Source organism: Muntiacus reevesi, chromosome 4 (assembly GCF_963930625.1).
Source record: "Muntiacus reevesi chromosome 4, mMunRee1.1, whole genome shotgun sequence".
NCBI lineage: Eukaryota > Metazoa > Chordata > Mammalia > Artiodactyla > Cervidae > Muntiacus > Muntiacus reevesi.
The window spans coordinates 122,842,274-122,960,801 of NC_089252.1; the positions used below are offsets into that span (position 1 = coordinate 122,842,274).

The 118,528-nt window shown below is 40.6% G+C and overlaps 2 protein-coding genes across 5 annotated transcripts; one reads left to right on the top strand and one right to left on the bottom strand.

Annotated features, from left to right (window-relative positions):
- Positions 1-14,628: 14,628 nt before the first annotated feature.
- Positions 14,629-68,192, top strand: GLIPR1 (GLI pathogenesis related 1). 4 transcript variants are annotated; one of them, XM_065934105.1, is made up of 7 exons: positions 14,629-14,740; positions 40,008-40,282; positions 41,080-41,325; positions 56,365-56,477; positions 65,131-65,216; positions 67,911-67,937; positions 68,038-68,192. In XM_065934105.1, the coding sequence occupies exons 2-7, from the start codon at positions 40,091-40,093 to the stop codon at positions 68,190-68,192; spliced, it is 819 nt and encodes a 272-aa protein (XP_065790177.1). In that variant the 5' UTR covers positions 14,629-14,740; positions 40,008-40,090. The 4 variants fall into 4 exon arrangements, with proteins under 4 accessions (XP_065790177.1, XP_065790178.1, XP_065790180.1 ...); XM_065934106.1 differs by lacking the exon at positions 14,629-14,740 and adding an exon at positions 18,280-18,402; XM_065934108.1 differs by lacking the exon at positions 14,629-14,740 and adding an exon at positions 39,023-39,041.
- KRR1 (KRR1 small subunit processome component homolog) lies at positions 67,630-82,290 on the bottom strand. The gene is made up of 10 exons (XM_065934104.1): positions 82,145-82,290; positions 79,266-79,438; positions 77,593-77,727; positions 77,282-77,407; positions 77,111-77,194; positions 75,959-76,015; positions 74,653-74,823; positions 71,843-71,920; positions 71,654-71,753; positions 67,630-70,138 (listed from the first exon to the last, which is right to left on the bottom strand). Exons 1-10 carry the CDS (start codon positions 82,227-82,229, stop codon positions 69,999-70,001), a joined length of 1,149 nt encoding a protein of 382 aa, XP_065790176.1. The 5' UTR covers positions 82,230-82,290; the 3' UTR covers positions 67,630-69,998.
- Positions 82,291-118,528: the final 36,238 nt, after the last annotated feature.

Sequence of the window (118,528 nt, forward strand, 5' to 3'; positions counted from 1 at the left end):
AATGAATTTGCTTATTGTATTTGATAGTTTGTATTTGGTAGTTTCTGCTTTTTCACTTATTTCTTTTCACTTGCTTTGTTTTGTTATATAAGAATTCAGCATTATATACATAATTTATATATATTATAGTATATAATAATTGATATACAATTATGTATGTTTCTATGTTTATATATAATTATATATATATATACACACATATATATATATATATATATATATATATATATATATATATATAATTTCCATGGAGTCAGCATATTTTCTACCCAGCCTCCTGAGAAAAAGCCTGAGGTAGAAAAAAGAAATGGTTCTCCACAGCGATTTTCAGTTCATTTCAGTTCAGTTGCTCAGTCGGGTCCAACTATTTGCAACCCCATGGGCTGCAGCACACCAGCTGCCCTGTTCTACACCAACTCCCAGCTGCTGCTAAGTCACTTCAGTCATGCCTGACTCTGTGCAGCCCCATCCCTGGGATTCTCCAGGCAAGAACACTGGAGTGGGTTGCCATTTCCTTCTCCAATGCATAAAAGTGAAAAGTGAAAGTGAAGTCCCCCAGTCATGTCTGACTCTTGGCGACCCATGGACTGCAGCCCACCAGGCTCCTCCTTCGGCTAGCTCAAAGGATTATTAGTACAAATCCCAGAGATGTGTGGGGAAATTATAGTTGTTCTTTTTCCATGGCACTGAGTTCAGGAATGTACTTTAACCAGATATTCTAGCATGGATAGGCTGGGGTGATGGATGAGCATTTGATTCCTTATTAAAGCACTGTGTATTCCGTTCAGTACTATAAAACTAAAAATACAGAAATGCTCCTGACCCTGGTAAGGTCATCCCCAGCAACTGTCTATACCGCATTACGTGCAGGTACACCCCAGTGTGTGACTAGGCCACAGATAGACTTCTAGTCCTTCCGTCATTTATATGTTAACCTCTGCAATCACACATCTGCTGGTGAGGCTTAGCACTAGGAAGTTTTCACTCTTTGGTCCTGGAGAGTGTTGCTGCTCTCTGCCATATATCCTAAAATTCTGTTGTGTCCTTTATGTGAGTAAAAACTGTTTGATGTTCTCAAGTGTTTGTGCCTTGTTTATCTGTCAGTCCATTTACATTGTTATTACAGAAGTTGTGCAGAGAGGCAGCCAGTGGAAATGACACAAAGACTTCATATCCATACGGATATATTTCTGTAGGGAAAACTTTCAGATAGTAAAGGGGACAGAGATGATATTGTGATACCGAGTTGGTTTTCTATTTGCCCTTGATTTGACTAAGGGCTTGAAAAAGAGTGTGAAAGACTCAGTACACTAGTCAATAAATACTGACAAAATGTTAGTGATCCAATGCTATCTTGAGTCTTCCACTTAAATGGCAGTAGGAGGACACATGAACTTGATGATAAGTGATATCAGTGATTTTACTGTTGGCTGTTGAAAACATAATTCCATGCTGTAAACTTGCTCTCATAAAATTGAATTCAGTAGTTCATCTTTATTAGTACTTACATTATCTAGACCTATTAAATATTTGGGTTTCCCTGGTGGCTCAGGGGTTAAGAATCTGCCTGAAATACAGGAGATATGGGTTCAATCCCTGGGTCGGGAAGATCCCCTGGAGAAGGGGAGAAGAACTCCAATATTCTCGCCTGAGAAATTCCATGGACAGAGGAGCCTGGAAATCCCTGAACCAGAGGCTACAGTCCACGAGGTCACAAAAGAGTCAGACACGACTTAGCAACTAACGACAACAATTGAAATGTATGCCAAGTTCCTAAATACAATGGTAAAGATCTGAAAGTGTCTTACATTATGTAAATAACTACATTTTTCACATAAAATAGCATTACTTTTGTAGATGGTTTTTAAGTCCTATATAAAAATATAGTCTTGGCATAACAGGGTGCTATGATGATTGGTTTAGAAGCCATGAATCAGATTAAAAACAAAGCTGATTTTTTATGAAAGCAGAGATGTAATGAAGAAAAAACAGTAAAATGGGAGCCCATGAGGAGGATCTGTTTCTGAATCTTGGTCAAGAGTGAGAGTTGCTGAAGCTTTGTGAACATGGATAATCTAAACTTACATTTTCAGAAAATGGCTGGGAATTCTGTTATCGCAATTCAAGGGAGGAAAAATCCTGACTCACTTTGGATCAACAGTGACATGGCAGAGCGTTAGTGGAGCCTGTGAAACACAGCATACTCCAGGTTCTCAGGCCCGTCCTGTTCCCACCGGAGAGACCAGTCTTACTGCCTGACAATGCCCTTCTTGGGAAAGAAGCCTCCATGTGCTACGCGTTCTTGTCTTGTATTAATAACATGCATCTAAACACTTTTTAATGGCTGCAAAAATGTCCACTATGTGAATGCTCTTTATATTACCTGTCTCCTTTTATTGGATGCTTGTGTTCTTTCTGACACATTACATGGATAACAGTAGCCATTGGTGTTCCTGCTCAAAAGAGTTTCCCTACTACTTCAGTTCAGTTCTAACTTCATGGGGACATGGGAGAAAGTTCTTCCTTTTTACCCCGTGTCCACATAAGTCCCATTAAGAAGGGCTAACAAAGTCTAGTACTGTTCAAGTGTAAGATTTCTACAAGTGACCAGTTGATAGGAGAAGAGAGCAGGTCCTAAGTCCCTTCTGCTTTGCTCATTGGTCTCCTCTGGATCTTTCTCCGACTCCATTTCATTTTGATTTGAAATTTATACACTTGAAAATGCTGAATTTAAAAAGTTAAACAGACTTCTTCACTGTATACTATAGGAATTCTCTGAGACTTTAATAGGCTAAATGTGAATTAGGGATCTTTGAAGTGTGGGTAGAACATGAAGAGTTTCTCCACCCTTCTTGCCATCAAGTACTTTCTCACATATTTTCTTCTCTGTTTTCAAGAAAATATAGTTTGGTAAAAATCCTGCCATGTATTAAATTCTTACAAACACTTGCAATTTTTTGGATTCTTTATGTTATTTCTGATCTGTCTAGTTAGGTTATTGGTAAGAAATGGATTATACTGAGATGATGGTTAACTTCATGTGTCAACTTGCCTGGGCTAAGGGATGCCCACATAGCAGGTGAAACATTATTTCTGGGTGTTTCTGTTGGAGGGTTGGAGGAAGAAATGGCAACTCACTCCAGTATTGTTGCCTGGAAAATTCCATGGACAGGGGAGCCTGACTGACTATAGTCCATGGGGTCGCAAAGAGCCAGACATGACTGAGCATGCATGCTGAGAAGGTACGTCCAGAAGATTTGAATAGGTAGGCTGAGTGAAAAGATTCCTTCCCCAGTGGGGGTGAGTGTTATCCAATTTGCTGAGGGCTCCAACAGAACAAAAAAAAAAGTGGAGGAAAGGTAAATTTTCTCTTTCTTCTTGAGCCGGGTCTTCCCTCCTCTCCGCCCTCAGACAGCACTCCTGGTGCGCAGACCCTCACGCTCAGACGGGGACTTACCCCATTGGTTTCTCCAGTTCTCAGGCCTTCAGGCCTGGTCTAAGCCTGCACTGCCCGCTTTCCTGAACCTCCAGCTTGCTGATGGCATGCCAGGAGACTTCTCAACCTCTGTATTCACGTAAGTCTACCCTAATGGGTTCCTTTCTATGTTCTTGTATGTGTCCTACTGGTTGTGTCTGTCTGGAGAAGCCTAATACTGACACCACTAAGATGATGTTAACCCAGAGACCTAGGGCTGCCACAGCCATCTCACGCTCCTGCCTTCCTCAGCGTGCACTCCCTCGCTGTGTGAGAGTCATGGGGGGCAAAGGAACTCTTTAGGAAAGACTTTGTCCCCAAGTTCCCATTACGGAAGCAGAGTGTGCTTGATCAAGCTATCCAGCTATGAGCTGTGCACTTTCTCACCTCGATACCTATCCCTAGATCTCAGGACTTGCCACTAGATAAACCGAAATCCACATCTGCTAGTTGCCAGAGGAAACAGAAGCAAACAAACAGCACGTGTACATCCCAGGCCCATCCTGTATGATTAAAGATGCAAGTGCTACAAACTCCCAAAGGAGGGGTCCCCAAGCATGGAAGAAAAATAGAAAAAGAAATCACACCCATGTGTATTATGACTTTCTTTTTTCCTTTGAATGCTCTGTTCCAAATAACAGTGCAATGACATATGATTAATGAAGTTTAATATTCCTGCTCAGAGTAGAATAAGAGGACTAGAATGAATATGAGGAGTTTGAGGTCAATTTATTCATTTTTAAACGGGTAAGATTCTTCTTATTCTTACATATAGTAATCTAGTACATTTCCTCAGCTCTGTCAGAGGACTCTTTCCTTATCCTTTCTTTTATCAAAAAGGTTTTTTTGCTATTTCCAATCTTCTGAATTGGGATTATATTGTCAAGTTACAAACAAACCTCACTGGTATCTTTGATTGGGATTATCATTGTTATGATTGTTGTTAAGTCGATCAGTCGTGTCCATGATTGTGCTCAATGTATATTAAAATTAGGGAAAATTGAAACTTCTCAATGCAGTTTTCCAACTCTAAGATTTATTCCCATGTTTATTCAGTGCATTTATGTACTCATTTCTTAGTTGTTTTCCTCTAGGTGACACTATTTTTATTCTACCTCTCAGCTTCTTTTCCACTATGTTTTCTATTTCTTCCTTGAGGCCTTCTTCCCCACATTCCTTGCATTTTCCTCGATATGCCTGCTGTCTTGATATTATACATTCCTGTATTATAACCAGGTAATATAAACATATGTATACATTTGACTCCAGCTTAATAGTCTTATAATTTATGCATAATTAGGACTTCAATATAAGTTAATGGTCTCAATTAATAGTTTATTTAATGTCAAAGGGACTTTTGAGTAAAAGTTATTCTGTACCTATTTTAATGCTAAATTTATTATTTATACTCTAATAAAATTATGAACATCAGTTTTATTAAACATGTATTAAATATGTACCTTTCCTTAAAAAATAGATTATAATTGCAGCCTTAGGTGTTCTATTGAACTATTTATATAACTTAAAAGCAAGTAACAACAGTATTTTTGTAAATATAATAACTTAGAAACTATGTCCTATTGTAAAAATCTCAGTACTTTAATTATTTCTTTACTATTTGTACCTCTGATGGCATTACAGGATGTTTATGTTACCACCCTACCAGCATGATACCTAGAAGACTTTCCTCTAGGCAGGTTCTATTTTATTTTTGTCCTCTCAATTTCTGGGACTCAAGAATTAGCATCCCTCAGATCCACGCTGGAGGCTGTATTAGTTTCCCAGGACTACTGTAACAAAATACCACAAACTGGGTGGCTTAGAACAGGAGAACTTTATTCTCTCACATTTGTGGAGACTAGCAGTTCAAAGTCGACCTATAGGTTGGGCCGTCCTCGCACTGACGCCTCAAGGAGATTAAGCTCCCTTCCCTCTTCCAGCGTCTCGTAGCCCGGGTCATTCCCTGCCTCGTGGCAGCATGATTCCAGTCTCTGCCTCCGTCTTCATGCGGCCTTCTCTCTCTTTGCCTCTGTGTCTTCACGTGGCATTCCCCTCGCTGTATCTCTTCCCCATTTCTAGTAAGGAAACTGAAAGTGAAAGTGAAGTCGCTCAGTCGTGTCCGACTCTTTGCGACCCTACGGACTGGCTATAGCCTACCGGGCTCCTCCGTCTGTGGGATTTCCCAGGCAAGAATACTGGAGTGGGTTGCCATTTCCTTCTCCAGGAGATCTTCCCGACCTAGGGATTGAACCCGGGTCTCCCGCATTGTAGGCAGACGCTTTACCGTCTGAGCCACCAGGGAAGTCGCCAATAAGGACACTAGTCATATTGAATTAGGGTCCATCCGAACAGGCTCATCCTAACTTGATGCTCTGCAAGTGCCCCATTTCCGAATGTCATTCTGAGGCTCCCGGGGTTAGGGCTCCACATAGCTTCTGAAGGGGCTCAATGCAATCCCTAATAAGTCCCTTGACTGGGGCTGCTGAAATCTCTCTGAATAACTTCTGTTAAAGTCGCCTTTATCTTTCAGCCTCCTACACAAAGCAGAAACTAACTAGCTTCATCGTATCCCCAGTGTGATATAGGCACCATCCCTTCCTGCCGTCTTTTTCTTCATAGTTGGAATGTGGATGTGAACCTATAGCTGGAGCATCCGTCTTGTGACCGTGAGATAAGAAGCATGAGTAGAAAGGTCACATGCTAAAGATGATTGAGCAGAAAAACAGGAAGAGCTGGAATTGTGTTGCTACTGCACCAGCTCTGGACTCCCCACCTTTGGACTTCTGTTAGAAAAAGTATAGCCCACTGTAGTTAAGTCACTGGAGATGAGGTTTTGTACAGCCCTCCCTCTTTTCAAAAACAACCTCAAAACAAAACAGCTGTGTTAGAGGGCTGCTTCCCCCCGGGGCTAACTGCTCATGCAAGCTTAACGAAGTAAATCATGTTTATCAGTGATTTAGTATTGGCACACTTTTGCAACTCAACACAGGTAGCTGGTGTCTTAATTTAAATAACAAATAGTATATGTTTTAGTTCTGTTTTTGGTTTTCTTTCTATTTTAAATCAAAGTGTGACCTCCTCTATTTCCACATTTATTCTTAAAGTTGACAGTGATAATCTTGTAGTGACAGTATCCTCCTCACAGAAGAACTCTTCAGTAGAAACTCACTTATTCACATGTCTGACTTCATATTTGCTGGCTTTGATTCTAGATGTCAGATGACCTCAGACACTGCCCACTGACAAACTCCCCGTTTTGGTTTCTGATTTGACAGGTTAAATTTCTCCATCCTATTTTATGCCTGGTTCAGCTTTCCAAGCCTGACATTGGCCGAGACTTTTAACCCCGTGGCATCCTGGCTGCGCTTACCTGCAATGAGCAAGGCTGATCAAAAAAACAGAGAGAGAAAACTAAAATTGCCAGTATCAGGAATAAACAAGGTACACTGCGAGAGATTTAGGGAAATTAAAAGAATGATAAATGGACATGAGTAACTTTTTGTCACTTGATTCAACAATTTAGATGAAATGATCAAATTCTTAAATGAATCCACTTCCAAAACCAACAAAGAATAAAGAAAAAAATTTGAAATGGACTCCTGTCAAAAATTATGAAAGGTCTGAGACTGTATCCTGCTAGCAAGTTAACAACTTAGTCAAGGATACTTAGGGAAAATGTAATACTTGTGGGTCGAAGACAAAGGACAGAACTTTACTCACAACAATGATAATAAAGCATTTAAAAACAATTTTGTTTCTTAAATTTTATTTATATGAAAGATATACATATGCATACTTTAAGAAATCAAATAATCTTATAATGCCTGTAATAAAAACCATAACATAGTTACCCAGAACCACACCTAACAAAAAATATTTTAGAAGATGCTTTAGCAATGAAACTGCCAAAAAAAAAAAAAAAAAAAAAAAAGCCAGGAAAAAAAAATTTAGAGGAAATAGCTAAATTGCTGTTGAAACCACCATTTCCTTAGCGTACAGCAAGTTCAAGATAATTTCCTTCTCAGAAGTGAGAAATTAACTAGGCTGAAATGTGTAGCTATGTGAATAGTGCAAACGTTGGATAAGTCTCAATACTATAAGATTTTATTGGCTCCATTATCTCTTTGACCATTTATACCTTGTATTCCTACATGAAAACACTCAGGTCATATTTAGATGCCTAACAAATTTAACTCATGAATGACTAAATCTAGCAGCATTACTCAGTATAATGTAAGCACTACGTAAGTACTAATCTATTAATATTTATTCATTTCTGGATGTTTACTGATTTAGAAAGTACATTTATATCCTGTTAGAATTTATAGTGATTTTGAAAATGTAGCCATGTCAATTATTTTAGGATAACTGGTACTGTATCAGAAAAGGACTGTTTAAGGAAAACATGCTAAATGAGGACCAAGAATTCAAAATAAAATGTGGGAGATTATTTAAATGGAATTTTCTTTTGCAGAATGAAAGTGTAAGGATTAGGTGTTAGCGATAAGGAAATAGGAATGCTCGAATTGGAAGTAATGTATATAAGTTTATTAACAAATTTGTGTCTGTTATGCCTGCTGTAGACCTATGTCACCCGGTAACTGTAGTGACTTGAATATGAACGCTTGAATAATAAGGATGCTATATTTTAACTGTTATGTAAGAATGTGTTAGGACAGAATCTATAGACCCTTCTGACTTGAAGTAAACTAGCATTGTCCCCAAGTTCTAATTTTAATCTCATGTTGATAAAAAATATAATTTATTATTTATTTGGAGAATTACAAAAAATAAAATATTCTTGTAATTACAGTTTTATACACAGAGTTCCTCAGTAATAATATTCCTTAACTCTATCAGTGCATAATTCTGTGTTAGTATATTCATACTGACCATCATTACTTTCTTAATGATGTTACTTATTGTTAAATTACTTACTTAATGAGGTTATTTACTTAAAACATCACTGTCTAAAGAAATAAAAAGCAAGCCACACATGTTATTTTGAATTTTCTTGTAGCTACATTTTTAAAAAAAGTAAAAAGAAACAGGTGAGATTAATTTTAATAATAAACTTTATTTAATTCATCACAGCACTGTTAATGATAGCCAGGACATGGAAGCAACCTAGATGCCCATCAACAGACGAATGGATAAGAAAGCTATGGAACATATACACAATGGAATATTACTCAGCATTAAAAAGAATAATACATTTGAATAAGTTCTAATAAGATGGATGAAACTGGAGCCCATTATACAGAGTGAAGTAAGCCAGAAAGATAAACACCAATACAGTATACTAACGCATATATATGGAATTTAGAAAGATGGTAACGATAATCCTATATGCAAGACAGAAAAAGAGACACAGATGTACAGAACAGACTTTTGGACTCTATGGGAGAAGGCAAGGGTGGGATGATCTGAGAGAATAGCATTGAAACAGATAATATTATCAAGTGTGAAACAGATCGCCAGCCCAGGTTGGATGCATGAGACAAGTGCTCAGGGCTGGTGCACTGGGAAGACCCAGAGGGATGGGGTGGGGAGGGAGGTGGGAGGGGGGATCAGGATGGGGAACACATGTAAATCCATGGCTGATTCATGTCAATGTATGGCAAAAACCACTACAATATTGTAAAGTAATTAGCCTCCAACTGATAAAAATAAGTGAAAAAAAAATTAAAATGAAAATGGGAAAAAAAATTGTCATTTCAATACATAATTAGTATTAAAAGTATAAAGAAGATGTTTTTCATCCTTTGCTTCATACCAAGTCTTTAAAACTGGATGTGTGTTTTACACTTCAGATACATCTCAGTTTAGATTAGCCACATTTCAAGTGCTCATTGACCCCCTGTGGCTAGTGGTTCTAACTCGATACAGCACAGATTTAAAGACCAAGCTCTTACAAGTATGGTAGCTCCAGAGCTCATCTTTTCCAATAGCCAAGTAGACTTCTGTTTACTTAGTATGATTTGAGGTGGAGATTCTGAATTAGAGGGTGTATTGACTGAATGTGAACCCTCCAAATTCACATGCTGAAGCCCTAACCCCCAATTTGATGGTATTAGGAGGTAATTACTTTGGGGAAGTAATTCAGTTTAGATGAGGTCATGAAGATGGGGTCCCCAGGATGGCATCAGTGTCTACTCTCTCTCCTTTTCTCCCTCTCCAGTATGTGAGGACACTTTGAGAAGGTGACCCTCTACAAGCCAGGAAGAGGGCCTCACCAGGAGCTGAATCAGCTGGCACCCAGCTGGTGGGAGATCTCAGTCTCCAAAACTGTGAGAAATAAAATTCTGCTGATTAAAACACTGCAAAAAGTTGATTAAAAGCAGTGATGAGTTGTTACAGTGTGGACATTCTAATGCACACCAAGGTGTGTGAGTCATCCGTGTAAAGAAGAGAGAGAAATCTGAGTTTAATTCACTTCTTTCATTTACTAACTGTGTGAACTTGAGCAACTTACTTAATGCTGGCCCCCAAGTGTAGCTAATAATACATAGTTTCCAGAACCGTAATGAACTAAACATTAACTGAGAGCATGCCAGGTCACACTGTGCCCTACTGCAAAAAGTATAAGGTGAAGGGTCGTAGATCTCTGTCTTGTCAGTGGACCATAGCGAACTGACAGAAGATAGATGCCTCTTGGATTAAGAGGAATAGTCCAGCATGCAGTTATTCGGCTTCCCCAGACTTGGGTGGTGCAGAAGCTAAAGGCAGAAAATAAAGACACAGTGCCATAATAACTGCACGCCAGCTCTCTCAGCCTCTCCACGTAGCATCTGATTTTCCTGCACACAGCTTGCTGTGTGTGCAGAGATCTTTGCTCAACTGGGAAGAAACTAGTAGCATAACCACTGAAGTGTATGACTCATTCTCTGAGGTCACCCCAGCAGAGAGACCCTGAAGGAACTAATTGGAGTGCACAGTAAGAACTTCTCTCTTGCCTTACGAAATCAGAACAGGATTACTCCAAAAAGAAGCAGAAAGGGAAGTACCAGACCACTTTTTATGCTGAAGTTGAGTAAACTCATATTTGGACCATTTGTCAAATTAAGAAGCACAAGAGGACATGAACCTTCAGTAAATGTTTCTTCTCTGAAACAAGTGTGCTAAAGAAATATTTGGAATAATTTATAGATAGACAATTGCCGCTTTGTTTGTGCTGTAAGTCACTTCAGTCAAGTACGACTCTTTGTCACCTTATGGATTGTAGACTGCCAGGCTCCTCTGTCCATGGAATTCTCCAGGCTAAAATACTGGAGTAGGTTGTCATGCCCTATTCTGGGAGATCATCCCAACCCAGGAATCAAACCCATGTCACTTACATCTCCTGCATTAGCAGGCGAGTTCTTTACCACTAGCACCACCTGAAAAACCCCTCAGTTATGAGAGTTTAAAAATGTACGTTACTCAGTTCTTGTCTTAACATCATCTTTGAATTCATACTTTTAAAAGTGGCCGCTCTGTTTAAGTATGAGCAGAACTGATCCCCGTGCTAATAACTGTTTATGTTCTGTCTCTCTTGTCACATAATACAATCAAAGGCAAAATTTAGAAATTCCACTGTGGCCTTCTTTTTGAGCAAAATATGCATCAAAGTCAGCTAAAGTTGAGATGATAAGTTAAAATCTAGTGTAGAAAGGAAGACAAAACAGGAAGTAATCAAATACGCATATTAATAAGACACCCTTCCTAACCAAACTCTTAGGCAGACTTCTCTAAAGCCTGTTCCTGATGGAGGGCCTTGACTTTGCACACTTCTCTCCATCCTTGTCAATTGTGCTTAGACCAATTTTGGGAAAAATCCTGCCAAATCAGTTTAGAGAAAATTTCTGCCACTCTTTAGATCTGATTGCTCTTAATAGCTCATCAAATGTCTCCTCTCCCACCCTTGATACTTGATCACTCTGGCCTGCTACTAGTAATTTTCCATCCTCCAAATCTCTCCCCCGCCCCACACCAACTCTGTTCCTTGGCTATAAATTTTGGCTGCCTTGTTCTGAACTGAACCCAGTGCTAAACCGAAGTCTCTTCATGAATGCAAACTAAATGTCCATCAACAGAGGAATAGATAAAGAGATGTGGTACATATATACAATGGAAAATTACTGAGCCATTAAAAAGAATGAAATAACGCCATTTGCAGCAACATGGGTGGAACTAGAGATTGTCATCCTGAGTGAAGTCAGAGAGAGAAAGACAAATACCATATCATATTGCTTATATTGGGAACCTTTAAAAAGTGATACAGATGAACTTATTTACAAAACAGAAACAGATTCACAGACTTAGAGAATGGATTTATGGTTACCAGGGTAGGAGGGTGGGAAGAAGGGATAGTTAGGGTGTTTGGGATTGACATGTACACACTGCTGTATTTAAAATGAACAACCAACAAGGACCTACTGTCGAGCACAGGGAACTCTGCTCGATGTTAAATAGCAACCTAAATGAGAAAAGAATTTTCAAAAAATGATAGATACATTAATATGTAAAAAATAATTCAATCTCCAATAAGAAAGGGTAAATTAAAACAACAGAAAAAAACTAGTTTCTTTTCCCCTATTGCAATAGTTTCTGAATTAAATCTATTTTTACTGCCTTAACTAATGTCTGGCTCTGGTTCTCTTTGACAATATGCACAACAGGTACATATAACATATAGCTCTGATACTATATGGCCCTTACACAAATCAATCAATGTGATATACCATATTAACAAACTGAAAGATAAAACTGTATGATAATCTCAGAAAAAGCCTTTGACAAAATTCAGCACCGATTTATGATTAAAACTCTTCAAAAAATGGGCATAGAAGTAACCTACCTAAACAAGTAAAGGGCATATATGATAAGCCTACAGCAAACATTATTCTCAATGGTGAAAAACTGAAAGCATTCCCCCTAAGATTAGGAACAAGACAAGGGTATCCACTTTCGCCAGTATTATTCAACATAGTTCTGGAAGTCCTAGCTACAGCAATCAGAGAAGAAAAAGAAATAAAAGGAATCCAAATTGGAAAAGAAGAAGTAAAGCTCTCAATGTTTGCAGAAGACATGATACTGTATGTAGAAAACCCTAAAGATAGTAACAGAAAATTACTAGACCTAATGAGTGAATTTAGCAAAGTTGCAGGATACAAATCAGTACACAGAAATCACTTGCATGTCTATATACTAACAATGAAAAATCAGCCACTATGGAAAACGGTATGGAGATTCCTTAAAAAACTAGGAATAAAACCACCATATGACCCAGCAATCCCACTCACAAGCATATACCCTGAGGAAACCAAAATTGAAAAAGACACATGTATCCCATTGTTCATTGCAGCACTATTTACAATAGCTAGAACATGGAAGCAACCTAGATGTCCATCAACAGATGAATGGATAAAGAATTGTGGTACATATACAAAATGGAATATTAGTCAGCCAAAAAAAAAGGAACACCTTTGAGTCAGTTCTAATGAGATGGATGAACCTAGAACTATTATACAGAGTGAAGTAAATCAGAAAGAGAAAGATAAACATCATATTCTAATGCATATATACAAAATCTAGAAAAATGGTACTGAAGAAATTATTTACAGGGACGCAATGGAGAAACAGACAGAGAATAGACTTATGGACATGGGGAGAGGGGAGGAGAGGGTGAGATGTATGGGAAGAGTAACATGGAAACTTACATTACCATGTGTAAAATAGAGAGCCTACGGGAATTTGCTGTGTGGCTCAGGAAACTCAAACAGGGGCTCTGTCTCAACCTAGAGGGGTGGGATGGGGAGGGAGACAGGAGGGGATATGTATATACCTATGGCTGATTCATGTTGAGATTTGACAGAAAACAAGTTCTGTAAAGCAATTATCCTTCAATAAAAAAATAAAGTATAAAGATGCTATACAGTCTTAATGTCCATATGATAATGATGGAAGTGCAAGTTAGTACAAATTCTGAGGGTAATTGGACATTCTCTATGTGGAATCTTTAAAACACTCATATCTTGTTACTCAGTAATTCTATTTCTGTGAATCAATCCTACTATATATGGCTTATATATAAAGATATCCACAGCAACATTATTTATAATAAAGAAAAGTAAAAAAGAATCTGAATGGCCAAAAATAATTTGTGATGTACTGTTACGAGGCACTCATAATGATTTGAGGAATTATTGTACAGCTCTCAAAATCTCTATGAAAAGTCATAATGACCAAAAATGTACTTAAGAAATAGTGGTAGGTAGAGAAAAAAGCAACATACTAAATTGCATGAAATTATGCCCACATTTAACACGTTTCTGCATATGCTGTTGTCCAGTCACTAAGTCCTGTCCGACTCTTTACGACCCCATGGACTGCAGCCTGCCAGGCCTCCCTGTCCTTCTCTATCTCCTGGAGCTTGCTCAGACTCATGTCCATTGAGTCAGTGATGCCATCCAACCATCTCATCTTCTGTTGTGCCCTTTCCTTCTGACCCTCAGTTTTTCCCAGAATCAAAATTCTGCCCACATTTAACAACTTTCTGAATGTGTATTTTATATATATATATTAAAAAACATCTATATGTATGTGACTGTATATATATGAACACAAAACACTGAAAGAAGTACACCAACAGGGTAGCAGCTGGAGGGACTCTTCTGAGGAGGACTGATAGGTGTTGGTTTTCCTTTTCAAAGAGCCAAGATTCCTGGGAATTCTCTGTGGTCTGGTAGTTAGAACTCAGGGCTTCCACTGCCCAGGGCCTGGGTTCACCTCCTATTTGGGAAGCTAAGATCCCACAGGCCACTAGACAGGGCCAAAATCAGGGTCCGAATTCTTTGGTGGATACAGAATAAGCCACTCTGACGAGGTTAAGCAGAGAAAGTATTTATTACAGCAAATAATCTGGCTGACAGAATGGACTAGGGTGCTGTCAAAACAGTCCTAGAGCAATACCCAGATCTGGCTGATTCTGTGTAAGAAATGCTAGCAACGGGATTTTTCTACAACTGCTGGCTGTCAGGAAGTCTAGAAAGCTACTCTTAAACTGCAACCCCCAGAAGCTGTACCCGTCTGTGCCACATGGCCAGCAAAAATGGAAACAATGCGGAAGCAGTTCCCACGTCTTACTCATCTCCAAGTGATCAGAGGGGTGATGTAACTGAGTTCAACCATAAAAGGATAATTCTGACTGCTGGGAGGAGAATGTAATGCAAGGGCAGGGGAGGAAACAAGGAGACTGCTGAGGAATTCATCACCATATTCCAGGTAAGAGGTAAAGGTTGATTGCTTAGAAGTGGTTGAACTCTGGGTGTATTTCAAGGGTGACTCCTAGATCTTGACCTGAGAATTTGGGAGACTCGGCTGTAACATAACTGAGATAGGAAAGATCATAAGTAGAAATCATAATCGAGCAATGTGCTGGGGTGCCCGCAGTGCAGAAAGTCAAACTCTGATGACAGGTGTTTGCGGCAAACTAAAAACTCCAGGGGTTGGTGATGGACAGGGAGGCCTGGCGTGCTGCGATTCATGGGGTCGCAAAGAGTCGGACACGACTGAGCAACTGAACTGAACTGAACTGAAGGGCTTACTGCAAGTTGACTTTGCAGAGCTTTGTGGTCTTATGTAAGGCAGTTGTGGGCAAGTGACAGTGAAGTGTGAGTTACTAATCTAATTTGATATGGTTTGCTCTGCTTGAGGAAGAAAACACTAGTGCCTTAGAAGGAAGCAGTCTACATTGTTGTCAGCTGCTTCTCGTCCTAATCAATTTGATCTGAAGGTCTCCAACATTTGTACCAGAGCAGATGTCAAATGAAGTCTTTCTCTGTGAAATGTGTACCCAAGGCTCAAGCCCCTGAAGTCTGGCCGCCATCTAGATAGTGGGGAGGACCTGGTATGGTCCCTTCAAGGAGATCAAGGGCAGTCTTTGTTCTTACAGATTCCAAATCAGAAGTGTGGGAAAAAATCAGAACCATTTGTTTGGAGAATCCAGATATCTGAGGAAATTAAAATTCAGGATTCAGTCCACTTTATAAATACATACAAAATCTCAAAGACAAAATTAACAGGATTAGAATCTAATAGAGAGAAAAGTACAAACATTATTTTTCTCTCTACTATCATCCCCATTTTTTATCAAACATAATCTTAGTAAAACTAATTTGTTTTCACTAAAGTTGCCCTGATAATTTATAATGACTATATAAGATCTTTTTAAGACTGCTTTGCTGAAGCAAAGTGCTGGGTTGACTTTTCCAAGAAGCTTTATTGTCTCCATAAAGCCAACCTCGGTTTCTTAAAGCTGTCTGGTCATATCTGAGTTTATGCTTCTCTCTCTCAAATATGACAATCCAGTCAAATCCTTGGTAATGAAACCACTTGGGTCATTTCAGGGGCTCTGAAAAGTTCTGGTACTGTGGTCCTTTATGTCTCAGTGCAGAAAAGAAATCAGAGAGAGGCAAAGTGATAGATAAGAAGTGATTTATTAGATAGAATGCTTGTGAGGTTTACAAGTGGGCAGGTGAAAAATGCCACGCCCCGAGAACTTACTGGGCTATAGTTTTATAATCAAAGGAAAAGTGGGGAGGGGAGAAGGCCTTCTTTGTCTTTCTTGAGCAGAAGTCATGCTTTGATCAACAGTCCCTCCTGATTAAGCAGGGGCATTTTCTTTTCCGTACATGTTCAAGTTAGGTCCACAGATTATCGCTTATCATGTGGGCAGAGAGCATGTCCCAGGGATGGTTAACTTGCTGAGCTCGCTGGGCAGGATGTGGGTCTCATGCCACCGTTGCGTTATTGTTTGGGGTCATGTCTTGCGCTTCCTTTTCGTGGTTTCGTTGCTAAGCAAGCCTGCTTGGTTGTGTGGTAAAGCAAACCTGCTCTCTAGAGTCATTGTTTAACTTACAGGATCTCTCCCATACAATTTCTATTTACAGGCCCCCGATGGGATTAACTAATCACCCACTTTGTCCCTTTACTCTGTCCTTGTCGGTGATACAGCAAATATTTTCAACTGTGTCCTGTTATAAGAGACCAAATTCTTAATGAACTTATGCAAATAACTAACTCTATAGCACTGAAAAGAATATTTAAGGGTTTCCAAATTCAAGAGGGATCAGGTAGAGAGAAAAAGTAAATATTTCATCTTTGTTTACTAGGGTATACTTTACCAAAATGCTGCAAGACATAGATGGCTTGAGAGAAGCTTCCTTGAATTTAGAAAAGCATAATATAAAAGAACTGGCAAAGTTTAAAACAAAATGTCATAAAAATTATAATCATCGTCACCAGTTTGCTCAGTCTGATGTAATTAATATTTGTTCTTCTTGAGTCTAGTTTTTTCATTACTTCTGCAAGTTTTACCCAATTCAATTTTACGATCTTAACCTTAACAGAAACCAGTACTTGTCAAAATCCTTTCCATGAATTTCTGAAGATGAAATATTTTTGCAGAAACACTTTTACAAAAACTTCTGAGTGAAACAGTAACTTTCTGTAAATGATAAAAGACTTTGAGGGCATTATAATGGAATTGTGAGGCTCTGTTGTTTTTTCTGTGGCACATCATGTTTTATGATAATATCTGACAACTCACCCTAGATGGTTGTTCACTTTCTCTCTGTGCATCCCCTGCTGGATCAGTCTCCGCTTTACCTTCACCCTACTCACAGGACTGACCTTTCCTCTTGCTGGTAGATCCTTATCAGTGCTTGCCTACATACTTACTTGCCCCAGGCCCAGATTGTGATAGCTCTAGAGACTAGGCATACCTTATCAAAAGGACAAAAAGAGGTGCTCCTCTGCTAGTTTCCCTGGTAACCAAAGAGCCAACCTCAGGCCCATTCCCTTTATAACTGGTAACTTCCCCCGCCCCCCGCCAATCCCTCCCCATCCCATAGCAAAGACCACCGCCAAGTCTTGCCTCCTGTCTGTCACACAGGGTGGAGTATTGCTCCAGGATTTTGCTTCAGACATGCAAGATCCCCCTTTAAAATGCCTCTGTCACTGACTCTGAAATAAGGGAGAAATCTTGTTTTCTATTTCAGGTTAATCATTAAAGTAATGTTGCTTATCAGCTTGAATTATGCAAAATAGCCCACCTCTGAGAACTTTGCCTCCCAGAAAACATCATAGCCAGGCCCGGCTGTGAATGACTGCAGGTGCAAAGAAATGAACACATTCCCTCCAGAGGCTAATAGTCAAAGTGAAGCTGCTCATTCGTGTCTGACTCTTTGCGACCCCATGGACTGTAGCCTGTAAGGCTTGTCCATCCATGGGATTTTCCAGGCAAGGGTACTGGAGTAGGTGGCCATTTCCTTCTCCAGAGGCTAATGGGATCTAGGAAATGCTTGACTTTACTCCCCTGCCTTTTAGCAGAAAGAGGCCTGAATTCTAACTCAGGCAACACAGTCCTGTGAGACAGGAGCTCACCATTTTCTCAGTCTGCTGGCTTTCCAAATAAAGTCACCATTCCTTGCGCTAACAGTTCCTCTTTTGATTTTTTGCCCTGTTGTGTGACAAGCAGCACGAGCTTGGACTAGGTGACAAATGTTGTTACAGCCAGCCAGAATCCTTGCTACTCCTTGGCTAGCCGGCCTGGCTTGGGAATTTTCTGGGAAGGTCCTAGCAGATGCTGGGACCTCCTATCTTGAGGATCTTGTCTTCAAAATTCCCCAAAGCAGTACTGGCTGCCCCCACACTTGGCAGTTGGAACAGGGCAAGTGATATCTCTTTAAATTTTAGTTTCCTCATTTATTAGTTTTTTGGTCATGCCATGAGGCATGCGGGATCTTAGTTCCCCAACCAGGGAACGAGCCCATGCCCTCAGCACTGGAAGCACTGAGTCTTAACCACTGGATTGCAGGGAAGTCCCTGGCAGGTGGAGCAAAGAATCAATACATGGGAGTGGCCGACAGGCTTCACACAGAAGGGTAGGTCACTCCGGTGTCTACAGACAGAAATTTTATTTCCTCTCCATTTGGGCCCTTTTCTTCAGACTGCCTTGTGCTTGAGTTGGGTGTCCTGTTGGAGAGTGGAAAGAGTTGTTGGACTTTTACAACTTGGTTTGTGAACTGGTTTGTCTGTTTCTTTGGATGCTAGGATTTGTGTGTGCAGTTTGTATTTTGTCTGTCTTGAATTTCTGTCTTTGAAAACAGAGAATGTTTCTATGATCTCTAAAGAAAGTCTTCTAAGGCACATTTTGGATAATTACAAATTATCCAGCTGATTACAGCTATGAACATGGGTGAGATGAAGATGCTGTATTCTATAATAACAACGTGTGACCACAGTACTTGTTAGGATCTCTACAAGGGGGTTGGGTGGGATTATGTGAGGACCCTGTGGGACACGTACTGATATTCTTCCTCAGTTATTTATGTTGCTTATGGTTTCCTGTGTCATTGGTTTCTGTAAAACCCAAGACCAAAGTTGAGGGTTTATTTAGGATTTTCTGCTTGACTGTGGGCCTTTAGGTCCTTTTGAGGTTTTCATTTTATTTTGTTTAGTGTGGTTTCTCCAAGCATTCATGTCAGTCACTCAGTTGTGTCTGACTCTTTTGTGACCCTATGTACTGTGGCCTGCCAGGCTCCTCTGTCCATGGAGTTTTCCCGGCAAGAATACTAGAGCGGATTGCCATTTCCTCCTCCAGGGCATCTTCCAACCCAGGGATTGAACCCGCATCTCCTGCATTGTAGGGGGATTCTTTTCCACTGAGCCACCCAGTAAGCATGTTTCTTAATATAGACCCAAATTAGTTCTGTGATATTTAAAACTTTTACTGATGTCATATGGAGGAAAAGAACAGGAAAAAAAAAACAAAACAAAATCTGTCCTTGTCCCAGACTGGACATTTCCAGGAAGAAAGTCTCCAGTTGGTTCCTAAATATCAGGTAAAGCTACAAATAGAAATGGACATGCCTTTCCCATAAACATTAGTTTAAAAGGTTTTAGCCATCTAGACAGCTGGCCTTGATTTGTCCCATCTACCGGAAACCCAATCTTTTTTGTAACTGAGTTTTACATTGTTTTTTACATGGTTGTGTCTGATTCATGGCTGAAATTTTGGAATACGAGCTATGGAGTCTGTGTTTGTACATGTATTATAGATGTGTAGCATAATCAAAATTAATTTGTAAAAGAGCTCTAATTACATGACTTAAAGGAAATTAAGTGCTTATATAAATATGCAAAATATAAAACTGGCTAGAATAAATTGGGGTTCATGTGATATAGAAGATAGTCATTATAAAACTAATATCTAGCATTAAACTTAGTTTGGGCATCCCAGTTGTCTCACTGGTAAAGAATTTGCCTGTCAAGCAGGAGACATGGGTTCAGCCCCTGGGTTGGGAAGATCCTCTGGAGAAGGAAATGGCAACCCACTATAGTATTCTTGCTTGGAAAATTCCATGGACAGAGGAGACTGGTGGGCTACAGCCCATGGGGTCACAAAGAGTCAGACACTACTGAGCGACTAACACTTTCACTTTTGAAGGTTTTAAAGCTAAGAATTATAAAGAAAACATTTCAATATTAAAAAAATGTAGGATGTTTGTTTTTAGCAAAGAAGGTATTAGGAATAAAAGTGCATTTTGTTAAAGGGGAAGAAGGTGGTTCTGCCTTAGAGTTGATTGTTTCTAAATGAAAAGAGGATAGATTAATAAGGACACAGAAAGTTGTGGAAGGTTTGTGGAGGAGGAACACTGAGTTTTGTGCATTGTCAGGATGGCTAAGATAGGGTTGAACTTAAGAAAGAGAATCTTAAATGTACAGTGGTACTACACCTGAATTTGGTTCTCAAAGGGGACAAACTTTTTTTTGAAATATTGAACTGCTTTTTGTAATTGAGTTTCTTTAAATGATCTGTATTTGCCATTGAGATCTTCTACTGTTGTTGTTGTCTAGTCACCCAATCGTTTCAGACTCTTTGTGACCTCATGTTCTGCAGCACATCGGGTTTCCCTGTCCTTCACCATCTCCCAGAGCTTGCTCAAATTCATCTCTATTAAGTCAGTGATGCCATCCAGCCATCTCATCCTCTGTCGTCCCCTTCTCCTCCTGCCTTCAATCTCTCCCAGCATCAGGGTCTTTTCTAATGAGTCAATTCTTCACATCAGGTGACCAAAGTATTGGAGCTTCAGCATCACTTCTTCCAGTGAATATTCAGGATTTATTTCCTTTTATTATCTTTTATTAGCACTGGCTAAAATTTTTTAACAAACTTTCCACAAGATCAAATTTTAAATGAAGTTCACTTGACCTCTAATTAACTTTGAGATTTTCCAGAGGGTCCTTGAAACACCTCAAATTATCTGTATTCTCTCCCTCTCAGGAATATTTAACAAGGACTTATTTGGTATGTTAAATTATGTGGGAAGCACTGTTAAATAAGTGGTGATAAAACTTCTTAGAGTGTATCCATGATTGTATTAATAGTGTTAATTATTATTAACTATTAATACACACATTCTGGAAATTATATGGAACTTCTGAAATCCTGGCATATCCTGGTAAATGATACCAGTCATAATTAATTTAGTAATACCTAGTAAATAATAATTTACTAATAATTTTTACTAATAATTTAGTAATTAAATTTCTATATGTCACAGCAGGAACCAAGCTTCTTTTCAATTGCATGTAGTCCTGACTAATTCATGGCGAAAGCAAAAAGATATCCTTTTAATGGTTAGAGATGAAAGTGAAAGTGTTAGTCGCTCAGCAGTCTCCAAATCTTTGCAACCATATGGATGGTACCCTGCCAGGTCCTCTGTCCATGGAATTCTCTAGGCAAGAATGCTAGAGTATGTAACCTTTCCTTTCAACAGAGAATCTTCCTGACCCAGGGATTGAACCTGAGTCTCCTGTGTCTGCTGCATTGCAGGCAGATTCTTTACCCGCTGATCCATAAGGGACTGCCATTTATGGTTTTACAGTGGCTTTCGAATGACTATAGCAATTTCATGAAGAAGCAAGGAAGAATGATGAGATCCTTTATGTCCAAGAAAGTGTGCTATTTATTCAGTTCAGTTCAGTTCAGTCGCTCAGTCATGTCCGACTCTTTCCGACCCCATGAATTGCAGCACGCCAGGCCTCCCTGTCCATCACCAACTCTCAGAGTTCACCCAAACCCATGTCCATCGAGTCGGTGCTGCCATTCAGCCATCTCATCCTCTGTTGTCCCCTTCTCCTTCTGCCCCCAACCCCTCCCAGCATCAAGGTCTTTTCCAATCAGTTAACTCTTTGCATGAGGAGGCCAAAGAATTGGAGTTTCAGCTTCAGCATCAGTCCTTCCAATGAACACCCAGGACTGATCTCCTTTAGGATGGAATGGTTGAATCTCCTTGCAGTCCAAGGGACTCTCAAGAGTCTTCTCCAACACCACAGTTCAAAAGCATCAATTCTTCGGCATTCAGCTTTCTTTATAGTCCAACTCTCACATCTGTACATGACCACTGGAAAAACCATAGCCTTGACTAGAGGGACCTTTGTTGGCAAAGTAATGTCTTTGCTTTTTAATATGCTGTCTAGGTTGGTCATAACTTTCCTTCCAAGAAGTAAGCTTCTTTTAATTTCATGGCTGCAATCACCATCTGCAGTGATTTTGGAGCCCCAAAAAATAAAGTCTGACACTGTTTCCACTGTTTCCCCATCTGTTTCCATGAGGTGATTGGACCAGATGCCATGATCTTAATTTTCTGAATGTTGAGCTTTAAGCCACCTTTTTCACTCTCAACTTTCACTTTCATCAAGAGGCTTTTTAGTTCCTCTTTACTTTCTGCAGTAAGGGTGGTGTCATCTGCATATCTGAGGTTATTGATATTTCTCCCGGCAATCTTGATTCCAGCTTGTGCTTCCTCTAGCCCAGCATTTCTCATGATGCACTCTGCATATAAGTTAAATAAGCAGGTGACAATATACAGCCATGAAGTGCTCCTTTTCCTCTTTGGAACCAGTCTGTTGTCCATGTCCAGTTCTAACTGTTGCCTCCTGACCTGCATACAGGTTTCTCAAGAGGCAGATCAGGTGGTCTGGTATTCCCATCTCTTTCAGAATTTTCCACAGTTTATTGTGATCCACACAGTCAAAGGCTTTGGCATAGTCAATAAAGCAGAAATAGATGTTTTTCTGGAAACTCTCTTGCTTTTTTGATGATCCAGTGGATGTTGGCAATTAGATCTCTGGTTTCTCTGCCTTTTCTAAAACCAGCTTGAACATCTGGAAGTTCACAGTTCACATACTGTTGAAGCCTGGCTTGGAGAATTTTAAGCATTACTTTACTAGCATGTGAGATGAGTGCAATTGTGTGGTAGTTTGAGCATTGTTTGGCATTGCCTTTCTTTGGGATTGGAATGAAAACTGACCTTTTCCAGTCCTGTGGCCACTGCTGAGTTTTCCAAATTTGCTGGCAAATTGAGTGCAGCACTTTCACAGCATCATCTTCAGGATTTGAAATAGCTCAACTGGAACTCCATCACCTCCACTAGCTTTGTTCATAGTGATGCTTTCTAAGGCCCACTTGACTTCACATTCCAGGATGTCTGGCTCTAGGTCGATGATCACACCATCGTGATTATCTGGGTTGTGAAGATCTTTTTTGTACTATTCTTCTGTATATTCTTGCCACCTCTTCTTAATATCTTCTGCTTCTGTTAGGTCCATACCATTTCTGTCCTTTATTGAGCCCATCTTTGCATGAAATGATCCCTTGGTATCTCTAATTTTCTTGAAGAGATCTCTAGTCTTTCCCATTCTATTGTTTTCCTCTGTTTCTTTGCATTGATCACTGAGGAAGGTTTTCTTATCTCTCCTTACTATTCTTTGGAACTCTGAATTCAAATGGGAATATCTTTCCTTTTCTCCTTTGCTTTTCACTTCTCTTCTTTTCCCAGCTATTTGTAAGGCCTCCTCAGACAACCATTTTGCCTTTTTGCATTTCTTTTCCATGGGGATGGTCTTGATCCCTGCCTCCTGTACAATGTCACGAACCTCCATCCATAGTTCTTCAGGTACTCTGTTTATCAGATCTAGTTCCCTAAATCTATTTCTCACTTTCACTGTATAGTCATAAGGGATTTGATTTAGGTCATACCTGAATTGTCTAGGGCTTTTCCCTACTATCTTCAATTTAAGCCTGAATTTGGCAATAAGGAGTTCATGATCTGAGCCACAGTCAGCTCCTAGTCTTGTTTTTGCTGCCTGTATAGAGCTTCTCCATCTTTGATTGCAAAGAATGTAATCAGTCTGATTTCGGTGTTGACCATCTGGTGATGTCCATGTGTAGAGTCTTCTCCTGTGTTGTTGGAAGAGGGTGTTTGCTATGACCAGTGCGTTCTCTTGGCAGAACTCTATTAGCCTTTGCCCTGCTTCATTCTGTACTCCAAGGCCAAATTTGCCTTTTACTCCAGGTGTTTCTTAACTTCCTACTTTTGCATTCCAGTCCCCCATAATGAAAAGGACATCTTTTTTGGGTGTTAGTTCTAAAAGGTCTTGTGCTATTTATTACATCAGGGTAAATAAAGGGAATGAGAGAATGTTGTTTCAAACATAAGTCCTCCAGCTGAGCTCAGGACTAAGGGTCAGTTAGAAAATCCTGTGACATAAGAACAATCGTGGTTGCCAAGAGAAAGGAGGATGGGGAAGGGAGTGAGAGGTGGGGGAAGAATGGATTGGGAATTTGAGATTAGCAGATGCAAGCTATCATAACGGAACAGATGGACAAATCCTACTGTATACCACAGGGAACAAGAGTCAATACCCTTCAATAAACCATAATGGAAAAGAATATGGAAAAAAAGGTATGTGCTTAACTGAATCACTTTGCTGTGCAGCAGAAATTAACACAGAATTGTAAAATCAACTATACATCAATTAAAAAATTTTAAAGAAAGATTTCTGTATTAGTTCCTGGGGCTCAGGGTCTTGGTCCCATCCACCATCTAAGAACCAGCAGTGCACCCAGTTTGGGCCAGGAGCACTCCCAGAGCAGGGCACTTTCCGTTGCTATTAATTCACACAGGAGACTATATGCAAATAAGCAGGCAGCAGGGCTTCTCAGACTTGTTTACTTGAGGATTTTTACAGAGAGAAGCACCAACACCTGAAGACCACTTGGCAGCACCCACAGCAGAAGCAAACTGGGACCTCAGTGTGAGAAGAAGGTCCTGATTAGAGCATTACTTATTAGGGCATCTTGGCAGGGTTTTGAAATCAGGAACCAAAAAAAAGTGTTTGAACAAAATTTAAGAAACTCAGCAAAAATGAAAAAACAGGAAGACCTGCCTCTGAATTTTTGAACAAGATTTATCAAGCCTACAGACATTATCTTAATGCAGATCAGGAGGTCCTTAGAATGGTAAATTTGACTTTGCAGGGAGGTGCAAAGAAATTTGTGAAAATTAGATGGTGCATTTGGAATATATCCTTCTCATTTGGTAGATATTGCCTTCAAAGTGTTCAACAAGGTAAACAGGAGACACAAAGCAAGATGCCTTTTTTGGGCAGTGGCATTGGGTTCCCAGAAGGCTAGTTACCCTAAGAGAGGGAAGCCACTGTTGGAGAAGGAACCTGTGTTCACTGCAAGGAGAAAGAACACTGGAAAACAGCTTGCCCCAGGCTAACACAAAAACAATAAAAGCCTCTCGTGCACAGAAACAAGAACCTGAAGGGAAGAAGCCCAGGGGCTTCCTTAGACGTGTCACAATTGCCCATAGGAGCTCCACTTAAAACTGACAGAGAACAAGCTCTCTGTTGTTTTCTATTAGGACAACTTGACCCCAGAGTCTAAAAATAACCCCAAAATTTCTTTAGAACCTCCCCAGGACTCAACACAGAGGAAACTGCCCCACCAAGGAATGGAAAAGAGACTTTACTCAAATGCTTTGAGCTGCAGGAAATTTCGGATAACCTTCTAGGGTTTGTGGATTCTTGTTCAGAATGTGTGTGTGTGCTTTGTCGTTGAGTTGTGTCCAACTCTTTGTGACCCCATGGACTGTAGCCTGCCAGGCTCATGTGTCCCTGGGAATTCTCCAGACAAGAATACTGGAGTGGGTTGCCATGCACTCCTCCAGGGGATCTTCCCAACCCAGGGATCGAACCCAGGTCTCCTGTACTCTGGATTCTTTACCATCTGAACCACCCTCCTCCAGGGAAGACCAAGAATACTAGAGTGGATAGTCTATGCCTTCCCCAGGGGATCTTCCCAACCCAGGAATCCAACCGGGGTCTCCTGCATTGCTGGTGGATTCTTTACCAGCTGAGCTACCAGGGAAGCCCTTTTCCCAGATAGTGAGAAGCATATCCCACTGGACAGAAAGTCTGAAGTGGTTAAAGTCCTCCTAAGAGAAATTATTCCCTGATTGGGGTTAAGGCATTGAAACTAGTTTCATCCCAGAGACCACATTCAACAGGAAGAGCTATGAAAGTGAATTATACATTTAAAAAGGAACATCTCTAAAACATGTCCAGACTGATGTAACTTGGGAGAAGGCCTTCCCAGTTGCCTGACTATAGATCGGTGAGTCCAGGAAGCAGGTTTAAATTAAGCCACTTTGAAATACTATATGGTAGGCCATTTCTAGCTGTCTGCCCAAGCAAGAGAATCCACAGACACTCTAAGACAGTGGCCCCCAACGTTTTTGGTACTAGGGACCAGTTTTGTGAAAGATGATTTTTCCGCAGATTGGGGTGGATGGGTATGGTTTAGGAGGTGATGCAATTAATGGGGAGCTGCAGACACTCGCTGGCCCAACCCTCACCTCCTGCTATGCCACCTGGTTCCTAAAAGGTGGGGAACCAGTCTACAGCCTGGGGGTTGGGGACTCCTGTGTAGGCTATCCAGCAGTTGCCTATTATATTAAAACTTTGGGCACTATACTAACCTCACCATGAGTTTGCCTCCTTCAGGTCTGCCTATCTAAATGAAGTAGATGGTAATTTCACTTTAGCTGGAGTAAGAGTCAATCAATTTTTTTATGTCTAACTAAATAGCACAGGAATTTACTACATGTGTTGGGAACTGGAACTCAAGCTCCAAGTTCAACTACAAATTAGACAACTAAGTGCCAAGAGGTTTCATCTGCTTCAAATAGTTGTAGCTAAAAGGGAACTGACTAAAGAGGCTAAGGAATATTCATTACTTCCATTCAGCAGCAAGTAGCCAGAAAGTTTATCGCCCCTTTCCCCACAAGATGATGGAATGGGCATTGATAGTAGGAAATTGTAATAGGGGCGAATGTTTTGTATTTCAAGTTAATCACCAAAGGAGTTTTTGCCTATCAGCTTAAGTTATACATAAAGGTCCATCTCTGAGAACTTTGCCTCCATGTAATGAGCATTAGGGGCTTCCCAGGTGGCGCTAGTGGTAAAAAAAAAAAAAAAAAAAAACCCCACCTGCCAATGCAGTAGACATAAGAGACTTGAATTCAATCCCAGGGTCAGGAAGATCCCTGGAACAGGACATGGCGACCCAGTCCAGAATTCTTGCCTGGGGAATCCCATGGAGAGAGTCCTTTATGGAGGACTACAGCCCATAAGATCACAAAGAGTCAGACACAACTGAAATGACTAGCACAAATGCACACAATGAGCACTAAGCTAAAATACCTTTGTTCACCTCACAAAACTTCCTGACCAGGCCCATCTGTCAGACAGGAAGAAATGAACATATCACCTCTGGAGGCTGATAGGAACCAAGAAATGCTTGACTTCACTCCCTCCCCTTTTAGTATAAAAGAAACCTGAATTCTAACTCAGGCAAGATGGTTCTTTGAGATACAAACACACCATCTTGGTTTTCTGGCTTTCCAGATTAAGTCACTATTCCTTGCCCTAACAGCTTGTCTCTTAATTCATTGGCCTGCCATATGGCATACGACAAAACAGAAACAGTGAGCACCAAAACTTAGACTGGGTACAACTCTGGGCTCTTTCTTTGGTCTTGAGGCTGCGCAAGTACAGGGCATGCAGGCCTGTGGATCCAGCCCAATAGATAATGACTGAAATTACACCTAATAATATTCAGTTCAGCCACTCAGTCCTGTCTGACTCTTTGTGACCCCATGGACACACCAGGCTTTCTTGTCCATCACCAACTCCCGGAGCTTGCTCAAGCTCATATCCATCCAGTCGGTTGGTTGATGCTATCCAACTATCTCATCCTCTGTCATCTCCTTCTCCTCCTGCCTTTGGTATTTCCCAGCATCAGAGTCTTTTCCAATGAGTCAACTCTTTGCATCAGGTGGCCAAAGTATTGGAGCTTCAGCAACAGTCCTTCCTATGAATATTCAGGGTTGATTGCCTTAGGATTGACTGATTTGATCTCTTTGTAGTCCAAGGGACTTTCAAGAGTCTTCTCCAACACCACAGTTCAAAAGCATCAATTCTTTGGTGCTCAGCTCTCTTTATGGTCCAACTGTCACATCCATACATGACTACTGGAAAAACAATAGCCTTGACGAGATGGACCTTTGTTGGTAAAGTAATGTCTCTGCTTTTTAATATGTTGTCTAGGTTGGTCATAACTTTCCTTCCAAGGAGTAAGCGTCTTTTAATTTCATGACTGCAGTCACCATCTGCAGTGATTTTGGAGCCCCCAAAATAAAGTCTGCCACTGTTTCCACTGTTTCCCCATCTATTTGCCATGAAGTGATGGGACCAGATGCCATGATCTTACTTTTCTGAATATTGAGCTTTAAGTCAACTTTTTCACTCTCCTTTTTCACTTTCATCAAGAGGCTCTTTAGTTCTTCTTCACTTTCTGCCATAAGGGTGGTGTCATCTGCATATCTGAGGTTATTGATATTTCTCCCGGCAATCTTGATTCCAGCTTGTGCTTCTTCCAGCCCAGCTTTTCTCATGATGTCCTCTGCATATGAGTTAAATAAGCAGGGTGTATACATATATATAACCCTTCAGAGATAAACAATGAAAACAAATCTCTTAGCACACACACACTTTCCAAGGAAACATGGTGGTAAAGACCCAACAGTAATTCCACCTTAGGTTCTGTAATGTTTCTTTTTAAGAGTTTCTGCTAGATGTTAATACCTCCCTACACCATTTCATTCTCTGTACTCTCAATTTTCTGAAACAGTGACATTTTCCAAAAGCAGATTACACCCCACCTATATAGCCCTATGGAGAAGGAAATGGCAACCCACTCCAGTGTTCTTGCCTGGAGAATCCCAGGGATGGGGATTCAGTCGGACACGACTGAAGTGACTTAGCAGCAGTAGCATATAGCCCCATGGATAAAAATCTCTCCTCTAACTTCCCATCAGCTTTGTGATTCACTGGCAGAATCCAGAAGACCTCCTTAATCTGACTCTGAACAACTCTTCTTGACTGACATTAAAAACACCATTTGGATTCTAAACTCCACCACACCAGCTAACATGTTTCCTACAGACAAGTAATACTTGAAGTCATCTCTATATTGAGAGACAATATGAAATGGTTCTTTCTCTATTTTTGCCATGACATCATGTTTCCAACATGAAACATGATTTGCAACTAGATATCTAGTTCCTAATTTCCCCGTCCCTCCCCACACACAGTTTCCTTTATCTCTCCATCCCTTTTGCATTTGATCAACACTGATCCAGCTTGGTGAAGACCTCACTGCTACAGTGTAGTAAGCCATCTCCACTATTCCCAGAATGGGTTAAGTATCCTCATCTGTGACTCTCTTGATGCTTTTGAACTATGGTGTTGGAGAAGACTCTTGAGAGTTCCTTGGACTGGGAGGAGATCCAACCAGTCCATCTTAAAGACAATCAATCATGAATATTCACTGGAAGGGCTGATGCTGAAGCTGAAACTCCAATACCTTGGCCACCTGATGGCAAAGAGCTGACTCATTTGAAAAGATCCTGATGCTGGGGAAAATTGAGGGCAGGAGGAGAAGGTGATGACAGAGGATGAGATGGTTGGATGGCATCACTGACTCGATGGACTTGAGTTTGAGTAAACTCTGGGAGTTGGCTGTGGACAGAGAAGCCTGGCGTGCTGCAGTCCATGGGGTTGCAAAGAGTTGGACATGACTGAGCGACTGAACTGAACTAAGGGTTAAAGAGTTTGGTAATTTGTCCAGGGTTTTACAGCTGGTTAGGAACAGAGGCTAAACTAAAATCTGAAATTGAGACCAGTATTCTCTCTACTGTTCTTTGTCCCCTTTTCCTCATGGTTGTGCTCCTCCCACTCCATGCACACACACACACACACACAAATGCATCAGTGGGGAGGAGAAAGTTCCTCCCTTCCCTTTTGATTCTTTGTGGCTGATCAAATAATTTAAATGACATAAAGCAGATTAAGTTTAATATGTACATATGTACATAGCATAAGAAACTCCAAAGATAGAAAGGCAGGATGAGATATATAAGTCATCCTGGACTAGGAGAAGGAGGTAGAGGTCTAAGACTTCTAAGAGAAGTAAGGTAATCCACATGAAGATAAAAGAGTTAATGCACGATCAGCAAATGTTTGCTGGGCCATCTGAGACAGTGGGACTCAAGAGAGGACTTTGATCAAACAGACCTTGCTATGTTCTTTCCTGTCTACCATATCTAGTTTACAACATACTGTAGTTATTTATCAAGCTCCAGGAGGTGGTGATGGACAGGGAAGCCCGCATGCTGCAGCCCATGGGGTTGCAAAGAGTCCAAAATGGCTGAGTGACTGAACAACACCAAGAGTTAGCTATGGTGATGACTCCTTCCGAGAATGGACCTTCTATCTGAAAGTCTCTAGGCAATTAGAAGGGCAGTCAGATGTTCTTCCTGAGTCTTTTGGGCCTTGCTTATTTTCAGTTTGAATTAATCCACATGCCAGATAATCATATGCACCTCGGGGCAGCCTTCCCTGAGCCCCATCAGTTCCCTCTAGTGAAACTTCCTTAATAATTTCATATATAAAAAGCTGACCTGGTGACTATAGAGAAAAAAGTAAGTCATAAATTGGGAAGATTGCAAAGAAAGAAAAGAACATAGATTAGAATGATATTGTTGTTCAGTCACTGAGTCATATCTGACTCTTTGTGACCCCATGGACTGCAGCACGACAGGCTTCCCTGTCCATCACCAACTCACAGAGCTTGCTCAAACATATGTCCATCGAGTCAGTGATGCCATCCAACCATCTCATTCTCTGTCATCCCCTTCTCCTTCTGCCTTCAATCTTTCCCAGCATCAGGCTCTTTTTCAAGGGGTCAGTTCTTCACATCAGGTGGCCAACGTATTGGAGTTTCAGCTTCAGCATAAGTCCTTCCAAAGAATATTCAGGACTGATTTCCTCTAGAATTCACTGGTTTGAGTCTCCTTGCTGTCCAAGGGATTCTAAAGAGTGTTTTCCAACATCACATTCAAAAGCATCAATTCCTTGGCACTCAGCTTTCTTTGTAGTTCAACTCTCACATTCGTACATGACTACTGGAAAAACCATAGCTTTGACTAGACGGACCTTTGTTGGCTAAGTAGTGTCTCTGCTTTTAAATACGCTGTCTCGGTTGGTCATAACTTTTCTTCCAAGGAGCAAACATCTTTTAATTTCATGGCTACAGTCACCATCTGCAGTGATTTTGGAGCCCAAGAAAATAAAATCTGTCACTGTTTCCATTGTTTCCCCATCTATGTGCCATGAAGTGATGGAACCGGATGCCATGATCTTAGTTTTTTGAATGTTGAGTTTTAAGCCAACCTTTTGACTCTCCTTTTTCACTTTCATCAAGAGGCTCTTTAGTTCTTCCCTTCCGGCCATATGGGTGGTGTCATCCACCCTAGGGTGGTGCATATCTGAGGTTATTGATACTTCTCCCAGCAATCTTGATTCCAGCTTGTGCTTCATCTACACCAGCATTTCTCATGATGTACTCTGCATATAAGTCAAATAAGCAAGATGACAGTACATAGCTTTGACATATTCCTTTCACAGTTTGGAATCAGTCCTTTGTTCCATGTCTGGTTCCATTGCTTCTTGACCTGCATAAAGGTTTCTCAGCAGGCAAGAGAGGCGTTCTTGCATTCCATCTCTTTAAGAATTGTTCACAGTTTCCTGTGATCCACATAGTCAAAGGGGCTTCCAGGTGGAGCTAGTGGTGAAGAGACAATGCAGTGCCACTTGCCAATGCAGGAGACATAGAGACGAGGGTTCCATTCCTGGGTTGGGAAGGTCCCCTGGAGGAAAGCATGGCAACCCACTCCAATATTCTTGCCTGGAGAATTCCCATGGGCAGAGGAGCCTGGCAGGCTGCAATCCATAGGGCTGCAAAGAGTTTGACATGACAGGAGTGACTTAGCATGCATGCATGCACACAGTCAAAGGCTTTAGCATAGTCAGTGAAGCAGAAGCAGACGTTTTTCTGAAATTCTCTTGCTTTTTCTATGATTCAGTGGATGTTGGCAATTTGATCTCTAGTTCTTGTGCCTTTTCTAAATCCAGCTTATACATCTGGAAGTTCTCAGTTCACATATTGTTGAAGCCTAATTTGAAGGATTTTGAGCATGACTCTGCCAGCATGTGAAATGAGTGCAATTGTATGGTAGTTTGAACATTCTTTGCCTTTGTCCTTCTTTGGGATTGGAATGAAAACTGACATTTTCCAGTCCCGTGGCCACTGCTGAGTTTTCCAAATTTGCTGGCATATTGACTGCAGCACTTTCACAGCATCATCTTTTAGGATTTGAAATAGCTCAGCTGGAATTCCATCATGTCCATTAGCATTGTTCATAGTAATGCCTCCTAAGGCCCACTTGACTTCATACTCTAGGATGTCTGGCTCTAGGTGAGTGATCACACCATCATGGTTATCTGGGTCATTTAGATCTTTTTTGTATACTTCATCTGTGTATTCTTGCCACCTCTTCTTAATATCTTCTGCTTCTGTTAGGTCCATACCATTTCTGTCCTTTATTGAGCCCATCTTTGCATGAAATGTTCCCTTGGTATCTCTAATTTTCTTGAAGAGATCGCTAGTCTTTCCCATTCTGTTGTTTTCCTCTATTTCTTTGCGTTGTTCACTTAAGAAGACTTTTTTATCTCTCCTTGCTATTCTTTGGAACTCTGCATCAGATGGGTATATCTTTCTTTTTCTCCTTTGCCATTTCCTTCTCTTTTCTCTGCTATTTGTAAGGCCTCCTCAGACAACCATTTTGCCTTTTTGCATTTCTTTTTCTTGGGGATGGTTTTGCTCCCTGCCTCCTGTACAGTGTTATGAACCTCTGTCCATAGTTCTTCAGGCACTCTGTCTATCAGATCTAATCCCTTGAATCTATTTTGTCCATCCCACTGTAAGGGGTTTGATTTAGGTCATACCTGAATGACCTAGTGGTTTTCCCTACTTTCTTCAATTTAAGTCTGAATTTTGCAGTAAGGAGTTCATGATCTGAGCCACAGCTCCTAGTCTTGTTTTTGTGACTGTGGCTCAGATCATAAATTCCTTATTGCGAAATTGAAAATAAGCAAACAGAAAAGGAAGATGAACAAGCAGAAAAGAACCAACTGGTCAACATTTCTCCACATCCTGTTACATAAGTTCCCCAACACTGGGTTTGAAAGGTTTTTGCTGTGAGCCATGTTGAAAAGACCTTGAAATTGTGATGGCAATACTAGGATTCATGGCCTCCGGAGGAGAGGAATTCCATATAGAGCCAGAGACAAGGCTTGATCTCAGAACTTATTGTGTAATAAAGTCTTTTTAAAGTATATAAGAGATAGAGAACACTTCTGACAGAGACATCAGAAGGGGACAGAAAGAGTGCCCCCTTGCTAGTTTTTAGCAAGGAGTTACATACCTATTGGCAAGCTGCTAGTTAGAGAAAGGAAACACCTCAAGAGCGAGTGGCACCAGGCCCCTTCCCCACAACAGGCATTCTGAGATAGCAGTGGCAGCGGGTGAGTTATCCCGGGCCACAAAACAACTGACATCAGTCTTGAAGAAAGGCAGCTTCCCAAGCAAATACATAGTTCATTAATACAGCTTAAGAAAACGTTTGCATAAGAAAAACACAGTGCTTAACTCAAGGTTTGAGGCAAAGTTAAGTTCAGGTGAAACCAGGTGTTGCCATGACAACGCAGGATTAGAAGAAAAAAGAAAAAAACTATCTTCCACTTGTAGCTCATTTCCTCCTGCCTCCTGGAGACCTCTGACTTCCCTACTGAAGCTATTAACACTCTCAGGACTTTGTCCAGAAAATCTGTTAAACTTCTTTTAGCAGATGTAAATTAGATATTATTTGCCCTGTTGGATTTACAGAAAGCGCTATTTTTCACCAGTGATTGCACAGGGTCCTCCTTGCTGAATATCAGTGCACTTAGGGCATGATGATTTTAGAGCACCACAGGGGCTAAGCTAGTAACTTCTGACTGTAGTATTTTCAAGGTTTGCATATCAGTATTGAAGTCTTTTTCCACTACTGTGAAAAGATTTTTAAGATTGCTTTTTCCAATTTACAGTCTTTAAAGCTTGGGAATAAGATCCTCAGTGTTGAAAAGACCTTGAAATTGTGATACATGGCAGATTCTCTGTGATTTCTCAGCTAGTGTGTTTATCTGGCACAACTTTATGAACACAGTAACTTATGTTTATAAATTGGCTGGCATTTGCAGTGCAGTATTTGGGCACAGAAGGACCCTGGCATCCAAACCCACATCGTCCTGACCATTTAAGTGGGAACCTTCACATATCTGGTTGTCGCATAAAAAAGACAAGAGTGGTTCACAAACACGGTTAGCATGCTGTGGTCGTTATTGCCGTTCAGTCAATAAGTCGTGTCTGACTTCTTGCAGCCTCATGGACTGCAGTGCGCTAGGCTTCCCTGTCCTTCACTATCTCTGAGCGTTTGCTCAAGTGAGTCGCTCACTCATGTCCGACTCTTTGCGACCCCATGGACTATACAGTCCATGGAATTCTCCAGGCCAGAATACTGGAGTGTATAGCTGTTGGCTTCTCCAGGGGATCTTCCTAACCCAGGAATCAGACCCAGGTCTCCTGCATTGCAGGCAGATTCTTAACCAGCTGAGCCACCAGGAAACTCTAAGTTCATTTAAACTTGTATTCATTGAGTTGATGATGCCATCCGGCCATCTAATCCTCTGTTGCCCCATTCTCCTGCTGCCCTCCATCTTTCCCTGCATCAGGGTCTTTTCCAATGAGTCAGCTCTTTACATTGGAGCTTCAGCATCAGCATTCTAACGAATATTCAGGGATGATTTCCTTTAGGATTGACTGGTTTGATCTTGCAGTCCAAAGACTCTCAAGAGTTTTCTCCAGCACCACAGATCAAAAGCATCATTTCTTTGGTGCTCAGCCTTTCTTATGGTCCAACTCTCACATCCATACATGATGACTGGAAAAACCAAAGTTTTGACTATATGGACCTTTGTCAGCGAAGTGACATCTGGTTTTTAACGCACCATCTAGGTTTATTATAGCTTTTCTTCCAAGGAGCAAACGTCTTAATTTCATGGCTGCAATCACCATCCACAGTGATTTTGGAGTTCAAGAAAATAAAGTCTGTCACTCTTTCCATTGTTTCCCCATCTGTTTGCCCTGAAATGATGGGGCCAGATGCCACGATCTTAGTTTTTTGAATGTCTCTATGAGATCTAATTCCTTGAATCTATTCATCACCTCCACCGTATATATAAGGGATTTGATTTAGGTCATACCTGAGTGGTCTAGCTGTTTTCCCTACTTTCTTCAGGTTAAGCCTGAATTTTGCATTAAGGAGCTTATGATCTGAGCCACAGTAAGTTCCAAGTATTATTTCACTGACTTATATAGAGGTTCTCCATCTTTGGCTGCAAAGAACATAGTCAATCTGATTTTGCTACTGACCATCTGGTGATGTCTATGTGTAGAATCCTCTCTTGCATTGTTGGAAGTGGGTGACCATTTTAAGTGGTGCTATAGTGTCTAAACACCTCCATTCTCCACGTGCCCCTGTCAATCTGTGAGAGAGAAACAGAGAACAAAATAACTGATGTAAGAGGTCCACAGTTTGGTTTTGGCAGCTATAAAGCGTATTTGTCACCTAACCAAGTAACTTTAGATTTTCAATCCACCCAAATATAGTTTATGGTTTGGGGCAGCCTTATCATGGGGACAGCTGCAGTAGCCCAGAGTATACAAGGGGTGGGGTTTTTTTTTGGGGGGGGGTGCTGTGCTAGGTCTTATTTGTGACACACGAGATCGTATATCTTCCTTGCAGAATGCAGGATCTTTTGCGGCATGTGGGATCTAGTTCCTCACCCCAGGCCACCTGCACTGAGCGTGCAGTCTCAGCCCTGGACTGCCAGTGAAGTCCAGCAGGTGACTTTTGAAACATCTAGGACATGTAGTGATTTGACAGACATTTGTGCCCAAAAGGGAGTTGCTAGAGTCACTTACAATTTCCTTAAGAGATTCAAAGATTACACCTGTGGAATCAAACCACAGAATTTGTTTTGCGATTTTGCCCTGGTAGGTTACCCAGGAAAGCAAACAGAAAGCTTTCCACCTGTTATCTTTATCTGGGTAAGGGACAGTCTTTGGGCTTCTACAGAGTTTTTCTGGGGCCCACATGACTCACTAAAGAGGAAGACTGATGGTTTTCTTTTGGATATCATACCCGGCCACTCATCCACCTTCTGTACTTAGCTCACTTTGTGTTCACATTAGTAAGAACAAAGATTAATGGGGGCTGTTTTGCACTCCCTGGGTGTTGACATAATCAATAGACTGATTAGTTCACGTGGCCAGGGTTTGGTAAATTGGCATAAGGCTTACCCCCTTACGAGAGGGTTAGTAAGAGCAAGACACAAGTTGAAAATAAGCCCATACTGGAGTCTTAGCGGACAAATAGGATGGAAAGAGAAAAGCGTTCTCCAACTACGTTTCTAGTAAATGCTTAGTACATGTGGAGAAAGGATTCACTAACAAGAAAAGGTGGTTTTCTGTCATTTTTTCTTTTTAGTGTGTGTATACAGGGAGTCTTAAAAGAAGGGATGGGGAAATAAATGAAAGTGAGGTTTCTTGATGTGTGATCTTGGGAAAAGCTGTCCACTTCATGATGTTGTCTACTTCTGGGATCTGGGAATTGGCCCTGGAGATCCTTAAAGTAACCTGGAGTATCTGTCTCCCCCAGGTGTCTTGAGAGGGATGTTCTGGACCTGTTTTGGCATGGCTTGCATGGATCCAGAAGGGTTTTCCTTTGGGGAGCAGTGTAGGTGGTTCTTAGTACCTTATAAGGTCCTTCCCATGGAGGTAACACCACAAGCTTTCTTCTAAAGATCTTGATGTGCACTTGAACTCCTGGTTGAAAGAATGGCAAGGCTTGTCAGTTAGCAGAGGTCAAGCCCCATGATATTTGTTTCAAGTACACTCATTCTTGAACATAGCTAATCATAACATCAGATTGTTCACTTAAGTTCCCATCATCTTCACTTAACCCAGAAGTGGAAGGTTGAGAGATGCCAATTGACACTGGGTATCCAGAGACCATTTCAAAAGGGTTCAGTCCATGTGCCCTATTCGGAGTTTTCTGGCTCTTTAAAAGGGCCATCAGCACAGATTCTGGCCATTAAAGTCCAGTTTCTGAACCTTTCCTAAAGTTTTTCCTTGTCTAGATTTTTACATTTCACTCTCCTTGATGACTGAGGATGATATGGAGCATGAAATCCTAAAGAGTACCCCAGAGTTTTTGCAAGCAAGTGGTTTATGTCTGTAAAATTAGCTCCTCGATCTGATTTAATCCATAAAGGAATGCCACATTGAGGAATAACCTCAGTTATGAATGTCTTTACCACATGTAAGTCAAATAAGATTCAGTCCATCCCTGAAACATGCAGACAGCAGCAAAATAGTGAGATTAGCCTAAAGCTAGGGGGAAACCCATAAAATTCGTTTGGAGAGTCCCAAAGGGAAAGTGGCCTTGGAGGATTTCCTGGGGTATCCCAGGAATTTCTCAGAAGTGTGGGGAGGTTTACAAGGAGTGCACAGGGAAATAATTTGGTCAGAAATTTTGTGGATGCTGAGGCAAAACCAACTTTCTTGTTCCTTATCCCCCATCTGCAAATTTATCTCACTTGATGGGATATCAGTCAAAAGAGTCAAGGAAAGGAGGCTACAGAAAGTCCATTTGGCCTGATGTATCCATCTGGTAATTTTGGGGCACCCTTTTGTGTTCATTTGCTTCTTCAGATTGTGGGACATTTGCTTAATGGTTAATAATATCTGTCAAGAGTAAAAGCAAATGGGGACACTTTATGCCCTCTCAGTGTCATGCTGAGAGTTTTGTCCTTTTTTCTCTAAAATAAATCCTATTCGCTTGCTACTGTGGAAAAAATAGAAGAATAAAAGCAATGAACCTATGGTTGCTGTCGGGGAAGGGTCAGGAGAAGGGATAATTAGGGAGTTTGGGATGGACATGTACACACTACTGTATTTAAAATGGATAACCAGCAAGGTCCTACTCTATAGCACAGGGAACTCTGCTCAAAATATTATGCGGCAGCCTGGCTGGGAGGGGGGTTTGGGGGAGGAAAGATATACGGCCAGGACTTCCCCCATTGCTCAGTGGTAAAGCATCTGCCGGCCAATGTAGGAGGCTTGCAGGAGACAAGGGTTCTATCCCTGGGTCAGGAAGATAACCTGGAGGAGGAAATGGCAACCCACTCCAGTATTCTTGCCTGGAAAATTCCATGGACAGAGGAACTTGGTGGTGACAGTCCATGGGGTCGCAAAGAGTTGGACGCGACTGAGCCCCTGAACACACATACCCTCTATCTGAAGTAAGGACTTCAATTGTTCTGTGTGATTTAAGTGGTCAAGTCCCCTTGCTGTCTACCTGAAATTATCACAACATTAATAGTTAATCAGCTATTACTCCAATATAAAATTAAAAGTTTTAAAAATATTTTTTAAATTGGATAGAGAGAGAATAAGGGTGTCCATTTGGAGCTTGATGTTTAGCAATCGTTTTAGCCTGATCATTCTCTAAAGATATAGCACTTCCTTGGTATGAGCTGAACCGTGAACAGCAGCAGTTTAAAAAGGGAGATGATATCTTGTGATAAGGAAACCATCATAGGACAATTACCAGGAGGAGCATAGCTACAGAGGTTAAGAACTCATGGCATTTCCAAACGTGCCAAGAGGATGACTTGTCCAAAAGCAAGTCTGAAGTCTGTGAGTAGCAGCCGTTTTCCCTTCTGCTGGGGTACAAGCTCCAGGAAGAGCTAAGAGTTCAGCAACCTGAGCTGACTGTTACTGTGGCTAAAGAAGACGCCTCAGGAGTCTCAGAGGGGAAGCTGTGGCATCACAGTTAGTGTGTTTCCCCAGAAATCTCATTGACAGGCACCATCACAAAATAGAAGTCAGTCTAGGTTATCTCAAGGGGTGTCTGGGAGAGCAACTTGTGGCTTTGAGACCATTTCTGCAAGTGTGAAGCAATCACATAGGGTAGAGCAGGACTGCCCATCATCAGAGAGGAGTGGGGAAGTCGCTGAATTCAAAAGCATTAGCAAGCATGTGAGAGGATGAAAGATCCAGCTCGTGAGTGATCTGTCATCATGTGGAGAGGTGCTGCATCCGGTGAGCTTAGAGGCTAGCTGACCCCCTGGGGAGCATGGAAATAAAGGGGGGAGCCTGGCATGTCAATCAAGGCAGCGGCTGCACCACCGCATGCACGCAAGAGGGCGCCCTTGATGCCACAGGATCTGACTGCATGAGAAACAAGCCTTAGGATGTGTCTGAGACACAGACACCGTCCTAGCATGCCTGCAGCAGTCCCACTGTTTTCATGACAGTGTGTTGGATTGGCCAAGAAGTTTGTTTAGGTTTTTCCATAATATCTTGCAGCAAAACTTGAATGAACTTTTGGGCCAACAGTAGATGAACAGGATTGTCAAAATAAGGTAAGCCAGGGATTTAGAGCGTGGGCTAAGCTAATGTTGAAGTTTCAAAGGAGATTATTGCCTTCAAAGGGCCAGGAAATAGGCTCTGGACTGTTATCAGGGGGGAAGAGCATACAGAGGTTTAGCAAGGGCTGCAAAAGTAGGAATCCATTGGCAGCTGTACCAGCTGCCTCTAAAAATTTACATAACTTTTATTTTTTAATTTGATGGGGGGAGTGAGGATCGACAAAATCAACTCAATCCCATCACATGCACCACTGTGAATGAATTCTAGGTCAAGTAATGATGTTTACCAGACATTCTAACCACAGAGTGCTGATTTGACTCCAAAAAAAATGTTTTTAAGTATTTTGCAAGACATTTAATGAAATAAGAGATATGTTTTTATATCACCACCAGAACCTCTTTTAAAATTGAGACTATTATTTCTGGAAATTCCAGAATTTCCTTTGGAAACATCCCCCAACTCAAATGAAAGTCTGGGATAGCCTCGTAAAAATCCATGTTGCAATAGGTGCTCTGTCATTGAGAATCACCGAAAAGACGGGGTTAAAGGCACAAAATGAGCCACAAACCATATATGGAGAAACCCTTTTCTTCAAACTTGTGATGAACTCATGTTTTGCTTTCCGTTTTCTCAAAGCTGAAGTCGGCGGTGCTTTGTAAAGCTGACTCACATACCCTCAGAACCTACAGCACTTCTGGATTCCAGCCCCCGGGGGCATCATGCCAGACCGTCTGAGCATGCGAGTCACATTTGCTCTGACAGCCTGGATGCTCTCCGTGGTCTCCAGTTCTTCCCCTGCAGCAAATACTTTGCCAGATATCAAAAACGAAGATTTTATCAAAGACTGTGTTCGAACGCATAACAAGTTCCGATCAGCAGTGACTCCAGCAGCCAGTGATATGCTGTACATGGTAAGAAAACTTCAGTGCTTGTAGCGGAAGTCAGTCAAAAACAAGGGATGTGGATTGATTTGGGTGGTGAATCCTTGGAACCCTGTGATCATTTTCTTCTGTGATGAAAGAGTGCAGTAATTTCACCACTTGTGATCAAAGCAAACCCAGTTTGCTCTGCCTACTCAATTCTCGTTATAAGCAAGCTCAGTCTGTGTGTTTTACTTCTCTTTTAAGGCATGTCTTTCCTCAGGTCTCAGGTGGCATTTAGTTCTCTATTTTTCTTTTTTTGGTCTGTTAATTTTTGTGAGGTTTTGTTGTTTCACTGTTCAACTTTTTTTGTTATTGCTGGCAGAGTACTGACTTTCTCAGGAGGGCAGCGGGGGATCCAGGGGAAAGGCTAGGATTTTAATCAGGCTTGAGTTTAAATCCTGGGTCTGTAGTTTTGGCCTGATTTTTAACCTCTTGGAGCCTGTTAGTAGAGGAGCTATTTGGGGCATGAAAATTGCAGAAAATGTGTGAAACCAGCATATATTATTTTGCAACATAATTGGCCTTCATGAAATGTTTGTCTGTGTCACTCTCTTTGATTCTAAATTCCTTGATACCAGATTATCATGTCTCCCACAAACCCTAGTGAGAATATAAAGGCTATAATACGATCCTCCACAAGTGAAGGAACCCCATCTCTACAGGCCTCTTTTCCAGACGTGGCACATCACCTCCCACGCAAATTCCCACTTTGCCCCCTCCGGTTACACTGTTGTATAAGGAGCTGAAGCCTTGACTTTCCTACTGTTTCCTATTTATTTCTGCAGACATGGGACCCACTACTAGCTCAGATTGCAAAAGCATGGGCAAGCCATTGTGAGTTTGCACACAACCAACAGTTGAAACCATCCCACAAGCTGCACCCAAATTTCACTTCACTGGGAGAAAACCTCTGGACTGGGTCTCTATCCATTTTTTCTGTGTCTTCAGCCATCACAGACTGGTATGATGAAGTTAAATACTATGACTTCAAGACTCGGAAATGCAACAAAGTCTGTGGCCATTACACTCAAGTAAGTATCTGACCTATATTCTCTAGAAACGGTCATCTCATGGGTGAGGGGAGAACTGGAATCTGGTGTGAAGAAAATAGAGTATACTAGTGTCCCTATAAATATGAGATAGTAGGGATGACAGGCTTACTTCAAAAAGAAATAAATGGAACAGAGTTCAATACCAGAGGAAATGGTGCTTGAAGAATGTATGACATGGACAGACATTAAATGTGAGGCCCGCCAATCTGGACAGCCTCTGATTAATTCTGATAACACCCTTCTGCCCGTGGTACTTTGTTCCATTGTGAACAATCAAAGGGCCTTATGAGTAAGTAGATTTATTTCCAGGCCCAGGTGGCACAGTGGTCGAAGAATCTGCTTGCCAATGCCGGAAACACAAGAGACGTGGATTCCATCCTTGGATCGGGAAGATCCCCTGGAGGAGGAAATGGCAACCGGCTCCAGTTTTCTTACCCCGAAAATTTCCATGGATACGGGAGCCTTGATGGACTGCATACAGTCCATGGGGTCTCAAAGAGTCAGACACGGCTAAATAAGTCCTCTGGGAAACTCGAGGCAGCTGCTCTGGGACTATAAAATTAGGAGAAGTGAGCCTCTCAGACAGAAACATCAGCAAGAACTGACACTTGTGTGTCCCCTTAGTCTTTCGAACATGACCTAAACATCTACGATGTAAAGAGGAAGAAAAAACCCCAGAGTCCCAGCCTCAATGGAGAGACCGACATAAAAACTTGCACAGACAATCCTGCCCACAAATCTACAGTATAAGTTTCAATGGCTACATTCGGAGTCTCTCAATGAGATTTTTTTTTTTTTAATTCAAGCTGCTTGTGGCTTCCTAACCCTAACTCACATTTGCACCACGATGGAGACAAATCCCTAGGAAGCGTCTTCCACAGTCTGTTTAATATACTGCCTCCACATACTGGCCACATCTTGTTTATTTACCTTTATTTCATGTCAGTCCTTGTCAAATAACTAAAGGCCGTGAACCTATGTGTGATGGATTTTAATGTAGAAAAAAATTGTTGAAATGATGAAAGTGAAAGTGGTTCAGTCGTATCCAACTCTTTGTGACCTCATGGAATACACAGTCCATGGAATTCTCCAGGCCAGAATACTGGAGTGGGTAGCCCTTCCCTTCTCCAGGGGATCTTCCCAACCCAGGGATCGAACCCAGGTCTCCTACATTGAAGGCAGATTCTTTACCAATTGAGCCACAAACGGAAGCCCAAGAATACTGGAGTGGGTAGCCTATCCCTTCTCTAGAGGGTCTTCCTCAGACAAGAATCAAACCAGGGTCTCTTGCATTGCAGGCAGATACTTTACCAACTGAGCTATCAGGGAAATAATGTCTGAGAGCAAAAACATTTCTAAGAAGCCAGTTAACATGGAACAGTAGATGTTTTTATTTTTTTATTTTGATATTTATTTGGCTGTGCTGGGTCTTAGTTGCAGCATGCAGGATCTTCTATCTTCATTGCAGCATTTGAGCTCTTAGTCGTGGCATGTAGGATCTAGTTCCCTGACGAGGGATCAGGACTCCAACCTCCTGCGTTGGGAGCATGGAAACTTAGCCACTAGACCACCAGGAAAGTCTGAAGGTGTTTTTAAAGAGCAAAATGTTCATAGAAAAAGTCTCAATATATTTCAGTCATAAAAAGATTCTGATTGCACTGATCTTGTTATAGGGGGAACACATTTGACACAGCTACAGGCAATTGTTATGATGAAAGGGAAAGGACTGATTTCAGTGAAATCTTCATCTGAAATTTATTGTAATCAAGGAGGAGCTACCAAATCTTCAGTAGCCTTGGTCTCTTTCTTGGAAATATAACTAAGATCTCCTCTAGACTACGCCATCAATTTTGGCTTATGTTAACCAATAAATTTAGCCAAAAAATAAATTTCACTGGATTCCCACAAATCCCTAAAGGACAAGAAAGCTAGACCCAGATTGCCTACAGTGTTATGTGGTTCTATTATGCATCGGAGTGTTAATCTCCAGAAATCATTGTCAGTTTGAAGGTGCTGACTCTCAGTATTTAAGCTTCTCCCCTATACTAGGCACTTTGTAAAGTATGGGTCACATGTTTTAGTTCAGACTCCTAAAAAACAGAGCCTGATATAACAGTTTATTTGCAAGATTTTATTAGAGTACAACCGCAGAGAAGTGGGAAGGAGGGAAAATGGGGAATGTGGCAGGAAATGAGGGCCACAGCTGGGAATGGCCCCCAGCCCTTGTTGGTCTCATTCAGTCGCTCATTCGTGTCCAACTCTTTGCAACCCCATGAACTGCAGCACGCCAGGTTTCCCTGTCCTTAGCTATCTCCCAGAGTTTGCTCAAACTCATGTCCATTGAGTCAGTGATGCCATCCAACCATCTTATTCTCTGTCACCTCCTTCTCCTCCTGCCCTCAATCTTTCCTAGCATCAGAGTCTTTTCCAATGAGTCATCTCCTACCCTTAGGAGTTGACTTTTTTGGGGACAAGACCTGTGTAAGTGGATGTGTTACAACATGTGGCTAGTGCAGTTTGAAGAAGCTGACAGAATGCCACGTGAGCAATGGGGACAGAGCAGCTTGCTTGGCCAAAGGGAAGTATGGAGACATAGGACTTGTTTATACAGCTGGAGATACATGAGTTGGTTCTGAAACTGAATGAGATTGTCAAATGAAAAAGAATGCAAAGAGAATGACAGGCAAAGTTACCAAGATATAGAAGATGTACAATGTGCACAAATGAGCTTGGTATTTCAGAAGAATGGCAAGCAACCTAGCCCATCAAATACATAATGATCCAAAGACTGTTAAATTGACAAGACTCCTAAAGTCTGCGGGTTAAGAGACATCTTCATGTCCATCATTCTAGGAAGACAATACAGGAGGAAACTTCGTTATACGTCACAGAGAAGTGAGATTTCAGAGATGGCCTTCCCCAAATTAACTGGACTTAACTGTAAATTTTCCTCTTGTATCGAGTGGGGGAAAAGGAGGGCTAATATTTGGGACATAAAACAGTTCCTAAATCCACTTCTGTGTAGAAAGGTAACAGAGCCCAAACTGAGTGATCCTAACCTGCTCTTTTAAAGAGACAACTATAGTCTATGCCCACCTCAGATAATGGAGAGGCAGTCCAGGGACCCCCTGGGTCTGGAAAGATGCAGCACCAGCAACTACTTTTTTAAGTGAATACATAAAATATATAACCTTTTAAGATATGTAGCTCTCTGCATTTAAGAGCTCATTCAACTCTCACTTCTAAGAGATGCTGTTATCCATAGATGAATAAACAAGCTCAGACAGGTCAAGAAGTTATCCCAGTGCCATTTAGCTAGTAAGAGGAACAGTCAGGAGTCAGATAGGATATGCTGCAAAGATTAAATAATATAATGTTTGTAAATTGCCTAGTAAAGTACTAATATTTAGTAGTCATTGAGCAAAGTTTAGATTTCTTCCATGAGTTATTTTTCCACCAATTATACTGGAAGAAGGCTCTGACAGCTTGGTCAAAGACTTCCTGTTTTTATTCTTACAAGAAACCTTGCTAGGGGGTTCAGGATTACTCAGTTGCCATTTTAAAACATGCTGGAAACTACCCTGAGTGTGTATTTTTAACTTCCCACTTAGCCTCATCTGTTAGATTTTGGTTGGTGAGCAGTGGCTGTATAAAGACAACAGATTCAGGTTCATTATTACTTCATGAAAGTGTGCTATTTCTAGACATCTTAACACTTTAGTTCTGTCTTCACTACAGATAGATTTGAATTGTGGGAGAATTTGGGTATATTCATATGAAAGATTATTCCAGTTAGATATTTTGATCTGCTCTATAATTTTGGGAATAGTTTAACTCAAATAGCTGGGAAGGCAGCAGCTCAGGTCTGACAGTGCTAATAATGTCCACTAGAAGGCACTGTTGATCTCATTTCTGGTTTTATTCCCACCCACCCACCCCCTCACACACACACCTTTAAATTTTTATTTTCACACCCTTGCAGAACTGATGGAAAGTATGATGCCTCAGTTTGTCTGGCTGATTTTATATATGTTGTATATTACTGGTAAGTCATCAGATGAACTGAGAACTGAAAGGAGAAGGTAAAAGGGCATTGTTAAGAAGAAAGAGACATGCCTGCTCTCACTGGGTTGAGTTCCCCAGATGCAGTGTTTTTGTTAAGCATAAGTTCCTGATTCTGCTAAAAAGGAACACACTCTGGAAGCATCTACTTAGGGCATGGACCGCCTTGGTACTTTGTGGTCAAGTAGAATTAGGTTCCATTTATAAAAATTGAGGCAATACCTATTTATTGATTTGTTATGTGATTATACATGATGTCATGTGCTGAACACTATCATGGCACTAGGGAAATTCTCAATGTGTAGCTCTTATTTTTCAATTTTTGTTTAACATATTAAAAGAAATGAAACATGCAACCAGAATCTGCCTGATAAAAAAAAATTTCAAAAGTTTTAAAGCAAAAGAATATTAGTCAAAAGAGAATAAAACATGAATATTTGCTGAGAGCTTGCTATGTTTCAGAAGGTGTTCTAAGTGCTTTCTTCTAAGCCCATTTAAACTGTCAAAATAAGCCTATTGAGTACCTTTGTTATCCTATTTAGTAGGCAAGGAAGCTGAGGTCTAGGTCACACAGTGAGTAGCTGAGCTGGAATATGAACTTTGGTCCTAGACCCTACAAAGTTGCACCCCAAACCTGAATGCCCATGAAGCTATTAACAAGAGACCAGCATGAGTGGATAAATAAACCTGATATATCCATGCAGTAAGTATTACTCAGCAATAAAAAGGAGAGTGACTCCTCATGAATTGAATAACATAATGGGTTTCAAATGCTTGTACTTAGTGAAAAAAGTCAGACTGAAGAGTCTACATTTAAACTGATTGCATTTATATCATATTCTGCAAAAACAAAAGTACAGGAAAGAGATTAGTGATTGCCTGGGAGCGGGGGTAAGAACTGACCGCAAAGGCGCACAAGGGAGCTTTGGGGAGAATGTTCTAGGTCTTGAGTATGGTAGCAGGTGCACGGCTACACACTTTTGCCAAAATTCATAGAACTAAGCACCTAAAAAGACGTCTTTTATGTCAACTGCAACCTGACTTAGAGACCAACAGGCTTCCCAGGTGGCATTAGTGGTAAAGAACCCACCTGCCAATAAAACCAAAATAAACAAAATAGCATATAGCATTAAAGGTGCGTGGGGGATTAAGACTACTCAAAATATAATACTACCAAGAAGTGTTCAAAGACAAAAGAATGAAAATATAAAACGCGAGACTCAGGTGATAGTTCATACAACATTGCCAGTTAGCGTGAAATAAGAATCCCCCGATGAACTTGTTAATATAAGTTTTTTTTTAACTTTATTTTTATTGGAGTATTGTTGCTGTTCAGTTGCTCAGTCGTGTCTGACTCTTTGCAACCCCATGGACTGCAGCACGCCAGGCTTCCCTGTCCTTCACTATCTCCCACAGTTTGCTCAAACTCATGCCCATTAAATTGGAGATGCCATACAACCATCTTATCCTCCGTCATCCCCTTCTCCTCCTGCCCTCAATCTTTCCCAGCATCAGGATCTTTTCTAATGAGTCAGCTCTTCACATCAGGTGACCAAATTATTGGAGCTTCGGCTTCAGCATCAGTCCTTCTGATGAATATTCAGGACTGATTCCCTTTAGGATTGACTGCTTTGATCTCTTTGAAGATTCTTGAGTCCAAGGGATTCTCCAAGTCTTCTCCAACACCACAGTTCCAAAGCATCAATTTTTTGGTTCTCAGCCTTCTTTATAGTCCAGCTCTCACATCCTACATCCATACATGACCACTGGAAAAACCGTATCTTTGACTATATGGAACTTTATCAGGAAGGTGATGTCTCTGGTTTTTAATACACTGCCTAGGTTTGTAATAGCTTTTCTTCCAAGAAGCAAGCATCTTTTAATTTCATGGCTGCAGTCACTATCTGAAGTGGTTTTGGAGCCCAAGAAAATCAAGTCTGTCACTGTTTCCATTGTTTCCCCATCTATTTGCCATAAACTAATGTGACTAGATGTCATGATCTTAGTTTTTGGAATGTTGAGTGCTAAGCTAGCTTTTTCACTCTTCTCTTTCACCTTCATCAAGAGGCTCTTTAGTTCCACTGCCATTATGATGGTGTCATCTGCATATCTAAGGTTATTGATATTTCTCCCTGCAATCTTGATTCCAGTTTGTGCTTCATCCAGCCCAATACTTCCCATGAACTACTCTATGTAAAAATTAAATAAGCAGGGTGACAATATACAGCCTTGAGGTACTCCTTTCCCAATTTTGAACCAGTCCATTGTTCCATGTTCAGTTCTAACTGTTGCTTCTTGACCTGCATACAGGTTTCTCAGGAGGCAGATAAGGTGATCTGGTATTCCTCTCTCTTTAAGAATTTTCTACAATTTGTTGTGATCCACACAGTCAAAGGCTTTAGCGTAGTCAGTGAAGCAGAAGTAGATATTTTTCTGGAATTCCTTTGCTTTTTCTATGATCCAACAGCTGTTGGCAGTTTGATCTTTAGCTGCTCTGCTTTGTCTAAATCTAGCTTGAATATGTGGAAGTTTTCAGCTCACATACTGTTGAAGCCTAACTTGAAGGGTTTTAAGCATGATCTTGCTAGCATATGAAATGAGTGCAATTGTGCGATAGTCTGAACATTCTTTGGCATTGCCCTTATTTGAGGTTGGAATGTAAACTGACCTTTTCCAATCATGTGGCCACTGCTGAGTTTTCAAAATTTGCTGGCATATTGAGTGCAGCACTTTAACAGCATCATTAGAGTATAGCTGATTAAAAATGTTATGATAGTTTCAGGTGACAGCAAAGGGACTCAGCCAGACATATACATGTATCCATTCTTCCGCAAACTCCCCTCCCAATAACAAGATTTTTAGGCTGAATAATATTCCAGATTGTGTGTGTGTGTGTGTGTGTATACACACACCACATTTTCCTTAAGGAAATGCTGTCGTTTGCAACAGCATAGATAGATCTAGAGGGTATCGTGCCAAGTAAAATAAATCAGAGAGAGAGAATCACCACATGATCTCACTCATGTGTGGGCTCTAAAAACATTAACACTTAGAAAACAGATTGGCGGTTGCCAAAGCAGGCAGGTGGGTGAAAAGGGTGAATGTGGTCAAAACTTCCTGGGGATGTATTGGGTAGCATGGTGGCTACAGTTAACAATCCTGTATTGTGTATTTGAAAGTTGCTAAAAGAATGTGAGAAACACACTCACCAGCCCAAAACCGAGGGATGGACTCAGAGACACGCAGCACAGCAAAAGCAAGACTTCTTATGACGGTCTTGCAAGATCTGGTGTCTGGTGGGCAGACACACCCAGGACAGGTACAGCAAGCACTTTTATTCCCTTGAGCACAAATCCCTCCCCGGTTCCTCACTGGCTGAGTATTATGGGGTTACAATTCTCCCAGACTTCATTACTTCTCATGGGGTATTCTTTCTTCTCCCTTCCCATCCTAAGTTCACATTTCTCAACTAGGACTTTATCCCTTCCCAAGCATCCTGTTAGCTTAGAGACTCTCCAGTTGTAAGCTGTTAGGCAAGACTAGCTTGCCAGTAATTTTTCAAGATAGAATGAGCTAGTTCTGAATGGAAAATCATTTGCTAATAATTTTCTACCCAAGCCCAGCTACTTTGTTCCAAAAATGGACCACTTCAAGTCCATTTCTTACAGAGACTATTTCTTAAAAGTTCTCATCACAAGAAAAAAAAATTATAACCACATGTAGTAATAGGTATTAACCAGACACCATGGTGACCATTTTGCAATATATACAAATACTGAATCATTATGTTGTACACGGGAAACTAATATAATTTTATGTCAGTTATAGCACAATTGAAAAAAAAATCAGATTTCGAGGACAATTCCAGAGACTCTCATTCAGTAGAACTGACTGAGATGGGCCCAGAAATCTGCATTTTAAACAAAGCACTCAAAGAGAAGTCAATTTGAGATACAGTGATAGAAATGAAGAAGTTTTAAAAATAAATACAAAAATAATTGAGAAATTAAAGTACAAGGATCGAAAATGATCCTTGGAGATCCTTCAAGGATCCTTCAAGGACCTGAAAATGAATGGCTAGGTGCTCTCAGGAAGAGAGAGGGGCTTAATTCACTTGGTTACCTGGAGTTCCCTGCAAGGACTCTAGGGTGAGAGGTGGGAAGGGGAACACCCCACTTGGACCTGGGAGCAGTGAGGGGTGGTCTCTCACCAAAGAAGAGCACTGCTCCTCTGGGAGACCAGTACCTGCCTCCCCAGCTCCTCCCTAGTTGTCACACAAAGAGAAGACAGAATGCAGAGTGCCCCAGCATCCCCCACAGGCCTTCCGCCACCTCCTGCTCCATCAGTAGGGGCTCCCCTTGTGGCTCAGCTGGTAAAGCATCTGCCTGCAATGCAGGAGACCTGGGTTCAATCCCTGGGTTGGGAAGATCCCCTGGAGAAGGGAAAGGCTACCACTCCAGTAGTCTGGCCTGGAGAATCCCATGGACTGTATAGTCCATTGGGTCGCAAAGAATTGGACACGACTGAGCGACTTTCACTTCACTCCACTCCATCAATAAGCCTTGGAGAAGCTCAGTCTCCATTCCGATTCTCTTCCCTTCTGCTACACTCTCTCCCCAGAGAGCTGCTCTTAACTGATTGTTTTCCTTTTCTTTTTTTTTTTTTAAGTAAATTTGACCTTTTTCTGGGTCAAACCAACACCGACACACCAGCCTTGGTTCTGTGAGTCTCCCACCTCAGGGTTGCTTCCCCAGGGGTGCCCTCTGCTGGGAGACTTCTCCTTGCTCCCAGGCCAGCTCACTTCAGCATCAGCCTCACTCACGCAGAGCAGGGTCCCTGCTTCAAACCCCTGAAGCACCCTCTGCTTCCTCTTCGCAGAACTCAAAACCCGTGTGCCACGGTTTCTGGACCGCTGCTCTCCACATTTAGTGAAGGCACACACTGGTCCCCGTGCTTCACCTTTCTAACCCCCGTATTTGGCACCTCTAGTCCCAGAATTTGGAGAAGGAAATGGCAACCCACTCTGGTACTCTTGCCTGGAAAATCCCATGGACCAAGAAGCCTGGTAGCCACAGTCTATGGGTCGCAAAGAGTTGGACACAACTGAACAATTTCACTTTCTTTCAGTCCCAGAATTTATATATATATATATATATATATATATATATATATATATATATATATATATATATTTTATAGAGTTGGTGTTTTTTATATATGGATGCAACCAAGAAGGGTTAATTTTCAATGTACACTGGATCTGCTTCTGTGACTTTGACCCTTTCTTGTTATTATAAACATACATCATGGCCCAACTCAGGGAGATAACCTGAGCTGCCCTCTTGTGAAGGACTGACTGTGAGGAAGGGAAACAACACATTCCCCTACCAGAGGCTTGGCATTCTAGGGGACATTTGCAAGGACTGGACAGTCTTTTTACTTTGTTTCCTCACCTCCCCCCAATCTCTGATCTATAAAAGAACCTGGCAACCAGGCTCTGACAAGATAGATATTTTGAGATGCTCCCCTGCCATCTTCTGGGCCAGCCAGCTCCCCAGTTAAAGTCTCTTCATTGCCTCAGCCCCTCGGATCCATTGGTCTGTCGTGTGGCAAGCTGAGCGAGCTGGGATGAGGTAAAATTTAGCTGAGCCAGCCAGGAGCCTTGCTGCTCGGAGCTAGCCGGTTCTGATCAGGGAATACTGGGGCAAGACCCAGCAGCTGCTGAGACCATTTGTCGTGAGGTTCTTTCCTTCAAGAGCCCCTGAAATGGCACTGGCTACCTCCAGCACTTGGCCATTGAGACAAGGAACCCACAGTCCATGGACTCAATCTGTCTACCCAAATCGACAGCTGGTTCAGCTGGCTCACTCGTTTTGTGTGCCCTTTTGTCTTATGAACTGACAGGCTCAATTTTGGAGTGTGAGTCACTCCAGTGAGCACAGCAGGAACATTTTTCCCCCTCCTTGTGGGCTCTTCCTTTATGGGACAAGCCAATATGGTTGGGATACCCCAGAGGGTAAGCGTTGTTGGACTCTACCCTGATCTGGTTCATTTAGAGAACTAGTTCTTGTGGGGCAAGACCACCCTAGTTGGAATTAGCTTATTTGTTTTGTAGGGTAAACTTATCTATCTGATTTGGGAATCGGTTCAGTTGGAACTGGTTCATTGGGGAGCTAGTTCTTGTGAGGGTGGGCAGCCTAGTTGGAATTAATTCATTTGTTTTGTGAGGTAAACTTATTTACCCAATTGGGGAAATCAGTTCATCTGTGCAATGATGCTGAAATTTGTGGTGTTTTAGTTGGAATTCATCTGTGTCTTTTGTGTTTTGGTGTTCTAAAGTTTATAAAAATGGGAAATATTTCATCTGTCCTGAAGGAAAGATCTTTGGGGTCCATATTAGATATGTTAAGATCAGAACAATGGCCCCTGAATGGCTCACAATTAAGCAATCTGGTGGTCAGAAGCACTTTACAAAGGAGAGGAACACTCATATTGAGTAGGCCCAGGGGCTCTCTTGGGCTTGAGTCATCTAAAACTAATTTCCTCTAGAGGAGTCCCAGGTAACTTTGATGGTGGGGGACAAGTTGATCGACTCTCTAAAACACACTACTCTCTTTTGTAAGTTAAACATGCAAATAACCTTTACCCCAGAACAGTGTGATACCACGGCCTTTTTGACCAGTCTGGGGTACATTGGCTCCAATTTGGGGTGTTCTCCTCGTGAAGGGAAACTGCATTTGTAAGGCGCTTTGGGGAAGGTCATTGGTCTAATGGGACTGCGAAGTCATGTTAATATGACTTTCCAGCTTATTCTGGTTACTTCGGTAATGTGCAAATATCTGGTAATACGAGTTTCCTCTAAGGCTTCCTTTATGGTTTTCTCATTTCTTTCTCCTCAAACCCACTGTGAACAGCTGCGCGGCTGTGGGGACAAGCGAGGAACTGTGGCCAGGGTTATTCTCTTGCTGTTGCTCAGTCGCTCAGTTGTGTCCAACTCTTTGTGACCCCATGGACTGTAGCGCTCCAGGCTTCCCTGTCCTTCCTTCACCATCTGCCATAACTTGGTGAAACTCGTGTCTATTGAATCGGTGATGCCATCTTGTCCTCTGTTGTCTCCTTATCCTTCTGCCTTCAATCTTTGTCCACATAAGGGTTTTTCCAAAGAATCTGCTTTTCACATCAAGTGGACAAATACTGGAGCTACAACTTCAGCATCATTTGTGTTTTGGTGTTATAAAGTTTATAAAAATGGGAAATACTTCATTTCAATTGCCCTGCTTCATTGGAAGATCTTTGGGGTCCATATTAGATATGTTAAGATCAGAAGACCAATGGCCCCTGAAAGGCTCACAATTAAGCAATCTTCCCCAAAGATCCTTCCAATGAATATTCAGGGCTGATTTCCTTTAGGATTGACTGTTTTAATCTCCTTGTAGTCCAGGGGACTCTCAAGAGTCTTTTCCAACACCACAGTTGATCACACCATCATGGTTATATGGGTCATTGAGATCTTTATGGTATAGTTCTTCTGTATATTCTTGCAGCTCTTCTTAATATCTTCCATGTCTGTTAGGTCCATACAGTTTCTGTTCTTTACTGTGCCCATCTGTGCATGACATGTTCCCTTGGCATCTCTAATTTTCTCGAATAAATCTCTTGCCTTTCGCATTCTATTATTTTCTTCTCTTTCTTTGTGTTGCTCACTTATGAAGGTTTACTTATCTCTCCTTGTGTTCTTTGGAACTCTGCATTCAGATGGATATTTCTTTCCTTTTCTCCTTTGCATTTCACGTCTCTTCTTTACTCAGCTATTTGTAAAGCCTCCTCAGACAGTCATTTTGCCTTTCTTTTTTCTTGGGGATGGTTTTAATCACTGCTTCCTGTACAGTGTTACGAACCTCTATCCATAGTTCTTCAGGCATTCTGTCTATCAGATCTAATCCCTTGATTCTATTTGTCACTTCTGCTGTATGAAGGATTTGATTTGGATCATACTCGAATGCCTTAGTTGTTTTTGTTTTCTTCAACTGAAGTCTGAATTTTCAAACAGGAGTTATGGTCTGAGTCACAGTCAGCTTCCCGTCTTGTTCTTACTGACTTTATAGAGCTTTTCCATCTTTGACTGCAAAGAATATAATCAATCTGATTTCAGTGTTAACCATCTGGTGATGTCTATGTGTACAGTCATCTCTTACATTGTTGGAAGAGTGTGTTTGCTGTGACCAGTGCGTTCTCTTGGCAAAACTCTGTTAGCCTTTGCCCTGCTTCATCTTGTACTCCAAGGCCAAACCTGCCTGTTACTCCAGGTATCACTTGATTTCCTACTTTTTCATTCCGGTCCCCTAGGATTAAAAGGACATTCTTTTTGGTGTTAGTTCTATAAGTTCTCATGCATTTTCTTAGAACCATTTAGCTTTACCTTCTTTGGCCTTGTGGTTGGGGCATAGACTTGGATTGCTCTGATGGTGAATGCTTTGCCTTGGAAATGAACTGAGATCATTCGTTTGCTTTTGAGATCAAGGTTGTTTTTGAGATTGTTTTTGACATTGTTTTTGAGATCAAGGTTGTTTTTGAGATTGCACCCAAATACTGCATTTCAGACTCTTTTTTGATTATGAGGGCTAACCCATTTCTTCTAAGGGATTCTTACCAACAAGAGTAGATATAATCATCATCTGAATTAAATTTGCCCATTCTCATCCATTTTAGCTCACTGATTCCTAAAATGTTGATGTTCACTCTTGCCATCTCCTGTTTGACCACTTCCAATTTACCTTGATTCATGGACCTAACATTCCAGGTTTCTATGCAATATTGCTGTTTACAGCATCTGACTTTACTTCCATCACCAGTCACATCCACAACTGGGTGTTGTTTTTCCTTTGGCTCCATCTCTTCATTCTTTCTTATTTCTGTACTCTTCTCCAGTAGCATATTTGGCACCTCCCAACCTGGGGGGTTCATCTTTCAGTGTTATATCTTTTTGCCTTTTCATACTGTTCATGAGGTTCTCAAGGTAAGAATTTGGAAATGGTTTACCATTCCATTATCTAGTCGATCACGTTCTGTCAAAACTCTCCACCATGACCCGTCCATCTTGGGTGGCCCTACAGAACATGGCTCATAGTTTCATTTAGTTAGACAAGGCTGTGATCCATGTGATCAGTTTGGTTTGTTTTCTGTGATTGTGGTTTTCATTCTATCTGCCCTTTGATGGATGAGGATAAGAGGCTTATACTTATCCTCTTGAGGATACTGGCTATGGGGAAAACTGGGTCTTGCTCTGGTGGGCAAGGTCATTCTCAGTAAATCTTTAATCCAATTTTTGTGCTGATGGGTGAGGCTGTGTTCCCTCCCTGTAGTTTGACCTAAGGCCACACTGTGGTAGGGGTAATGGTTCAGTTCAGTTCAGTTCAGTCACTCAGTCATGTCCGACTCTGCGACCCCATGAATCACAGCGTGCCAGGCCTCCCTGTCCCTCACCAACTCCCGGAGTTTACTCAAACTCATGTTCATAAAGTTAGTGATGCCATCCAGCCATCTCATCCTCTGTCGTCCCCTTCTCCTCCTGCCCCCAATCCCTCCCAGCATCAGGGTCTTGTCCAATGAGTCAGCTCTTCCCATGAGGTGGCTAAAGTATTGGAGTTTCAGCTTCAGCATCAGTCCTTCCAATGAACACCCAGGACTGATCTCCTTTAGGATGGACTGGTTGGATCTCCTTGCAGTCCAAGGGACTCTCAAGAGTCTTCTCCAACACCACAGTTCAAAAGCAGCAATTCTTCGGGGCTCAGCTTTCTTCACAGTCCAACTCTCAAATCCACACATGACCACTAGAAAAACCATAGCCTTAACTAGATGGACCTTTGTTGACAAAGTAATGTCTCTGCTTCTTAATATGCTGTCTAGGTTGGTCATAACTTTCCTTCCAAAGAGTAAGAGTCTTTCAATTTCATGGCTGCAATCACCATCTGCAGTGATTTTGGAACCCCCAAAAATAAAGTCTGACACTGTTTCCACTGTTTCCTCATCTATTTCCCATGAAGTGATGGGACCAGATGTCATGATCTTAGTTTTCTGAATGTTGAGCTTTAAGCCAACTTTTTCACTCTCCTCTTTCACTGTCATCAAGAGGCTCTTTAGTTCCTCTTCACTTTCTGCCATAAGGGTGGTGTCATCTGCATATCTGAGGTTATTGATATTTCTCCCAGCAATCTTGATTCCAACTTGAGCTTCTTCTAGCCCAGCATGTCTCATGATGTATTCTGCACATAAGTTAAGCAAGCAGGGTGATAATATACAGCCTGGGCATACTCCTTTTCCTATTTGGAACCAGTCTGTTGTTCCGTGTCCAGTTCTAACTGTTGCCTCCTGACCTGCATGTAGGTTTCTCAAGAGGCAGGTCAGGTAGTCTGGTATTCCCATCTCTTAAAGAATTTTCCACAGTTTGTGGTGATCCACACAGTCAAAGGCTTTGGCATAGTCAAGAAAGCAGAAATAGATGTTTTTCTGGAACTCTCTTGCTTTTTTGATGATCCAGCAGATGTTGGCAATTTGATCTCTGGTTCCTCTACCTTTTCTAAAACCAGCTTGAACATCTGGAAGTTCACAGTTCACATATTGCTGAATCCTGGCTTGGAGAATTTTCAGCATTACTTTACTAGCGTGGGAGATGAGTGCAATTGTGCGGTAGTTTGAGCATTCTTTGGCATTGCCTTTCTTTGGGATTGGAATGAAAACTGACCTTTTCCAGTCCTGTGGCCACTGCTGAGTTTTCCAAATTTGCTGGCATATACAGTGCAGCACTTTTACAGCATCATCTTTCAGGATTTGAAATAGCTCAACTGCAATTCCATCACCTCCACTAGCTTTGTTCATAGTGATGCTTCCTAAGTCCCACTGACTTACGTGTTCATTTTATTGTGTCTCTTCTTCATATCAGTCCGTGTTTTCTTTCAGGTTGTCTGGGCAGATAGTTATAAAGTTGGCTGTGCAGTACACTTTTGTCCTCAAGTTTCTGGCTTCCAAGGTCTTCTCAATGGAGCACATTTTATATGCAACTACGGACCAGCGTAAGTGCTCAAATTGATTACTTTTTTGGAAAACAAACTATTTTAGAATTATCTTCATTAAATAGATACAGAAAATAGATCTGGATAATAGTGTAAAAGAGAAAATGAATGTTACCCATTAATTCCTCTGCCCAGTTTTCTTTGTATGTTTGCTTGTATGTGTGTGTATATACACTTTTATAAACATTGTGTAAGTGCACACACACACAGAGACACATATGTTCAAGAGTAGCAAGACTAAATGTTTTCAGGGACATAGATTAATTGGATATGGTAATAATACCACAAGATGGGAAGATGTTGTCTAACGTTCTATTATATTAACTTATTATAATTTTCTCAAAACAAACAAACAAAAAAACCCACTCTGAATTGAACTCCTCAATCTGTATAACTTATTCACATACTTTTGACAGTTTTGTTTTTGAAAGACATAATTTTTCTCCTTTTGAAAAATGGGAAGGCATAGGACATCTCCCCCAACTTCCTTTAAATGTATATATGTGTTCTTTTGCATCATATACAAACTTAGAAAACAGAGACCATAAAGGAAATACATGCTTTTCTAGTTTTTAGTTACAATTATGTATTCACATTTTCCATGGCATTAAAGTTTTTAAATGGATTACAGTAGTTAAAAACAATGATGTAATAATTGTATAAAGCTTACTGTGTGCTAAGCACTGTTTTAAGTGCTTCACATATATGAAGGGTATTTAATCTTCATAAAAAGTCTGTGATATAGATTCTCCTCTTACCCCTGTTTTGCAGATAAGACAGCTGAGGCCCTGACAGGGTGCCTGGCCTTGCCCAGGGTCCCACAGTTAATGAACATCATAGTTGGACTGTGACTTGGGAGGTCTGGTTCCAGAGTCTGTGTTCTTGTTAGTAACAGCTCACCCTATTGAAGAACTGAGACTGTTCCCTGTGTTTTCTTTTACTTATTTATTTATTTATATTGACATCTAGTTCGTTTACATTATCGTGTTAGCTTCACATGTACAGCACATTCAGTTTTGTGTATATATATTTTTTCTTTTTCAAATTTTTTTCTCTTATAGAGAGAGATATATAAATAATATTGAGTATTGTCCCATGTGCTATAAAATAGGTCTTAGTTGATTATTTTATATGTATTACTGTATGTATTATATCTATGTTGTATCTATTTTATATTTTATATGTAGTAGAGTGTATGTGTCAGTCCCAAACTCCTAATTTATCCCTCCCCCATCCCTTTCCCTTGGTGGCTATAAGTTTATTTTCTATGTCTTTGGGTCTATTCCTGTTTTGTGTAAATAAGCACCATTCTTTTTATTCCATGTGTAAGTGATGTCACATGACATTTGTGTCTGTCTGGCTTACTTTGCTTAGTGTGATAATCTCCAGGTCCAGCCCTGTTGCTGCAAATGGCATTATTTCATTCTTTTTTTTATGACTGAGTAATATTCTATAGGTTGTTTCCATGTCTTGGTTATTGTAGTAGTAATGCTATGAATATTGGGGTGCATGTGTCTTTTTGAATTAAAGAATTTTCTTGGGTTATATGCCCTGGAGTGGGATTGTAGGATCAAATGGCAACTCTACTTTTAGCTTTTCTAACAAATCTCCATACTGTTCTCCATAGTGGCTGTACCAAATTACATTCTCATCAGCAGTGTAGGAGGGCTACTTGTTCTCTGCAACCTCTCCAGCCTTTATTATTGGCAGACGTTTTATGATGGCCCTTCTGACGGGAGTGAAGTGACACTTCATTGTGGCTTTGATTTTCATTTCTCAGATGCAAATGTGTTGAACATTTGCATGTGATGTTGAGTATCTTTTCATGTGCCATTTGGTCATCTGTGTGTCTTCTTTAGAAAAAGGTTTATTTAGATCTTCTGCCCATTTGTAAATTGGGTTGTTTTTTTGGTTTTTTTGCTTGTTTTTTGATACTGATCTGTATGAGCTGTTTTTATATTTTTGAAATTAATTCCTTGTCAGATCCATCATTTGCAATTATTTTCTCCTATTCCATAGGTTGCCTTTCTGTTTATGGTTTGCTATGCAGAAGTTTCTGGGTGTCTCCTGAGGAGGTACAGGTCAGCAGTGGACTGCTGCGGGTCCAGGGGCTCTGAGTGCGGTAGACCTGGGTATGGCATAACCCTCTTGGAGGAGATCATTAACCCACCATAGAGCCGCCAGAGCTTACATAGGACTGGGAAACAGACTCCTAGAGGGCACAGACAGAACCTTGTGCACCAGGACCCAGGAGAAGGAGCAGTGATGCCACAAGAGACTGACCCAGACTTGCCTGTGAGTGTCCAGGAGTCTCTGGTGGAGGCGTGGGTCAGCGGTGGCCTGCTGCAGGGCTGGGGGCACTGAGTATAGCAGTGCCTGCATAGGACCTTTTGAAGGAGCTCACCACTATCTTCGTTATCTCCACCATAGTTTGGCCCCAGGTAAATAACAGGGAGGGAACACAGCCCCACCCTTCAACAGAAAATTGGATTAAAGATTTACTGAGTGTGCCCCCCTCCATCAGAACAAGAGCCAGTTTCCCCTTCAAGTCAGTCTCTCCCACCAGGAAGCTTCCATCAGCCTCTTATCCTCTCCATCAGAGGTCAGACAGACTGAAAACCACAATCACAGAAAACTAACCAATCTGATCACATGGACCACAGCCTTGTCTAACTCAATGACACTATGAGCCATGCTGTGTAGGGCCACCCAAGAAGAACAGGTCATGGTGGAGAGTTCTGATGAAATGTGGTCCTCCGGAGAAGGAAATGTCAAACCACTTCAGTATTCTTGCCTTGAGAACCCCATGAGCATATTAAAAAGCAGAGACATTACTTTGCCAACAAAGGTCCGTCTAGTCAAGGCTATGGTTTTTCCAGTGGTCATGTATGCATGTGAGAGTTGGACGGTGAAGAAAGCTGAGCGCTGAAAAATTGCTGCTTTTGAACTGTAGTGTTGGAGAAGACTTTTAAGAGTCCCTTGGACTGCAAGGAGATCCAACCAGTCCATCCTAAAGATCAGTCCTGGGTGTTCATTGGAAGGACTGATGCTGAAGCTGAAACTCCAATACTTTGGCCACCTCATGGGAAGAGTTTATTCATTGGACAAGACCCTGATGCTGGGAGGGATTGGGGGCAGGAGGAGAAGGGGACAACAGAGGATGAGATGGCTGGATGGCATCACCGACTTGATGGACATGAGTTTGAGTAAACTCTGGGAGTTGGTGATGAACAGGGAGGCCTGGCGTGCTGGGATTCATGGGGTTGCAAAGAGTTGGACACAACTGATCGACTGAACTGAATGTCGACCTCCTTCAAGAGGACTTATGCCACACATTGCACTTTCCAGAATTGCTGCTGCCTGAGCCCCTGTCCCTATGTCAGGCCACTGCTGACCTGACCTTCCTCAGGAGACACTCAGGCATTCACAGACAGGTCTGGTGCTCATTTCCCTGGGTCCTGGTACACACAAGGTTTTGTTTGTCCCCCGCCCCCCCCCCCAAGCATCTCTAGTGGGTATGAGATTTGATTTTAAATGTAATTGTGCCCCTCCTACTGTCTTGTTGCAGCTTTTTCTTTGCCCTTTAATGTGGTGTATATTTTTGGGTGGGTTCCAACGTTCTCCTGTTGATGATCTTTGGCAACTAGTTGTGATTTTGGTGTTCTTGCAAGAGAAAAGAAGCATATGTCCTTCTACTCCGCCCTTAGTATCATCCTGCTGAAGCAGCTTCTTTGTCTTTGGGTGTGGGATAATTTTTTTAGTGGGTTACAGGTCCTCTTGTCAATGGTTGTTGAGCTAGTTGCAGTTTTGTTGTTCTCGCAGGAGGAGAGATGAATGCACGTCCTTAATAATAAGGTATAGAGGGAGTTCTCATGGTTTAAACTCACTTTTCTTGATTTCAGAGATATAAACAATACTAAGTTGTAAAACTTTTAAGCAAATTTATATTTGGGCTTCCCTGGTGGCTAAGATGGTGAAGATTCCGCCTGCAGTGTGGGAGACCTGGGTTCGATCCCTGGGTTGGGAAGATCCCCTGGAGGAGGGCATGGCAACCCACTCCAGTATTCTTTCCTGGAGAATCCCCATGGGCAGAGGAGCCTGGTAGGATACAGTCCATGGAGTAGCAAAGAGTCAGACCCAACTGAGTAACTAACCACAGCAGATTACATAATGCTTCTATGAACACTGAGTAACATTCATTCATTCATCCAAATAAAAGCAAATATTCATTCAGTTATTCAATAAATATTTGTTTACACAGCTTCATAGGACAAGCCAGACACAGACCCTGCCCCTTTGGAGTTTATTGTCTGTGGCATTCAGACTAAAATACAGATAAAATAACTTCATGATGATACGAGCCATGCTGGAAATAGAAATAATGCTGTAATTGACACTCTGAGTAGGCAGGGCCCTTGTTTGAGATAAAATGCTCAGGGAAGGGCTTTCTGTGATGCATTTAAGCTTAGGCATGAAGAGTGAGAAGGAACCAGACATGTGAAGAATCTCAGAAACAGTTAGATACTCAGTTGTGAAAACAAAAGACCAGCTCCTGTGGAAAGGATGATAGAACAGACAGAAGACCTGGGCTCTTGGACCGTGAATCAGATGAAGCTGGGCGGAAGGAGGGAGCTCAGATCATCCAGGGCCTTGTGGGCCAGGTTAACTTTATCCACATCACAGGCTGAAGCCATCAAGGTAATTTAAGCAGAAGGTGACAAGACTTGCCTTAAATTTGTAGCTAGCTGGGCATGTCTGTGGGGAAAGGATTGGTAGGTGCGTGGAGGGGAGCCCAGGGACCAGTGAAGAGGGTCCTCGTGCCGTCTGAGCCTGTTTTTCCTTCTCTACACAAGAAGTTATAGGCCCCCCACTTCCACGTAATTCTAAAAAGTCGAGTCCCTTCCCAGTGTTTCTGACATTCCCTCAGAAAGGGCTCTGGGCACTTATTCTCCAGTCCTGCGCACTCAGCTCTGGACTCCTGCCCTCAGCTTGCATTTGCTGCCTCGGACCGCGGTGACTCCTGTCCTCCCGGTCACCTCGGGTCTCCCCGATCTGCAGCACCCAGAACACAGACTCCTCTTTGTCACCGTGGGCCCCACCTCCACGCAGACGGCTGAAGAGATGATTATGCCACCAAAGTGCAGACAACTGCTCCCATAAGCGGTACAGGACCCAGCATACTTTGGCCATCACTGCCTTGGGGACTGGTACTCATATGTAAGCTTTTCTTTATAAAGATCTGTCTTTTCTCTTCACCAGAGTCCCAGGGTCCTCAGGCAACCAGAGGAAACACTGACACTTCCTACTTCTCTATTGGGCAGAATACTTAGGTTCCCTTGTCTCTTTTTGTAAAATTTTACTTTATTGAAGTATCATTGATTTACAGCAAAGTGATTCAGTTGTTTAGCCGCAAAGTCATGTCTGACTCTTGCAAACCCATGGTCTGCAGCCTGCCACGTTCTTCTGTCTATGGGATTTTGCAGGCAAAGATACTGGAGTGGGTTGCCATTTCCTTCTTCCAGGGATCTTCCTGACCCAGGGATTGAACCTACGTCTCCCACACTGGCAGGTGGATTCTTTATTACCAAGCCACCAGGGAAGCCCAATTCAGTTATATGTATAGAATAGTTTGATTTGCTAATCCCAAACTCCTAATCTAGCCTCCCCCACCTTATCCTCAGGCAGCAGCAAGTCTGTTTTCTGTGTTTGTTTCTCCTTTATGATAATTTATGTCATATTTTAGATTTCACATCTAGGTGACAGCATATGGTATTTGTCTTTCTTACTTCACCTAGTGTAATTACTAGGTCTATCCGTGTTGCTGCAAATAGCACTATTTCCTTCTTTTTATGGTCAGTTATATTCCATATATATTCCCTCTGCTTCACACCCTCTCCAGCATTTGTAATTTGTAGACATTTTAACAATGGCCATTCTGACCAGTGTGAGGTGGTACTTCACTGTAGTTCTGATTTACATCTCTCTAATGTTAGTGATGTTGAGCATCTTTTCATGTGCCTGTTGGCCATTTGCGTGTCTTTGGATTAATGTCTGTTTAGATCTTCTATCCATTTTTTGATTGGTTTGTTACTGGGCTGTATGAGCTATTTGTATATTTTAGAAATTAATCCTTGTGGGTCACACCATTTGCAAATATTTTCTCCCAACTCATAGGTTGTCTTTTCCTTTTATTTGTAGTTTCCCTTTGCTGTGCAAAAGCTTGTAAGTTTGATTAGTTTCATTTGTTTATTTTTGCTTTTATTTCTATTGCATAGAGTCTGTAGTTCTCTTGGTCTTAATCATTGCCTTCTAGACAAAATCCAGGTCTTTGCAGAGCATTTTTTTTCCCAAGGTGAATTCTGCCATTTCACTGCAAGTCACAACTGCCTTACTTTTAGCTTGTTTTTGAAGTAGCAATTTTTTCCTCTTCTTAATAGTACGGAATGCAAAATTAAACAAAGTATGAAGTGGTATAAGTGATTTCATTAACAACATTCTAGAATTTAACTCAGAGTACTGTGCTTTTTAACAATGAAAGATATCCCAAGGACTAATGTCAATTTTGGATCTTCCATAGTTGTTATCAGAACCTCTACTATATTCCTTAGACTATTTTCCACAGTGTAGAGTAAGCATGGACCTAAATTTAATTTCTGAAACAATCTAAATTAATTTGGAGCCAAAGGATTTGAACATGTATTTTTAGTTGGAATTGAGGTGTTAGTAAAAAGTAATGTCTCTTAAGGCGGGAGTTCTTAACTTTGAAAATAAATATATAGCATTAGAGGATAGGAGTCCATGAATTTGAATTAGAAAAGAGTTACATCTTTTTCACTAACTTCTATAGGAAACAATATTTTTTATGAATTAACACTCCAGTCATATCAGCAATACTTATGATTGGACAGCACTACCTGTGACTTTACAAATGTCAGATATGTTCATATCACATTCTAGTTGTAGTTCTCTCAAAATATAGGTTGCATTCATCACTAAAATTACTGTTAATGATTAGACTCCCTGCTGTGCTATGCCAAGTTGCGTCAGTCGTGTCTGATTTCTTGGGACCCCCATGGGTTACAGCCCACCAGGCTACTCTGTCCATGGGATTCTTCAGGAACGACTACGGGAGTGGGTTGCCGCTTCCTTCTCCAGGGGATCTTCCCAGCCCAGGGATCGAACCCCCATCTCTTACGTCTCCTGCCCTGGCAGGTGGGTTCTTCACCACTAGCGCCACCTGGGGTGCCAGACTCCTTGCTGCTCTGACCTAGTACACAGAGAAGTGTGTTTGTACATCACAGGTATTTTTAACATGTTAATGTTTACTTCAATTTAATTGGCTTACTTTTTTTCCCATTTATTTTTATTAGCTGGAGGCTAATTACTCTACAGTATTGTAGTGGTTTTTGCCAAACATTGACATGAATCAGCCATTACTTTATAATCCTATGACTTTTATTTTAACTATTTTAAAACTGTTTTGAGAAAGAACCTATAGGCTCCACCAGGCTGCCAAAGGGTCCATGACACGAAAAAGTCAAGAACTGCTTCCCAAAAGCAGAGTTCCAAAAAAAGATTAGTGCAATGGCAAGTTCATTGAAATAAATGTACAGCCTCTCATCATTACTACTCCAAAGTTATTTATGGAGATGTAAATTGTTTAGATATTATTTCACTTTCTAAGCTGATCCTAGTCAGTTACTTAACAGAGTATTAAGCCTCTAGCTATGGGGATTAAAAAAATTAGTATCTTCCCCATTAGGTTATTGTGAAGATTGATTCATTCAAGAGTACTTAGAACAGTGCCTAGTACATGAGTATTCAGTAATTATTATGTTATCTGTGTCACATCTTTTATGTGAAAATAAATTGCACTTTAGGAACTCCCTCATAGCTCTTGTTATTTTCTTTTGGAAGACCCTTACCCCAGCCAAATGGCTCCTATCCAAGAAAAACCATGGAGGTTTGCTGGCCTGAGAACAAAAATGTGGGTCATGAGAGCTTTTCTAAGATGGACAGTTTTATGGATGGCAGTGATCACACAGGCCAGACATTGGATAGAGGGAACATTTCTTTAAAATCAAATCTAGGTTTCGTTGACTCTGATATCTGTACATTGTGGTTTTTGGCAACTTAATCTTTGAGCTGTAGTTTCCTTACCTGTAAAACAGAAATAAAAATAACTTTCTCCCAGAGTTGTCTCAGGAATTAACTGAGATGATTAAGACAAAGTTTCCTAAAAACAGGCACTTAGAATGAACTTTGCAAATATTAGCAGGCTTCCATTTCTGCTTCCCTCTCCACTTCTCTCATCAATCTGAATTTGTGGACTTCAATCCTAGGATTTAGCCAAAAAGAAGACAGCACTCAGTCGTGTCTGACTCTTGCGATCCCATAAACCATAGCCTGCCAGGCTCCCCTGTCCATGGGATTCTCCAGGCAAGAATACTGGAGTGGGTTGCCATTTTCTTCTCCGGGGGATCTTCCCGACCCAGGAACTGAACCCAGGTCTCCCGAGTTGCAGGCAGATGCTTTACCGACTGAGCTATTCGGGAAGTCCAGTGTTTAGCCAAGAACCATGATAAATTCCAATTGGGGGCGGGGAGTCGGGGGAGAAAAACTTCCTAATGGATAGTTTTATTCTACTTCACAGAGGCAATTACCCAACCTGGCCATATAAGAAAGGATCCACGTGCAGTGCCTGCTCCAGGAGTGACAACTGTTTGGACAATCTTTGCAGTGAGTAAAAGGAACAATCTATCAATAATACAGTGTGTTCAAAACTCATGTTAACTTTCTACAGATCAGTCCTGAATATTCATTGGAAGGCCTGATGCTGAAGCTGAAACTCCGTAAACTCCAGGAGTTGGTGATGGACAGGGAGGCCTGGCATGCTGCAGTCCATGCAGTCGCAGTCAGACATGACTGAGCAACTGAACTGAAGAATGAAAACATTTGTTTTATCCTAATAGCTCTTTTCAGGAAAGGGGGCATCAGGTAGCAATCAAAGCAATGACTTACTACTGTCCTAGGAATGAATATATGTTCAAGAGAAATTTAAAGAAGCAAATATCCTTTATAGTTAACACTAATCAGAACAACAAATGACTCTGATTATGGAAAATTATAGACCCAAGATTTGCTAATTTCAGCAAGATCAAAAATGTAACAAAGTTAACCAAAAGAATTCTGAATTGTGTTCAGGTAGAATTCTACCTGTCCAAAGCATTGAAGAGTTAAATGTTCATCTACAGAACTGTATGAAATAAAAGTTGCAGTGTGGCACTTTCTACTAGTAAGACAGCATTTAATGAGGAACAGTGTAGAAGGTCATGAAGACAACTTTCCAGGGATGCCTTACATCACTTTATTAATACACAGTTGGCCAAGAGTCCATTTACGTTTTCTATTCCAGACACATTCCTTTCCTTCTTAGTTTTCTTTTTTTCACTTTTTTGCCACGGGGTGAAGGGAAACCTCAATCAAGCTACTACAGTTGTGCAAATCCTCTAGTACTTTTGTGCTTTTATCTGTAACCAACTGAACCTCTCAGGGTTGCGGGACTGGTGTGCGGTGGTCAAAGCAGAAGGTTGGAATGGACTGAGTTTAACAGCATACATTTCTGTTTGGCCAAAGTGTTCTATTGCTTACATGTTTTCAAAGTCCCTCCTAGGTCTAAAACTATAAAATTCTTTTCAACTATTTGTTTCCTTCTTCCTGATTTGTATACATTGAATTCTCATTTTTACTCCAGCCATATAGCAACACTTGACCACCTTTCTGAGCCAGTCATTTCTCTGCAGTTCAACCATTTTTTCTCTCGTATTAGTTTCATTTAGAGAATCTGGAACAAGTGCCTGGCACACACTTGATAATTATTACCTATTATCCCCAAGTTCATCCTCCCTCTAATCTCAAATCTTGTTTGCTTTGGTATCCTGGTAGCATCTTTATGCCCAAAGTTTTAGATGATGTTTTTATGCTCAAACAATCCTCACAATGCTTCTTTAGAATCAGTGATGAGAACAGACAATTATTTTAAATTATGTTGAGTAATTTAACTGTTGCTACTGGTTAACTGTCTTTCCCACTAGACTGAATTCCAAACAGAAACTAAGTCATGCCTATCTAATTCACCTTTGTAACCGACTGGTTGTTAGTGCCTAGTCTGGCTGACAAATGACCACTAATTTGACTGCATATATTTTATTAATCATTATATTTTAAAAATCTAGGCAATTAGTAACAACAGCACCAGAACAAGAAGAAAACTTGTGGACTTTTAGCTTTTGATCTTGGAGATCTAGCTTGAAATGGTCTCTAATCTTGAGGAATAAAATTCAGAAATTTAAGACTACAGTCCAATAATAATGAAAAACCCGACTCTTAAGAAAGACAAAGGAAAACACAAGCTAACTTGCAGAGGGATAAGGGTTGGAGGATAAAGGCTTTTATCTATCAGATTCCATCTCGGACAAATTATAGCAAACACTGGAAGAAAAAAAACCTTTTGTGGTCTTCCAGATAACAGTTCCGTAAATACCAATGGAGGCCAAATTAGGATGGTTTTGCAAAATGCACTGGGAATACCAATGGCACACGAGCTGATTTGAGCTAGTGCCTGTGCATGGATAATGTTTCAATACTCAAAAGTTGGAAGTTTAACATTTTAAAAATATATATGAGAAAAAATATAACTAGCACATCACACCTTGATTTCATGGAAGTAACTGCCAAAAAAAGTTAAAGCAGCAGAAGCTTCAACGGCAATTTACCACAGACAATGCCCAGTCACAGCTATGATGACCAGAGATGCTCATGAGCAGGCAGAGGATCAGGACTCCACCACAGGAATCCAGCAGCAGCTGGCCTGGAAGCAGCGTAGAAAAGGTGTTTAACCATTTATAAAAAGTATAAGAAGACCATGGCAGATGTGGAATTTTTTCCCCAGGTCTTGGAATGTCAAGTGGAGAGGAGTAGTTATGACTTTTGATAGCCAAATGCCCTATTAATAAGCTATTAATAAGTTAGTGACAGACTAGAACAGATGAGAGGACACTCTTTACTACTGACTGATCACAGGATTCTACTTCCCAGGGAGAAACTTATTTTCAGGAAAATATTTTAACAAATTGCTCACACTGATTATTACTTTTAATTGCAATGTCTTTTTATTACATTTATTTTATCTGCTTATGTAAAATGACTTTACATTTATAGTAGTAATATATAAAAAGTTTTATATAAACAAGATGATCTAAAAATATCAAGTTATTAAAGTACAAAAAAATCTTGAGTAATTAACCTTTGAAAATCACTGCAGTAAAGCCAAAGCAACAGTCAGTGGTTTTAATTAAGAGACTTGACTCTTAAAAAGAAAACAAAAGCCTCACCAGTACCTATTAATTTTTTTTCTTTCTTCTGATTTTACAGCTAACCCACAACGAGACAAAGTGACACGTATGTATATAAACCTTAAACTGTTTTCAGATCTATGTGAGCTGTGTTACTGCATTATGGGGAACAATATTAATGAGTATATTTCATGTCTGTTTCACAGGTTACTACTCCATTGTGTTTCCAGACTGGCCGATATATCCACGTGACAGAAACACATCTCTTTTTCTCATAATTATCCCACCAATCCTAATACTGAGTGTTATAATTATCATTTGGGCCAAGGGCAAATACCCTCATTTATTTACTTTGAAATAATACAATCCAGGGAGGAAAAAAAATCCTCATTCATACATGGTGTTTTGTTTTTGTTTTAGTAACAACTGGGTGTATTTCTGATTTGCAGCAAACCCTTACTCAAAAATGGTTCATCTTCCTAGCACTACAGGATAGACTCATCTTTACTTTCCACTTTTTTTTTTAAGGCATCAAATTAGTTTATTAATTTAAGCAAAAATATTTGACCCGTCACACAAAGATATAATTCTGAAAGATTACAGCCAAGAACTGTGAGCAAATCCAGTATCCTTGGCCTCCGAAGGAGAGGATTTCTATCCAGGGCAGAGATGAGGCTGTATCACTCAGAGCTTTTGTGTAGGAGAGTTTTATTAAAGTGTAAAAGGAATAGAGAACGCTTCTGACATAGACTTCAGTAGAGTACAGAAAGCGTGCCTCCTTGCTAGTTTTTAGCAAGGTGTTATATACCTGTTAGCAAGCTGCTAATCAAAAGAAATGCCTCAAAATAGAGAGAGTTGCAGCAGGCTCCTCTCCCACAACATGCATTTTGAGATAGAATGGTACAAGGGGAGTCATCTCTGGCCATAAAGCAGTTGACATGAATCTTGAAAAAAGGCAGATTTCAAAGCAAATACATAGTTTCATTAACACAGCTTAAGAAAAACCTTTCCATAAGAAAAAAGCTTTGGTTAATTCAAGGTTTGAGAAAAAGTTAAGTTCAGGGGGAAACAGACATAGCCATGCAATGCAGAATTACAAGGAGCCTCCTTTAATCTTGTGTAGATAAAGGGGAAGAATGCTTGGCACTAGCAGTTGACTTCCTCCTTTCGCTTGGGGACCTCTGGCCTTCCTGAGTTCAGTTCAGTTCAGTTGCTCAGTAGTGGCCAACTCTTTGCAACCACATGGACTGCAGCATGCCAGCTTCTCTATCCATCACCAACTCCCGGAGTTTACTCAAACTCATGTGTATCGAGTCGGTGATGCCATCAAACCATCTCATCCTCTGTCATCCCCTTCTCCTCCTGCCTTCAATCTTTCCCCAAATCAGGGTCTTTTCTAAGGAGTCAGCTCTTCGTATCAGGTGGCCAAAGTATTGGAGTTTCAGCTTCAGTATCGTACTTTCCACTTTTTAAGAAGCAGCACTGTTTCCAAGTTGCCACAGCTGTGACTTGCAATGAGTAAGCTCTATCCCCCGTCCGCCTCAGCTTCTAAGTATGCAGAGTGAGAGAGCTAGATGTAGGTGGTCTGAGAAACCGCACCGGCCCTCATCAGTAAAAACACTCCTATATAACCTGGTGCGTGCTGTTCCAACTTTAAATATCCGGTTTTCCAGGTTCTCTTGCAGTTTGATATCTTATGATTTACTACTTCCTCAGAATCAGATTGGAATAGTAATTAAGGGAATTAATTTAAAAGGCCTTGCTTTATTGGATTATGAATTAATTTTGGAACAAAATGTAAATGAGATTACATTAGAGCACTTTCTCAAAACCAAATGCTGGGACACGATTATATTTAAAGACTAAACAACCTTAAAAATTACCGCTAAAATCATGCTGAGGCAAAACGTGCCTGGAATAGATTAGATACAATGCATATAAACACATATATACCACTCTCTAGTATAAAATTTTTCAAAAAACATATGGACAATAATTTATAAAGAACAGTTGTTTATATTAACACTGTAATAAAGCACAAACTCAGAGAAAACTATCAGGGTATTACTTCTCACGGATAAGGCAACTAATGTTGCCAACTACAGTATTTCAAAATCCTTTACAAAAGGAGAGAGCTTAATAAATTTTAGGTCAGGGTTTGTTTGTGTTACTTTCTCTTCTTTTTCTTTTCATCTGCTTCCATTTTAAGCTTAACTTCTTCAGCTGTAAGAGCTCCCAGTTTCTTATTCTTTGCTTTCTTAACCTTTTCCTTGAGGGCAGCCACATCAATTTTAGTTTCAGTAGAAGCTAAATAAATTAAAAAACAATACATGTAATTCTTTAGATTTTACCAAATAAAACAAAGATTACATAAATATGAATAATTTTAGAGTACTATTGTAATTGAAAGGTCATGTTATAAAATACAAAATACCTGCTAAAAGTAAAGTTAGAAATTTCTTCAAACTAGGAGAAAACAAAGTCCTTAAACACACTAGTAAGAATATACATGAAAATGACATTATACTTTAACTATTTGAACCAATTACTGGATTCAACTATGTTGAAATTACATTTTTGTCCTTATATAATTTGATATTATTATTTATATTCGTTTTCATATTCTGGAACTTTACAGTACTCTTTAAAAGACTTAGTTTTCCAAGTATTAGTTCAATTAATGACTAGTATTATTTCATTTAACAAGATTTTGGTAATAAAGACAGTAATCTGAGAGTATCTGGAGGTCCTAACAGAACCCAACCATGTAGTTAACACCAAAAGTTTGAACAAAAGAGAGAAAAGCAGCAGCAAAAGATTGCAACTTTTCTTATCATTTAGTGAACAGTATTCAGGACATAAAAGAACCACAGGATAAAATGTCATCGTACAAACACCCCGGCAGCTTGAGAGCAGACTTAGTCTTCACTACAATGGAACAGCTTCACTTTACTCAGTACTAAACTGAGATTAAACTCCCATTTGAACACCTTGAGAGCATATAACTGACCAGCTCGGCAGACTTAAAATTATGATGCTTATGATATTTTTAACTTTTATATAACCAATGATCTAAGAAGTAGAATGCAGTATATTTTAAGTTGTTAACACTGATATATATTAACAAAGTAGTAATGTTACATCTGGCTTAGACCAACAGGTGACTTACAACACAGCTGGTGACCTCCCTCCCCTCATTATACTACGGACCACTTTGGAGAGTTACCCTACAGAAGAGTACAAGGGTTACTAGTGGGGAAGAATATGTAAAAGAGAAGGTAGGTCAAAACAAGGCCAGGAATAAGAATGTTTTCCCTGAGTGTCTTTTTAATAACCGCTGAGTAAGAAAGCTATTCCTGCTATTCTGTTGGTGGTGTTTTAGCCCAAGGTGATGAGAAATCCATGTTAACAATACAAGCATCAGATTTTAAGTCACAGATCGTACAAGTAAAGAAAGCATAACTTTGATAAGCTCTGTAAGGGGCATACAGCAGAGCTCGGGGACCTTCCCGATGTTTCTATAGAGGACTCCCTGCTCTGGTTTCTGTCTTTCAAAACAAACGGTCCTTCCTTAGCACGGCAGCGATCAGGAAGCGGCTGCCAGCATGGGACATTCTCAAACAGGCATAAGCTGGTGCTAAACTATGCGTTATCTTAGTCACCTCTTGTCCCGAGGATCTGTGAGTAATGAAATGCTGAGAGAACTGGTGAAAGATGTGGCTATTTCTTAACATGAACTCAGAGAGTCAACAAATTCACTCTGGGTTTACTTTTCCTCTAGCAGACTTCAGCATCATAACAAGACTTAGGAAAAAGCATTACCTTCCTTAGGTTTCTTCAGGTGAACTGGTTTTTCTTTAGGTGGAATAAAAGCTTTGTTTCTCTCCTCTTGTCTCTTACTGAGAGCTTCTGCTTGTTTAGCCTACATGATTAATAAAAACTTTTCAGTTAAGTAAGAATCCAAAGTATCTATGCACTTTGCAATTAATGTTGCCAGCTAGACAGTCTTACCTTTATTGCTTCCATTTTCTGTCTCTTCTTTTGACTTGCCTTCAAAAAGTATTCACCACTAGCCAATTCTTTATCAATCTGTTGAAATATGTATTTACAATTACTTCAGAAATCATGTAGATGGGAAGTCAATTCCTAAGAAATTCACAATGACCCTGAGGTAAAGACAGTAGGGTCAAAACTCTTATGTAAGGTAGCAGCCTAAAAAGAAGGAAATGTACTTTAAGCTGACAAGAATACACATACACAAAGCATGTAGGTAGGAAAGTAGGTGGTAGGTCCATGGAGTACTCAACAGACTGCTTTAGGGGAGGTGGAAGGTCAAGGTCTCAGAAAAGTGAGGAAAGACACCTGGAAAGAGTTTGGGACATGAAGAAACATGAATGACAGGCAAGGGAGGTGGGATGCGATTTAGAAATGACTAAAGGTTCCTGAGAAGAGTGAAGAGAGCAAAGTAACACTTTATAAAAGGAACAGAAAAAAGGAGATAAAAAGCCTGTTTTTTTTTTTTTAAGTTTCATTTTGTTCATCATACAAAATGAAAAGCAAGAATTGTCAGGATGTAGCGACTAAATACTAATTAGAGCAAGTAACCACTCATTCATTAGTCAACATACAATTGATCTGAGGCAATGCTCTAAACTACTACTAACCTTTCTACAATTACTAACTTGCTTAATTCTCAAATTCTCATAGACAATTCTTTGAGATAGGTAAGATCGTCATCCCCATTTTATGTACTAAGAAACTGGGGGCATAGATGTGTTAAATTATGCTCATAATTAACAATAACCTCAGATATGTAGATGACACCACCTTTATGGCATAAAGTGAAGAGGAACTGAAGAGCCTCTTGATGAACATGAGAGAGAAGTGAAAAATCTGGCTTAAAACTCAACATTCATAAAACAAAGATCATGGCATCCAGTCCCATCACTTCATGGCACATAGATGGGGAAACAATGGAAACAGTGACAGACTTGATTTTCTTCGGCTCCAAAATCAATGCAGATGGTGATTGCAGTCATGAAATTAAAAGACGCTTACTCCTTGGAAAAAAAGCAATGACAAACCTAGACAGCATGTTAAAAAACAGAAACATCACTTTGCCAACAAAGGTCTGTCTAGTCAAAGCTATGGTTTTTCCAGTAGTCATGTATGCATGTAAGAGCTGGATCATAAATAAAGCTGAGTGCCAAAGAACTGATGCTTTTGAACTGTGGTGTTGGAGAGGACTCTTGAGAGTCCCCTGGACTGCAAGGAGATCAAACCAGTCAATCCTAAAGGAAATCAGTCCTGAATATTCATTGGAAAGACTGATGCCGAAACTGAAGCTCCAATCCTTTGGCCATCTCATTCGAAGAACTGACTCACTGGAAAAGACCCTGATGCTGGGAAAGATTGAAGGCAGGAGGAGAAGGGGACGACAGAGGATGAGATGGTTGGATGGTATCACCTACTCAAAGGACATGAGTTTGAGCAAGCTTTGGGAGTTGGTGATGGACAGGGAAGCCTGGCGTGCTGCAGTCCATGGGGTCGCAAAGAGTTGGACTCAACTGAGCGACTGAACGTAGCAAATAAGTGGCAGAGTAAGTCAAATGAGACACTGCTGACTCAAGAAGCTCACAGTCACAGGAGAGGAAGATGAGACAAGCAGTGAGCATGGGAGAGGCTGCCTGGATCACGCCAGGGCTGCAGAAGCACGCGTTAGTTCCTGAGTCACGCACTACTCCCCAACTAACACTTTCTTTCTGGCTTCACTTTATTGTCCAATGTAGAGGTCGAGATCCAACACTTACACTTTTTTTTTTTTACTATGATGATCATCATTCCTTTTTTACCTTTGACCTTTCCTCAAACCTTCCCTGAAAAACTGCAAACACAGGGCTGTGAGGAAGACGAGACAGTATAAAGAAAAAGATGGGTTAAAGAAAAAACTTCAACATACAGCCAGGGGAGGGAATAATGAAGAAAGATCCTCCAACAGACAGGTGAACAAAGAACTCAGAGAATAAGCAAAGAATGGACTGAGGCAGATGGGAAAAAAAATTGTGAGCTAAGAGCAAGTTTAAAGAGTTGTTGCCTGGTAATCTCAAATACTCGAGGGGAAAAAAGGCAACGTCATCTACTGGGAGTGGAAGGGTGGCAAAAGAATTAAGAGGACACAAAGCAGCCAGATAATACTGCTGAAGACCATCTGAGGCTGGAAATGTGACTTTTTAAGGGATATAATCCAAAGACACGCCTCTCTTCAGCTATGTTCAGTAGCCACACTATGGGAAAAGTCGTCAAGTTTTAGGACTGATGCAAGTTTTAGAGCGCTTCTGTCAGAGGGTGTGACAGAAAAGGGGAGTATGAAAGAAAACAGCAACAGGCAAGAGAGAAAAGGAAACTATGCCAGATGACAGTACACAAAATGAGAGGCATTCATATCTTTAAAAAATGGACAGATATCAGAAGTTAAGATTTCAAACCCAGAGCAAAACATACAGCACGGGTCCCAGGAACGAGGCCACGGCGGGCTAGGTCGCCGACGTTTCCAACCGTGGAGCGCGCAGCGGCTACGGGCAGAGCTACACACCACCGCCAGCCTCCTTGATGCCATTCTACGCTCACAACATGAAGCTGCTGCTCCCCATCTCCACACAGTCAGTCCAAAACAACTGCATTTACACTTACCTTCAGATTCTTACATCTCTACACACCCAAACACCCACAGAAATTCCACCTAAAATACCCTCAAAGTTTCCGACAAAACAGATTAAAATGGTTTCCCCTTCATGTAACAAAATTCAACATTTAATACTGACCTGACTTTCTGGCTGTGGTGGTGGGAATGGTGTATACTCTTTCTTAACAGTTTTCTTCTTTGGTTCCTTGCGTTTATTCACATTTTTGTGCTTGAACTGTGGCAAAAACCTTTCCCAACTTTGTGATCTTAACTCAGAGTCCTTCGCCAGCTCTCGCTTAATCATTAAGGTCTTGGGTCATGGTAATATATGAACAAAGTAAACACTTTTAATTTTAGAAGTGATATGTTTCTCAACCTAAGACATTATAAATAATGTCCCTATAAATAATAAAATTAAAAGGAACAACTCTTAGTCTTTTCAGTAGGATTAAATCAATTCTGTAAAGAAAAAGCATATAATCTCAAATATGCATAATGAACCAAGAATCAGAAAACCATTAGAAATTTAGATTAAGAAACAGAATCATTAAAATAGAGATGAAAAATAAGACTAAGTTTTTCATTAAAACCTTTGAAATTCAACTTAATTATACAGAGATAGTGCTTAATTAGTGAAGTTTCCTACAAGCAGGAAGCTTTCAGTAGCACATGAAATATGATCATCATAAGGAAAGAAAAAACTAAAGTTTCTCATGATCAATGAAACCAGTGTTTTCACATTTCCCCCAATTCCACCTGAATTTTATCGACACTGAAACATCACAGGATGCAAAGGAGGCATCAGATGCAAGACACGCTCTCTTTAATGTCCCAATGAAACTCAAATCATTTTTCACCCCAATCTAAGAATGACTTTTCAAATTCATCAAATTCAGGGACTGTTTAACAAATATCCATCATAAAACATCATATACCGTGGTTACATTTCCAATAATAATTACTGAATGTTATACATGGAGGGATGTAACATCTCTCTCAATGAGCCTATAACTTGAGTGTTAAATTTCAAAACAAGTTTTAATGCAATCTGAATTATTCCAGACTTACAGAAAATGGCAGAATTCTAAAAGACCACACTTTTAAATTAAATACAATCTGTGGGCTCATTAGCCTAAGAAAACTGAACTGGTACCCTCTACAACAAATTCCATGAAGCATATTTTATTTCTATCAGAACTGAATCACTACATTACAGAGCCCCCGTCAACAGCTTTCTTTCACACTCTCCTCCTCAGAGACCCGAGCTTTCAAAGAAGGAGCTACAGGACTGGGATAGTGTTGAGTGGGCTGAACTCCACCCAAATAGTTCTGCTTTGTCTGTTTTGTATATTAGACTTTCACAAAAGATTTATTTTCAAGAAAGGTTTCTGTAGCTAAAAACAATTTGATAACTGCTATTATACTAAAGCACAGTGAACACTCACTTTAATATTGTAAATTGGATGAATATTCTTCATAGTGTCTAGGACTACTTTTCGAACCTGAAATTTGCAAAGAAAAATGAATCAGTTATTTATAATGAAGATTTTAGTGAACTAGGTAGAAGCAGATTAATATATTGCAAAATAACCTATGAACCAGGCAGTGGCTACCAAACTGGATATAGCAGTCCCTTCAACTGTTCTGAGTGGCTTCTGGATCTTTCATAATAGTTAACCTCACTTGGATGCAATGAAGTCTCTCAATTTTACTGCTAAAAAGTGATACGCAGAATTAACACAACAGTCTGGAGCTGTGCAATTTATGGGAAAGAGAGCTGGATTTAGAGTTAGAAAATACGTGCTCAAATGCTGGGACTTCATAGGGGAAAGTCACTTAAGTTTCCTCCTGACTTCAGCTTTTGAATTCTATAATACATTTGAAATAAAACCACCTTAAGGATCTGTTGTAAGAATTAAATAATATACTTAGACTCTACAAAACTATGAAACACTCAAAACACCTAAGTTGTTATTGTGCTATGTGAAAAATGCAGATAACTTAAGAGAAAAAGGTCCAAAAGAACTATTATTAAAGGCCCTGAAAGGAAGAACTCACAGCCAGATACACACAACAAAAGCCTCAAAAGGAGTTTACAGAAACAGTATGTGCTCTATAGATTTTCTCATAACATGTGACAAACTAATATTCATGAAACATTAAATTAACATATTAAAACTCAAAGAAAATACATCTTTAGGGAAGTTTTCTGAGCCTGACCTCTACTGGCTGCATCTGCTACTGCAAAGAACAAGATCTGCTCAATTCTCCGATCATTTAAACGCATGTTTTCTAATGTTTGCTACAGGCTGAGATCTTAAAATACCCACTGAAAACCTGCAGTAGGGGAAGTAATGATGAACAGACCTTCTAATTCAGAAACGACTCTCTCTGTAATTACCAAAAGTTGGCCATGATATGTTAAGGTTCAGGAGTGGCTATTCCCTCAAATTACATGAAGAATTTACTAATGAAAATCAAACGAAGCACAATTTTTAAAAATTATGAAACAATACATTATCCAATGAACTATTATAGTATACCCATATTCTTTCATTTATTCTCTGCTAAAACTAAGTTAAGAGCATAAATCTCACCTCTTTTAAGCCACTAAAAGGTCCAATGGCTGAAACCGTGTTTCCCTGAACCATAATGTAACAGTTTGTCAAGAGTTCCAATGCCTATATAAAAAGAGCAATAAGTTGAATTTCAGTACACTGAAAAACTAACAGTAAAGGAAGATACACTTTTTCACTAATAAAAAGTACCTTCAAAGTAGATCCTTTGGGACCAATAAGCCGTTGTCTTCTTTTTACAAATCTTTCTTTATTTCTTACTAAAGAACCTATTTTAATGATGTCACATGCAACATCGTCCTGAAGAATTCGTATTGCCTTTTGGGAAAATAAAGAAAATAGCCCATCAACATTCTTTACAAGTACAAATGTTTTCCAAGCCAAGAAATTTAAGCACAAAAATGAAAATGTTTTGGGGGGAGGTGGTGGTGGCAGTGATATGTGTTGTCTCTAATGTTGATGCAAATAAAGCAAATAAAGTCTAAATTTAATTCTAAATTTACCTGTTCAAATGAAACACTCCTTGCTAACAGCTTGATTAGGTCTCTGGCCCTAATGATGATATACGGATCAAATGTCTTCTTTGTAGTACAGACAGTCATGCTGCCCTCAATCAGGTCCAGGGTTGCATTAACATGCTACAAAAAGAGTGAAAATGCATTCAATTTTAGATGAGTACAGAGCCTATCCTAGCCTAACTATTAATTTCTGTGTCATTAAGATATCTCAAAATCCTTTAACTCTCTCCTTGAAGAAGCTGGAAAGTTAATGTAAATAAGGAATACTTGATTACGTTTAGATTTCGAGGAAAATAAGAAACTCAGGTAATTGAAAACATTTATAGTTGACTTTAGGATAATTTACACTTATCGGAATAAATATTACCTCCAGTCTAAAAAAATCACATCAATCAAAATGAGGTCATATTTAAAACTTAAGGTAAAAATGTAAAGCTTATAATTTCCCTACCCTGGCTAGATGTAGCTCTAATCTAAAATCTTCTCCCTAGAGTGAAAATAGACTTTTCCTTTCAAACTCTCCCCTGGTGGCTCGGCGGTGAAGAATCTGCCCGCCAATACAGGAGATGCAAGAGATGCAGGTTTGATCTCTGGGTTGGGAAGTTCCCCCGGGAGAAGGAAATGGCACCTCACTCCAGTATTCTTGCCTGGGAAATCTCATGGACAGAAGAGCCTGGTGGGCTGCAGTCCATGGACACAACCAAGCGACTAAACAACAACATTAGCTAAATACAAAGTAAAAACAAACTGTCAGAGGGTTAAAAATAAAAGCAATAATGGGAGAATCTATGCATTAACTTTCAAAAGAACCAGACTTCAGCAAAGCAAATTAAAATGCTATTTTCTAACTTGTGAGCATGACCTCAAGAATATTTCAATACAGTGAATGATGAACAGTTAAACATCAGGTTAGGTGTCTATCAGTTTAAACACACACACAGAAACAAACTGGGTCTAAACCCAGATGTAGACAGCTGTAACACGGTCTGGTTTGCTAACCACCCTCAAGCCGAGTGGGCACAAATGACTCTGGAGCAGTCCCACAGCTGAGAAACAGACTTTCTATCACAACTTGTGTGTACACAAACACACACAGACAAACCAAAAGCTTCATAAAATGATACTTATCCTTACCACATGTGATATATTTTTTTCCTAAGGCTCACTATAGCCATTAAATTGACTTCGTGATTCACTAAGGGGTCTCAATCCAGTTTGAAAAATAAAATCAAATACACTGCTCTAAGAGCACTGCAGGAGCAACAAACAGGAAAGTCGGTCACATCCATCATCTTCCATTTACAATGAGACGTTAAACAGCGCCAGGGGCATGCCCCAGCTCACACCATACAGGCTGATGGCAACCATCGCAGCAGAGAGTGACTCTGAAACCTGGAGTTTCCGAGTGAGTTTCAGATACCCCTACAAATTGAAATCCCCTAAAAATGTAAAAGCATTTTTCCAAGTAAGCTGTTATTCACAAAACTAAGAACAAATGAACAGTAAGGATAATGCTTATCTAGTCTGTTTAAAATACCAAAAGAATCAAATGGAACAGCTATGCTAGCACCTTTACACAGAAATCCATCATCACACATTCACTTACTTAAAAGATACAAGCAATAACAATCTCAGAGAAATATATGAAACACGCATACATGTTCATTCAAGGCTTTCTGTACCAATGGCCAGCACTCTTTCAAGTATGCCTCTCTGTATTTCGGAAACAAAGTTGCAAAACTGCTCTCCTCCAGGAGTCCTCTAGGATTGTCCTCTCTGGAGAAAGCTGGCTCCTTCCAACCGTCTGGCACAGTGAGGAGTTCAGGTTCACCTACAGAGGAGGGAAAATCTACACGTCAGATTTAACTTCTTTTGAAGAGTTTTTGAACACTTGTACGCATACATGCACAAGTTTCCCAATACTTTCATGCACCTCCTTCTCCCCTGCTTTTTATACTATTCAACAGTCCAAGAACACGCCTCTGTCATTACCAACACACTGTGTTAAAATTATCTGTATGTGTGCCAGTTGCGTCATAGACAAAGTTCCTTGAGGGCAGGGACTCTGCTCCTTGGGTCCACAGTTACTGGCATACACCTGGCACATAGTGGATACTCACAAACTTCTACTGCACGACACTATTTTAGAGTTGAGGATCCAAATACTATTTTGTTTACATAACTATTTAAAATAAAGTAACATTTCAGACTCAACTGAGGAGGAGCTTAAGAGTATATATATTTGCATGTGTGTATACATAAAATTATCAAAAACTGATTCCAGTGTATACCTTGCTAATATTCACTACTATAGGGTTTTAGGTTTTCCAAAGAGCTTTCACGTGACCTCCTTCTGTATACTTTCATCAAAACTATGAAAGGAAGAACTCGTGTTATTATTTCCACTTTAGAAAAGATATTCCATTCAAAATGCTCAAGTGACTCGTGTAAGGGAATGTGAAGCTGACTCGGTCTAGGTCTCCTCTCATTAAAACAAAATGCCTCCTAAGGGCCATAAATTGTCTCCTATATCATTTATTAAAACGCCTGGTCCTGGATTTAACAACCTCTTAAATCCAACAGCTCTATTTTAACTCACTATTACACAAAGGTATGATCCATGGGCCTGCAGCATAGGCATAAATACAGAGTTTGTCAGAAATGCAATTCTTGCATCCCACCCAGACCTATTAAATGTGAACCTCTGAGCTGAAGCCCAGAAATCTGTCTTAATGGTGTCATGAGGAGCTTCTTATGCATACTAAAGTTTAAGAAGCGGCCTTTATTGTCCATTTTAGCCATCCCAGTCAGATATAATTGCTTTCTATTTCTTTTACTCACATCCACTCTGTTATTTAGGGTTCAAGTCACAAAGAATTAGTCTTCATTTACCATTTATTCCTCAATATCCTGAAAAAATAAAATCCTCAAATTCTGCAATAGTGACTACTTAAAATGGTATCTGGGCTGCCCTCCTCGCTCAGCTGGTAAAGAATATGCCTACAATCTTGATCCCTGGCGAAAGAAATGGCAACCCACTCCAGTACTCTTGCCTGGAGAATCCCATGGACAGAGGAGCCTGGCAGGCTACAGTCCGTGTGGTGGGAAGAATTAGACACGACTTAGTGACTAAATCACCACAAAAAGCTATCTGTCCAAGATCCTACTAATTTAAACAACTCATTGGATGTGAATTTAAAAAAGAAAAAGAAAAAAACCTGGCTAAGAAAATAAAAGTTTAGTTTCACAGTACAAAAACAACAAAGAACCCCCAAACATGTGTAAAGACAGATAACCTCATTAGCAATCAGGATAGTTTGAATTAAAACCACAATATGATTTTATACTTAACTAAACGACAAATTTAAAATTCAGATAAAAGCCAAGTGTTAGTGCTCCTACTACTTTTGGAAGTATAAAATGCCACAGCTTCTTTGGCAAAGATTATTATTTGCACACGCCCTACCCTACACTACAAGGATTCCAATCCCATGCAATGTACATAAACAGAGATGCTCCAGAATATGTTAACCAGGAGAAATGTATAAAGATGTTTATACCACGTTGCTTACAATAACGAACAATGGGAACAATCCAAATGTCCAGCAACATTAAAGTGACAATATACATCAGCGTGTATTCATACAAGGGAACATCAGAATGACCTGAGAGGTGCACGTAGGGGGTTTTGGAGATACGGTTGGTAATGTTCTATTCTTCTTAACGCTCTGATGAGCTGCTTTTCACCTGTTGGTTTTTATTCCTTAAGCTGTATATACACCGGCCTCTGTCATACCCTTAATTTAAACAACAAAACATTTTTACTCTCTCTCTAATGCCTATAGAATCAAAGTTTGAGGTTTTTAATACTTCCAGTAAGTCTGGCTGAGCAGGCCCCAGACTATTTCTCTGTCAACCACACTGAAGATAATGAATAAAACAAGAGTGCGAGCGCAAAGCAAGAGAGCAATTTAAAAATAACGCAGTTGAAAGAGCAGGCGCTGGGTTGGCTGATACTTCAGCAACCGGACAAATAGGAATAATAATAATAAACGTTCCAAAATTTTTTCAGTGCTGACAAATTGACTTTAAGGGCACGCCGGCTACCTCTTCTATCACTACTGCTGTCTTAGTCCTTCATTATCACTCTACCACTCGTTCACTCATATGCATAACCACCACCTTCTCCCACCTCATCCCTCATTCTGCCAACGACTTCCAAACACCTTCGCGAGTTTAAGGCCCTGAAGCGCCCTCTTCAATTTCTTAATCCTCATATTTTTACAGAACACGCATTCAGCAACACTTCTACTTTGGAGACTTTCAGCAGAAGCAATAAATTAGGAACACGTGGCCGGCAACATACAGGCCGGTCGGTCCTGCAAGTCTGGTCAACAGCCCCCCAAATCAGCAGTTACAGGTACACAAACTCACAGAACAGGCTCAAGGCGGCGTTACACGTGCCTGGCCAGCGAAAGCAAAAAAGCCCCAACTCCAAATCCACAGACTCCAGGCTTCGGTTTTTAGACAATCTCACCTCGGTTCTCCGACGTCGGCTTCGCGCCACGAAATTCCGTTTTCCCCGAAGCGGTAGTCGGCCCATTCTGCTTGGAGGACGCCATCTTCAAGCTGCTTCCGGTGCTACCGGAAGCGAACCTCCGTAAATCCTCCCGGCTGTAATCGGCGTACTCAAATTGAGTTCCACAGAACTCGGAGCTCTGCGCGGGCTCTGCGCGTGCGTACGCTAGAGCCCGCTTATTTGCATAAACTTCTGCTCGGCTCCCGCGTAGCCAAGGGAGAGCTGGAGATTGCTTTGACCTGACGCGTGTAACTACGGAGTTCCATTGCGTGTTGGGAATTAATATTTTAGCCCTGGCAGCAAGTCAAAGAAGGTTTTTATCCTTCGTTTTCTCATGGACTCAGGGTCTAACACGGAAAGCAAGACTCCAAGCTTTAGCTAGAGTGCCACTTGAATCTCATTGCTATCAGTTCTTCACTTATTCGGTAAATATTTATATGATTGTCCAATATGTGCTAGGCGTTGGGAGGTGGTACAGATATGAGAATCTATGAGCCTTGACAGCAAGGAGTAACAGTAATAGATACCATTTATTGTGAGACTATTTGTCGAAGGGTATTTTAACATTATTTCTAATCCTTGAAACAAAGACGAAGTTTAAGCAAAGCTCTTTAAGATTGAGGTTTTTGTTTTTTTTTTTCTTGACAGTATTAATAACTTTTCAAAGCCATTGTTTCCGACGGTTACTGTCTAGGGTCCTGGCATTTCTAAGCAGAGATATAGTAATTGAGCGACAGTTCTGAAGTTTTTCACCTGGCCTATTGTTCAATCTGGTAAGTCCAACTCTTTGTGACCCCGTGGACTGTAGCCCGGCCGGCTTCTCTGTGCATGGGATTTTCCAGGCAAGAATACTGGAATGGGTTACCCGTTTCCTTCTCCATGGGATCTTCGGGAACCACGGATCCAGTGGCAGGGGCTGAGGGGCGTTGGGGGGGGGGGGGGGTACTTCTGCATTAGTAGGCGGATTCTCTACTGCTGAGCGGCTAGGAAAATGACTAACTCCTATCTACCCCAACACAGTATACGTGGCTGATGTCACGGTGTCCTTACTATATATCTGTGCTGCTAGGAACCTAAAAGTTCTTACACGCGACAAAGATAGTAGTTCTTTGGTTAAATTGTCTTATTGCTATCCGTTTTTAAGTTTTTCTGCAGCACAAATAGAGAAAGCATTTGACAGGTTGGATTTCTCACATTAATGAAATGGGGAACGTTTATCGGAAGCCCGGCCTCCTGTATCTTCTATAAAAGATACTCGTTTATAAGGTACAGATATAAAATCAATTACTTGGGGACAGAAGGTCAAAAGACACATGATTATGTAAAGATTTCCGCTTTAATCCTGTGTGTCTTCTAAATGACAGGCACTGATCTTTAAACAAGTCCCTGTGTCCTTGTCTTCCAAAGTAAAACACTGGCTCACGAGTTAATGATTGGGAAATGTGAAGATGTGGAAACAAAGAAAAGCTGTTGGGCTAGAAACTGGGTACATCTTAGGCTATAATCCTGTGACATAAGGACTCACCACACTCACAGGTCCCTGAAAGATACAAAGGCCTGATCCACATTCCTAAGTTGTTTTTACAGGAAGCAGACCCCCTCTAAATAAAAACTGCTGAGGGTAAGAACATAGACCCTACACTGGTTGAAACAAGGAGGCTGCTGATGCTTGAAACTTTACCTTGATGCCAGCCAATCCCAGCATTGTCCAGGAGCTGGCCACGCCCTGCCCCTTAAACACTACTCCAGGGGGCTCACACAGGATTGAAGGCATTAGCCCGCTGTGGCCCCCTTTGCCTGGCAGAGCAATAAAAGCTACTCTTCTGCTTCACCCAGACTCTGTCTCTGCTTTTCTGTTTGGAACCAATGAACAGAGGCCAAGTTTCACCAACAATTTCATATACTCTTAACAATTTATTGAAAAGAAAAAAAAAAAAAAAAAGACAATCCCTAAAATAGAACAAATAATAAGTGAAAATTACAAAGTGAGAAGCTTTCCCAGAAGCCCTATGAAGCAGGGTTTTGAGAGCCTTACTTTAAGGAACTCTGATCACTAATAAGTGAAGAGCTAGACTTCAGGTCCAGGCAGTCTGACCTTTAATAGCTCCAGAAAGGCTACCAGACCCAAAGGATTAGTTGTTGCAAGTGTGTTGGCAGGAGGGCTGGGTCTTCAGCCTCAGAGCCTTTGGATTTGGGCCGCAGTATCAACTGTTCCAGCCTGCTGGCCCACCCTGCCCCAAAGCCCTTGGACCTTCCAGGCCTCCATAATCACCTAAGTAATTATATATTCTGTGTCTCTGGAGAACCCTCATAGGGCAGTTTACAGTAGAGCAGATCTGAACGGCTGATAAACATACGACTCAACCTTACTACTGTCTGAAAAGCACAGAGACATAACAATTAAATAACACTTTTCACCCTTCACATTGGCTAAAAATACATGTGTAATATTTTTAAATGATAATGCCTTGAAGAGAAGAACACCCTCATATATTGTTTTGATGGAAATGTAAACTCTTACACTCTTTTTGCAAGGCAATCTATCAATATGAAATATACACATTCTTCCACTCCCAGGAAACTGTCACCTAGAAATAAGGCACCATTCTATCAGGATGCAAGTGCAATTGTGCTGACAACTGCTCTGTATAGAGCTAGTTCCGTGAAAGGTACCTTGGAGCGGCAATGACTGGTTTGCCACCTTCTGGCTCTACAGCCTAAGGAAAGTTTCTTAATCTGCTCCTGTTCAGTTTCCTGTAATGGAGAGAATAATCTTAATTTAGTGACTTTATACATATAAAGTGCTTGCAAAAAAATGCTTTGTCTGTGGAACACAATAGGTGTTAGCTGTTATTTTTTATAGTAACAAAAAGGTAAATTCATCTTGACTATCAATTAGGGATATAGTTAAATGTTGATGTTGTTTTCATAACTGTGAGATATTATACAACCATTCATAAGAATTAATTAAATCTATATGGAGAGATTACCTAGAGGCTTTCAGGGATAAATGCCAGATACAGAAAGATGGGATAATTATATATAAAGAATAATTATTATAATAATTATATATACATGCATGTAATTATCCCACTTTTATGAAGCAAACCATTCATTCATTTAATAAATATTGAGTATGTATAATGCTGCAGACACTGTTTTAAATACTTGGTTCTCTTCTATGTTCTGCCCATAATAATAATTATGTGTGTGTGTGTGATTATACAATGAGAAAAGATTTGGAAGGATACACATTAAACTTTCAAGGCTGGCTACTTTAGGGATGATGGTGATTAGAAAGAAAAATGAAGTAGGCAAAAATACTTTAAAAAATAGATGTCCATGATAAGACAGCAGGCATATGAATCTATTTATGTAAAACTGTCTATATGTGTGTATGCTCCTGTGTATGCATAAGAAAGTCTATGAAAACCCAGTCACCAAAATGTTGACTGTTGCCTCTTCATAGAGAGATATTTCAAAGGATGGCAACTTAAATAGCAATACAGTTGTAAATCAGTCACGATTTATATCATTTAACTTCCTTAGAAATCTGGATATAAATATGTACCCAGATCTGCAGTGTGATTTCCAGAAGTCACACAAATAGCATTAAAAGTGGAAGGAAAAATGCTCTCTCCAGAGTTTCTTGGCACTAGCAGCTGGGACAGTCCTGCAGGCAGACCTGTTTGGTTGAGATTTCTCCCCTCCTTGGCCTGTTAAGCAACTTAGAACCACATGCAGCCATCTCCCTATAGATGATGATTTTGCCAGCTCTCATCCTGCTCATTTACTTTCCAATGAAAAGCAAGTTGGCTTCAACTCTCGTTTGGAATTAAAGGCCTTAATTCCCACAAAATTAGCCCAGAGGGTGGTGGGCAGAGACGTCAGGACGTGGCTTAACAATATTATGGCTGTGCTTATTTTAAAAAGAAAAAAAAAAAAAGTGGGCAAATAAGTGTGATTTATTTTCCATTTAACATTCTACACTCATTTATCAGAGATAAAGAACAGTTTTTTTCCACAGTAATCTTTTGTGACTTTTTTCACTATTTTTTAAAAAAATAAGCAATTGAGGAGGGTGTCCCACATACAAACGGTTGGCACATGTTTATTTTCTAACACAGATAAACTGCTTTCTATTTCAGTCAACCTCATAGGTTTAAAATCTGAAATCAACATTTATCTATCAACATGAATAACAGTAATAATAACCGTGACTCTAAAAATAAGCCCTCTTCTAACTCCAAGTAATTGCATATTAAAAAGGAATCTCATGATAACAGTTTAAAAAAAAAATAAAGAAGCCCAGCTGTAAACTAATCATGTTATTACCCTGTCTTTTACAAAGTAACGTCAGTAAAAATGAGGTACTCTGGATGAAAGCCTAGGAAACCTGGGATCCACGACTGCGCATGCGTGCTTCGTCGTGTCTGACCCTTTGTGACCCCATGGACTGTAGCCCACCGGGCTCCTCTGTCCATGAATTTTCCAGGTGAGAATACTGGAGTGTGTTGCCGTTTTCCACTCCAGGGGATCTTCCCGACCCAGGGACTGAACCTGTGTCTCCTGCATCTCCTGCATTGGTAGGTGGATTCTTTACCACTGAGCCCACCTGAGAAGCCCATGTACAGTAGATAATTGAGGTCTAAAGACACTCATTACCACTAGAATATTAGTCTCTCCAAACCCCAGGCCCACAAGACATCAATATTTCACTGGGAATCTAATCTAGACTTTCCCACTGTTTCCAGGGCAAACTGCCCTCTTTCTCTTCCTGATTGTTCTTGTTAATAAGCAACAGCTTTTGATTTAATTTTCAGTTATAATATTCTTCTCTCTGAAGGAAAGTTGGAGCACATTTCACAATATGAGGTTCCACCACAGCAACAGAAGGCTTTTTAATGCATGCATGAATATTCAAGATCTGCTCAGTGGCGCATGAATGTATTGGTACTACTGAGAATTATTATTTTATGCAGATAGAACAAGCAAACTGCAGTCTCTTATTTGTTTACATGACACTTGGGGGGCTATTTGAACTTTTCCAGGGAGCAATTTCTAGTCATTTTTTAAATCTATAAGCCTCTTCCATCCTTCAGATAGTGGTAACCACAGATGGCCCACAATGAAATGAACTTTCAGATGAAGTATTTTAAATATCAGATGGGTTTTTATTTAAACAAGTCATTTCATGGTGTTAATAAGATGGTGACATTGCTTCTCTGCTGTTTCAAATTCTCTAATTGAAAAGTCTAGCTACCTGACACACTTCGAGTCATAGAAACTCAGACTTTAACACTATACTTTGCCTTTCATCATCTAGTAGAAATCCACCCTCTTGTTTTACCAGCCCCTTTACTAATATGATGAAATCTACAGATCTTTTCCCCAGAAAAGCACATGTATTTGGGTATACATAATTTTTTAGCTACAATTTGATGGGATGTTCACATGCCTGTCACACTCTTCACAGAACCCCAGGGGGATCAGGTTATTAGGTTAAGGACCCTTGCTTTAAAGCAGCATGGGAGGAGTGTCTCAGAAGCCTGGATCTGGGGACTTCCTTGGTGGTCCAGTGGTTAAAAATCCACCTTTCAACTCAGGGGACACAAGTTTGAGTCCTGGTCATGGAACTTAGATCCCCCATACCGTGGGGCAACTCAGCCCATGTGCTGCAACTACCAAGCCCTTGCACTCTGGAGCCCACACACCACAACTGAAGAGAAGCCTGCACACCACGGCAAAGGTCCTGTGTGCTGCAATTAAGATCCAACGCGGCCCAAGAAAGAAATATTAAGAAGAAGATTCTGGGATCAGATCCTATGAGCTCTCCAGTTTCCTACTTTTAAAAGTTCCCTAGGAGAGGCATGGGGTTGGAGGGGCCCCTTTACCTTAAATAGGCAAATGCCTTCCACGGGTACAATTTTAGGACACTTTAGTACACTTGTATATAAGGTATACTTCACAACATTCCTTTGACTGCAGGTCATAGGAACTCAAAGTAACAAATGAAAAAAAGGATTTATTGCCCTACCTATTGGGAAACTGGGTCTAGGACCTCAACAATGCCATGGAGACATTCATGCTTTTCTCAGGCATGATCTGGAAATGTCTCTCTCATACTCCTACCTGCCCCCTTCCCCCAAACCACCTGCCTCGTCTTCAGCACCCCCACAGATACAAATAGGGAGGAACTGCAACCTCCAGCTATCAGCCTCCTAAAAGAGATTGGAAGCACGTCTTCTCAGTTCGGTTCAGTTCAGTTGCTCAGTCGTATCAGACTCTTTGAGACCCCACGGACTGCAGCACACCAGGCTTCCCTGTCCATCACCAAATATCCTGGAGCCCACCCAAAACTCATGTCCATTGAGTCGATGATGCCATCCAACCATCTCATCCTCTGTCGTCCCCTTCTCCTCCTGCCCCCAATCCCTCCCAGCATCAGGGTCTTTTCCAATAAGTCAGTTCTTCGCATCAGGTGGCCAACGTATTGGAGTTTCAGGTTCAGCATCAGTCCTTCCAATGAATATTCAGGACTGATTTCTTTTAGGATTGGCTGGTTGGATTACCTTGCTGTCCACAGGACTCTCAAGAGTCTTCCCAACACTACAGTTCAAAAGCATCAATTCTTTGGTGCTCAGCTTTCTTCACAGTCCAACTCTTACATCCATACATGACTACTGGAAAAATCATAGCTTTAACTAGATGGACCTTTGTTGGCAAAGTAATGTCTCTGATTTTTAATATGCTGTCTAGGTTGGTCATAACGTTCCTTCCGAGGAGTAAGCATATTTTAATTTCATGGCTGCAGTCACCATCTGCAGTGATTTTGGAGCCCAAAAAAAAAAAAAAAAAAAAAGTCTCTGTTTACATTGTTTCCCCATCTATTTGCCATGAAGTGATGGGACCGGATGTCATGATTGTAGTTTTCTGAGTGTTGAGTTCTAAGCCAAGTTTTCCCTCTCCTGGTGTGGGCAGACCCTCCAGTGGCTGCCGCTCTGCTTGACCAGTTGATTGCATCCCCTAAGAGACCCTAAGCCACAGACACCCCCACTAAGCTGTTCACACATTCCTGATCCCCACAGAAACTAGGTTTGTTGTTTCCAATGGCTAATTTGGGGGTGGTAATTTTATTTTTACATTATACAACTAGAACAATATTGCAGCAAGTCTAAGCATTCATCAAAATAGCACATTTTGATGGCCAGGGAGCATGAAACTTCCTCTCAGGAGGAATGGTTTTCTTTGATTCTTGCCACTAGAGGGCAAAATAGTCACAAATGATGGCTTCAGGAAAGAGCTGAAAGACTTTTTCTCTTTCCAGGGAGCCACCTAAGTCAGACATGCAAAAAAAACCTTAGAGATCATCTGGTTCAGTTCTGCTGGGTCACAGAGGAGGATTCTAATGGTTAGAGATTAACTGACTGGTCCAAGGTTACACAGACTCAGCTGCATGTAACATGCAGACCAGGTAACTGTTTATCACTTCTGTTGTTTTTAAAATCACTACGTTTAGAATAGAGAAAGGTTTTTTTTTTTTTAATCTTCTCTATTTAAACTAAGGTATTAATCCCCTAAGACCAAAAAAAACTATGGTTCAGTGTCTATTATGAGCCATCTACTGTACATTATGTGCTATGTGTATGCTTTTCATTTAATCTGCACAACAAACCTTTAAAACTTATCAGTACATGAGGGACAGTACTTTTCAAGGACATATAGCTAGAAAGAAGCAAAACAAATCTGAATCTGATACAATTTGAATCTGATAAAATTATTACAATAATTTTGGCAGGGGGTAAGGGGACAACTCTTTGATTATATCAGAAGTTTGTTGCTTCTAGAAATGTTTTAGTATGTTAAGATACTTAGTGAAGTGAGTGAAAGTCACTCAGTCATGTCCAACTCTTTACAACCCATAGACTATACAGTCCATGGAATTCTCCAGGCCAGAGTACTGGAGTGGGTAGCCTTTGCCTTCTCCAAGACATCTTCCCAACCCAGGGATCGAACCCAGGTCTCCTGCATTGCAGGCAGATTCTTTACCAGCTGAGCCACAAGGGAAGCCCTAAGATACTTAAGTGGTTGCCATATAGCATTAAAGAGAAAAGAATAATTTTGACGATTCCCTATTATTTCCCCGAGGACACGCACTCTCTCTCATCTCCTCTCTCTCTCTCCCCCCTTGCCTCTTCCGTTCTTTCTATCTGACCAGCTTTGTGAGCCTGGTAACCTTCCAGGGCTTCATTTTGTTGCACCTCTTTCATTTCCAAAATGAGACTACATCTACCTCCTTCAGACTCTCAACAGGGATGCTGTGATGATTCATGAGGAAGTCTTTACAAATCTCATTTGATTTTGCAGAAGACGGTTGTTTAATAAAGCTGAAGGATCATTATAGTGGTAATTAGTCATATTTTAAGGCAGATGGAGAGGTGTCTGGCAGCAGTGACTTGGAGCTGTCACCACACCAAAGCAATGAAGTGATGTTAACGTGTCAGTTGCATCAAGTGAGAAGCAAGGAGAGTGTAGTATCTGCCCAACTCACACACTGCCTTGGTCATCATCCCTGTAGGCACATTCTGGGTACAGTCACAAGGGAGCCAGGCCACCCTGGAAGACCCACCTGAGTGCTCTGATCGAATCTAGTTTCCAAGGAGCGCTGCCATTTCTCACACCAAGAGACTGAGCCTATTTCTCCTCCCCTTGAATCTGGACCGGCCCTGTGACTAACAGACTAGGTGGGTGCTCTGGCTATGACTGTAACACCAGGTCCAGGCCTTCAGGAGGATGGGAGCTTCTGCTTCCTCTCTTGGAAGAAAGCTGCAGTGTGGGGAGTCCAGCCGCCTTGGGACCGTGTCACTAGGAGGAAGCCTGAGCTGGCCGAGTGGAGAGACAGAGGCAGAGAGGCGCCGGTCAGCTCTCAGACATCCCAAGCGTCACAGCTGATTCTGTAGATGTGAGGAGTAAAGAAGCAGCCTTAACATTTCAGCTCTAGAAGACCACATGTGGAATGAAAGCACTGTCTGCCCCAGAAATAGGAGAGTTAATACATATTTGGTATTGAGGAGACATCATGTTCTCAGGATGTTTGTTATCCAGTGATAGATATTTGAAATACCTATCCCCACTTAAAATAGGGTCATATCCCTTTTGACCCTCTCTCTTTGCCAAAGGAAATAGAATAGTCCTTCAGAGAAATGAAATGAGAAAAAAAGTTACAGTTTGATAAAATGGAGTGTGCTAATTTCTTTTTAGAGGATACAGTTTTTAGCCTCAAAAATTTCTGATAAAATAGAGCATTCCTTCCTTCCTACTCAGTGAATATTTGTTGAATACATTTATTGTCTGTAGTATATCTGGTACAGTTCTGGGCGTGGATAGTTAGTGCTAAATGAGACACATACAGTGCTAACACCCTAACTAGAGAAGAGAAACAACCATTACAGAAGATGACTGCAGCCAGTGATAATGCAATTGAGAAAGGGTAATGTGATAGCATCATCATAATCTTTCCAAGGGTCTCTTCCTCATGTATCTGTAATAAATGAAAGAGAGAGAGAAAGGGAAAGAAAGCAAGTGTTTCCCCCTGAGTTTCTAATACAGTTTAATTGTCTGCAAACTAATCAGCAGTTTCTTGGTATACAATTTAGGATCTTGCATTTTAGACTTGACGTCTGTAGCTTTGCTAACACTGAAGCAGATCTGATAGGGATTTTTTCTTTTTTGCTAGCCTATCACTTTGGGGAAGGTGAAGGTGGGGCGTGCCAGCCTTGAAGGAATAGGTGCTGCGAGGCCCGGGGCCCGGGGCCCAGGGCTGGTCTCTTAACACAATCTCTGAGTCATGGTCACTTCTGTGCTCAGAAAACAAGGCTGAATTAGGAAAGAAACAAGGAGCTAGATACCTGAGAGTCCTGAATTTCTGGGAGGCTTAATCACTGATTTTCTTCTGAAGGAAGGGCATTTTTCATTAGAGAACTCAAGTGAAGAAACCACTCTTCTTTTACTCATAGTGTGGCTGCCTGTGCTATCCTGTGAGCCTGCTGCTAGGCGCTTCCTTATTCTTTTAAAGGGCTCCCCAGGAGGCTCTAGTGGTAAAGAACACGCCTGCCAATGCGGAGATGTAAGAGATGCTGGTTCAATTCCTGGGTTGGGAAGATTCCCTGGAGAAGGAAATGCAACCCACTCCAGTATTCTTGCCTGAGGAATCCCATGGACAGAGGAGCCTGGTGGGCTACAGTCCACAGGGTCACAAAGAGCCAGACACGACTGAAGCAAGTTAGCACATGGCACATATTCTTTTAAAAGTAGCAGTGGCTTCTTTGAAAACTGACTCTGTCTTACTTTCTTTGCTCCTTCAGTCTTTCACATACTATTCCTCTCATAGTGCATGTTTAACAAATATTTGTTGAATGAACAGATATTGGATAAAGAGACCAAGGTCTGCATTTGAATCCTACCTCTGCATCCTACTAGCAGTGTGACTTTGGACAAGTTATTTAATTTCTCTACATTTCCAAAGTAGGAAAAATAACACTTTACATGATTGGTTGTAGTAAAAATTACATAATATGTAATTACATATGCAATTAACACAGAGGTTACATGTGGTTGGAGTTAATTAAATGTAGTTCCTCCCCAGAGAGGTTATTTGGCTTTAGGTAAAATCTGGGAAAAGTGGAGATCTCTGCTGTGATCCAAATGTTTCTGTCCCAGCCTCCCTCCCCATTTATACGTTGAATCCTAACCCCCAAGTTAATGGTATTAGAGGTGAGGCCTTTGGGAGGTGATTAGGTGGATGGGATGGGAGTTAGTGCACTTCAAAAAGACGCCAGAGAAGGCTCCTCTGCCACCTCCTGCCATGTGAAGACAAAGCACAAAGAGCTGGAGAATTCTATGGACCATACAGTCTGTACAGTGCATGGGGTCGCAAAGAGTCGGACATGACTGAGCGACTTTGACTTCACTTCGCTTCATGAACCAGAAAGCTAGCTCTGACCAGTCACTAAATCTGCAAGTACCCTGATCTTGGGCTCCCCAAGCTCCACCACTGTGAGAAACAATGACTGCTGCCATAAGCACCCAGTCTATGGTGTATTGCTATGGCAGTCTAAACGGACTAGAGCAATCACTATTGCTAGAACTCAATTTGAGTGTTATTTTTATTTAAATGGTGACTTTTCAAACCCTGCTTTCACCTAAGGTAACTTTACTTGGCCACTGTGAACTGGCAATATCTAGCATCTATTATACTATATTGAGTCACTGTTTTGGAAATGATAATACTGTATTTTAAAATTGATGATACAGTGATCAAAGTTTGCTAAGACAGGAGTCAGAATAACTGAGAAAAAAGCTGGAAACTTGACTCCTTTTATAAACTATAGTCTAATACCAGATGACCTAACCCTCAAATGTCTGTTTATGGGAAATTCATTGTAAAGTCCCATGATGTTAATAGGAGAGGTGATATATCCTTGCCAAAAAGGGACCTGGGTAGATATTTGGAAAAAAAACAAAAATTGTCTTCAGAGAAAGCTATTACCTAGAAAGGAAAAATTAACACAGATATTTTTGTCATTTTTTTGATGTTTATCACCTATTTGTGGAATAGGTGGATAAAAACTATTGATACAAAATTTTTAAAAATTCATATGAGGGGTTTATTATAATTTTTAGAGAATCAGCTTGATTTGCTAAGATGAAAACAGTTGAGACCCACCAGTATTTTAAAATGAATGATAATGAGAATAAAATTATGACTAGGATAATCAGTTTAAAATTAAGAGCTATTTGGTTTAGACTGTAACTTAACAGGAAACAAAGCAATGATATTCAATTTACAGCCTTTAAGGGGATTCAAATCTTTTCTCTAACCACTATAGAGAGACTTATCTGTTCTTAAGAATTAACTGAAATAAGCTAATTTTTACTTTTCAAAATCTGTATGATTGCTAATTTCATGGTACTTCATCCTACATGAACATAAGGTAAATAAATTGGTAAATAAATTTAGAGAGAACAGGTGATTTGTCTTCCTTGTAACACATTCTTACCTTGCATAACAAATAACTAAAAGATTTCCAACTACTCACGTGCCTTGCTGACTTGGCAGTCTGCAGTCAGAGCACAGACTCTGGCCCTCGGTGTTCTAGACATCATCTCTGTTTAGAAGGAAGTTAGAACAATTACCTCTGAAGCTTTAAAAACACTTTGCCATCTCCCAGAAGCAATCAGTTGGAAACACGAGATAAGCAGACCCCAACAATATGACAAAAATAAAATATGGTGTTTTTATCACTGGGCTCCAACTGGATACAGCATATAAGCTAGAAGATTCTGTGATCTGGTTATACATTCCGTATCACCCCAGACAGATCAATGAAGGTTCCTTAGGATTTACTGTGACAGACACTATTATAATCTCTAACTCTGGACTTAAAAGTGTATGTTTGGTTTAATTTCTACCCAGAATTTCTAGGTCTATACCATTGTCAGATGAGCCCTATTTTCTCTGCAGATGTAACATTTTCCTGAAGATCTATTTTCGTTCAAAAACAGGGGAGTTATAAATACCCCTCAGTCCTGGGAAAGTGGATGATGAGGAGGGTCAGAACGGAATAGGTAGGAGAATCTTCCCTAGTCTAACTTCGCATTGACTTTTTACCCAATTTTTGCCAATGACCTGAATGATTCTGGCCTTGAAAATACTGGTATTCAGGGAAAAAACTTAATCATGTCCAACTCTTTGGAACCCCGTGGACTGTAGCCCACCAGGGTCCTCTGTCCATGGCATTCTCCAGGCAAGAATACTGGAGTGAGTTGTCATTCCCTTCTCCTAGGGAATCTTCCTAACTCAGGGATCAGACCCGGGGTCTCCTGCATTGCACACAGATTGTTTACCACTGAGCCACTGTAGAAGTGAAGGGAACTAGACAGATGTTTGCAGTTAAATGTCACCGGTGGGAACTTCCAGTGCTGTGGTAACACTACGGGCGTGTTCCTACTTCTTCCAAGGGGCAGAATAGAAAAGGACAACAGTGACCCTCATCTGGGTATCCCAGTGCACAGAATTTCATGGGATTCTATTTCCTCAGATGAACTTAAGAGGGCGTGGGCTAAATGAATTCTAAAGGTTCCTTCCAGGGGTAAGGTGCAAGAATTCTATTCAGATCCCTTCAGTCTCAGTGGCATGTTCATATGCACTTCTCTGAAAGGATAACTTGAGCAATTCTTGGGAACCAAGTATAAACAACAGCTGCGTCTTTGGTGATCACCAGAGTGGCAGCAGTGAAGCTCCAAGGGCCCTGCGGTACCCGATACGGCCTTACCGTCTGCTTCCCACAGGCCCCTTTTCTGTGTGTGTACCCAGCCAGGTGGGCATACTGTCCTCTCCTGCTTCATGCCCCAAAGGTGCCACCTCAAAAGGTTGTGCCCTATCATTTTCTCCCTGAAGTAACCAAGTGGATTACCAAGAAGATAATTACCAAATTATCCGCCTAGGCCTTTCATTACCAAAATAAGTGATGAGTCACACAAAGAAACAGAGGCACAGAACCCATCCCTAGTTTTTCCATGGTTTCCAAGGTAAATATGCAAATGACTTCCATAGTCAATGTCATTGCAAGGCTCTTCCGATACCTTTTCCAACCCTTCTCTCTTGTTTTACCCACTATTGAGACTAGGAAACAAATGTGTTCAACTCCCAACCTTTCTCTCAGCTAAGAGTAGCTATGTAGCTCAGTAATGGCTTATGAAATGTAGATGGCAGTCCCTGGGGACTAGGAGGGCTTTTTATTGCTTCGTTTTCCCCTGTTCTTCCCCTGTTCATCACAAGCCTGTGATGGCTGGAAGCACAGCAGCCATCGTGATGCCATGAGAATGGAAGTCATCACTAAGGTTGATGGAGTAGAAAGAGAAAAAAAATTTAGTTCTTTGAAGACATTTCAGAGATGCTGCCTCAGCCTTGGACCATCTACAGTAAAATTAATATTTTAACTTTATTGGGTTCTAGTTTTTCACAGATGAATATCATCCTAACTTACAATGCTTACTAATAATGCTGATTATATACAGAAGGGTCACGTATAGAAATGTCAGAGTGGCCTGGTATACTTAGCAGGAGCCTGAAATTGATCAGAACATGCCTGCCTGTATTTGAGTGGAGTGAAATCATCTAGGTTCTTTCATAGTGTGTTGTCTTTTAAGTACGAGATTTTAATCAATTAATATTGGAATATCTGAATTGAATGGAAAGAATGCTACTAGTCCCAACCTATCTCAACAAGAAGGTAAAATTCCTTTCAATTTTGAGAAGTCCAGAGTGACCACTCTGAATGGTCATGCTGTGCCCCATTTGAAAGAAGAGTTTGAGCTTGAAAATATGTGTTTTTAAAATGCAAGACTTCCACAAGCTGCATCTTATGGGACATGCTAAACACAAGCTTCCACTCTGGAGAAGACATTTCACAAGTATTTAAACATCTGAGGAATCTGAGCAGTTCCTTGTGTCCTATGAAACAAAAAGCATTTTGAAAATGTCTTCACCCTAGGCTCTTGAGTCAGACTACCTGTGTCAAATCCTTGTTTAAATTCTCATTGGTGATGTGATTTTGGATAAGTAGTGGAACTTTAGTAATGCCCAGTTTCCTTATTTGTGTAAAGGAGTAATAACAGCAATTACCTCCTAAGACTTGTACACACTATGAGTGAATGAAGTCGCTCAGTCACGTCCGACTCTTTGAGACCCCATGGACTGTAGCCTACCAGGCTCCTCCGTCCATGGGATTTTCCAGGTAAGAGTAGTGGAGTGGGTTGCCATTACAGTGAACTAAATGCTAGTGTTCCTCCAAAATTCATATGTTGAAATTCCATTTCCAAACCTGACAGTATTAGGAGATGGGTCTCTGGAAGACATGAAGCCTTTATAAGTAGGATTGTTATTATTGCTTAGTTGGAAAGTCATGTACAACTCTTTTGTGACCCCATGGACTGTAGCCCACCAGGCTTCCCTGTTCATAGGATTTCCTAGGCAAGAATACTAGGGTGGATTGCCCTTTCCTTTTCCAGGGGATCTTTCTGACCCAGGGATCAAACTCACCAATGTCTCCTGCATTGGCAGGCAGATTCTTTACCATTGAGTCACTTGGGAAGCCCATGGGTAGGATTAGCATCCTCGTAAAAGGGACCCCAGAGAGGTTTATTAACCTCTTTCCATCAAGTTGAGGATTCAAGAAGACAGCCACCTGCAGCCTGGAAGAGGATCTTCACCAGAACCCTACCTATGTTGGCATCCCATTCTTGGTCTTCCAAGCTTCCAGAGCTTCAATAAATAAATTCCTGTTGTTTATAAACCACCCAGTCTACTGTACTTTGTTGTAACTGCACAAACTGGCCAAGATACATTGGATACAGGTACATGTCCAAGTATTATATATTATTATAATTGTCAGGATAGAGGCTTTACTATGCAGGTTTGTCTGTTTCATTTTAGATTGCTATACAATTTCTTTTCATGTGTTTAAGGTATATCAGTCTTTATGGGTATGTGATCATCGGTAATATTTTTTCATAGATGAAATATAAGCCCTCTAAGCTTGTTGAAGTTATTGGAACTCTTTGGAGTCAAGAAATATTTTTGTCCAGTGTCAAACATGATGTTTGGCACATAGGAGGCTTGTAACAAATATTTGTTAAATAACTAGGATTGCTGGGAAAGAAGGTAAGAGGAATAGGCAACTTTTTATCATATTACATTTCTAAAGGGCCAAATACAAGAGCTGGCATTAAAGCATCAAGCCCCCCAATGTCTTTGTGTACTAATTCTGAAGTCCCAGAACTTGTTTTCAGCTATAGTGTTGTTAGCATTATAAGAACATCTCAAATTGTCTGGTATCTCTTTGTTATTTATTTACTAGTGTTATTTGGTTTGTTCAAGAGGGATAGCAGTGATATGGGAATTAACTTTAAGCCACTGAATTATTCATTAAAATTATTCATTAAAATTCATTTAATTATTCATTAAAATATTAAAATAATATTAATGAATATTAATATTCATTAATATTCTCAAGTGGGGAAAACAGAACAAGAAACAAATTTCATCAACTCTTAATGAGCTATTTTTGGGTTTCTACTGAGATGACACATAGAACCTCGGCACCTTGTTAACAACAGATTAATATTTTAGATAACAATAATATAAACAGAAACTCTTAAAAATAAAAAACCCAAAATCATAAAAACATTATTTGATCAGCCACAGGTCTTCTATGGAATGTTTAGGTGACAGCTGTCTGGTATTCAGTGTTCATGAACACAATCTATAATTATGGATGAAAATATAAACTAATAAGAGAAGCGAGCTCAACCATTGACCCTGATTACCATAGGCATGCTGGGGTTAGCCAGAAATTCTTGCAAAGAGACAGTAAGATGATGGCTTCCAATTCTGTTACTATAGAGCTGGAGAACTAAATAAATGCCTGAAGATACTGAATTGTAATTTTCTGAGCTTCAGGTTAGATAAAAAGCTGATGTCTGGGGCTTCCCTGGGGGCTCAGTGGTAAAGAATCTGCCTGCCAGATTCTTTAGGAAACATGGGTTCAATCTCTGATCCAGGAAGATCCCACATGCGTGGAGCAAGTAAACCCTGCGTCCCAACTATTGAGGCTCCCTCTCGAGCCCGGGAGCCACAAGCACTGAGCCCACGTGTGGGCCCTAGAGCCCGAGCCCCGCAAAGAGAGCAGACACGGCAGGGAGAAGCCGACAGACTGCGCTGCGGGGCAGGCCCTGCTCTCCGCAACCAGAGAGAAGTTCATGCAGCAAAAAAGTCCCAGCACAGCCAAAAATAAAGAAATAAGTTACTTTTTTAAAAGGTTGATGTCAGCCAATTTGTTGACACAGGACATATTCTTAGGTACTCTATACATTCTTCAGTTCAGTCGCTCAGTCATGTCCTACTCTTTGCCACCCATGGACTGCAGCAAGCCAGGCCTCCCTGTCCATCACCAACTCCCAGAGCCTACTCAAACTCATGTCCATCGAGTCAGTGATGCCATCCAACCATCTCATCCTCTGTTGTCCCCTTCTCCTCCTGCCTTCAGTCTTTCCCAGCATCAGGGTCTTTTCCAGTGAGTCATTTCTTCGAATCAGGTTACCAAAATATTGGAGTTTCAGCTTCAGCATCAGTCCTTCCAATTCAGGACTGATTTCCTTTATGGTGGACTGCTTTGATCTCCTTGCAGTCCAAGGGACTCTCAAGAGTCTTCTCCAACACCACAGTTCAAAAGCATCAATTCTTCAGTGTTCAGCTTTTTTTATAGTCCAACTCTCACATCCATACATGACTACTGGAAAAACCATAGCTTTGACTAGATGGACCTTTGTTGGCAAAGTAATGGCTCTGCTTTTTAATTTGCTGTCTAGCTGTACATTCTTAATTACATTAATTTTGTTTGGTTACAAGTTTTAAAATAACCTCAAAGAGTCACAGCCTACATTAGATAGTTAATTTCTCTTTCACATAAAGGAATTCAGAGTGAAACAGTCCTAGATTGGAGTACACATTTTTGATAAACATTTTATCTCCAAGGTTAGGAAGAAACTCATGCACTTTACACAGAATTCTGGCAGATTTGAGAGATCCCATATGATGGCTCTTGTATGTTTTGATTAAAATAAACTGTATGTGGCTTTTAGCTAATACCAAAATTCACATTCAAGCTTAAATAACAAAATTTTGTCACAATTTAGAATATCTTTTAAAAGTAATACAGAAATGTTTTTTAAAAAAAAAAAAAGTATAAGTGTTAGTCTTTCAGTCATGTCCAAATCTTCTCGTCCCCATGGACATAGCCCATCAGCCTCCTCTGCCCATGGAATTCTCCAGGTAAGAATACTGGAATGGGTAGCTATTCCCTTCTCCGGGGGAATCTTCCTGACCCAGGGATTGAACCTGGGTCTCCTGCATTGCAGGCAGGTTCTTCATCATCTAGGCCATTAGGGAAGCCCTTAAATAACAAGACTTTGTCATAATTTAAAATATTTTTTAAAAGTAATAGAGAATTCTACATCAATTTAAGGAAGGTGTAACAGAGATATTAATATAAAACAAAAGCAATTTCAAAAATATGTTCAGTGTGTGTCTGTGTGTGTGTTCCAGGATCACTAAATTGGAAGAGACAAAGGCATTTTGTATATGTAATCCTATAATTTCTTTTATTGTAGGCATTCAACAGATATATTTTTCCACAAACATCCTAGGTCCACGGTGAGCAAGTCACCTACATACTTTTCAAGATGTAGTTCTGGCCCTAAAGGGGCCACAAATCATAAACACAGAATCCGAAGACGTATGCTATGTTCCAAGCGTCGAGGGTCACCCCAGGAGTAAACACAGGTGGCGGGGACAGTGGGGGCACCGGGAACCCAGCGGGGCTCGTGGCTTTCCTTGCCTGGTGCCAGAGAGGGTCAAAGGCCGCAGAGCAGGGGAACTGGCAGAGCGTGAGAGTCTTGTGCCAAATGGTGGAGAACCTTGCAGCCATAATTTTTATTCAGGCAGATCAGGTCTTTAATTGGCTTTGCCAGCGGTACCTCAGGCAGCTCAGTCACCCTCATAGAAAGAATTCCTAAATCTGGCTTGTGGGAAGTGAATAGGAAAAGCCCATTCGTGTTTAGCAGCCAAACACCTCTTCAGCAAGCACGCAAGGCTAGAACGTCACTGCCAAACGAGAGGCAGCAGGGTGTGACCAAGAGAGACAAAAATGTTGGAACAGCCCTGTTCTTCATGGCCTCTTCTGCAGCCTCATCTAAAAGAGAAATGTAAACCAACACCTCTCCAAATGTAAATTAGACTCGGCCATCCGCAGCTCCTTGCTTTATGCTGAATTTGCTAATGTTATTAAGTTATGCCTCTTCCCTTCTATATGTTCAGTAATTCAATTTATTAGGAGACTAGATTTATCTACCTCCAATTTTCAATTCCATTCTGATCATCTTCCGTACACTTATTATCTTCAGAGAGAGCATCACACAGGGACACAGATGTGCCCCCAGGCGGAGAACATGGTTGGTTCACTCTTCTACCGATCAAAGCTGGTTACTCAGTGTAGTTGCAACACTTGGGTAATGTATGTGATGGGCTTCCCAAGTGGCGCCAAGTGGTAAAGAATCTACCTACCAGTGCAGGAGACAAAAGAGACGGATTTGATCCCTGGCTGGGAAGACCCCCTGGAGGAGGGAATGACAACCCACTCCAGTATTCATGCCTAGAGAATCCCATCGACAGAGGAGTCCATAGGGTCGCCCAGATTAAGGCATAAGACTCTTTTATAAGGAGAATACTGCCATTGTTTCTTAAAAAATCCGATACAAGGACTTCCCTGGTGTCCAGTGATTAAGAATCCAGCTGCCAATGCGTGGGCCTTGGGTTCAGTCCCTGGTCCTGGAAGATCCCACATGCCGCAGGGTAACTAAACTCCTATCCCACAACTTCGGAGCAGCACTCCAGAGCCCATGCTCTGCAACAAGAGACGCGCCGGGAGGAGAAACCCACGCACCACAGCTAGAGAAAGCCCGTGCGCGGCAACAAAGACCCACTGCAGCCAATGAGTAAATCTTTTCAAAGGGGGAGAAAACCCAATATAGTGTTAATAGAAGTATCACACACTGCTTTTAAATATCCTCTGATTAGTCAAATATTTGCCACATGTGCCTATGTATTTTTCATTTAGAAGGCAAGGCTTGTTTAGATTTTGTTTAATTATGAGATATTTTAGACACACAGAAAATTACAGAAAAAATAAAATTCTTACCTAGTACCCACTACCAAGAACAACACTTTGTCATTTTGGTTTGCAGATTGCTTAATCCTTCACGTACAATGATTATCAGTGTCCTAAGGTTGGCAAGTGTCTTTTCCATGCACATCTTTACACTTTTATAATATGTAAATGGACTTCCCTGGGAGCTAAGATGATAGAGTCTGCTTGCTATGCAGGAGACCCAGGTTTGATCCCTGGTTCGGGAAGAGCCCCTGGAGAAGGAAATGGCAACCCACTCCAGTAAATATCCTCCTAATACCATACAGTATTGTTTTGTGCAATTTTAATGAATACAAGTATTGTACTAGACATATATTACAACATGCTTTTTTTCCAATATACATCCTTATCAACATTTTACCAATCAGATAGTCACCACATAGTATTACATTCTGTTGCAAACAACTTTTTCCAGTATATAGCTTTTCTTTTCACTTTTTTGTGTCATCCTTTGATAAATAGACATTTAAAATTTTAATACAATCTAATTTGTGACATTCTTCCTTTATGATTTGCAATTTTTGTGTCTTATTTAAAGATTTTCTCTCCATGATTATAAAATATTCTAATTTTTTTCCTCCTATAGCTTCAGGGTTTCAGGGTTTAATTTTTACATTTTGGTCTTAATTCAGCTTGAATTAATTTTTCTGTGTAGTATAAAGTGGGAATCAAATTGTATTATTTCCAAATGGAAAACCATTTGTCCCAAGACTATTGATTAAAACCATCCCTTCCTGTGCCTTTGCAATGCTCCCTCTGTCATAGATCAAATTTCCTTACATGGGCTTTCTAGTCTGTTTCACCGGTTTACTGAAACTATTTCTGTACTAACGCTGTGCTTTTTCGGTCACTCAGTCGTGTCCGAATCTTTGCGACCCCATGAACCGCAACATGCCAGGCCTCCCTGTCCATCACCAACTCCCAGAGTTTACTCAAACTTATGCCCATCGAGTCAGTGATGCCATCCAACCATCTCATCCTCTGTCGTCCCCTTCTCCTCCTGCCCCCAATCCCTCCCAGCATCAGGGTCTTTTCAAATGAGTCAGCTCTTGGCATCAGGTGCCCAAAGTATTGGAGTTTCAGCTTCAGCATCTGTCCTTCCAAAGAATATTCAGGACAGATCTCGTTTAGGATGGACTTGTTGGATCTCCTTGCAGTCCAAGGGACTCTCAAGAGTCTTCTCCAACATCACAGTTCAAAAGCATCAATTCTTTGGCGCTCAGCTTTCCTCACAGTCCAGCTCTCGCATCCATACATGACCACTGAAAAAACCATAGTCTTGACTTGTGTCAAGATCCATAGGTCCATAGATGGACCTTTGTTGGCAAAGTAATATCTCTGCTTTTTAATATGCTGTCTAGGTTGGTCATAACTTTCCTCCCAAGGAGTAAGCATCTTTTAATTTCATGGCTGCAGTCAGCATCTGCAGTTATTTTGGAGCCCAGAAAAATAAAGTCAGCCACTGTTTCCACTGTTTCCTCATCTATTTGCCATGAAGTGATGGGACCAGATGCCATGATCTTAGTTTTCTGAATGTTGAACTTTAAGCCACCTTTTTCACTCTCCTCTTTCACCTTCATCAGAGGCTCTTTAGTTCTTCACTTTCTGCCATAAGGGTGTTGTCATCTGCATATCTGAGGTTATTGATATTTCTCCCAGCAATCTTGATTCCAGCTTGTGCTTCTTCCAGCCTAGCATTTCTCATGATGTACTCTGCATATAAGTTAAATAAGCAGGGTATGCTTTTTTAAAAAGTATAAATAACAATATGTAGTAGTGAGATTCTCTGCAGCGTAATCCTTTAAAAACAATTTGTCTGGGCTATTCTTGTCTCTGTTAGTTAACTGAATGTTTAGAATCAGTTCTCTAGTTACACACACATTGGGATTTTATTGTGATTAAAATGAATTTAAAATTAATGAATAGAACTGACATCTTTATATATTGAATTTTTAATCTATTAGAATTTTATTATATTCCCATTTACTTAAGTCTCCTTTAAGATCTTTCCATAATATCTCATACACTTCTGTGTATTTTAAGAGGTATTCCAAAGTACCAGCAATTGTGTTCTTATTTTAAATGATATCTTTTAAAATCACATTTCCTGTATTATAGATCATTAAGAATATTACTAACTTTAATATATTACTAATGTATGCAGCAAGCATTTAGGACATTCATATATTCTATTTGTAGATAGAATAGGGATTTTTCTATAATCCCTATTATAGAAAATAATATAATTTTTTGTGGGATTTTTACATAATCAATAAGATAATCTCTGTATAGTGGTAGTTTTGTTTCTTTCTTCCCAGTTTAACCTTCTATTTCTCACCATACCTGAGTGGACACTCAATATAATGTTGAATAGAGGCATCACACACTGTTTTAAAATATACTCCAATTATCCAAATATAACACACACACACACACACACACACACACACGTACATACATATTTAAAGTTATAACTTATTTAGATCTAATTATGTGTTTACTATTTCTTTGCTCCCTACCGCCACACTCACACTGCTGATTCAGTTCCTTTCTCACCAAAATGTATCTTTGAGTAATTCAGGATGGGCGTGTGAGTGCTAAATGCTACCTCTTAGCCTTCTTTAGAAATGTCTTTATTCTGTTCTCATGCTTGGAGAAATTCCCTGGGGTATAGAATTCTACGTTTACATATTTTAGCATTTTATGGATGTTTTCAGACTTTCTGCCTTTATTGTTGCTGAGAGCTTTATGGCTATCAGTGTAATAACTGTTTCTCTGTAGGTAATCTGTGCTTTTCCTCTGGTTTTTAAAATTTTTTCTTTGTCTTTGGAATTTTGTAGTTTCATTACAATGTATCTAGGCGGAATTTTTTCCTTTATTCTACTTAAGACCTGTGTGTTTTCAGTCTGTAAACTCATATTTTCATTCATATTGAACTCTTCATCTATTTTCTCCTTAAATATAATCTTTTCCCCACTGCTTCTTTTTCTGGAATTCCCGTTAGAGTTTGTCATTCTGTTCTCCATTTCTCTTAACTACTCTTTGATACTTGGCATCTCTATGTGTCTCTATTCTTCATTTTAAACCATTTCCTTAGAAATGTCTTCCAATTCACTATTTCCTTTTTTAATTGTATTATTTTTATAAGTTTTATTTAGTTCTTTTTCATATTTATCTTCTCTTTTTGCTTTTGGTTTCTAGTCTTTCTTTTATCTCTTAAATATCAATACATTAATTTATTTTACAGTCTTCTTAGATTGCTCTAATAGTTCAAATTCTTACAAAGTGTTAATCCTCCTAGTGTTTGTATCTACTGACTTTCCCTCATAACGAATGTCACTTGCATAGTCAGTAATTTTTTCCTACTGGGATTCATCTTCAATTGGGAATTTTTGTCTCTTCCGGGGGTCTTAACTCTTCTGTGTGTTTGAACTGTTGGTACAAGCAGTTTTCTATTTGTTTCTACTGGTTGCCCCAACGTGTGCTTTGGTCCAGAATCACATCATTATTATTTTTCCACCTAAAGAATCCTACACAGAGATAGTAATAAATATATTTGGATTCCATGTCCGTGTCTGACACAGGCTTTTCAGCTTTCCAGTAGAGCTTTTTTCCCCACTCAGCTGTAGATCAAAACAAACTTTCCTGTCAACCATTTAGCATCCTTTCTGATGTTCCACATACATGTCAAGGCATTTTCAGTTACAGTATTGCAGTTCACAGCAAAGGACTAAAGTTACTGTTTGTCTTAATGCAAACATTATCAGTCCTGACTGCCAATCAGGATCCTGAGGGGTCCGATCACACGGCTGCCACGTTAGCTGTAAGGGTTCTCTTCTCCTGACTTAGAATTTCCCTGTCAATTAAGAAATATCAGCTATTTATTACTGTGTGTGCACAGGTACATCCTTAGGTTGTATTTCATTTTGTTTAGCACCTCCATCTATTTTTAACAGGAGAGGTTTCCATGCTAGGTCGGTCTGCATTACTAACAGAAATTTTTAAAGACAGAGAAACTTAAGTTACAAAGAACATTCGGTTTTGTGAAAATTTTTGTATTTCTCCTAAGGGATAGGACAACTTGTATACACAAACAGTCTCAACCATGTACTTTGTGACTGTCAAGACCTATAGATTCATCTCTAAATCCTGGTCCTCAGCTTAAAGAGCTCAAATAGTCTTTTTGTAATGTGTTAGAAATATCATTTATATTATAATAACACAAGTATTGTCATACATTATAATAGCTATTCATCTTCTGAAGATGTTTGAAACAAAAGTCTAAGGTCATTGCAAGTAAAATAAGTAAGCCAATAAGGAGTGCTTCCAACATGCCATTATTTTGGGGAGAATAAGTGGTTTTGGTTAAATATCATTTATAAATAAGGAACAGATAAGATCTTCTCCTGCTTTCATTAACAACATATCTATCTCATTAAAACAAAAGTAATGAATGCTTTAAAAAAAAAATCTGATTTCCACAATGATTTTGTGGAAGACTTCATCAGAATGTCATGTTTAAGGTATTACATTTTGGAAGGCTGATGAGTGAGGGATTAGAACAAATCAGTACCATTTAGCCTAGAGTATGAAGTGGGGGATGGTAGAAAAGAGAGGCCAGGACGTGGAGAATAACCTTGAATTCCATGTGAAAAACTTCACATTTTATCCTGGAGGTGGTGGAAAGCCATTGAAAATTTCTAGTGAGGGTAGCGGTGTGGTTGAATTTCATTTTAGGTAGATGATAAATGTGAGAAGTCAGATTTAAGAATAAGGAGTCCAGTTAAGAGGCTGTTGTAACATTTTAGGCAGGAATGTTCCCAGCCCAGATAAAGGGCTGTAGCAGTGAAGATAAAGGTGGAGAGAACAGAACTGATAAATGTTTAAGAAGCAGAACTATCAGAACTTGGAGACTGATTAGATATAATCAAGAATGTGAGGGGAAAAAAGAATTCTCAAGCAACCCACAGACTTTTGGCTACAGTGATATACTGGGTAGTGGTGTGATTAACAGATATTAGAAAATAGAAAAAGAAGCAGATGTGGGGAAACTATGACCATTAAGTACTTAGTAGACTCACGAGCTCTATCCTTAGTGCATAGGGAGAAGGCAGAGCTAGACAACGTGCGCGTTGCATCATTAATATGTTAACTGTGGCTAAAACTACAAAGAAACTGAGTGTGTCTGAGAGGAGCATGCTGAGTAGAAATGACCTGGGAACCAGATCCTGGAGAACGTCAGTGTCTGAGACACAGATGGATGACGAGATGAAAGGGAACTGTCAAGGGTATGGAAAGAAAGTCCTAGGGGCCAAAAACACAGAATTTTAGACAATGTGTGTGTGTGCGTACTTCTAATGCAAGTCCCATTTACCTACCTCTAACATACCTCTCTTCACTATCCTCACTCTTTCTAAGAACTCCTGGTGGACAGCAGGGACTGTTTGTCTGGAAATGCAAATATTAGAAGCAAACAGCTAAAATCGTGAAATTCTTGGGAATTAGAAAAGAATGAGAGTTTCATTCTGCAACTCATTTTCTTATCACCCAGCAGGAAACTACCGTTATTGTTCATAGTTATCGTTAACAGAAGAACTAAAAAGCTGCGCTTGAAGGGAAAGACATCCCTTTATCCCTACAGTAACTAACTAAACATTGCTGCTATTACACAAATTGAAAACCAGTGGGCAAATTTTTAATTAAAAAATTTTATAGCATGTAGAAGGTCTTCTCAGATAACTCAGTGGGTAAAGAATTCACGTGCAATGTAGGAGACGTAAGAGACGGGGGTTCCACCCCCGGGTGAGGAAAATCCCCGGAGGAGGAAATGGCAACTCACTCCAGCATTCTTACCTGGAGAATCCCATGGATGGAAGAGCCTAGTGGGCTGCAGTCCATGGGAGCTGCCAAGCGTTGGACACGACTGCGTGCCAAGTGGGACGCCCGCTGAAGTGGCGAAGTGCCAGGTGGGACGCGCGTGAAGAGTGTTTTATAGCTGGCCATGATTCTCTTACTGCAATCAGCTTAACCAATAATAACTATTAATTAGGCAAAGGACATTTCGTTATCATCCATGCAGTGGTAAGGAACCCTTTGAATAGTTTTCAAAAGAACAACACTTTGAGGAATCATTGTCTTAAGGACTTTTGTTCCTTTGAAAGTGAAAGTTGCTCAGTGTTGTCTGACTCTTTGTGACCCCATGGAACCCCATGGAAAGTCCCTACAGTCCATGGAATTCTCGAGGCCAGAATACTGGAGTTGGTAACCTTTCCCTTCTCCAGGGGATCTTCCCAACCCAGGGACTGAACCCAGGTCTCCTGCATTGCAGGCGGATTTTTCACCAGCTGAGCTACCAGGGAAACTAAATAGGTAAAAAGTTCCTTTGACCTCAAAAATGTCCCCGGTTGTCCTAAGGCTCAGATATTTCTACAGATTTCCTCATTGATTCATTTAGTAAGAAATCTTAAGCCACATTAAACAGAAGCATAACAGGAAAGGGGATCGGGAGGAGATGAAGTATGTATGAAGTGTTAGTCGCTCAGTCGTGTCCGACTCTTTGAGATTCCACGGACTGTAGCCCACCAGGCTCCTCTGTCTATGGAATTCTCCAGGCAAGAACACTGGAGTGGGATGCCATTCCCTTCTCCAGGGCATCTCCCTGACCCAGGGATCAAACCTGGGTCTCCTGCATTGCAGGAAGTTTATTTACAAGTCACCAGGGAAGAATGTATACACGAATGAATGGGATGCAATGTTTGTGGTGTTTCTTAGGACCACATCCCTAGAGATATTAGCAATCTTGTTCATGAATGCAACACACCCCTGAGTCAAGGCCTAATCACAGCTTTTTGCTTATTCACTTATTTGTTTTGTTTGTGAAGTTGCCAGGGTTTCTCTGCCTTGTAAGACATTCTATTCTAGTTAGTGGTAAACAGAAACGACAGACAAGAATTCAGTGAAATGAACAGAAATTGCTTAAACCAATGACACACATTACGAAAAAGAATTTAGCAGATTTAAGACAAGAGCTAAGAGATGAAACTGCTGACTCAGTAGCAGGGACCTATAGTGGGCCTGCGGGTCAGAGCTTGCTGGGTGAGGGCAACCTGGTATTTGCACAGGTCTGGTTAGTATGACCTAATAATGGAAAGAAAAGATGCTTGTTTCAAGAAAAATACACATAAAAAACAGGTCCTAACAGAGTTCATGGTCCTGCTGTCAGGGGAGACAACAAGAAAAAGCTGAATTGAAACTCTGTTCTCATAAACAGATCAAAGGTACCCGTAAATGGGACACACAGATGATTTTCAATGTGTTGATGATTCCTTTGATATACTACTTCTAAAAATATGCCCAGCTTCCACTTATTAGGAACCGTTATTTATGGAATTCAACTAGGTACTAGAAGTCAACTTAATCCCTTGTTGTATTTTCCAAATGTCTTACAAGTTAAACTTCTTTTCTTTCTTGAAGCGCTGAATTCTAAAAAAAGCATCACCCAAAATGAGTAAACCATTTTTTCTGACTTACATGTTCCTTTCAGTCAAAACAGAAAACAATGAAGGATATTTTAAGATAGCTTTCTTTCCTTGAATATTTAAGTAGGATGCGTCTTATCTATAAGCAATCTCCTTTCAAACTAAAGGAGGTAGACTCTGAAGATGTGCAGGAGGATGAAAGGGAGCAAGCCAGAAACAGGATTCTGAGAACTGAGCCACCTGAGCAAGAAGCACAGACTTCTTGCAATGCTTTTTGACTTTTTTACAAAGACCCCACTCAAGTTTTGAGGTGGTCAATTGCAAAAAATCAGATTAAATTTGTAGCCAAGGATCTTTCTTTTTACAGTTTTTATTTTAAGGGAGGGGAAAGAGACTTGCTTCATTTTCTATTTACCAGGAAAATGAAGGACTCAAGATGACTTTAAAGGATTCTTCCTATTCTCTGATTTTCTTCTAAAACATTGAGCACTTCCACTTGACTGCCTATTCTAAATTTACATGGCAGGCACAGAAATAACCAATCAGTCAGTAAGCCAAATTTGTTTCTAAATGGGCCAGAAACTTCATTTTAAAATAGACAAAAATTGGAAGGAAATAGAAATGAAGTCAAAGCAATTTATAAAGAGGGGCTTCTAATTTTTTTTTTTTTTTTTTGAAGGTGAAAGTGGAAAAACAAAATTAAGGGGAATAAGATAGAGGGAGAACTTGTAACAATGAGACACAATGGATTACCATGGAAGGTGACATGGAATAATGAAAGTTATTTCATTTATATGCTAAGAGTAACTGACTTGTTTGAAGCAATCTATTTTTGGTGTCAATCAAAAAATACAAATTTGGGAGAGCTTTGAGAAGGCAAATTAACAAGCAGAATTCTTGTTAAGAATTCATTTTTTCTGTTACATTTCACTGGCCCTTCCCATGGAGACCATCTACCAGCTGCTGTGTAATCCTCATGTTGATAAATGAACATGCTCATAATTTGCTGATCCAATCAGGACAGAACAATAAAAGTCTGTAAGTACAAGTGGTTATCCCTGCTCTAATTCCATAAACGCCAGGGGGATTATCAATTAAAGATGCCCTCTCAATCTGCTATGAAAAAATGTATGTGCTGGGAGTCAGTTGCGTTTTGATTAAATTGAGTGTCCTGTCTCTTACACCCTCTTTCACAAACTGTTTTTCAATCTTGGGTAAACTTTTATAAATGTGACACACATCTCGATTCATGAACCAAGCCATGTAAGCAAACTATGGTATATGTAGCAGTGAGGGATATGACTGAATCATAACGCTCTACATCTCCTGTTATCACGTTAGTGTTACACGACATTAAAAATCTGTTTGTTTGTTTTTTTTTTCTGTCTCTTTATATGCTTATTTCCTTTTAAATGAACTTGGACCTGTGTGACTTGTGTCTCCTTAGCTGTGTCACATTCATTCTTTAACTGCATTGTTTCAGAAAATGTAAGTCGTACTTTAAAAAGAGTACCATAGCACTTCAGGGATTGTTTTAATGGTTTAGTAGAGAGAAAGAGGTTTAGTATTCAGTTAGAAAAAAAATTGCAAATAATTCCTGCTTTCCTTTATTACTTCTGACTTTTCATTCAGGCTCTCTTTGGATTGTGGGTGAGAAGATTTGCTAAAACGGAGAAAAAATCCCCAGTAGTCTAAATTAAACAGTACCTGTGGGGCCTGAAAAGTAAGTCATCTAGAAAGAAAGTCAATTATTTAGAAAGTCAACTGTATAGCTATAACATTACAAATCAATTTATTAGTCTTGGTCTTAGACCTGTTTTTCATGTAATTTATTCTTTCTGAACCTTATATAAGCAGAGAGTATCTTTCACTAGTGGGAAATATCTTGATTGATGTTCTTTCATGAAGTATTTAGTGATTTTTATGTTATTTTAATCTATCTAATAACCAAAAGTTTATTGTTTTATATTAAATAAAAACTAAATATTTCTGGAATATTGAATTCCCAAACCGCAATTTTCCTCTCAAATCTATAAAAAGGAAAGGAAAGAAAAAGATAGAGAGGGAGGGGTAAAACAAGCCGAATGTCAGACAGACCTCAGCGTTTACTAAAGTGTACCCTGTTTGCCTGGCAGAGTGCCCAGCTCTGGGTGATGAGGAGAGAGTTACAGAAAATTGAACTGTCAAGGAGTTGACTCTAGGTGATGAGCTAAACATACTCATATTGATAGGCTGAAACACCAAGGCACTAATAAGAGGTGTTGCTAATAAGGACTTTAGGAATTGAAAGGTTGGCGAAATCAAGAGTTAACCTTGGTGGTATCAGAAGATCACCAATAAGTATTGAAAAAAGAATGAATGATTATGACTGAAAGATGATCATTATCTTCCTCTATGCAAAAGTGGAAAGGCTGACATTTTGGGTGAAGAAAAGTTACACTCGAGAGCAGGGCTGACAGGTAACTAATGAGCTGTGTGAAGCTCAGGGTCTCTCCCAGTGCTCTGTGATGACCTAAACTGGGATGGAATCCAAACAAAGAGGGGATAAGTGTATACATACAGTTGATTCACTTTGCTGCACAGGAGAAACTAACAACACTGTTGAGCTATTATACACCAATAAAATTAACTTTCTTAAAAAGAATATGGCTGAATCAAAAAGTTATAAGGATCAGGCTTGGCTGGAGTGGAGCACTTGGGCTAGACCCCCAGAATAGGTAAGAAAAAAGAGAGTGAAGAGGGATTTTGGAAGACTCTGAAGGTCAGGTAAAGAAAGGGATCTGGGAGAATAGAGTCTGAAACTTGTTTTTGTAGGTGGTAGGCAGTTGCCAAGGTGAAAAACGTGTTCTGGAGACATTAGATTATTAAACTGGAATACACGTTGTTTTATTCAGACAAAATTAGGTGAGTTACTCCAAAGAAATTTGGTCTTCTGATTTTCCTCCCTTGCATTATACTGAGGCTCTTTTAATACTCAGTTGACCTAAATTTATTTAACCAATAAACATTAATTAGATTCCACAGTAAATTAACACGTGTTGAGGAACCTATGTCAGTATCCTTCATATGGTCCTCCCAACACCCTGTGGCATGTTAGCCGTACACACCCATGTTGTGCCAGCTTTGCAGATGCTTAACCGATTGCTGACCCAAGGTCTCAAGGGGCGAGCAGTGCGTGGCCCCAGTCTTCCAAGTGAAAACCTCATTCTCCTTCCTCTGTTGCGCTCCATTTCTAGTCTGTGCTGGGCACTGAGCTGGGTAATTTTCCATTTTAAAAAACAAAGCAGCATCGACGCAGTTACATATTAATACTTTTATTTAGAAGCTTCTCTATGTACCTGGAGACAAACAGCAGCAACTGTAGGATTTTTAGTAATTCCTCCAAATCAAGAATAGGTAAAATTTCAGATACTTAACAAAATAGCCAGAAGAAATCAAAAGGTTTCATAAATTCACATCCATCTAAAAGTTTATTTAGTGTTTTGTAGACATTATGTTTTCGCTAAAAATGGAAATTCTGTTGTTTGGCACATTTTTTCACTTCATAAAAGAATTATACTAAGGAATGCAGTACCCTAGTACTGACTCCTTTTTTTTCCCGACTCATTCCTAAGAGTTGGATTCTACAAAGCATAAAAAATGTTATCAGAATTACTTTTAATACACTCAGATAAAATTAATCCAGTTTTTCCAAAGGTAGAAGGAATATGTAAAATAGTGGTAAGTATTTAGTGATGGACTCTGGGGAGAACAAGGATAGTATTTGCCTGTTTTTGTAGGGCAATGGCCGACAGCAACCACGAGAGGGCGCTCCGTTTCCAAGACACTTGCCGTTTTCACGCCACTAGAGGGATGTCATTGAGCACGAGCTGGGAAGGATGCACCGACAGACACCATTATACGGTGTATTCACTACACAGATTAAACAGACATCAATAACCTCAAGAGTACGGATAACAGTAAAACTCGGTGAAATAATTATGAAATATTGAATTTTGAGTATCAAATTGAAACTTTGAGTATCCAACTTTTAAATGTAATTTATTTAATCATATGTTCCTTTTCATCTGATGGCTCATATGGTCAAGTATCTGCCTGCAATGTAGGAGACCCAAGCTCAACCCCTGGGTCAGGAAGATCCCTTGGATACCCACTCCAGTATTCTTGCCTGGAGAATTCACAGAGGAGCCTGACAGGCTACAGTCCATGGGGTAGCAGAGTGAGACACGACTGAGCAACTGCCACTTTCCTTTTCATCCATTTTTAAATTATTGGCAGTATTTAAAAATCAGATCTTAAAATCCCTAAAAATTTAACAGTTGACTCTTGCAAGCCAGTACAAGCTGGCTTCAGCACACCACTGGGAGACCAGGAAAGAGAAAACAGGCATCAAAGCACCCAAGAATATTTAGGTAAAGACAAAACTCCATGACTCTACGTGACTCATGTGTATGGTGGGTCAATGAGACAACCATTAATACTCACTGCGAACTTACTAAATACCAGGCAGCTCTTTATGTATAATTTCTTCTTTATTCTTCACAATCATCTTATAAAGTTGTGTTTCTATCATTACTTTTTGACAGATGGGAAACAGGCATGGAGAAGGTTTTGACTCAAATCCCGTGCTCTTAAAAATGTATATAGCACCCTGATGCCCCAGTGAAAGATCTCACACCCTTCAAAGGCTTTCAACCCTGAAGGCCACTCGGAGCTTGAACTTAAAAGGGCAGTGGATTTGCTCCTCCCTCAGGAAAGTCTCAATAAGCAAACATCATGTGCAGGCCCCCCTGGTGGCTCAGTCAGTAAAGAATCCACCTGCAGTGCAGGAGACCCGGGTTGGATGCCCAGGTCAGGAAGATCCCCTGGAGGAGGGCATGGCAACCCACTCCAGTATTCTTGCCTGGAAAACCCCATGGACAGAGGAGCCTGGTGAACTACAGTCCGTAGGGTCCCAAAGAGTTGGACACGACTTAGCGACTAAACCAAATTATACCATGTGCAGTAAGTTGATTACAAAGATGAAACAAGGCTCACTCTGACCCTCTTCCACCTAAATTCTAGGGGTGTACACACCACTCATATCACTACATTGTTTACTTTCTGCGTGCTTCTATTCACCTGAGATTTTCTTTCTTTTTAAATGTTTGCCCAGGTCCAGCAGCATGAGGGATCCTAGTTCCCCAACCAGGAATAGAACCCAAGCCCCTTGCACTGGAAGCGTGGAGTCTTAACCACTGGATCCTCGGGGAAGTCCCCATGTGGGATTTTCAATTTCCAAAGAATTAAATACAGTTTAGTAAGGCTAGATGCTTTTTTTTTTTTTTTTCCCATTTCCTAGATTTCCAACCATTATTCTGGGAACAGAGGGCTTAGCTCTTGTCTTCCTGTCAGGGTGATTAATTAGATTTAATTTCATGCTGTCTTCTCTACCATCCTGTCCTGGCCCCTGGTGACTAATAACTCATCTACAAAGTCCAAACAAATGGTCACAGTATCTACTTTTTATTTTTGGAAGTTTTCCGCAGCCAAAACTCACAGAACCTCTTCACAGGCAGCAGTTTAGAAATTCCTGGCCAGGATTCCTGCTCTTAACAGCTGCCCTTGATATGGCTGGATGGCTCGTTGACTGAACCCTAGGTGGCATCATGCCAGCTCAAGAGTTGTCAGGCTATTTGAATCAAGAAGCAGCCCAGGGAGGTGATAAATATAGATGGGCAGCCTCCAGAACAGCTCCGGGAGGCGCCGTATCTTCAGGAAGTCCCCTTGTGCCAGCCCTGAAGCATTAACACCGCATGTCTTTTTCTACACTTGACGTCTGCGGACACTTAAGAGTGTGTGACAAGAGGAGGAGGAAGATGAGCGTGGAAAGGAAGACGAGAGAGTTTGCAGGTAAAGCAGCAAATCGAGACGGGTGGACGGCAGCAGGGGGCCAGGAGCTCCCCACCCCCGGCATGCCGCACCCCAACTGGCTTTTTTAGTGTGAGGGGTGATCACTAACAACAGGCAGCTTGTTTCAAAGTTAGAGCTGAGCGCCACTGAAGGAAGGGGTCAGGAATGAGCAGGTCACATCTAGCCACGCCACAGATCCCCTCCCCTGACTCCAGCTCCCCGAGAGGGGTCCATGAGTCTGCCACACCACATGGCCCCCAGGTGAAACCTTAGGACAGGAAATGGCCCGGCCCCCTGAGTTAAATCTTGTTATGAGCCCAGATCACTGGCCTCTCGTGGGGGCGAGGAAATACGGCTGTTCAGACAATTCCAGACATTCAGACGAGCTTGACATAGCTTTAATAAATTCATCAGGGAGATGAAAATGTCTAGCAGCCTAAATATGTGTGTGAGTTGGGGAGAACTTGGGATTCGAGGTCTGTGGAACTGAAACTCTGCCCTGTAGCTTATTTAAGGCTCAAGAAGGTTAACAACTGGTCCAGTATTGTTTTACAGATAATCCTCAATTTCCTCATCTCTAAACTGAGAGTAAAATTAAAATACACCGCGCCAAGCTGCTCTGAGGCTCAAATGAGGTGACTTATGCAAAGCACTTTTTGAATGGCGAAGTCCATATGAATGTACCACTGGGTTAAGTTTTGGGAGCAGTTGTAAATGAGTTACAACACTAATCTCCATTATCAGTTGTTTTTAGAAATCATATAAAACACACTTTGGGTCGTGATTCTAGTATTAGTACTATAATTGTTTCTAAACTGGTAGCATTTTAAAAGCCATCTGGGGACCCCATATCTTCAGACTAACAAGGAAGTCATTGTGTTTTCTAAAAAGTCACTCACTGAGTTACCTTCAGAACTTACATACAACTTGAAAAGTCAGTCTCGGCAATGACCGGTCATTTATGACCCCATATAGTGTTTGCTCTATTTACGTAATAAACTTAGGCTCAGATATGAAATCAAGTTCATCCTTAAGGAAGATATTTACATTATGCTTCATAGAAACAACTGGCAACCCACTCCAGCACTCTTGCCTGGGAAATCCCATGGACAGAGGAGCCTGGTAGGCTACAGTCCATGGGGTCTCGAAGAGTTGGACTTGACTGAGCGACTTCACTTTCACTTCATATAAACAATGTCATATAACTTTAGAATTTGAATCTTCTTGGTTTTTAAGGTTAGGCAGGGTCCATGCTTATAGATCTTCCTTGTTTATAGAGAAATTGAGGGCCAGAAAGATGGAGTTCTGATACAAAATATGATTTTCTATCTCAAAAGGATTTCTTATTCTAGGGAGAAATTTGGCCCTATTCTTTTTTTCCCCCCCCTATTCTTTAGGTTTGTTCTCACTGAAGTCCTTCAATCATTGAGTCAGTGACATAGTTGCAAAAAATAATTTGAACAATAGTAGCACTATTGGAATATATTATAAACACCATCCCTCAGAGTAGCCATACTGAATTACTAACATTTCACAAGTATGTACTGATATATTCATTTAAAAATTGGTCTGTTGGATTTTTACAATCTATTTAATGTATTTATATACATTTATTTAACTTAAACATAGATTTATTTAATCTACAAATTATCTATTTCTAAATCTCTCATTTTTACTCACAAGGTTTAAGGGTCTCCAAATATTCATTGATGTTGAGGCAATTCAGTATCAAGTCATGGGAAAACGCAATAAATCCAGATTGGTTTTTTAGAAAACAAAAACAATACAGTGGTTTTTTAAAAATGCAGCTGTGTGTATATGGCATTCTGAGTGTGACATTATTTTCAAAGTTTGAACTTATTTTCCAATGTTGAAAATTCACTGTAGATTGAGAATTTCTATTTCTTCTTGACATGTCAACATGAATTCCTACCAACTCAAGGTTACTTCCTCAGGGAGGCCCTCATTCTCTGCTCCAGCCACTGTAAGGGGATTCTTTCCGTGTGTTCTGACAGCATTTACCCTTGACGGCTGTTTGAACACTGGCACCTCACCCTCATTGTTCTGCGTCAAACTCCAGTTTACTGGAGCTTATTAAGAGCAGGCATTCTTCTCCGTTCCTCTCTCCCAACACCTAGCATGATGGCTGGTACATAGTAAAGTTCGATAAATTTTTGATGAATTACTGAATACAGAAAATTTAAACTATAAGACAGTGTAAATAAACAAAAGTTTACACTCTGCTGACACAGAAGCAGCCTGGTCCAACGCTCATCTATTTCCTACTGTCTTCTGATGTCTCAGGAGAGGGTCGGGCTGTCTGTGAATATTCTGAAGAGCACGCAGTCAGAGACACTGAGGGACCCAGGTTGAGGACGCTGCAGGGAGAATTACAGGAATTATTTTTGGTGCTTCTGTTTAGCTGAACGCATTCCTCTGCAGGGAATTTAAAGTGCTTCACTCAGCTGTCCTTTAACTGCCACAGTCCTGCAAGCTGAGGGCACAGAATTATCACCTCATTTCATGAATGAGGAGGCTGGAGAAGCTTGACGCATTCAGGGCCGCTCAGGTGGCTCTTGGCAGGGAGATTAGAAAATGTTTTTCTTATTCTTGCTGTCTCTGGTGTGTGGCAGCGCCATTAGCTTTAGCAGGGCAGCCGCCGAAGCTCGGTTGCCCCCGAGGAACTCCAACATTCACTCGGATGCTGACCTAGGCTGTGAGCAATTCAAAGCTGACCCAGTCAGGCTTGTTTTCCCTGATACGCAGAACCTGGAGGTGTTTCTGTAAGTTCCTTTTGCAGAACCAGCTATGGAATTTGTAGGGACTGCCACAAAATAAAAATGGGCTCCTTGCTCAGAAATTATTAAGAATTTCAAGAAGAACTCTGTAGAGCCTTCAGCCCTTCTGAGGTTGCACACTCATGAAAATTGCCGTATCTGAATCTGGGGTTGACATGTACACACGACTGTATTTAGAATGGGTAACCGAGACGTCCCTGGCGGTGCAGTGGATAAGAATTCGCCTGCCCATCCAGGGCACATGGGTTCAACCCTGCTTTGGGAAGATTCCACGCGCCACGGAGCAGCTAAGCCTGGGAGCCACAGCTCCGGAGCCAGCGCCCTGAGGCCCGTGCAGGACGGCCGCGG

Bases quoted from the DNA above. Each gene is read 5' to 3' on its own strand.
- GLIPR1 (XM_065934105.1), top strand. From the start codon at position 40,091: ATGCCAGACCGTCTGAGCATGCGAGTCACATTTGCTCTGACAGCCTGG. The intron at 40,283-41,079 runs GTAAGAAAACTT...TTATTTCTGCAG, and splicing joins CCAGTGATATGCTGTACATG to ACATGGGACCCACTACTAGC. The intron at 65,217-67,910 runs GTGAGTAAAAGG...CTGATTTTACAG, and splicing joins CTGTTTGGACAATCTTTGCA to CTAACCCACAACGAGACAAA.
- KRR1 (XM_065934104.1), bottom strand. From the start codon at position 82,229: ATGGCGTCCTCCAAGCAGAATGGGCCGACTACCGCTTCGGGGAAAACG. The intron at 74,824-75,958 runs GTGAGTGTTCAC...CCATGACCCAAG, and splicing joins ATCCAATTTACAATATTAAA to ACCTTAATGATTAAGCGAGA. The intron at 71,754-71,842 runs GTAAGACTGTCT...TTAATCATGTAG, and splicing joins AGAAAATGGAAGCAATAAAG to GCTAAACAAGCAGAAGCTCT.